Source organism: Entelurus aequoreus, linkage group LG02 (assembly GCF_033978785.1).
Source record: "Entelurus aequoreus isolate RoL-2023_Sb linkage group LG02, RoL_Eaeq_v1.1, whole genome shotgun sequence".
In the NCBI taxonomy this organism is placed as follows: domain Eukaryota; kingdom Metazoa; phylum Chordata; class Actinopteri; order Syngnathiformes; family Syngnathidae; genus Entelurus; species Entelurus aequoreus.
Genome location: NC_084732.1, coordinates 59,332,234 through 59,476,412, shown reverse-complemented (window position 1 = coordinate 59,476,412; position 144,179 = coordinate 59,332,234). Strand labels below are relative to the sequence as shown.

The 144,179-nt window shown below is 41.7% G+C and overlaps 2 protein-coding genes and 1 pseudogene across 4 annotated transcripts; 1 reads left to right on the top strand and 2 right to left on the bottom strand.

Annotated features, from left to right (window-relative positions):
• Window positions 1-39,592: 39,592 nt before the first annotated feature.
• On the top strand, window positions 39,593-119,526 carry dok4 (docking protein 4). The gene is made up of 8 exons (XM_062068458.1): window positions 39,593-39,909; window positions 77,442-77,549; window positions 78,414-78,528; window positions 79,511-79,630; window positions 84,080-84,269; window positions 88,765-88,900; window positions 111,531-111,648; window positions 119,031-119,526. The coding sequence occupies exons 1-8, from the start codon at window positions 39,844-39,846 to the stop codon at window positions 119,171-119,173; spliced, it is 996 nt and encodes a 331-aa protein (XP_061924442.1). The 5' UTR covers window positions 39,593-39,843; the 3' UTR covers window positions 119,174-119,526.
• On the bottom strand, window positions 55,531-55,617 carry LOC133642788 (small nucleolar RNA U3; annotated as a pseudogene).
• Window positions 119,527-129,147: 9,621 nt separating the features above from the next.
• Window positions 129,148-132,295, bottom strand: LOC133663736 (uncharacterized). Of its 3 annotated transcripts, XM_062068447.1 has the most exons (5): window positions 131,787-132,295; window positions 131,601-131,732; window positions 130,317-130,488; window positions 130,010-130,162; window positions 129,148-129,655 (listed from the first exon to the last, which is right to left on the bottom strand). In XM_062068447.1, the coding sequence occupies exons 1-5, from the start codon at window positions 132,151-132,153 to the stop codon at window positions 129,601-129,603; spliced, it is 879 nt and encodes a 292-aa protein (XP_061924431.1). In that variant the 5' UTR covers window positions 132,154-132,295; the 3' UTR covers window positions 129,148-129,600. The 3 variants fall into 3 exon arrangements, with proteins under 3 accessions (XP_061924431.1, XP_061924415.1, XP_061924423.1); XM_062068431.1 differs by having other exon boundaries at window positions 131,601-132,295; XM_062068439.1 differs by having other exon boundaries at window positions 129,148-129,634; window positions 131,601-132,295.
• Between the last annotated feature and the right edge of the window lie 11,884 nt (window positions 132,296-144,179).

The following is a 144,179-nucleotide window of genomic DNA, read 5'->3' as shown; positions in this document are numbered from 1 at the left end:
ATTATATGTGTATATAATATATACAATATTTAACAAATCCCAATTACCATGTACAATATTACAGAATATGTGACAGCTGTGAAGAGTAAAATTGGAAGGAAAAAAAATTCTAATTGTGTGTTTCAGCTAGATTGTTGGAAAGTATCGTTAGTAAATAGCAAAATATTTTTTTTAGAATCAAATAATATTTTATCTTTGTTCCAATCTGGTTTCACAAAACAGCACAGTACTGTTACAGCTGCCCTAAATGATTTAACTGAGGCTCTGGATGGCAAAAAAAAATATTGTGTGGCTCTTTTTATTGATTTGTCAAAGGCTTTTGACACAGTAGACTACAGCCTGTTAATTCAAGTCCTACATCACATTGGATTGTCTAAACGTGCAGATTTTTCCAGGAGAACACAATGTGAACAGGTGGCAAACCACCTCTTCATTTCTGGACATTACAAATGGGTTCCACAAGGTTCAGTGCTGGGGCCAATTGTATTTTCTATCCACAATGTGGCATTAAGGCATTCACATTCACATTACTGTACATTTACATTTACTGTACATTTATCTAAAAAGTAGTTAGAAAATAAAATGGGCACTGAACCTTGTCCAAACGTACGGCCAGATCAGGCCTGCCAACAGGTTTTATCCGGCCCACGAGATGAGTTTGCTAAGTATAAAAATGAGCTGACATTTTTGAAGGAAAGAAACAGCAGTCCTAAATGTGTCCACTGGATGACGGAATAGAAATTATTCGTATTCCCTTCCGCAAGAGCGCACATGACTTCAGAGGGGGCGGAGCTATTGCCGTGTTAAGATTGCAGAATAGAGGCAACACTTCCGTGTTTGGACACAACCTACTTATGCTGCTTGTTAGTGATAGGATACACAATGTGGATTGTTACGTTTATGCCTTGATTGTCATAGATGTTAATGATAATGCAACCTGTGCCCCCCCCCCCCCCCCCCCCCCAAAAAATCGATATTTTGATCATCTGTACATCTCGTGTGGTATTAATTACTGCAGGATACATTTTCTGGGCGTACATAAATATGCAACATGTATCCCCCTTCTAACTTAATTGATGAAATGAGTCCAAATTCACAAGTTTTGTTGTAGATGATCCTACATAAGTACAGAATAAACCACATGATGTTAGTACATCAGTTGATGAAAATTAGTAAATTACATTAATAACATCCTGTAATATGATTAATATTATTCATTCGCCAATGGGAGCATTTTAAACCCTGCCAGACTCGATTCCACTTATTTGACTGAAACATTATCACATCATTTATTCAGAAAGTATAAATTACGACAAAATATAATAGAATACTATTAACCGCAACATGTAAGTGTAAAAAACAACATTATGATTTGTACATTTTCAGTATGTGCTTAGTCTATTTAAAAAAAAAAGAAAACAATATGAAGTTCTTTATTTTTAAGTTATCATGCCATGATTTTACCAGTCCGGCCGATTTAGGAATAGATTTTCCTCCATGTAGTCCTTAAACTACAATGAGATTGACACCCCTGATCTGCATAAATAATCTTTGTAAACAATGTTTTAAAAATGTAATGTATCATTTTCATGCAGACAACATTATTTGTTTGCTGTTCAAACCTCGCTCACTCAGGCTTTTGATTGTTTACAAGATTTACTAACTTATTCTAACTTTGTGTGTTTGTTGTTCGCGCTCATTGCTGATTAAGTTCACACAGCTGTTTTCACACATGATCAGCAAAATGTTGTTTGGATGGCTCCATGCTGTGCTATGGAAACAAAGTAACTTACATGGGTCATTGACTGACATTAGTCACATTGTGTGTGCAGTGCATTAACTTAAATGCTGTGAGAGAAATATTCCGAGACGGTCGCAATTTAGAGACCCTGCAGTAAACCAAAACGAGAGGGGACTAACGGGTACCAAAGTAAAATGATCAAAGTAAATACCGACAATACATACAATAACTAAATAAAAGCTAAAACTTAAAAATCCTCTTTTTTGGGCGACGGGGTTTAAATCCCCCTGCGTCCGGGGACGATTTCCCTAAATTTGCAAATATGTACAAAAATGCTAACAACAAACTGTGGACATTTTTTTTTAATCTAATCACTAATATTTGATTCATATATTCTTATTACCCTTAGTATTGGACACCACTGATATGAGGCTCAATAGACCTTATTACCTCGAGTGCTCTGTTGTTTTGTGTAGTAGTATATTATTATTCTTATTATTAGTCATATTATTATTCTTCCCATTTGTTAATGTGAACTAAGCACTTATTATTCTGTGTTTCAAGCTACCTTAGCAGTTACCTAGTTTCTTGTTGCCTGCTGCTCTCTTGCTTGATGTGTCATGTTTTTTGGTTAGGTTACTTTATTATTACCTGAAAGTAAACTTGTTTTGCAGCCAGCAAGATAAGGACATATAGTAAGTTAGTGATTAAATCTTAGACATGTTATACAAATACCCACTTGCACTGTAAGCGACACAAATATTTGGTAAGATTATAAATTGTAAATGTTCTCAAAGTTTTCCCTTAAAAAAAAGGATAGTATATTAAAATCACCAATTGGATAGATTTGGGGACAGGGCCCAGAATAGAATACTATAAATAAAAGAATAAATTACACAAAATCAAATACTGTATGAGCAAAATATGACTACAACTTTAGTTCTATTATGGCAGCTGGGACAAAAACTGCATCTGCACCGTTTTTGTTTTGCCTCTTGGGCCTAAAAACCTCCGTCCGGAGGGGAGAAACTGAAAATGGCTGAGTAAGGAGACATATCAGTTAAAATGAGGAAGATATCCGCTTTACCGTTTTTTTCTATAGGATGGCTTGGAGACTCACCAATTCGTTTGTTTGATCAGTTTAAACAATTTCATTGAGAGAATTATTGTCTTTTAGTGACAGGAGACCAAACCATGAGTCCAGGGAGAAAGACAGCACAGATTCTATAAATAAAATATGACCAAGAGTTTTCTCAAAACAGTTTACATGTTAGTGAGCCTTCTTACACACCACATCACAAATAGCTTCCAATTTCAGTTTTTCATCATTTGTAGTTTGCAACAACATTCAATGACCTGTTTTTTAATTAAAGTTGTTCGAACGGGACAAGCGGTAGAAAATGGATCGATGGTTCACGTGTTCTCTTTTCAAAGGCATTAGCATGTCCTTTTGTTTTTGATATGTTCAACAGGAGGTAAGACTCATCACACAATAATTGGGCTTTGACTGCCTTAATCTTCATTTAACAAACCATAACTAACTAGTTCTATTGTCATTTGTTGGACACGTTTTGTGTGCAAATAAAACAAGTGGGGGAGACAACACACAAAGTTTGTGGTTGTTCGGTTCTTCCCTTTTTAAGGGCCAAATCCTCCAAGTTTCTTTGTTTAAAATTACATGTCTGAATTAAGGTGAGGAGACTAGAATTGAAGATTAACAGTTTATTAAAGGCCTACTGAAACCCACTACTACCGACCCACGCAGTCTGATAGTTTATATATCAATGATGAAATCTTAACATTGCAACACATGCCAATACGGGCCGGGTTAGATCAGTAAAATGCAATTTTAAATTCCCCGCCAAAAATATTCTGCTGAAAACGTCTCGGTATTGATGACGTTTGCGCGTGACGTCACGGATTGTGCGGACATATTGGGACACCATTGTGGCCAGCTATTAAGTCGTCTGTTTTCATTGCAAAATTCCACAGTATTCTGGACATCTGTGTTGGTGAATCTTTTGCAATTTGTTTTAATGAACAATGAAGGACAGCAAAGAAGAAAGCTGTAGGTGGCATCGGTGTATTAGCGGCTCGCTACAGCAAACACAACAAGGAGGACTTTGAGTTGGATACGCGCTACCGTGAGTACAGCTTTGGCTTCCAAACATTTGATCGCTTGGCCCGTACGTGCGTGCCCGCTATGTGCATGTCACGTACGTAACTTTGGGGGGAATATATGTGCTGTATGAACTTTACGGAGGTGAACGGTACTTTGGGCTGTGGGGATTGAGTGTGTTGTGCGGGTGTTTGATTTGTATTGGTGGGTTATATGGATGGGAGGGGGGAGGTGTTTGTTATGCGGGATTAATTTTGTGGCATATTAAATATAAGCCTGGTTGTGTTGTGGCTAATAGAGTATATATATGTCTTGTGTTTATTTACTGTTTCAGTCATTCCCAGCTGAATAATCAGGTCCCACCCGCCTCTCCACAGCATCTTCCCCTATCTGAATCGCTTCCACTGCCCTCTAATCCTTCACTCTCACTTTCCTCATCCACGAATCTTTCATCCTCGCTCAAATTAATGGGGTAATCGTCGCTTTCTCGGTCCGAATCGCTCTCGCTGCTGCTGGCCATGATTGTAAACAATGTGCAGATGTGAGGCGCTCCACAACCTGTAACGTCACGCTACTTCCGGTAAAGGCCAAGGCTTTTTTATCAGCGACCAAAAGTTGCGAACTTTATCGTCGATGTTCTCTACTAAATCCTTTCAGCAAAAATATGGCAATATCGCGAAATGATCAAGTATGACCACATAGAATGGACTTGCTATCCCCGTTTAAATAAGAAAATTTAATTTCAGTAGGCCTTTAAGTAAGTACAAACAGTAGGCAATACCAGCGCTGGTCAGAAGGCCGTACCCTAAAAGGTGCGACGCACTTTCTCCAGTAGATGGTCCCTTGCACACATGCTTTTGTTCACATGCTGCCCCTCTCTGGCGGAGTTTGTTTGGGCGTTGTCCATCGAAACCTATGTGTGTGTTTTGACATACACACACACACACGTCCACTCTCACTTCGTCTCATTTCTGGCACCATCAAAGGCCAATAATATATGTGTATTGGCATGGTGAACCAGTAGAAGTACCTTTCCTGACAGACAAGGTAGCCGTACTATTTTACCCTGACTTCCTAAACCCAGGAGTGAGCGTGGGCAGAGATTTCTATCCAATCTTTTACCGACTCTCAACACAGATCCAGTGTTTTGTCCTGTTTGGTTGGACAGGTGACATACTGGTAGGTGTTTCTGAGAGTTCTGAGACGTGGAGAAAATTACCCAGGATAAAGTTTGGTGCATCTGGTGAGATGGAACGTAATTCCTGCTCTTTGTCAACGACAGTGCTGGAGGGCCAGTGCAGCGGTCTGCCTTTGGATTAATATACACAGTGGTGATAAAAAAGTTTAGGAAACTGACAAGGCAGGTAGAAGCGGCGCAGGTATACAGATAAAAGTTTAACATGTGGAGTACAGAGGCGTTCTTTCACAGTCCACAGAGCTGCAATAGCATTTGTTGACGTACAAGCAGGACCGCGGCCACCTTGGGTCTTCCCTGTTGCCTTCCGTCCAGACGGAGGGGAGCCCCAAAGCCACCAGAAACACTGTTTTCTTAAGTGTAGTCTCGATTGTTCCACTTCTTCTTATTTTTATTTTTAACATTGTTTGTTTTGTATAATAGTAGCTAAAGCTACTAATGCATGTGCTTGTGTGTAATGTTATGGGCGTAGTTTATCTAATTACGTGTTAAAAGCCTTAAAAATGGCAGGACCTCGACAACACGCTGGGAAGTGAGCGCTTTCAAGACATCCGTGTAAAGGTTGCAAAACATCCCCATTAATGTAAGTAAGTATAGAGAGTAAGTATATCATTCAATATAATTATTAATTGTGAAAAATAAAAACACTTTAAACATGTATGTTATGGTAACATAAGATTTTTGGTGGTGTTCTTGTGATATTTTTAGTTTGAAAAATGTTACTGTGAGCAGATTGCCAAAGAGGCCTCTTAAAGGCCACTTTTACATTTTAATTAAATAAATACATGTCCATATTCTTTTAACTTAAAACGTTAACTTATTAAAATGATGAAACCATTGCTGTATCCTTTTTTAATCCTATGTTCTTTTTACATATAACATTGAATTTTATGTATTCAAAAGTTGTATTTATTATATATACAGTACATAGATTTTTTTTCTATATTGAAAAAGTTACTCAAATGTCAAATTGTTGGACATGCTATAAACAGAAATATTGTCATATTTCTAAATTTTACTGTATTATATATACAAACCCTGTTTCCATATGAGTTGGGAAATTGTGTTGGATGTAAAATATAAATGGAATACAATGATTTGCAAATCATTTTCAACCCATATTCAGTTGAATATGCTACAAAGACAACATATTTGATGTTCAAACTTATAAATTTTTTTTTTTTGTTGCAAATAATCATTAACTTTAGAATTTGATGCCCAGGCAACACGTGACAAAGAAGTTGGGAAAGGTGGCAATAAATACTGATAAAGTTGAGGAATGCTCATCAAACACTTATTTGGAACATCCCACAGGTGAACAGGAATATTGGGAACAGGTGGGTGGCCATGATTGGGTATAAAAAGTAGATTCGATGACATGCTCAGTCATTCACAAACAAGGGTGGGGCGAGGGTCCACCACTTTGTCAACAAATGTGTTAGCAAATTGTTGAACAGTTTAAGAAAAACCTTTCTCAACCAGCTATTGCAAGGAATTTAGGGATTTCACCATCTACGGTCCGTAATATCATCAAAGGGTTCAGAGGAATCTGGAGAAAATCACTGGCACGTAAGCAGCTAAGCCCGTGACCTTCGATCCCTCAGGCTGTACTGCATCAACAAGCAACATAAGTGTGTAAAGGATATCCACCACATGGGCTCAGGAACACTTCAGAAAACCCACTGTCAGTAACTACAGTTGGTCGCTACATCTGTAAGTGCAAGTTAAAAACTCTCCTATGCAAGGCGAAAAACCGTTTATCAACAACACCTAGAAAACGCTGTCGGCTTCGCTGGGCCTGAGATCATCTAAGATGGACTGATACAAAGTGCAAAAGTGTTCTGTGGTCTGACGAGTCCACCATTTCAAATTGTTTTTTGGAAACTGTGGACGTCGTATCCTCCGGACCAAAGAGGAAAAGAAACCATCCGGATTGCTATAGGCCGCAAAGTTGAAAAGCCAGCATCTGTGATGGTATGGGGGTGTATTAGTGCCCAAGACATGGGTAACTTACACAATCTGTGAAGGCGCCATTAATGCTGAAAGGTACATACAGGTTTTGGAGCAACATATGTTGCCATCCAAGCAAACGTTACCATGGACGCCCCTGCTTATTTCAGCAAGGACAATGCCAAGCCCACGTTGTTTACATCAACGTGGCTTTCATAGTAAAAGAGTGCGGGTCCTAGACTGGCCTGCCTGTAGTCCAGACCTGTCCTCCCATTGAAAATGTGTGGTGCATTATGAAGCCTAAAAATACCACAACTTAAGCTGTACATCAAGCAAGAATGGGAAAGAATTCCACCTGAGAAGCTTAAAAAATGTGTCTCCTCAGTTCCGAAACGTTTACTGAGTGTTGTTAAAAGGAAAGGCCATGTAAACACAGTGGTGAAACATGCCCTTTCCCAACTACTTTGGCACGTGTTGCAGCCATGATATTCTAAGTTGATTATTATTTGCAAGAAAAAAATAAAGTTTATGAGTTTTGAACATCAAATATCTTGTCTTTGTAGTGCATTTAATTGAATATGGGTTGAAAATGATTTGCAAATCATTGTATTCCGTTTATATTTACATCTAACACAATTTCCCAACTCATATGGAAACGGGGGCCCTGCGATGAGGTGGCGACTTGTCCAGGGTGTACCCCGCCTCTTGACTGATTGTAGCTGACATAGGCTCCAGTGCCCCTCGTGACCCCGAAGGGAATAAGCGGTAGAAAATGGATGGATGGATGGATATGGAAACGGGGTTTGTACATAGTTTTATTATTTTGGAAAAGTTACTCAAATAAAATAGCTAACAATAAAAGTTGCATTCAGGACCAAACATGGTGGAAACTGCATTTCAGTTTTATTGCTCCTAAAATCTGGAATAGTCTTCCTGAAGATAGGAGATGGGCTCAATGTTGGAAATGTTCAAATCCAAAACATTTGATTTAATTTCTTACTTTTTAACCGATTAGTCATGGATTCCGTTCCTTGGCGCTATCTTAAAAGTATACCAGCATTTCACCTGTTAGTATGCTAATATTAGTGTGCTAATAGTAGCAGGCTAACATTTTAAGCTAGCATTTTAGCAAATTTTCTTAGTTTTAAAACTAATAACCATTTTGTTACATGGTGCCATCTTAGAAGCATGCTGGCTATTCCCCTGTTATCATGTTATTGTTAGCATGCTAACAGTTTATGATAGCATTTGATCCAATGTTGTACTTTTTAACCCAAATGTCATGGATTTGGTTACTTAGCGCCATCATAAAAAGTATGCTAGCCTTAATCTGTTAGTATACTAATTTTAGCATGTTAACATAAGCACGCTAACTTTTTATGCGAGCATTTTAGCTAATTTTGTACATTTTTAAAGGGTGGGGGTGGGGGGCGTGTTTGGGGGCGTGGTTATTTACAGCTAGAATTCACCAACTCGAGTATTTCATATATATATATATATATATATATATATAAATATATATATATATATATATATATATATATATATATATATATATATATATATATATATATATATATTTATTTTATTTACATAAAAGAAATAATTGAATTTCAGTGTTCCGGTGGCTATCCATTAGATGGCAGTATTGTCCTGTTTAACTTCTCCGTTCATGATGAGTATATCATTTCGGCCACCGTGTTCAATAGAGAAGTCTGTTCTACATATTTACAGGCAACATACACCTTCCCCTTCGAACTGTCCTGGATGAACTGAAATTCTTGTTTCCATTCGTTTTGGAACTTGCAAGCGTATTTCTTCATCTTGCTCGTCGACGGCGTCGCCATGTCTGTAATTTCGTCGTTCTTCTGCTTCGTCTCCTTGTTGTGTGCGCAGTTGTCCACTCTACTCTCTAAAAGCCCTAGATGTTATGACGTCATTGGGCAGGCAAGCTGTTTATATTGTGGGAAAGCGGACGTGAGAACAGGCTGTCCCCACTCAGTCTCAGGTCCGCATTGAGCTGGAGGGGGCGTGGCCTCCAGCTCCGCTTGAATACCGGGAGTTTGTCGGGAGAAAATCTCTGCCGGGAGGTTGTCAGGAGAGGCGCTGAATACCGGGATTCTCACGCTAAAAACGGGAGGGTTGGCAAGTATGTCTTACGGCCTGAGGGAAGAAGCTGTTACAGAACCTGGCGGTTCTGCTACGGAGGCTGCGGAACCTCTTTCTAGAGTCCAGCAGTGAAAACAGTCCTTGGTGGGGGTGGGAGGAGTCTCTGCAGATTTTCTGAGCCCTGGTCAAGCAGCGGCTTTTTGCGATCTCCTGGATAGGAGGAAGAGGAGTCCTGATGATCTTTTCCGCCGTCCTCACCACTCTCTGCAGGGACTTCCAGTCTGAGGCACTGCAGGCTCCAGTCCAGACAGAGATGTTGTTGGTCAGTAGACTCTCTATAGTGCCTCTGTAGAATGTGCTGAGAATGGGGGGAGGGAGCTGTGCTCTTTTCATCCGACGCAAAAAAGTGCATGCGCTGCTGAGCTCTTAAAACAGGATGCTTACTGATGGTATCTTGTTTTATGGTGAACGAAAAAGGAATAACCAGTTTGGCTCTCGTAAAAAAACAAGATTATTCTTTGTCAGAGTGGGCACAAATTTAAAAAAAATTACACATTAATTTAGTCGTTAAAATTTGAGCATCTGCACTCTTTAAGCACATCATCGTCATCTACTTAAATTGGTACCATCCATCTTTCGCCAATGTCAGTAATATGTAACTTTTTTGGCCACAACATGTCCTTCTGCAGTTTTTTACTCACAAGTTTCATTTTGAAGGAAATTAGTACAATTTACATGTACAACAGTGATGTTCTTTCAGTTGATTATTTCCTCTTAAACTTCTGTAAAATAAACAGTAAAGAGTTTTTTTTGTAACTGTAATGTACCCTGCTTCGCTGATCCTCGTCCAAACAACATTAGGTTTAAATGCACAGCAAATAGCATTCTGAATAATAAGATTCAGTTAAAAAAAATACAATGCATCTTTTACATGTGCAATATGTTTTTATTCATGTATTACTACAATGATAACCACTCTCCAAACCAGTGGCGTGTCCAGACTTTTTTTCAGGGGTGGCACAGGGGACACACCTTGTTCTGCAGCGGTGGCACCCATAAAATATACATATATAGTATACATAGTGTCTACTTTGTAGTTACAATTAGGAGTTCTGCTATTACAGCGGACCTCCAATTCCGACTGATGTGCGTGTTGTAGTGTTAAGGAGACATATATGCGGGTGGAAACTGATGATGCAAATTATTGTGAGTCCCTCACATGCCAAGCTCCCCCAAACCCTAGGTGTTAAACTTGCAGTTAAAGTTCAGTGATGGACGAAAAGGGGGTCAGGTCAGGAGGACCGGAGCCCTTTTGAGGCATCCTTATCCCCTCTCCATGGCTCCCTGCAAGCCGACCCCTCGAAGTTCTATAGGTGTGTGTGCTGCGAGTAGGAGGAACAGGAAGGGCGAGAAGCCCAAATACAACCCCAATAGCCCCCGCCCCATCCCAAGCAGGATCGAGGCAACCGAGAACCACGGCCAAGACACCAGCCGCCACAAAACAGGACCCCACAGGCGCTTCAGGGCAGCCACACCCGGCCCAGCCGGCCAACTAACCTGGCATCCCAGAACCACCCCCAAACTGCCCTCCAGTCTCAAAGCCACAGTCAGCAACACCCGCAAAACCCTGTATGTCACAGAAGAGTCAGACAAACTGAGGCAACACGGGCAGGCCCGACGACAGGTGGCACCAGACCACAGGCAATGCAAATGCCACCACCGCGGCCACAGGGCCCCGTGAGGACAGGACCTCAGCAGAGTGAAAAGCATGACTCCGCCCACAGAGCAAACCAAGACCAATTTGCAGGAGGACAGGGGCACGAGCCCCCAACAGTAGGGCGCAGAAGGGGAGCAACATCCCACCGGACACCCGGCGATACCACCACCCACTCCAACGCACCATAATCCACACCCAGTGCCACACCCCTACACAGTTGCAGATCGTGCAAAGGACGACCCGAAGAGGGCGAAGTGCCCCCATACCCCAGCAGGAACCCAAACCAGACTGCTGCCCCGCCAGCCACCCCGCGAAATACAGACACACCCCAACCCTAGTGCCAGAAATAACCAAAAACAAGGCATTGCAGAAGATGGCAGGAAGATGAGGAATCAGTGGGGAAATAAAGCTTAAAATAAGAAACTGGAGGACCAGAATGGAATACTGCGCTCACAGTTCTTACCATGGTAACAAGAAGGAGGACAAGGAGGAGGAGCTATCTGGGGTAGGTAGACATATGACATATGACCCTAAAAAGGAGACATTTATCATTGAAAGATGTTGTTAAATGAATTGACTTCACTTTAGACATGTAGCTGTAATCTAAGTACACACACACTGAAAGAGCAAACACACAGCACACCCACACACGGGCTATTAACAGTGGATGATGACATTTTGATTGATCCCGTGACAACAGTAGAGATGATTTCAAAAACCGCTGGCTAAGCACGCCACAGACTATATTGCTCTGAGAGTTTGTGTGTGTTTCTACCTGTTTGTTTTGTTTGTGTGTGTGTCAAAATCTGCAACCAAATTCCCCGTCTTCATTTTCTCTCCCTATGTTAATTATTTCACTATCTCTCTCATGAGGCCAGTAACACAAACAGCATGAAAGCAGATTAATTAAAGGACAAAGCAGCAACATATGTGAATGAGTATCTGACAAATAGCCAAGTAAGTAGAAGAAAATGCAACATAGATATTGATCAAGGTCAAGGGAGGACTGAAGGGTGAGCTTAAAAAATATCAAGGAAGGCGGGGGGCTGGTATAAAAATGACATCATCATATGATTTGCATAATTTTGCATGAAGCATTAGTTATGAATTATGATATTTAAAGACACATCTGTGTTATTATTAGTGATCAGTAGGGATGTCTTTGACTAAAGATTTTTATTAACGATTGGATTCAAATTATAATTTGATGTTGGCGACTTGTCCAGGGTGTACCCCGCCTTCCGCCCAATAGCAGCTGGGATAGGCTCCAGCAACACCCGCGACCCCAAAAGGGACAAGCGGTAGAAAATGGATGAATTTGATGTTGGTGATGCGATTCAGGGAGGATATTAGTTTATTTACAACGATCCAATCAGATACAATACAGTGAGTTGAAGTTGATTCAGTAACTTTTTAGCAAAAAAATCGACCAGTGTGACTGTGATGCTGGACACTGCAGGTGAAGTTTTCCCAAATTCCTGCTATTTCTTGTAAGGGAATTTTAGGTTATGGATACAAAAAAGCAAGTAAACAACAATTAATGGCCATTGCATTTTCATCTTGTTTGAATAAAGTGCAACCAATACTTTAGGTTGAATTAACAAGAGGAAACCTTTTCTGATAACATTTCAACGTTCAAGCAATTTTCAATAAAATAACCTGACCAATATTTTAACCATAGATTTACCTGCTACTTTTGCAATTGTTTTTCAACATACAAATAATATGACATTAATATTATATAAATAAAATGCACCCAAAATCTTTTCAGGTTAAATGAGCAGTGGTTTGACCTGCTACTACTCTCATTTTAATAAACATCTACTATAGGGGACGGCGTGGCGAAGTTGGGAGAGTGGCCGTGCCAGCAATCTGAGGGTTACTGGTTCAATCCCCACCTTCTACCATCCTAGTCACGTCCGTTGTGTCCTTGAGCAAGACACTTCACCCTTGCTCCTGATGGGCCTGGTTAGCGCCATGCATGGCAGCTCCCGCCATCAGTGTGTGAATGTGTGAATGTGTGTGTGTGAATGGGTGAATGTGGAAATAGTGTCAAAGCACTTTGAGTTCCTTAAAAAAAAAGGTAGAAAAGCGCTATACAAGTACAACCCATTTACCATTTACCATAGCTAAGAAAATTCACAACAAATGCCACAACACAACAACATGAAGCCACAACACAACAACTATCAGCTATAGCACAAGTTTAAAAGACACAACAAATACAAAAACCACAACCCAACAACACAAAGCCATACCACAACAACTATAAGCCAAAACATAAAGACGCAACGAAAGTGACAGGGGACAAGTTTCCGCAACGGACCAAACTTCCTGAGGCGGTTGAAAAAGGTGTAATGAGCAAAGTTGGAAAACCAAGTCAGTCATAAATACATGTTTTTATTTTTACAATAATATGAACTACTATGTCCACTACACCGTTTTTAACCCTCTGCCTCAGCCACACCTGGTTCGTTCGGGAAACTTACTCTGTTGTCACTTCCGTTGTGTACATCCTGTCCTTTGTGGATTGAAGCTGTGTTGCGGCTTCATATTATTGTGTTGTTGCGGTTTTATTTGTTGTGGCTTTCACAATCGTGCTGTAGCTGAAAGTTGTTGTGTCGTAGATTGCCGCTTTATGTTATTGTTTTGAGGTGTTTGCTTTTTTTGTGACCTTTCTCGGCCACCGTAGGTATCCGCCATTCTTGTTTTGCCGATGAATGACATAATTATCGTACACTACGATACCTTTGAACCTGACAAATTCGGATGCAACATTATAAATAATAATGATAATAATAGTGATAATAATGTGTTTTACTGACTATATATTCAGACAGACTTGAGTAACGTTTAACGTCCTTATCATTAAAAAATGCTTAACTTCATATAAAGTCTGCCGTTCCTAAATTCAATGTTTTCCTTTTTAAAATCGATCAATTGCCTTCTAAAACGATGTTGGATCGATACCTATCTTGCCGAGCACAAATCCATGTATTTAATCTTAGGAATATAAATCAATATATCGATTAATCGTTACACACCATTAATTCGTTTTATTTTGCCCTTCGCCCACGACCAGTTGAATATATGGCATTTTTTAAGAGAAATAAAACATGATACTAACTAGTCACTTGGTGTCTCTCTCAAGGATGTGCTCTCGTACTTATAAATGTGAATATTCTAAAGTTAATTAAAGGTACTTAAGTAAGGAAGACAGTTTTACATTAAAGTGAACAAAACAAAGATCTCATTTGCAACTATTTCCTTCTCAAAAGAAGGCTAAACCACAGTTTGTGAGGTTTTGGGCTCAAGCACGGAGCACCAAGAGGACATCAAGCTTGACTAAATAGAGGAAGTAAAAGTTGTGACAAAGTTACCATTTGTGAATATGTGAACTCATAAGTACTTCAATCCACATTCACACTTTATGTTGGTAAACTCCCTTTGTAGCAACAGCTGCCCTGGGGAAGACTGATGGAAACGTGCTGCCAATTAGCGCCACGGGCCTCTCCAACCACCACTGAACATGCATTCACCAATGTGGGCTGCACTGGAGGCTATGTAGGTGAAGTGTCTTGCCCAAGGACACAATGGCAGTAATGGCGTACCAGGAATCCTAAAGTTTCTGGACAGCCGCTCTACCATCTGAGCCACGCCACCCTTGTACACCCCTGGTTGTGATTGTTGCCATATTTTTGTTATTACAGTTAGTATCATTTATACATATTTCACATTGTTTTCTATATTCAAACTGTGAATATTACATTTTTGGTCTGTCTGAACATTATTTTTTTAAAGGAAAAGTTTGCTTCTGTTTTTTGTTCGAAATGGTCCTCGTCTGACCTTTTGGAACAGATTCATAATGAAAACCGAGATACCACTGTAGTATAGTATACCTAATCAGTAATCAGTTCTGTCTCTGGTGAAAGTCACAAGTTAATGTGCAAGCAAAATGAGTCCAAGGGGTGTCGACATAAACACGTTCCACTGTATCTTCTTTTAAGAACAACAACAGTACAATACAAAGGATTGCTGAATAGGAAGATGCAGAGTTGGAAATCCTTCACCACACTAACCATAAAGACTGCATCTGGAGAATGATATAGACTCAGACTCATTAACTGTTTATGTGACACCCAGGAACAATACACTAGCAACATTAAAACACAATGATAATCTATTATGCATTTTTACAGCAGAAGTTTAACAACTTCAACATCATCAAACAACATCTGAGCCATTAACAAACATTTTAAAGTCATCACAACCTCAGACACCTAGAGAAAGAGCAATTATTCATTAGGGTTGTGAAAGATAAACCGATACGACTGGATATCTGGTTTGACAAGTGAGCATTTCGGCTGCATTGGTCGCAGCTACCTCAATCAATAAGAATCCGCTGTGAATCCTTCGATTAAACGAATTTAGAAACATGGACCGGGTAATCGCACAAAACTAGAAATCAGTTGACCTTTAAAACATTGCGAGAGCCAGGGCTGCCCGCTAAAAGATTCACATCGCTTGCTATGTTAGCTTACATAACTGAAGATGATAATGAATGTAAATACATGGACCGGGTGTTGCACAAGACTAGCAATCAGTTGACAATTTATCTTTAAAACAACATGAGAGCCAGAGCTGCCCACGAAATGATAGAAACGCGTTGCCCTGTTGGTACGTGTTTGAGGACCAGAATGGACGTAAACCACTGCAGAAAATACACCGACTAATTGCATGTGAGTTAAACCAACCCACATTATACTGCTCAGCCAATCCAATTTGTGCATTCCAGCTTATAAACATGACTACTCGAAATGCAGAGACAGATGAGAGAGAAGTTCCCAATACTAATCACGGGGCGTCCAAAGTGTGGCCATAAAGGCAATTTTTGGTGGAGGAAATGTTTTGTATATGGACCTATTTGAATTTTAGTTGGGGAGCCCTGATGTACATACTAAGTGCCTCTCTCTGCCGTTGGCAACACAACGCATAGAGAGGTGCTCAGTTGTCTCCCTCTCTCCACAATACTCACGTTCCCCCGTCCGATGTTTTCCCATTCATTTCAAAGTACTATTTAATACTGTGTGTCCAAATTTCCGCTGTGAAATGATGTCAACTCTCTGGCTGAAACTATCCCCAATCAAAAGTTATTGTACTTCTCGCTAGAATAGTGTAACAAAACCATCCCCTCGCATCTTCATCCCACCTTCTCTGCCAAACCTTTTAATACTCACTTTAACTCAATTATTTACCTTAGCCTTACTGTACTTTATTTGAAAGTCTATAATTCCTTTCCTTGCCCCTTCCTTTGACATATTTGTCAGCTACAGTAGTTTCTTACTCCAGGTTTTTCATACATGTCATCCCACGAGTAGAGTCAGAAGCAATAACTGTCAATGTAGTAATGCGCTACATTAACTACCTCACATTTACTTAAGTACATTTTTGGTTTTTAGTTTGTAGTTTTAATGCAACATACTTTTTAATTTTACTTGAGTATTTTTGTTTAGAAGAAACGGTAATCTTACTCTGTTACATTGAGTTTATTTCAATCGCTACATTTAGTTACATCATTATTAGTGGTTTGTGGCATTTTTTTTCTCTACAGACTCAAAGCACTTTACATGTGAAACCCATCACATTTAAGCTACATTTAAACCAGTGTGGCTAGCACTGGGAGCAAGGGTAAAGTGTCTTGCTGAAGGACACAACGGCAGTGACTAGGATCGTGGAAGCTGGAATTGAACCTGGAACCCTTAAGTTGCTGGCAAGGCCGCTCTACCGACTTAGCCATACCATGGTAATGAAACATTTTTTTAGACTCTATTTATTACAGAGACACAATAATTTGGCTTGTTAGAGAGACTTCTTCCAACATAAGCACAACTGACTTTTGACTTCATTTCCCCAATCAAACGGAACCTGACGGTCACAAGACCACTTCTACAGACTGTAAAAAGTGACAGACAAGTTAGCACAACTTTTCAATGTTTAGTAAACATAGTTTACCTACAAACTAGGAAAAATAACATAGAAAGTAGAAATGTTCATATTTACGCCGACAAGAATTCCACTTCCAACCACAGAAAACTTGCTGTAGATGTTTTTCATGTTTTAGCTGCGCATATACTAATATTAGCTCTACTTTATTTATAACAAACACAACATTTGTATGACATGAAGCCTGCGTTTGTGTTTAATTTGTCAGAGGCAGATGTTTTACTGCTTTGAATGAAATTAAATGAAATTAAATCAAATAGAATTAAATTAATGAATGTGTCTGTCATTATTGAGGATTATACCCAACATCAAATTATTTGATCTGGACTTTAAGACAAGACTGTGATCATACAAACACAGAAAGTTAACAAAGATTCTAAATATTGTATTTATTAAAACAAATGGAATCAAAAAGTATTTTAAAAACGACTTTATTAAATACCTTTTGGTACCATTTATCATCATATCATAGTAGCAATATTATAAACTATAACATTTTTATGAAAGTCGATTACCCTTTTTTTCTTATTTTTTTCAATGTGCAACCTGTATTAACAATAATTAAAGTATATGAATTTAAGTTTTTTAAAAAAGAAACCAAACTCCAAAGGCATTTATGCCTCACCTGGTTTAAAGGTCACACGACACTCATGTAGTAAAGTATTTTTGTATCTCTCCCTGAAATGTTTTCACTAATTTTTTACTCTTAAGTAATTATTGGGATGACTAGTTTTACTTTTATTAAAGTAACAGTACTCTTACTTGAGTACAGTAATTGGTTACCCGCTGCCACCACTGCTGAGCTCCCCTCCACCCACTGCATCACCAAAAGAAGATCAGCTCTCCCAAGGAAACTTCCACATTAAAGTCCCCTGTTCTAAACGTTTCCATAGCCAATTCATTTTTTCATTTTTTTTTTTCATTTATTCATTTATTTCAGGCAATGACATAAAACAAGTACAAGGTAGACAACACATAATAATATAAATTAATATAATGCAAAAGGTAATGTAAAGTATGTAAGCATGATGATCCAGTTTTGAAAGGGAGTGGGAAGAAGATAATGTATTTAATTCCACCCCTAGTTCTCCATTAAGTGATTAATACATTGAATTTCAATGTTACTTTGTTCAAGGATTATAATACAAATGTTGTATCATGGTGGCATTACCACAGGTAACAATAATTATTTCACCTTAACAATAATTTGTATCAACAATGTAGGAAGAATGAACATACCAATTTGGTAAGGGGCAAAATACTAACAATGGTAGACAACATAGCACAAGTTAACACTTTGAGACAAAGTACAACAGCAGGTCAATTTAAAGACCGATCATCTTCTATATTTTAACCAGACCCGATGATTGTATAATAGTTTAAATCGATTAAAAGTTTGGCATTGCTTGTGTTGTAAGTCCAGTTTGTTCCATAGTTTTACTCCGCATACAGACACACAAAAACGTTCACTTATAGACTTAAAGAGTACAAAGCTGTATTGGATATATCTTGCCACTTTCAAAAGGGCTGTCCTAATACTTATACGTGCATTTGAGTAAGTTTCCGCATAGTAAATATTTTTTTATTTCAGTAATCTGTCTACCTTTGTGTGCAGTATTGTTTTTTATTATCCTGTCAGGCTTTTACTGGCATTACGGTAAAAGGCGGTGCCATGCAGGAGTTTGGCTGGCGGGTTAGGCGGGATTTGTCATCAGTCTGGCAGGAGGACAAACGGCGGCTTTGGGTCTTGTATTATGGTAAGACATGTTCTAGTTCCATCGTGGTGCATAGATACATCCATGCTTATCAACGGCAAGTCAGACAACGGAAATGAAGATTTTCTTTCGGGAACTGATTTCATGACGCTCCCACCCGGCAGGTAAGTTGCCACTAAAGCCTTCATTTTCTTATGTCTTTATTTCCGGTCTCACATTTAATTGGCCGGATTTGTAAATATTGAAGTATCACAACCGTACGCGTTTGAAGAATAAAGCAATGCGAAGGTGTTTGTTAACCCAAAGCCTTCCAAGCCAGCACAGGTGTTTAAAGTGCGGCTAGGGAACTGGACGGACCGCACACACTGGAAAGTACACATTGGAATAATTGTATGTATACTGTATATATATATAGAGCCGGATTCCCCAACCTTTTTTTCACCGGGGACTGATTTAATGTTGCCGTTATTTTCACGGACCGGCCTTCCATGCATGGCAGATAAATACAGCAAAAATAAGTGCATGAAAAATACAATTGACTATAACGCTGAATTAGTGGGAGCCCTGGGCTTGTTTCTTTGCGATGAGATGGTCCCCGGCAGGTTGGTGCTATGTATTTTATACCATCAAGCTGCCGGAGATTGCAGATGGAAATTTGCCTTTGGCTACAATGTGGAACATTTACATTTTATATGTTAAATAATGTACATTTTCCCATGTAACAAAACTATAACAAATATAACAAATGGCGACTTCCTATCAAGTGTTTCCTTATTCATCTATGAACAAGTTTATTGGTGTGTCTAGTGCAGACCTGGACAATTGTATTCTCCAGATATATTTATATTTATCCAACACACTTTTTTTGTGTCTTTTTACGCATTGAAATCAGAAAGGACGCAAATTTCCGGAAGTCCGCGCTTACCCTGGACACAGATTTTTTAAAATTTTTTACCGCCCGGTTTGACAGTTTTTAAATTTTTTATTGATTATTGCTTTCCGCCGGTGTTTTGTTTAGTTTATATTTGCCGGGTCAAATTATTATTATTATTAATTATTGGTTGACTTCAAAGTAATGCACTTTCCGGTACAATTTCTTAAATTGTGATTTGCCACAAGTTTTAACAATCACAAATACCGCCTCAGTTTGCACTCGGACAACTTTACCGCGAGGGGCTGTCAAAAGAAAGACTTCATGGTAAACACTAAGGTGAGTGTAAAGTCAACCTTTTTAACTTCATCCTGTGCCATGTCTCCAGTAAATAAGTTGTTTTAGTCGTTGTTGAGTCCATGGAAACTTCACTTTCATCTGCCGCTGTATCGACATCGTTCGAGGATGGAGACAGGCTAGCTGTTAGCTTCAAGCTAACCAGCACCCGACCAGACTCCTCCACCTCAAAAACATACTTTGTAGGTCAACAAATAGGGGAAATATGTGCCTTTTGAAGTGTTAATGTGCGAGGAGTGTTCAAAAGGAGTCTCCTGGAGAAGTGGCTGACAAGTTAGCAAGTGTCGCTCACATCGCTGACAGTGTTGTCATCACCGTCATTGTTTACCGAAGCAGAGATGGTGACTGTGCGTTACGATAAACACGCATGCGTCGCCAGGCTCTGCTTTTTATCGATAGACTTATTAGATTTAATTTTTTATTATCTATAGCAGGGGTGTCAAAAGTGTGGCCCGGAGGCCATTTGCGGCCTGCAGCTAATGTTTTAAAGGCCCAAGGCGCATTGTAAAAATACTATTAAAATAAACAAAAACATAACAAAAGTGGAATAAAAAAGCTTACAGGTGAAATGTAATTTACAAAAAGTTGCAATGTTGACTAATAAAATAAATAAATAAATGGGTTATGCTTGTATAGCGCTTTTCTACCTTCAAGGTACTCAAAGCGCTTTGACAGTATTTCCACATTCACCCATTCACACACACATTCACACACACATATTCACACACTGATGGCGGGAGCTGCCATGCAAGGCGCTAACCAGCAGCCAAACAGGAGCAAGGGTGAAGTGTCTTGCCCAAGGACACAACGGACGTGACTAGGATGGTAGAAGGTGGGGATTGAACCCCAGTAACCAGCAACCCTCCGATTGCTGGCACGGCCACTCTACCAACTTCGCCACGCCGTAAAACAAATCTGTTTTTTTGTCATTTTTTTTTTAATTGTCATTGCTCAAAACATAATATTGAATCAAAATCAATGTTTTTATGAATTATTGACCTATCCAAGGGGAAAAAAAAAAGTTTTTGTGGAAGATTTTGCATATTTTGTGTGTTTGCCATAAAAAACATAGTTTTCTTTGACAAAAAAAAAACAGTAAACAAAAAAACCCCATAAAAAAAACAAAAAAAAAACTTAGAATTGACGGATAGATTTGAAGTTAATGTAGACTCTAGAGATTTAAGCATTGAATGAATAATGTGTGCATGCCCTGGCACATGATTATCATCATTTCATGACTGATGCAAAATACAACTTATTAAATTAAAATATATGAAAAAAACTACCGGCAGCGGTAAAGTTTAGATCCATGAAGGAAAGAAGAAAGTGAATGAATGTTTATAACTGAATAAATTTACATATGCATAAAAATTTGTTTTCTTTTGTATTATTTTTTAAATGAATTAAGTAACGTTTATGACAACCTTTTTCCAAAATGCAATATAGAATGTGAGATGTAACAGGATAATGCATACATTTATCGTTTGTTTTCAAAATGGTTACAAAAAAGTGGGACCCCAAAAATTTACTGTGGGACCCCATTTTTATGACTTGATGGGGTCCCATTCTGAAAATTCCTAGTGTATATATATATATATATATATATATATATATATATATATATATATATATATATATATATATATATATATATACACACATCAATTTGTTACTGAAAATAAAGAATGTGGGATTTACAATTTTACCTATGAACAATAAAACACTGAATATTTAACAATATATGAACGCGGCTTTTACTTCTCAGACCATCTCCTCAATCGACATCTTTTAAATCAAGCAAAACACAACCAAAATGCAACAAACACGGCGAAATGTGAATGCAAAGGGTAAAAAACATCTACAGTTTGATATATCACTTTTCTGCCGGAAAAAGCTGCTTTTCCGTAGGGCTGGGCGATATGGCCTTTTATTAATATCTCGATATTTTTAGGCCATGTCACGATACACGATATATATCTCGATATTTTGCCTTAGCCTTGAATTAACACTTGATGCATATAATCACACCAGTGTGATGATTCTATGTGTCTACATTAAAACATTCTTATTCATACTGCATTAATATATGCTCATTTTAAACTTTCATGCAGAGAGGGAAATCACAACTAAGTCAATTTACCAAAACTGTATTTATTAAACAGTTATTAAGCAGTGGCACAAAAATTCATGTAATTTCCAAAACAGAACATGCAAGATTGTCAGACATTTTAAAACAAGCTATGAGTGCACTTTTGTGCATGATGTCACCAAGATGACTTATCAAAACAACACTAAATGAAAGTGCACTTTTTGTACAGAACGCCACTACAATAGTTTAAAACAAATAAAGTGCACTTTTGTGCATGATGTCACACAAGATATTTCAATAACTGTCAAATAAAAATTAGCTACATAATAGGAAATCAAATAGTGTATGTCCTTCGCTATGTGGTAGGTTACTGCGGACGTTATCTCCTTCTGTTGATGACTATTTGTTTCATACGGTGTTGATGTGGAAATGGTTGCTTGGGCATTTTGTTGGGTGTGGCACCGAATGGAGATGTTGACATGCGGAGTTTCAAGCACTCTTCCTTCTCGAGCGGGTGATTTTTCAAATGATGCTACAAATTAACATTGATTTGATTGATTAAAGCTTTTATTAGTAGATTGCACAGTACAGTACATATTCCGTACAATTGACCACTAAATGGTAACTAAGGTTGGGTATCGTTTGAATTTGAACAATTCCGATTCCGATTCCGATTCTTTGTTTCGATTCCGATTCCTGACGGTTCTCGATTCCGATTCTTTTAAGAGGCAGGGTCAAAAAAAAGTTTAGGATATTTTAAATGAGCTAGCTAACCTACAGTCTTTCTGAATGAAATAGTCTGACATTCTCCATCAATTTTAATTCTATTAACTTTTTATGAACTTTACTATAAATTCCTCACAGGGCTGTTTTCAACTAGAATATAAATATCAAATCTATGAACTTGAATATAAATATTATAAATTATGAATACATTTTCCCAGGGGTACACTTTCCTCAAGAGAGCTTTATTTTTGAAAACCTCATGAAAACACATTTACACATAAGTGTATGATGCTTCAGGAAACCTAATGAAAACACCTTTACACATAAGTGTATGATGCTGCAGGAAACCTCATGAAAACACATTTACACACACAAGTGTATGATGCTGCAGGTACTTAAAAATGTTACCGTGCTCCCACTGATGGGCTAACCTGGTGCAGAAAAGCATATAAACAATAAGAAACAACTTGCAAAACCCAGTCCAGATTAGCAGCAGGCACAGTATAAAATCAGAGACAGTTCTTGTTTAGGAAAATGACCATATCCGCCTTCTCAGGCAGGATGCGTGAGCGTTCTGGACAGATAGTGTCTCCTGCTGTGGAAAATACACGTTCGCTGGGTGTGGAAGAAGCTTGAACTAAGGCTGCAGCTAACGATTATTTTTCTATCGATTAATCTATAGATTATTTTTTCGATTAATCGGTTAATCTATAGATTATTTTTTTTCCGATTAATCTATAGATTATTTTTCCTTTTACCGATTATTTTTTTATTCAAAATGAAGATGAAAAAATAAATGTAGGCCCGTTTTTTCAAAAGGCATGGCTTTTATTTACAAAAAAAAAGAAGTATGGCCACTCAGTCAACATTGACAACAACATGACTAAATATTCTGTAACAATGTAAACATTTAAAACTTTTAACATTTAACAAAATTAAAAGTAGCTTATTTGCTTTTTAATGTGCAAATATAAAAGTCAACATCCAGTGCAAATCTTAATATTCTGCAATAGTATAAGCATTTCAAAAGTAAAAGTATTGCTTATTTTTGCTTTAAAATGTGCAAAAATAAAGATAAACATCCAATACAAAAAAATGCAAAACGAAATATTCTGTAACAACAGTGTAAACATTTCAACAAAAGTGAAAGTATTGCTTATTTGCTAAAATGTGCAAAAATAAAGATAAACATCCAATACAAAAAAGTGCCAATCTAAATATTCTGGAGCACTGTAAACATTAAGTATTGCTTTTAAAATGTGCAAAATAAACATCCAGTCCAACACAGTACACAATAACCAATTCTACTCATTCCAGTGAGTGACTAACAGTTGTAATGAAGAAAGGTTAGCATGTGTACATGCTCTGGTTCTTTTCTTGTTTACAATATTCCCAGCAGCTGAAAATAGGCGCTCAGAAGGGGTCGATGTGGCTGGAACTGAGAGGTAATTAGCCTTCACCTCAAGCCAGGACTGCGAGTGAGCTGAGCTGCAGTTTATATTTCTAGAAGGTCAACGGGCTCATAGTGATGTTACTAGTAGTTGACTGGGAGGTGTTTATTATCATTTCGGGAGAGTCCGCTGCCTGATGCTCACCTGCTAAACACCTATCTGCTCCACGCTGAAGCGCTGACTACATGCGCTCTGAATACGCACTGCTGATTGGCTGATAATGCTTTGTGTGTACCAATCAGATGGTTGTGTGGGTGGGACAATGCTGCGTGTGTACCAATCAGATGGTTGTGTGGGTGGGACAATGCTGCGTGCTGAGGCAGAGGCAGAGGAGCGAAGCAGCTTGTTAAGACTTTAGCAGATAAAGTTAGCTTTAGCTTAGAAACTCGTTCGGTACACCCCCGTGCCGAACCGAAAGCCCCGTACCGAAACGGTTCAATACAAAACACGTACCGTTACACCCCTAGCAGATACAAATGACACATTCATGTTTTTGTGTAATGATGACAACGTATACTCGCGCGGACGATTGACTAGTTGATGGTTTTCTTTTCAAATGTTCGTTCATAGCCGTTGTGCTGCTATGATAGGCCATTTCCGCTCGACACAGTGTGCATACAACAACATTATTAGGCCGTTTATTGAAATACTCCCACACTTTTGACCACTTCTGGCATGCTTTTCCCCCTCGCTCGCACCGCTCGCATCGTCTGCTTTGCGGTCAGCCATGACGGTAGTGTGACGTAAATATGCGACGCGTCGACGCACAAAAACGGCGTCGACGTATTTACGTAACCGATGATGTCGACCACGTCGACGCGTCGTTTCAGCCTTAGCTTGAACGCATAAATAGGAGAAAGCGAGATCTGACAGCAAAGGATAAGTCTTTTGTTGGTTCCACCACCATGCAGCAGGGTCGTCAGACATAAGTATCAGTGGAACGTCCTGGTACATCTGCAGCTCTCTCTCCACTCGTTTCTTGATGGACATGGAGCTCTGTTATTTCGCGGTTATTTCATTTTTTTTTGTAAAGTAAAGCCACACTTTCGACCGCCGACGCCCGCTATCCATACTTGAGCTTGACTGACTCGCTCGGCTATGCTAACACTTCCGGGGATGGCCGCTTCTTCGTTGGTGTTCAGCGGCTTCTTCTTCCGGTCGGCGGACATATTTTTTTCCGGTCGGCAGACTGGGTATCGAAACTAGGAATCGAAATGTAAACTTTTGAACGATTCCGGGAGAATCGGAAAGTTAGTCCCGGTTCCAATCGATACTCGATACTCGATACCCAACCCTAATGGTAACACCCGAATAAGTTTTTCAACTTGTTTAAGTCGGGGTCCACTTAAATTGATTCATGATACAGATATATACTATATGTATACTATCATCATAATACAGTCATCACACAAGATAATCATCAGAGTATATGCATTGAATTATTTACATTATTTACAATCCGGGGTGTGGGATGTGGAGGGGGGGGGGTTAGGTTTGGTTGATATCAACACTTCAGTCATCAACGATGCATCATCAGAGAAATGGACATTGAAACAGTGTAGGACTGACTTGGTAGGATATGTACAGCAAGTAGTGGACATAGAGAGAGAGCTTAGAAAGCATAAGAATAAGTATCTACATTTGATTATTTACATTTGAATATTTACAAACCGGGGAGGTGGGATGTGGCAGGGGGAGGGTGTTAGTTAAGGGTTGAAGTTGCCTGGAGGTGTTCTTTTAGTGCGGTTTTGAAGGAGGATAGAGATGCCCTTTATTTTACACCTGTTGGGAGTGCATTCCATATTGATGTGGCATAGAAGGAGAATGAGTTAAGACCTTTGTTAGATCGGAATCTTGGTTTAACATGGTTAGTGGAGCTCACCCTGGTGTTGTGGTTATGGCGGTCATTTACGTTAAGGAAGTAGTTTGACATGTACTTCGGTATCAGGGAGATGTAGCGGATTTTATAGACTAGGCTCAGTGCAAGTTGTTTTACTCTGTCCTCCACCCTGAGCCAGCCCACTTTGGAGAAGTGGGTAGGAGTGAGGTGTGATCTGGGGTGGAGGTTTAGAAGTGATCTGACTAGCTTGTTCTGGGATGTTTGGAGTCTAGATTTGAGGGTTTTGGAGGTGCTGGGGTACCAGGAGGTGCATGCGTAATCGAAAAAGGGTTGAATGAGAGTTCCCGCTAGAATCTTCATGGTGCTTTTGTTGACCAGAGAGGAGATTCTGTAGAGAAATCTCGTTCGTTGGTTGACCTTTTTGATTACCTTGGTTGCCATTTTATCACAGGAAAGATTAGCCTCTAGAATGGAACCTAGGTAGGTGACCTCATCATTCCTGGTGATAACAATGTCACCCACTTTTATAGTGAAGTCACTGACTTTCTTAAGGTTGATGTGGGACCCAAATACAATGTTTCCCATAAATTGCCAAGATACCTGTGGCGGTGGGGGCGTGGCGATGGGCGTGGTCACCATGACATCATCGAGTAATTTGCATAATTTACTACAATGATATGATTTTGTCTAAAAAAGCTCAAAAAATGTATACTTACTAATTAATAATAACAGTTTTGTTTTAAACGTCCATCCATCCATCCATCCATCCATCCATCCATCCATTTTACAATATAATTACAACACTTTATGTACATATTTATATACAGATTTGAACAATAAGTTATTCACTGAAATATATTTATTAATTGTGGTTCTTACAAAAAATATATCTTATAAAATATAAAAGATAAAATGTCTCTTAAAGTTCTGCCCCTTTAATTAGTGCATACTAGATAATTAAACTTTAGCCTACTACTACAACCATATTATTTACCAGCAACATAAAGTGAAACAGAGGCAGAGGTGTCCTGCCACAGTCAGTAACAAATAAACAGAAAACAGTAGTGGTGGTAGATAGACACAGAGCTTCATCAAACATCTGACCCGTCTCTCTCCAGCTGTCCTTTCAAAATAAATGCATTCAAATCCCGAAAATACAAATTAAGAAAATCTGAGTCGGTGCTGCACACTGCACAGGTTCGGAGCACTTTTGAACTTGTTTGCCAAGACGTCTTACCCTCGTATTTTGATCCGGTCGGTCCGTTCTTCTTTTACTTCGTCGTCGTTGTCTTCTTCTTCTTCTTCTGGCCCACCAGGTGAATTAAGTGCTATTGGCGGAATTACAATGCATAGTAGGCTACCGCCACCTACTGCACCGGAATTGTAACTACAAGCTACATTCACAGACAGAGTCCCATTGCTTTTATGAGCGGTCGAGCGAGTCAAAAGCCGAAAAATCCGTCGCTTGGCTGCGTGGGGGCGGTGGTCCCTGGTTCCCTGGGCACCACACCTACTGTTTGTGGGTTGGGCTCTCGGGGAGGTTGGGGCCGTACTCTGGCTCCCACACACACTGGGAGTCAAATGTATTGTACATACAAATTCACATATACCCACATACATACATACACACATACATAGGTACCTACGCTCCCACATACATATACAAATACAGTACATATTTACACACTCAAAGTTTGTACATCCACACGCACATTCATCATACAAACATACACATACTGTACATATACATTCACTGTAAAAACATACATATACACATACTGTACATATACACTCACTGTACAAACACATATACACATGTTGTACATATACATTCACTGTACAAACATACACATACACATACTGTACATATACACTCACTGTACAAACACATATACACATTCTGTACATATACAAGTACATATGCATACATACACTCATGCACATAATCACGTTTCATCAAACATATATTAACGTTGTTGCCCTAGGGTAAACTGGGTAACACATGGCACACTGACAAAGCTTAACCTATTGTTACTATAGCAATCTACAAGGTTAATGTAGGTTGCTTCTCTTTCTTCCCCTCCATTTTTCTGCATTCTTTCGTATCTCAAGTTATCATTACGTACAGGTATATGTATTGTTGCATTTGAACAATTGTATTGTTGATAATAAAGGTAAAGTATTGGTATTGTTCATTATCAATAGCGCTATTTCTATTGGTATTTGTATTGCTCCATTTGTAGTGTAATAATGCTCATTGTCATTTCTGTATTTTTTTTAATTTTCGCTAACTGCTTATTTGCTATTACTTTTACCATCATATTTGTACATGTCGTATTTGCTGATGTTGCTCTATTGTTGTTGTTGTTGTTGTTGTTTTTGTTTTTGTCTCTCTGTCTAATCCCCCTCTTGTCCCCACAATTTCCCCCTCTGTCTTCTTTTTTCTCTCTTTCTATCCCCTCCTGCTCCGGCCCGGCTGCACCAAATGATAATATGAATACATTTAATAAAGTCAAATACAAATAAGGCAACAAGAGAAGTATCCTACACTTCTCTTTTGTAAAGTAAATCTGAACAGCCGATATGGGCATCTACATCAACTATATGATTTGCTTGAGAAGCTGGACAGGAAAAAAAAAATCTATTTGTGGTGGACGTAATTCTTTCGTGGCGGGCCGCCACAAATAAATTAATGTGTGGGAAACACTGAAATAGGTTGGATTCCGTTTTACCCAAGTGTATGGATAGCTTGTTGTCAGCGAGCCAGGTGCACATTCTACAGATTTTCTCCACCTGTGACTTGTCCTTGCCGGATACCAGCAGGGCTGAGTCATCCGCAAACAGGAACAATTCACAGTCGCATGCTGATGACAAGTTGTTTATGTATATTAGGAACAGTAAAGGCCCTAATATACTGCCTTGGGGGACTCCACAGCTTACTGAGAGGGGGGGGGGGCACGGTGCCATTCACCTCTACCACCTGTTTCCTCCCCTCAAAGTAAGATTGCATCCAGCTCGATGAGGTTTTATCAAATCCGATTGCTCTGAGCTTATCCAACAGTATAGCGTGGTTAACGGTGTCAAAGGCCTTCTGAAGGTCCAGCATGACCATGCCGCAGTATTTGCCCGCGTCCACCTCATGTTTGATGTGGTCGGTCAGATAGAGAAGGCATGTGTCAGTGGAGTGGTTAGTTCTGAAGCCGGATTGGAATTTGTACATGAGTTTATTAGTGGCAAGGTAACTATCGACCTGTTCATAAACTATTTTCTCCATTGCTTTCGAAATGGAACTGAGAATAGAAACAGGTCGGTAGTTGCCAGGTTCTAATTTGCTTCCTTTTTTAAAGAGGGGAGTTACTCTTGCTATCTTGAAATCTTTTGGTACTTGGCCTTGTGTAATTGAGAGGTTTATTGAATGGTAAATGGGTCGTACTTGTATAGCGCTTTTCTACCTTTTTAAGGAACTCAAAGCGCTTTGACACTATTTTCCACATTCACCCATTCACACACACACACATTCACACACTGATGGCGGGAGCTGCCATGCACGGTGCTAACCAGGCCCATCAGGAGCAAGGGTGAAGTGTCTTGCTCAAGGACACAACAGACGTGACTAGGTTGGTAGAAGGTGGGGATTGAACCAGTAACCCTCAGATTGCTGGCACGGCCACTCTCCCAACCTCGCCACGCCGAGGTTGGGAGAGTGGCCGTGCCAGCAATCTGCACACGTCATTATGTGTGTGATGATTGGGGCAAGGTAGAGTCCCTGAGGAATCTGGAGGGGATATTGTCAAGGCCGGTGGCCTTGTTTGGGTGGAGCGCGCTCAATTTTTTAAGCACCTCGTCAGTTGAGACCATTTCTAATTTGAAATCGTTGTTGGATACTCCTAGCTTTCTGTAGAAGGCTTTAAAGGCCTACTGAAACCCACTACTACCGACCACGCAGTCTGATAGTTTATATATCAATGATAAAATCTTAAAATTGCAACACATGCCAATACGGCCGTGTTAACTTATAAAGTGCAATTTTAAATTTCCCGCGACACTTCCGGTTGAAAACGTCTAGATATGATGACCTATGCGCGTGACGTCACGGAAAGAACGGAAGTATTCGGACCCCATTGGATCCAATACAAAAAAGCTCCTTTTCATCCCAAAATTCCACAGTATTCTGGACATCTGTGTTGGTGAATCTTTTGCAATTTGTTTAATGAACAATGGAGACTGCAAAGAAGAAAGCTGTAGGTGTGATCGGTGTATTAGCGGGGGCTTACTTACTTGCTTATGGTTGTCCATCGATTCGATGATGACCATCTTCTTTTATTTGTGAGTCTGCTGATGTTTGAACAGTCCGATCCTGGATCCACAGATGCGGTTACAGACCGGGCATGTGAAGGAGGTGCTGGGGGGAGCAGGGGTGGCTTGGTGAGCATGCCTCTTCGCACGCTTTGCTGCACGATGTTGTGTGCGCTGTTCCTCTATATAGTCCACTCCCTGTGAGGAGTGGGAGCGCCAGAGGTCTCGGCAGGAAGCAAGTTCCTCAGCGGGGGACTACAGCAACACAACCAGGAGGACTTTGAGATGGATAGCAGACGCCGACCGCATCGGTGATCGGGTGAAGTCCTTTGTCGCTCCGTCGATCGCTGGAACGCAGGTGAGCACGGGTGTTGATGAGCAGATGAGGGCTGGCTGGCGTAGGTGGAGAGCTAATGTTTTTAGCATAGCTCTGTGAGGTCCCGTTGCTAAGTTAGCTTCAATGGCGTCGTTAGCAACAGCATTGTTAAGTTTCGACAGGCTGGAAAGCATTAACCGTGTATTTACATGTCCATGGTTTAATAGTATTGTTGATTTTCTGTCTATCCTTCCAGTCAGGGGTTTATTTATTTTGTTTCTATCTGCATTTGAGCCCGATGCTATCACGTTAGCTCTGTAGCTAAAGTGTTTCGCCGATGTATTGTCGTGGAGATAAAAGTCACTGTGAATGTCCATTTCGCGTTCTCGACTCTCATTTTCAAGAGGATATAGTATCCGAGGTGGTTTAAAATACAAATCCGTGATCCACAATAGAAAAAGGAGAAAGTGTGGAATCCAATGAGCCAGCTTGTACCTAAGTTACGGTCAAAGCGAAAAAAGATACGTCCTGCACTGCACGCTAGTCCTTCACTTTCACGTTCCTCATCCACGAATCTTTCATCCTCGCTCAAATTAATGGAGTAATCGTCGAGTAATCGAATCGCTCTCGCTGCATTGTAAACAATAGGAAAATGTGAGCAGCCCTTCCTCCTGTGACGTCACGCTACTTCCAGTACAGGCAAGGCTTTTTTTTATCAGCGACCAAAAGTTGCGAACTTTATCGTCGTTGTTCTCTACTAAATCCTTTCAGCAAAAATATGGCAATATCGCGAAATGATCAAGTATGACACATAGAATGGATTTGCTATCCCCGTTTAAATAAAAAAAAATCATTTCAGTAGGCCTTTAATGTGTTCTACACCAAAGCGACCAGAGTGGTGGGACAGCTTGTTGACCAGAGTTGTGGCTATGCTGGTGAAGAAGGTGTTAAGTCTGCAGTAAGCAGTAATGCTACTTTTTGTAGCAACGCTTTTGCCGCATACTAGACATATTACGGTTGTCTGTTTAACATATTCCCGCTTGAAGCCAAACCACCGCCAGACGATGGACCCCGTGCTGTTTTTCTTGGGAATGAGTTCTTCTTCCTTAATTTTTTACCAGATTCGCACCTTCTTTCTCTCGTATTGACACTCGCGAGTGGTTATACGAGAGAAAGAAGGTGCGAATCTGTTAGCGCCCACACTGCTTGGTTCCTTGTCTTTTTGAAGCTGCTGTGACTTAGATTACTGTAATAACCCGTATATCACTCAAAAGCGCAGATTCCAACCATTGGAATACTTTCTATTAGAGGTGGAAATCTTTGGGCACGATTCAGGAGCTACGATTCAATTAAAAATAGATTATTGATGCATCTTTATCTAGTTTTACATTTATTTTCGTTTCAGTGCATTTATAATTAGAAACAGTTAAATTAATTCCCATCACATTTATTATATTAATGGAATTGTGTGCAAAACTGGAATATAAGTGCCCTATAATAAAGGAGCTGATCGGATCTCACTGTAAGGTCGCTTGTTGCAGTCAGCCAAATATTAGAACTGTCTTCAATACATTTACAATAAGCAAATTGATTATTGAATATTGACATTATATATATATACACAGTATATATATATATATATATATATATATATATATATATATATATATATATATATATATATATATATATATATATATATATATGTATATATATATATATATATGTATATATATATATATATATATATATATATATGTATATATATATATATATATATATATATATATATATATATATATATATATATATATATATATATATATATATATATATATATATATCAGCTGATATATATATATATATATACATATATATCAGCTGATGTGTATATATATATATATATATATATATATATATATATATATATATATATATATATATATACATATATATATATATATATACAGGTATATATATATTAGGAGTGTGGGAAAAAATCGATTCGAATTCGAATCGCGATTCTCACGTTGTGTGATTCAGAATCGATTCTCATTTTTAAAAAAATCGATTTTTTAAAAATATTTTTATTATTTACATTTTTTATTTTTTATCTTTTTATTTATGTTTTTAATTCATCAATCCAACAAAACAATACACAGCAATACCATAACAATGCAATCCAATTCCAATTCCAAAACCAAACCCGACCCAGCAACACTCCTGCAATAAACGGAGCAATTGAGAGGAGACACAAACACGACACAGAACAAACCAAAAATAGTGAAACAAAAATGAATATTCACAACAGTATCAATATTAGTTACAATTTCAACATAGCAGTGATTAAAAATCCCTCATTGACATTATCATTAGACATTTATAAAAAATTTAAATAAAAGAACAATAGTGTCACAGTGGCTTACACTTGCATCGCATCTCATAAGCTTGACAACACACTGTGTCCAATATTTTCAAAAAGATAAAATAAGTCATATTTTTGGTTCATTTAATAGTTAAAACAAATTTACATTATTGCAATCAGTTGATAAAATATTGTCCTTTACAATTATAAAAGCTTTTTACAAAAATCTACTACTCCGCTTGCATGTCAGCAGACTGGGGTAGATTCTGCTGAAATCCTATGTATTGAATGAATCAGAATCGTGTTGAATTGAAAAAAAGTCGATTTTGAATCGAATCCTGACCCCAAGAATCGATATTGAATCGAATCGTGGGACACCCAAAGATTCACAGCCCTAATATATATATATATATATATATATATATATATATATATATATATATATATATATATATATATATATATATATATATATATATATATATATATATATATATATATATATATATATATATGAATCAGCTGATATACAGTATATATATATATATATATATATATATATATATATATATATATATATATATATATATATATATATATATATATATATATATATATATATATATATGAATCAGCTGATATATATATATATATATATATATATATATATATATATATATATATATATATATATATATATATATATATATATATATATATCAGCTGATTCATATATATATATATATATATATATATATATATATATATATATATATATATATATATATATATATATATATATATATATACTGTATATCAGCTGATTCATATATATATATATATATATATATATATATATATATATGAATCAGCTGATATACAGTATATATATATATATATATATATATATATATATATATATATATATATATGAATCAGCTGATATACAGTATATATATATATATATATATATATATATATATATATATATATATATATGAATCAGCTGATATACAGTATATATATATATATATATATATATATATATATATATATATATATATATATATATATATATATATATATATATATATATGAATCAGCTGATATATATATATATATATATATATATATATATATATATATATATATATATATATATATATATATATATATATATATATATATATATATATATATATATATATATATATATATATGTATATATATATATGTATATATATATATATATATATATATATATATGTATGAATATGTATACATATTAGGGGTGTAACGGTACACAAAAATTTCGGTTCGGTACGTACCTCGGTTTAGAGGTCACGGTTCGGTTCATTTTTGGTACAGTAAGAAAACAACAAAATATAAATGTTTTGGTTATTTATTTACCAAATTTGTAAACAATGGCATAACATACATATACACACAGGGTCCATTGCCAGGGTTAATGTGGTCAATATATATAAAATAAAAACTAAATAAGATAAGGCTCAGAATGGTTTCCTAACAAAACTTTTCTACATATAAAGTGCTTTTTTTGATTGATTGATTGAGACTTTTATTAGTAGATTGCACAGTACAGTACATATTCTCTACAATTGACCACTAAATGGTAACACCCCAATACGTTTTTCAACTTTAATCAACATTAAACCGCCTCAAGTTGTTGCTCAGATTAAATAAAATGACAAAACTTTTCTTCCACATATAAAAACTGCAACATTAAACAGTTTCAAGTCAACTCAGCCTCAGATTGACTTTTCTTTTCCCCCCCAGCCTGGCTAATTTGGCAGTAAGAGGTGGGAGCTGTTTGCTCGTCTTTATCTTTGTTGAAGCGATGTTCACTTGGGGGTGGTGCCGCTTCAAATGGGTTAGCATGTTTGACGTGTTGTCAGAAGCATCCTTACCGCTACTGAACAATGTTGGCAAATCTCCGTCCTTCGCACCGCACAGCTGAAGTGTTCCCAAACGGGAGATCTTAACGAGGCAGGAGGGTCTTCCAGCTCTCGCTTTTATATGTTGTCGTAGCCCGGTCGTTGCTAGCATGCCGTGTGTTGTGCCTTTGTGTGCATTGTTTACACAACGTGCGCTACGCTACTTAATATGTCCATGTGGAAACTCGTTCGGTACACCTCCGAACCGAACCGAAACTCCCGTACCGAAACGGTTCAATACAAATACACGTACCGTTACACCCCTAATAAATATGTGTGTATATATATATATGTATATATATGTATATATATATATATATATATATATATATATATATGTATATATATATATATATATATATATATATATATATATATATATATATATATATATATATATATATATATATATATATATATATATATATATATATATATATATATATATATATATACATATATATATATATATATATATATATATATATATATATATATATATATATATATATATATATATATATATATATATATATATATATATATATATAATTAGGGGTTTAACGGTACGTGTATTTGTATTGAACCGTTTCGGTACGGGGGTTTCGGTTTGGTTCGGAGGTGTACCGAACGAGTACACATGCTAGCAGCGACCAGGCTAGGACAACATGTAAAAGCCAGAGCTGGAAAACCCTCCTGCCTCGTTAATATCTCCCGTTTGAGAACACTTTGGCTGCGCAATACAATAATGGAGGACGGAGGTTTGCCGACATTGTCCAGCAGCTGCTTCTGACAACACGTCAAACATGTGTTGCACCTTTCCTGCTTCCGGCTCCCAGACCGTAGTTGAGGAGCGCAGGGGAGACACTCCTCCAGGGCCGAAGTATTCTCGGGGGCAGCACCCTTCACTCTACCCGGCAGTAGGTCTCCACAGCTCCGGACTCCAGGGTAAATGACGAGTCCGGCGATTATTTGCAAATCGTGGCTTTATTGAGGTCTTGCACACAGCCAATCCAACAAAACACTAGCCACTCCCCGCACTCACACTACCGCTCCCTCACCTCGCTCGCCCACACACTCACCTCACATGCTGTCACATATTAAAGGGCCACACACACACATACGCTACTCTCATAACACATGCTAACCCATTTGAAGCGTCACCACCGCATTCAAGCAGCCTCTCCTCGGCGAGTCGGGCAGGGCTAAAGCAATAACAAATGTTTTTATAGCAGCAGATATAAGTCCATATTGCATTAAAAACTAGATTTAGACCCACTTCTATGGTGGAAGAACAATGAGCCCATATATCCTCTTACTGCCAAGTTAGCCAGGCTGGGGGGGAAAGAAAAGTTAATCTGAGGCTGAGTTGACTTGAAACTGTTTAATGTTGCACTTTTTATATGTAGAAGAAAAGTTTTGTCATTTTATTTAATCTGAGCAACAACTTGAGGCAGTGTAATGTTGATTAACTTGGACCCCGACTTAAACAAGTTGAAAAACTTATTGGGGTGTTACCATTTAGTGGTCAATTGTACGGAATATGTACTGTACTGTGCAATGTACTAATAAAAGTCTCAATCAATCAATCAAAAAAAGCACTTTATATGTGAAAGGTTTTGTTAAGAAACCATTCTGAACCTTATCTTATTTAGTTTTTATTTTATGTTGACCACATTAACCCTGGCAATGGACCCTGTGTGTATATGTAGGTTATGCCATTGTTTACAAATTTGGTAAAAAAATAACCAAAAAATGTATATTTTGTTGTTTTCTTACTGTACCGAAAATGAACCGAACCGTGACCTCTAAACAGAGGTACGTACCGAACCGAAATTTTTGTGTACCGTTACACCCCTTATATATATATATACCGGTATATATATATATTAAAGTGCATTTTATTCCAGTTGGATAAACGAGGTAGGGTTTTTTGCCATCAAGGTATTCTCTGTCGTTTGTTCGTATTGATGGGCTCAAATTTCCTATCCGATTTGAAGTTGAAATATTCCCACAAGTGGACATTTGGCTTTGTAATCATGTTGTTTTCAAAATTGTTGTTATTTTGCAAAACTTCTCATTAGCGAGCCTCTGTCCATGCTCCCTGTGCGTGTAAAGCTGGTGGTCTTGCGCAACGCCCACCAACACAAATACGTGGATGACTGAAAAGAGGGCTCACTGCTTTCAGTTAATTCTACTGTTGAATAAATGCGCTCAAGAGCTGCGAGCGATGAACAGAGTGTGACCTCTTTCTCTTTGTTATGAACAGCTATGACAGCTATGATGAGGCTCGGAAGTGAACCCCTGTGACAACGCATAAACCGGACAGGCAAGTAAAATTCTAAAACCTTTGAAAAAGAACAGAAACATATTTAAACACTCAAATAACAATTATATGGCTCTTAAGAAGACAGGACAATATTTGATGTTTTTTCTTTCAAGGAAAGTGTATTGTGTGTCTCTTTATGTATTTATCATATAAATTACAATAACTTAGTATTCAACAAACCGCAATAATTTGATAACCGTGATAATTATGGTCACAATAACCGTGATATTATTTTTTCATTTTTCTACATCCCCAACATGTTTGTGAGCTTTCCACATGTACAATTTAGCTCAAGCGTGGGTAAACATTTTGACTCTTGGGCCATGTCTGTCCATCTGTCCAAACAGATGGCTTTTTTAAACTGAATGCTTTAAAGGTGAACTGCACTTGACAATCGTTTTTTTTTAATACATTCTCACTCTAAATACCCGAAAGAATAAGATCGCGGATACAAGCGGCCGAAATGAGTTTCCTCAGAAGGGTGGCTGGCATCTCCCTTAGAGATATGGTGAGAAGCTCAGTCACCCGAGAGAGACTCGGAGTAGAGCCGCTGCTCCTTCACTTGGAAAGGAGCCAGCTTAGGTGGTTCGGGCATCTCGTGCGGATGCCTCACGAGCGTCTCCCCAGGGAGGTCCTCGTTGCACGTCCCACTGGGAGGAGGCCCCGCGGCAGGCCAAGGACCAGATGGGGGGATTACATCTCCTCTATGGCCTGGGAACGCTTCGGGATTCCCCAGGAGGAAGTCGCTAATGTTGCTCTGGAGAGGGAAGTCTGGGGGTCTTTGCTGGAGCTATTGTCCCCGCGACCCGATTCCGGATAAGCGGTTGAAGATGGATGGATGGATCACTCTAAATACACATAAATAAAAGTCTACCAGCGTAGCCAAAGGGAGGTCCTCTATTCCGCCCGTAACACCCAATAACACATCCAAAAAGTGCCAACAGTACTCCATTTACATTTTGTGATTTGAATATTAACCAAGTATTAGTGATATTGTTATTATAAGCGCTAACGCAGATGAACTATTTATAGTGGCGCCGTGATCACTAGCGTGTGTGCCTATGTTAGTGGTAAGCTGCTTTCTCGCTTCCCTGCTTGTGAAAGTTTATTCTAGATTATGAATCATGTCTTTCACCTTGATAGTAGAAGAACAAGGATGTAATCCGACATGTTGGTCTACTTTGACAGCCAATTTAGATCCGGAAATGGCGAGAACGACACAAAAGACGATAGGTTCCACCCCCCTTTTCTTTGTGAGGATTATCAGTCAATCAATCAATCAATCAATCAATCAATCAATCAATCAATCAATCAATCAATCAATCAATCAATCAATCAAAGTTTACTTATATAGCCCTAAATCACGAGTGTCTCAAAGGGCTGCACAAGCCACAACGACATCCTCGGCTCAGATCCCACATCAGGGCAAGAACTCAATTATGAGTCATTTTTCTATCCAAACTGGACTATAACAAGATTCTTTCTGTTGGCATCTCAATGACAGCAAACCTTGCACAGTAAGTGATGTTTTCTAATGTTTGTTGGCTCTCATGAAGTCAGCAGTGAGTAGAAATCAGTGATGTAATCGGGAAAAAAAAGTGAACATTGTGATGTGTTTTTGTAATTAATGCGCTGCGTATGCTTAAAATTATCAATATACATAAATAATAAATGTTATTGCATTTAATATATATTTACAGCATGTGTATAAAACCTTAATGGAGGTGGTTGGGTGTTTTTAAGGACCTTTATAGGCAGAAAAGAGCGACTCCCATATGCTCTATTATATGCTGACTTTTGATTGCATTGAATTACTATTTAGAATGCATTAAAAAACATATATGTTCTTGTCTTACATAAGGATTGTGAATGATGGGTGGAATTCCAAAAAAAGTGCAGTTCCCCTTTTAAGTGTTATACTAGACAGACTAATTAATCATGGATGCCAAGACGTGATGGAACAGCACTTTGAATATTGTGGCTTATTACCACAAGCAGCAATAGGCTTTTTAATTTCAACTATGTAGTTTTAGTTTCAACTTGTGGAAAGAAGTTCAATCGTTAAAAGGCAATGCATGCAAAGAAAATGTCAAAATACACCTGCATTGTTTTGTGACTCACTTCAATAAAAATGTTTGTCCACTAACATAATTTGTTACGGCAGTTATCCTAAAAGTAAAGTGAAAATATCTTGTCAAATGTTTCATTTCGTTCTCATGTACTAAGTATTGTCTATCGTCTCATTTTATGAGCATATCGTCACACCCTACAGAATAAAAACATGCATGCAGAAACACACAACATAATTACGAGCCATCCTGCGCACTTAGCCTTAATAACATGCATGAATAATAAATGATAATGCTGTGCTCCTCACTCTTCAATAAATAATATGTCCGTCAATATGTGTCCATTAACGCTCCTCTCTCTCTTCTCATCAGATTGTTTCTTAGTATTGGCAGTGAGAACACTGAGGAAAGACTTGTCTCGTGGAGAGTGAATGAAAGGAACCCAGATGAAGAAGAAAACACATGTCCAACAGGCAAAAACTACAATCACAGACAAGAGAGACAAGAGACGTGAAAAGCAGTTTCATGTCAGAGAGGACACACACTCAGACTGAAAAAGAAAGTTTTAGAGTTGAATGACAGTAAGTTGCTGGAGGAGAGGGTAAGGAAACATCTGGATGATCTCTGGAGATGGCCTCCAACTTCAACGACATTGTCAAGCAAGGCTATGTGCGCATGCGCAGCCGAAAACTCGGGGTAAGTCTGTACTTATACTATGACTGCACGATTAATCGATTTTAAATCGTTATCCGAATAATTAATTCTAACAATTTAAAAAAAGGAACAGTTAATTCGATATTCCTCTCTATCATGTCTGTTTATAAACAAATTACAATGCCACTGCTGTGGTGGTGTGCATCTTAACTCCACTCACAACACACCTCTACACTCCTACTTTGCCAGAGACGAAGCAGAAGTGGAGCCAATTTTGCCACTTTTACGCTACATTTAGCAAGGGGAGATATGCAGGTAACTACACGATCGGTTCAGGAAGAGACGATCGGTCCACGCATGCGTAAAGACTTCACTTCTTTCAACTTTGTCTATGGCAGTTATGTTCGTGCACACCATCGCTGTTACCATGTTTTAAAAAAAAAAATCTTTATATGTTGTGGTGAAGAAGGAGCTGAGCCGGAAGGCAAAGCTCTCAATTTACCGGTCGATCTACGTTCCCATCCTCACCTATGGTCATGAGCTTTGGGTTATGACCGAAAGGACAAGATCACGGGTACAAGCGGCCGAAATGAGTTTCCTCCGCCGGGTGGCGGGGCTCTCCCTTAGAGATAGGGTGAGAAGCTCTGCCATCCGGGGGGAGCTCAAAGTAAAGCCGCTGCTCCTCCACATCGAGAGGAGCCAGATGAGGTGGTTCGGGCATCTGGTCAGGATGCCACCCGAACGCCTCCCTAGGGAGGTGTTTAGGGCACGTCCGACCGGTAGGAGGCCACGGGGAAGACCCAGGACACGTTGGGAAGACTATGTCTCCCGGCTGGCCTGGGAACGCCTCGGGATCCCCCGGGAAGAGCTGGACAAAGTGGCTGGGGAGAGGGAAGTCTGGGTTTCCCTGCTTAGGCTGCTGCCCCCGCGACCCGACCTCGGATAAGCGGAAGAAGATGGATGGATGGATGGAATCTTTATATGAATATCAATGTCAAATGCATTTTTGTTGTGATCGCAGATATAGATTTAAGTTAAGTTGTTTTAAAAAAAAAAAAGTTTTTAAATAAATTACGCGGAGTAAGTGGCGCCTCTGTGCGTTATTCATTACAATGGCACAGGAGTGACTGATTTATATACATCCACTTATATTCAGGGTTCGTATTCATTACAATGGCACAGGAGTGACTGATTTATATACATCCACTTATATTCAGGGTTCGTACGGGTGCTTAAAAACCTTGAAAATGCTTGGATTTTAATGTTGTGTTTTCAAGGTTTGAAAAATGCTTACATTTTGGGTGAAGTGCTTGTAAATGGAAATGTTCATCATATTTCTCAGCAGTCTGACTCAATAGGCAAATTATAAAATGGAAAAAAATAAAATAAGTTTCCTTAAAAATGAAAGCTACACGCTTGATCTGTTGGCTTTGCACGAGCCCTTACATGCCAGAGCCATACGGCTCTGTGTCGCCCCCAAGAGGACAGTGGTGCATTGGTCCATCATGCTGGGAGGTTGTCGTTTTAATGAACTTTGGATGGAAATTATTAGTCCATTATTGGACATGTTTGTACTTTGAAGTAGGGCTGGGCGATATATCGAATATACTCGATATATCGCGGGTTTGTCTCTGTGCGATATAGAAAATGACTATATCGTGAGTATTCGAGTATACATTCTCACACAGTTGCTTTTAGCTGCGGGCATTAGACTACAGGCGTTTCTCACTCTTTCTTGTCGCTCCTTCTCACAGAGACATAAAACAAGCGCACCTTCTTACATACGTCACATACTGTCGCGCGTGCAACGTCATACGCTCTCGCGGAGCATAGAGGTAGCGCCATGGGTAAAGTTAGCTTTGGTGCAAGCGGAGTGGTGCGAGTGGTAATACGAGAGAAAGAAGGTGCGAATATGGTAACAAATGGAGGAAGAATAATTAATTCCCAGGAAAAACAGCACGGGGTCCATCGTCTGGCGTTGGTTTGGCTTCAACTGGGAAGATGTTGAACAGGCAACTGTAATATGTCAAGTATGCGGCAAAAGCGTTGCTACAAAAAGTAGCAGCACTACTAATATGTAGCATCATTTGAAAAGTCACCCGCTAGAGAATGAAGAGTGCTTGAAACTCCGCATGTAAACATCTCCAACAAAATACACTGACCCAATTGAGCCTGGCGTCTTCCATTTCCAGATCAACACCGTATGAAAAAAATAGTCAATAAAGGAGACAACGTCCACAGTAACCTACCACATAGGGAAGGACATACACTATTTGATTTCTTATTATGCAGCTAATTTTTATTTTACAGTTATTAAAATATCTTGTGTGACATCATGCACAAAAGTGCACTTTATTTGTTTTAAACTATTGTAGTAGCGTTCTGTACAAAAAGTGCACTTTAAAGGCCTACTGAAACCCACTACTACCGACCACACAGTCTGATAGTTTATATATCAATGATGAAATCTTAACATTGCAACACATGCCAATACGGCCGGGTTAGATTAGTAAAGTGCAATTTTAAATTTCCCGTGAAATATCCTGCTGAAAACGTCTCGGTATGATGACGTTTGCGCGTGACGTCACGGATTGTAGCGGACATTTTGGGACACCATTGTGGCCAGCTATTAAGTTGTCTGTTTTCATCGCAAAATTCCACAGTATTCTGGACATCTGTGTTGGTGAATCTTTTGCAATTTGTTTAATGAACAATGGAGATAGCAAAGAAGAAAGCTGTAGGTGGGAAGCGGTGTATTAGCGGCCGGCTGCAGCAACACAAACATGTAGCGGCTACGTCGTAGCCGGTGTTTCATTGTTTACATTCCCGAACAATGACAGTCAAGCTTTACCATTGGCCTGTGGAGATCTGGGACAACAGAGACTCTTACCAGGAGGACTTTGAGTTGGATACGCGATACCGTGAGTACGCAGCTGCGGCTTCTAAACATTTGATCGCTTGCCCGTACGTGCGTGCCGCTATGTGCATGTCACGTACGTAACTTTGGGGAAATATATGTGCTGTATGAACTTTGCGGAGGTGAACGGTACTTTGGGCTGTGGGATTGAGTGTGTTGTGCGGGTGTTTGATTTGTATTGGCGGGTTATATGGATGGGAGGGGGGAGGTGTTTGTTATGTGGGATTAATTTGTGGCATATTAAATATAAGCCTGGTTGTGTTGTGGCTAATAGAGTATATATATGTCTTGTGTTTATTAACTGTTTTAGTCATTCCCAGCTGAATATCAGGTCCCACCCGCCTCTCACAGCATCCTCCCTATCTGAATCGCTTCCACTGCCCTCTAGTCCTTCACTCTCACTTTCCTCATTCACAAATCTTTCATCCTCGCTCAAATTAATGGGGAAATCGTCGCTTTCTCGGTCCGAATCGCTCTCGCTGCTTGTGGCCATGATTGTAAACAATGTGCAGATGTGAGGAGCTCCAAAACCTGTGACGTCACGCTACTTCCGGTACAGGCAAGGCTTTTTTATCAGCGACCAAAAGTTGCGAACTTTATCGTCGATGTTCTCTACTAAATCCTTTCAGCAAAAATATGGCAATATCGCGAAATGATCAAGTATGACACATAGAATGGATCTGCTATCCCAGTTTAAATAAGAAAATCTCATTTCAGTAGGCCTTTAATTTAGTGTTGTTTTGATATGTCATCTTAGTGACATCATTTACAAAAGTGCTCAATAGCTTGTTTTAAAATGTCTCAGACAATCTTGCACCTTCTGTTTTAAAATTACATGAATGTTTGTGCCACTGCTTAATAACTGTTTAATAAATACAGTTTTGGTAAAATGACTTAATTGTGATTTCCCTCTCTGCATGAAAGTTTAAAATTAGCATATATTAATGCAGTATGAACAAGAATGTTTTAACGTAGACACATAGAATCATCATACTGCTGTGATTATACAGTACAGTGTTTCCCACACATTCATTTATTTGTGGCAGCCCGCCACGAAAGAATTACGTCCGCCACAAATAAAAAAAAATATATAAAAAAAAATAAAAAAATTAATATATGTATATATATATATATATATATATATATATATATATATATATATATATATATATATATATATATATATATATATATATTTTTTTTTTTGGTCCTGTCCAGCTTCTCAGGCAAATCATATAGTTGATGTAGATGCCCATATAGGCTGTTCAGATTTACTTTACAAAAGAGAAGTGTAGGATACTTCTCTTGTTGCCTTATTTGTATTTAACCACTACTGTTTTCTGTGTATTTGTTACTGACTGTGGCAGGACACCTCTGCCTCTGTTTCACTTTGAGTTGCTGGTAAATAATATGGTTGTAGTAGTAGGCTAAAGTTAAATTATTTAGTATGCACTAATTAAAGGGGCAGAGCTTTAAGAGACATTTTAGCTTTTATATTTTATAAGTGATATTTTTTGTAAGAACCACAACTAATGAATATATTTCAGTGAATAACTTATTGTTCAAATCTGTATATAAATATATACATAACGTGTTGTAATTATATTGTAAAATGGATGGATGGATGGATGGATGGATGGATGGATGGACGTTTAAAACAAAACTGTTATTAATTAGTAAGTATACATTTTTTGAGCCTTTTTAGAGAAAATCATTGTAGTAAATTATGCAAATTACTCGATGATGTCATGGTGACCACGCCCATAGCCACGCCCCCACCGCCACAGGTATCTTGGCAGTTTATGGGAAACACTGCAGTATGCATCAAGTGTTAATTCAAGGCTAAGGCAAAATATCGAGCTATACTGTATATCGTGTATCGTGACATGGCCTAAAAATATTGAGATATTAATAAAAGGCCATATCGCCCAGCCCTACTGTGAAGGTCATGTAATGTATAATTTGTAACCTTTTTCACAACTTAGAGCTGAGTTAATATGAATGATTTTGTAGTTTTTACACATGGTTGTATGCATTTCTTGCTCCATTATTTTCGTTGTCTACTTAACTTGTCTGGCTACCTCAGTGAAAGCAAAAAAAGTAAACTTTTGTCTTTTTGCTAATTTGTTATAGTATAAGGCTAGATATGCTTAATGAAAGGTGACTGCGGTGTTGTGAAACAAACAACATGTTTTCCTTTAATTTATTATCCTTATATTAATGTGGAACAGTTTTGTTAATAAATGAGTGAAATATAAATTTTGAGGGTGCGTGTATTTATATCACGTTATCAGTGTTGGGTTAGTTACTGAAAACCAGTAACTAGTTACAGTTACTAGTTACTTTACTGCAAAAGTAACTCAGTTACTAACTCAGTTACTTACACCAAAAAGTAATGTGTTACTGTGAAAAGTAACTATTTAGTTACTTCTTTTTTTCTTCTTTTTTACTTCTTCTTTTCTTCTTTTTTTTTTTAAAGCTCCCATTAATGCCCTTTTAGCCTTCATTTCAGTACTGTTATGGCACTGGAGAATAATACAATCTGTTGATCAACTTGACATGCATTTTTATTTTCCTTTTAACATAATTAATGAAAAACAGTGCAACATAAAAAGGCATTTCTCCTTTCTTTAAACTTGGACCAATGACCATTAATAAAAAACAACTTAAAGTGCAACATAAGAAGGCACATCATCTTCCTTGAAACATAGATAGTGAAATAAAGCCTGACATCTGGAGTGATGCTGCTGTCTCCCACACTTGGAGCCATGAATTGTGGAATCCTTGTTTTCAGTGGCAGGATCATTGACTCAGATGGTGAAGTTTCAGTGCTCAGTAGAGATGTAACAGTTTTGAGTCACCTGGAGGACCTCCTCTGCAACTCTCACATCATCATCAGACAGGGTGATGATGTCTTTGACATTTGTTTTCAGGGTCTTGTGGGTCAATGCAGAGTACATAGCTGCCTGCTGCTCCAACATATCATAAGTGGAGTTCCACCTCGTTGGGACATCATGTATGAGCTTATGAGTAGGCAGCTTTAGCATTTCTTGCTTTGTCTTAAGCACATGAGCAGCTGTTGTGCTTGGGTGGAAGTAGGAAACCTCCTTCCTGATCCTCTCAAGGAGGCGCTCCATCCTATTGACTGAGATGTGATGCCAAATTCACTACATGTGCAAATCACCTGTCTGTGGTCCCCAGTCCTGCCTCATTCACTGCATTTATTTGATTTTTGGCATTATCACATGTGACTGGGATATCTTTATCTTCCATTCCTCCACTGCTTATGTCAGTACCTGCGCAAGGTGACTTTCGTAGAGGGGGCGTGTCTTCTCATCTGCCAGTCTGCTGTGATGAAGTGAGCGCTTATCGTCACATAGTTCCCCTGGACGTCCACCAGTCTGTCGTGAGCGCAACAGATGATGCTTGGGATAGTTCATCCACAACTTTTTTCTTCTTCTGCTTATAAAGATATGGCACAATCTTATCGCTGAAGTGGGTGCGCAACGGGATGTCGTAATGTGGCTCAAGCACGTTCAGCATGTGTTTAAAACCCTCGTTTTGCACAACGGAGTCCGCACCTATAAACACACCGATTAAATGGCACAAGGCGTTCAAGCTCCTCCGTTACTCCGCTCGCCCTGACCACGCTGTGTGTGGACTGAACGTGCAAACAACTTTTTATTTTGTTTCATATATAAAAACCGCGGATCACGTGTGTGCCTCCCCTCCCCACACCCACACCCAAACACACATACAGAGCGCGCCTCTTTTCTTCTCTCCGGCTTGTGACAGAGGAAGATTCAGAAGAATGACACCGCAGAGCTTCTGTTTCTAGCCGATACTACATAAAAAATAACGTAAAATAACGCAGTAACGCATCATGTAGTAACGGTAACTGGTTACTGAATATAAAAAATAACGCGTTAGATTACTAGTTACCGCCGAAACTAACGGCGTTACAGTAACGCGTTACTTTGTAACGCGTTAGTCCCAACACTGCACGTTATGCAGTTTACATGCACAAATACGGTGTAGATCAATTTGTGCTGTTCGATGTCATTGAGTGCTGTAAGTAAGAAAAACAACAAGAAATTTGAAAAACAACACAAATAGGGATGATACTCGAAACCGGTTTTCCCGGTTGTTCGATAAGAAAAGAACCGAGTCCTTGGACGCAAATCCCTTTTTGAGAACCGGTACCCGTTATCGAGACCACTATAGTAAAGAAAAAGAGTTGGTTCTTTATTCGAATCCCTCGGAACGAATCCCGTCCCGACCAGAAATGCCCCGTGAGACATCACAAGAAATTACATCACGTAGCTCAGTCATTAGGCGCAGATAGCGAAAGCAGGAAAACAATGGACCGGAAAAAGCGCTCCAAGGTGTAATAAAGTTCAAAACAAAAGGTATAATCCAATGAATAAATTTACTGAGAGATTTGAGCAGGGTACAAACACATGACGAACACTTTTATGACCAACCGGAAACATAGCAACCAGGCTAGCAACGCACCTCCGTTACGGCAGCCTTCGCAACGTTCTTAAAGCAACCGCAGCACATACATATACAGTATATACAACATATATGACATGATCTCCCTTTTTTAACTTTTGTTTTTCTTTCCTTGTAAACAAAACAAAATCACACTGTATATGTCTGTCTAATTATCAATAATGCAGACGAGGCGTGTTGGCTGAGTTCTTGACGTTTACTTTCACAGCGTGCTCATAACCTCATTCTTAGCTGCCGGGTGGCGACATGCAACAACACTTTTCGGGGCTACCGCGCATGCTCGTCACTCCCTTTGCATGCTGGGTAGTGTAGTTCTTATATTCCCTAGCCTAGCTCATAACATTACATCTTTCCCCCTATAAAGAAATAATGTTTACTCAATAAAGTGTATTTCTTTTTTTAGCCTTAACTTTTCATTTTTTAGCATTGTAACCACATTTGCAAACAACTTTTCTCTTCATAGAATTTTCTTTCAATAAAGAAATAAAGTGCAAAAATGTCAAAGCATCATAACAAACAGTTATGTCAAATAGCAGCAGAAGTTCACTTTTTGGAGAGCTGTATTATTTTAAGTTTTGTGCCCAAGAACTGATTTTATTTAACACTATATTATTATCTATACACCTATAGTGATCACAGAGACAGGTTTTTTTTGTGTTACTGTATATATTTGTTTTTCTGAATAATCCCACTTAATATACTTTGGGTAACAACAGTCAATATATATATATATTTTTTTTTTAGGGGGGTAACTCAATATTTATTTATTTATTAGATTTTATTTTTTTGTTATATAATAAAAGTGAGCTTTATTCAACCAAATATTGTGTGTTTTTTTCCATATACAACAACCTATCTGGACTCGATAAGAGAATCGATAAGGAATCGGTTCGATAAGAGGATTCGATAATAGGCTCAAACTCGATAATTTCTTATCAAACATCATCCCTAAACACAAATGGAGACATGTTTGCAAACACCAATGACATTGAATAGCCTACAGAAACACTGCTTCATTTTCTATGCCCCAATGAGTTAACTGCTGGTTCAATGTTAGGCTTAGGTTTTAGCAGATTTTCCGTAATTTTTTTACAGACAGCATTTGGAGACCTCAAACAACAAGGCTATGGATTGATTGACACTGGTTTTCGCCTTTTGAAGGGTACTGGAAAAACTGGAAAATTGATCTTGAAAGTCCTTAAAAAGTGCTTGAATTTGGCCATGGAAAAGGTGTGCGAACCTTGTATATTCTTGTTTCCTTTTACTCCAAGGAAAGTTTGTTTTTTATACAAAACATTAATAAAACATTCAATTATCACAGACTGTGATGCCGCAGAAGCTCCGTCGTAAAAAATTACAAGTGCAGGAAATGATGTGGTCTTTGCGCATGTGTGAACGGATTCTGTCCTCCGGTACCGATCGTGTAGTGACAATGCATTAAAAGTGAAAGAGAAATGTTGTGTCTACAAGCTAAGCATTCACCGCGTCAGTGGATATCCTCCTTAACAAATCCAGAGAGCGAGCAATGCGTGCAGAATGTTATATTTGTTGCTTGTTTCAATAATGCAGGAACAGCAGCTTTCAGCAACGCAGGATCTTATTTTAAACACGCTCCTTGCTCGTAACACCACTAGTACTTTTATCTATACTTTCGATTCCGTGATACCACAAAGACTTCTGGGTAATGTGGTTACACTGCAAGTACCAACACACTAAACACATCCAGAAGTAACCCAGCCTTTATCATTTCCATAAGTGCTGTGAATTTGGAGACACAGCCCAGAAAAACTTGTCCCTTGTTTGACAACACTTTGCCCTCCTGGTGAAATACGTAAACAAGTCGTGTTCAAAGTGTGGCAATTTGTGGGACACAGCTTTTGATGGACTAATGTGGCACATTATAAATAATAAAATCAACACAAAAAAACTGAAAAATTTAGCAAAAATGCATAATGTAATGAGGAAAAGCTGAAATGTTGACCCAAATAATGAATAGACACAAAGCTTTGTCTTTAAATACATGTATCATGTTTTTCTACACATATATCATTTCATTACAAATAAGATGTTGTCAGCAACCTCCACTCTCTGTTGTCTTTTGTAGTTTTCACCCAAAAATTCACTTGTCTGTCATAAAAAAATAAAAAGATTGGACAGCTTAAACCTCCCCCAAAGTCTCAAAAGTGCAATTTTGAAATAAGAAAGGAATTCCAAGTGAAAATGTAATTGTATTGCAATATTCCATCATTTATTGTTTCTACAAGTGCGAAATAATAACAGTAACATTTCTGAGACACTTATTTTGTAAGCGCAGTTGGACAGAATGTAACGTACAGCAATTTTATTGTGAATGTTGGAAGTCTGCACTTAGTTTTTCACTGCTCCGTTTGGGGGATGAATATGTAAACAAGAGTACCTTCTGAGTACAGCTTCATTCCTTTCTTCAGCGGTGACCTTATAAGACTCGGTTAGAAATATAATCAATAATAATAACAGATTCAGTCAGATGTCTATGTTGCAAGATCATAATGTAGTGTAGTTAACTTCGAGAACGAAGACAATACATTTGTCTCCCAGTGTGTGCGGGAGCCAAAGTACGGCCTCAGCCACCCAGAGAGCCCAACCCAACTGCCCTGGCGAATCCTCCCCCTGAGGGTAGACAAAAAAATAAAATAAAATAAAAATAAATAAGACCAGACACGCTGACACACAAGGTCACTACACCAGCAGCTGGCCAACTTTGCTGCACAGCGTAATACAAAACACAAAACCAGTGAAGTTGGCACGTTGTGTAAATCGCAAATAAAAACAAAATACAATGATTTGCTAATTTTTTTCAACTTTTATTCAGTTGAATAAACTGCAAAGACAAGATATTTAATGTTCGAACTGAGAAACGTAATTTTGGCTGGACCAGACGGGCACCGACCCTGCCCAACAGAAAGCGAAACCTGTGTGCGCCACAAAAAAAAATTAAGAAATACATTAAATAAAAAATACAATAAAAATAAAAACCTTACACCCTCAGCGAGGTGTTTGCCCGGGAATGGCAGGCCACGAGACCGCGGCCCCTGGAGCCCGCGCCGGCCGAGAAGGCAACGAGGGGCGCGCCGCACTCCCGAAACCCAACCCACCCTTGCATGTGATGTGCAAGTGTATAAGGTCCACAGAGTGTCTACTGTGTAGTTACAATTTGGAGGTCAGCCGTTACAGCCGACTCCCAGTCGCTATTGATGTGTGTACTGTAGCGTGAGGTAGATATGTATGCTTGTGGGGACTGATAAAATTGGGGGACATCAGAGCGTGTATGTATTTAGGAGCATGTACCCATGTATGTGGGTAAGTATCAATGTGTGCGCATATGTATGTATTAATGAGCAAATTGTGTGTCCCGAATGGGCTGAAAATTTTGGTCTTAGCTTGATATGAATCGGTTTTGTAGGAGAAGATCGTACCTTAAGCCAGTCAGAGCTCTAGTAAAGTTGTTAGCCTGTTGTAGAGATCACTTTGTGTGATCAAAAACGCTTAAAATCTGTCCAAACTCTTACAGCCTGATCTCCGTATAGCATTGGGTTGCTAAGCAACAGCTTTGCGCTAGCATCTTAGCTCCCAGCTAGCTGCACATTCACTTCGCTTATTATAGCAAATCCGTGCTTCCCGTGGTGCAAAGTTCAAATCGAAAATGTTAGCAAGCTGTCCTGTAGCTGTGATCACATTCAGTGGTCAGGAAAGTTTTAAAATTACGTTTACTAGAAGAGATGGTGGTCTTCAATGTAAAGCGAAGATTTTGAGCAGAGCAGATGAAGCCACAGGAAAGAACACCAACTGCAATACCTCCAACTTGACAGGCAAAATGTATTACTTTTTGAAATGTTTAACATTGAAACAGAAAACTGAGATGATGATGTACTCATAACAAAATACCTCTCATTAGATTCAACTAAAGGCAGAAATACGTGAATTGGCATGATAATAACATTTTTGAAGAAGTCGAAGATGGAGGCAAAATGGGTCTCTACCAGCTGGTGGGTCTGTAATCCCAACAAAACAGACAACGAGTGTTGGAGCAAAACAATGATTCATATTGAAGAACTCAAGAAGCTTGAGAAGGATGATGTTAGCAGTAATGAGAATCAGGATCAGCTTTATCGGCCAGGTATATTTAACACACATGGAATTTGACTTGGTAGACTGTGCTCTCTTTGTTCAATATGAACAATAAATAGTCCACTCTATCATCCACTTTGCATTTTTGCAAGGTTTGGTACTGTCTAGTACAGGGGTGCCCACACTTTTTCAGCAGGCGAGCTACTTTTCAAATGACCAAGTCTATTTCATAACCGAAAGGGACAAGCAGTAGAAAATGAATGGATATATATACACACATATATATATATATATATATATATATATATATATATATATATATATATATATATATATATATATATATATATATATATATATATATATATATATATATATATATATATATATATACATATATATATATATATATATATATATATATATATATATATATATATATATATATATATATATATATAAAATTAATTAATTATAATTAATTATTAATTATTCTATTATTATACTTATATGTATATACATATATGTATATATTTATAACTAATGATTATTTAGTTATGAAAGAGAAACTGGAAATTGTTATGTATCATGTTGTATGCTAGCATGTTCGAAATAAACTCAAACACAAACAGACATTTTTTGTTAACATGTTAAAGGAGCTCAATAAAAATACAAGCATGTTTAACACATGTACCATTTTGTAATTGTATGCATGTTTGAAAAAAACTTAAAACATATCCATAACATATACATTTCTTTCTTTCATGAAGACGATAATATAAGTTGGTGTATTACCTGGTTCTGATGACTTGCATTGATTGGAATCAGACAGGATTCACAGTAGTGCTGGTTATTTCCACATTTTCAAATTTACATTGTGGAGGAGAAAAAAAGTCCTCCTTTCTGTCATTTACAACATAAAAGTGGTTGGTTGTTGGCATCTTATTTGTCCAGCTTTCATATACATTTTTATACACTTTACAAGAAATACATTGACGGCAAACTCCGTACCTTGCTAGCTTGTGCACGGTAGCTTTCTGAGACTCTTATTTTGTTAGCGCAGGCAGGATAGAGCAGGACTTTTATTGTGAAGACAGGAACTGTGCGGTTGGTCTTTAGAGTTTTGACAGCAGATGCGCCGCGAGAGTCTGTTGAAATAAAAAGTGTTTCTTGCCTTCCTGTCAGTGTTTTTTTTTTTAAATACTGAGCTCGCTGCAGCCAGCGTCATCTCACAAGATCCTCGGGTGTCGCGAATGTCAATCAAGTGACGAAAGTGACGTCATAGTGAAGATTGATGATCGCTAATTTTTAGGACTATTTTTTAAATGCCTGGCCCGCTATCGACCGGTAGCTCGCGATGGACGTAATGTGCACCCCTGGTCTAGAAACATTAATGTGTGCCCACCACCTGAGGCAGACAGAGAAGGCATTATTTGGAGTCTAAAGAAAAGTGTTTATGGTCTTACTGATGTCGAGATAGGATTTGATTAGATTTTTCAGATTCCGATTACATAGTTTGTGAATTTCGGTTTGTCTGCAGTCTTATAAATCGGTACGATTTTTGCTATTTTCATTTTGTTTAGGAATTTGCCTGTTTGAAATGATAGGTTCCTAATATATGTTAAAGGTTCTGAAATCTCTTCAATAACCTTCATTATCGTTTCCATATCAATTCCATTACAATCACTTGGATTTACATTTTTTCACAATATTGAAAATGTCCTTTTTTTTCACACCCTTGAGGAACATCGAGTTGGGATCTGTCTGTAGTGTCATTCAGGTCTTCCAACTAACCCGGGATCTGGAATCTTTCCTTACAGATTTGGTACAATATTTACAAAGTACTTATTGAAGCTTTCAACTTCTTTGTTCATATTGTCATTTTGTACATTTCCGTCTTAGAAGTATTTAAGGTAATCCATTTTACCACCATTTTAGTAATGCTATTAAGGATGCCCCATGTTGCTCTCATGTAGTTTTTGTTCTGGTCTAATAATTGACTGTAATATTATTTCCTACATGTTTGTAGTATGCCAGTTAACTTGTCCTTATCCTAGTACGTTTTGTACTTGTTTTTTGCCTCTGTAGATCTTTGTGTAGTAAATTTTCTATATAATGTATTCTTCTTGTTTTTTGGTCCTTTTGTCATCCATGGTTTATTGTTTTTACTAAATTGTTTCAATGGACAATGTTTGACATAAAACATCATCAAAGTTTTGAAAAATATTACCATATGCATCATTCATCCATCAATCTTCTTCCGCTTATCCGAGGTCGGGTCATGGGGGCAGCAGCCTAAGCAGAGAAACCAATACTTCCCTCTCCCCAGCCACTTCGTCCAGCTCCTCCCGGGGGATCCTGAGGCTGAGAAACATAGTCTCCCGAAGGTGTCTTGGGTCTTCCCCATCGCCTCCTACCGATTGGACGTGCCCCAAAAACCTCTCCAGGGAGGCGGCTGGGGGGCATCCTGACCAGATGCTCGAACCACCTCATCTTGGCTTCTCTCGATGTGGAGGAGCAGCGGCTTTACTTTGATCTTCTCCCGAATGACAGAGCCCCCGCCAACTGACAGAGGAAATTAATTTCGGCCGCTTGTAGCCGTGATCTTGTCCTTTTGGTCATAAGCCAACGCTCATGGTCATTGATGAGTATTTGAACGTAGATCGACCGGTAAATTGAGAGTTCTGCCTTCCGGCTCAGCTCCTTCTTTACTACAACGGATCGAAAAAGTGTCCGCATTACTGCAGACGCCGCACCAAACCGCCTGTCGATCTCACAATCCACTCTTCCCTCACTTGTGAACAAGACGCTGAGGTACTTGAACTCCTCCACTTGGGGCAACATCTCCTCCCCAACACCGACACTCCCTCCTTTTCCGGGCGAGAACAATGGACTCAAACTTAAGAGGACAAAGGGCAGCCTTGTCGGAGTCCAACCCTCACTGGAAACGAGTCCGACTTACTGCCAGCAATGCGGACCAAGCTCTGACACTGATCATACAGGGAGCGGACCGCCACAATCAGACAGTCCGATACGCCATACTCTCTGAGCACTCCCCACAGGACTTCCCGGGGGACACGGTCGAATGCCTTCTTCAAGTCCACAAAGCACTTGTAGACTGGTTGGGCAAACTCCCATGCACCTTCAAGGACCCTGCCGAGAGTATAGAGCTGGTCCATAGTTCCACGACCAGGACGAAAACCACACTGTTCCTCCTCAACCCAAGGTTCGACTATCCGCCGTTGCCTCCTCTCCAGTACACCTGAATAGACCTTACCGGGAAGGCTGAAGAGTGTGAGCCCACGATAGTTGGAACACACCCTCCGGTTCCCCTTCTTAAAGAGAGGAACTCTCTGCCAATCCAGAGGTACCGCCCCCGATGTCCACGCGATGTTGCAGAGTCTTGTCAACTAAGACAGCCCCACAGCATCCAAAGTCTTAAGGAACTCCGGGTGGATCTCATCAACCCCAGGAGCCTTGCCACCGAGGAGCTTTGAGGAGAGCCCACCACAGATTCCCCCAGGCACTGCTTCCTCATAGAAAGACGTGTTTATGGGATTGAGGAGGTCTTCGTAGTATTCCCTCCACCGATCCGCAGTCGAGGTCAGCAGAACACCATCCTCACCATACACAATGTTGACAGTGCACTGCTTCCCCTTCCTGAGGCGACGGATGGTGCTCCAGAATCGCTTCGAAGCCGTCCGGAAGTCGACAATAGAGGTACGGAACATGATCCACTCTGACTCAATGTCCAGCACCTCCCTCATGATATGTTCAAAGGTCTTCAGGATTTGGGAATTGAAACTCTCTCTGACAGGAGACTCTGCTAGACGTTCCCAGCATACGCTCACAATGCGTTTGGGCCAGCCAGGTCTGTCCGGCATCCTACCCCACCATCGCAGCCCACTCGCCACTAGGTGGTGATCGGTAGAAAGCTCCGCCCCTCTCTTCACCCAAGTGTCCAAAATATGAAGCCGCAAATCCGATGACACAACTACAAAGTGGATCATGGAACTGCGGCCTAGTGTGTCCTGGTGCCAAGTGCACATATGGACACCCTTAGGTTTGAACATTGTGCTCGTTATGGACAATCTGTGACAAGCACAAAAGTCCAATAACAAAACACCACTCGTGGTTAGCGAGACCAAACACTTTAGAAACACATTTCTCAAGTCAAGAACTATAGAAATGATCCCTGAAAGTATAGTCTTCCCAATCACACCTATCCAGTTTTCACTGTCGTTGCCAATATGAGCGCTGAAGTCCCCCAGTAGAACAAGGGAATCATCCGGGGGAGCACCCTCCAGTACTTCCTCTAGTGAATCAAAAAAAGATGGGTACTCTGAGCTGCTGCTTGGTGCGTAAGCACAAACAACAGTCAGGACTCGTCCCCCCACCCGAAGCTACCCTCTCGTCCACGAGGTTGAACTCCAACGTGCAGGCTTTGAGACGGGGGGCAACAAGAATTTCCACCCCAGCCCGTCGCCTCACACTACGTGCAACGCTAGAGTGGAAGAGAGTTCAGCCCCTCTTGAAAGAACTGGTTCCAGAGCCCTTGCTGTGCGTCGAAGTGAGTCCGACTATATCTATCCAGAACTTCTCCAGCTCGCGCACTAGCTCAGGCTCCTTCCCACCCAGCGAGGTGACGTGGGGGGACAGGCCCGGCCACCAGGCGCTCACCATCGTGCCCCACCTCCGGGCTTGGCTCCAGAGGGTGGCCATCAGTGCCTGCTCGCTGTTGCAAAAAAAACTTAATTATTATCTTTCTATCTGTGTGCTTCTAATTGTTTTACAGCTTACTTTATTCCTTCCCAAACATACTTAGTAAGTAGTCTTATCTAATTTGCAAACCACCCGCTCTCTGTCTCACCGCCCCTCTCTCAGCTAGCTAGCTGCTAAGCTAACAAAACTTGCGCGACGGTCTGAAGGAATCTGCTCCCACACATTGCGACCAGACAGCAAGAACTCGACTCGGTGAAAGAAACAACGTGAGTATGGCTCCCTGCTCTTCGTGCACTGTTCTCATGGATAGGTTGGCCCGACTAGAGGACCGTGTCCGCCAGCTAGAGCAGAGTCATTTCTTAACTTTAGACGTGCGGACACATCTGCTAACGTTAGCTGTAGCGAGGGGCCAACCCATTTGTAGCAGCCCTAAGCGGCCTATAAGCAACGGTGAACCGATTGAGACGCATAATAGATTTAGCCCTTTAGCTAGTCCTAGACCCCAGTCTACTGGGCACCACACCTTAGTCATAGGGGACTCCCATCACCCGAAACAAACAGTCATGGTCAAAAGTTTATATACACTTGTACAGAACATAATGTCATGGCTGTCTTGAGTTTCCAATAATTTCTATAATTATATAATTTTTTTGTGATAGAGTGATTGGAGCACATACTTGTTGGTCACAAAAACATTCATGAAGTTTGGTTCTTTTGTGAATTTATTATGGGTCTGCTGAAAATGTGACCAAATCTGCTGGGTCAACAGTATACATACAGCAATGTTAATATTTGGTTACATGTCCCTTGGCAAGTTTCACTGCTATAAGGCGCTTTTGGTAGCCATCCACAAGCTTCTGGCAAGCTTCTGGTTGAATTTTTGACCACTCCGTTTGACAAAATTGGTGCAGTTCAGCTAAATTTGTTGGTTTTCTGACATGGATTTGTTTCTTCAGCATTGTCCACACGTTTAAGTCAGGACTTTGGGAAGGCCATTCTAAAATCTTAATTCTAGCCTGATTTAGCCATTGTTTTACCACTTTTGAAAGTGTGTTTGGTGTCATCGTCCTGTTGGAACACCCAACTGCGCCCAAGACCCTACCTCCGGGCTGATGAATTTAGGTTGTCCTGAAGAATTTCGAGGTAATCCTCCTTTTTCATTGTCCCATTTAGTTCCAGTTCCATTGGCAGCAAAACAGGCCAAGAGCATAAGACTACCACCACCATGCTTGACGGTAGGCATGATGTTCCTGGGATTAAAGACCTCACCTTTTGTTCATCACATGGACAAATATAAGACCTTCTGGAGGAAAGTTCTGTGGTCAGATGAAACAAAAATTTAGCTGTTTGGCCACAACACCCAGCAATATGTTTGGAGGAGAAAAAGTGAGGCCTTTAATCCCAGGAACATCAGGCCTATCGTCAAGCATTGCAACAGCGTGGCTTCGTGATAAAAGAGTGCGGGTACTAGACTGGCCTGCCTGTAGTCCAGACCTGTCTCCCGTTAAAAATGTGTGGCGCATTATGAAGCCTCAAATACTACAGCAGAGATCCCGGACTGTAGAACAACTTAAGCTGTACATCAAGCAAGAATGGGAAAGAATTCCACCTGAAAAGCTTCAAAAATTGGTCTCCTCAGTTCCCAAACGTTTACTGAGTATTGTTCAAAGGAATGGCGTTGTAACACATTGGTAAAAATGCCCCTGTGCCAACTCTTTTGCAGTGTTGCTGCCATTAATGCCTAAGTTAATGATTATTTGCAAAAAAAAAAAAAAATGTTTCTCTGTTCCAACATTAAATATCTTGTCTTTGCACTGTATTCATTCATCTACCGCCCCCCTGGGCCCTATTCGGACTTTATCAATGAATTTTCAGAGTTCGTTGCTGATCTAGTGACGCACGCCGACAATATAATCATAATGGGGGACTTTAATATCCATATGAATACCCCATCGGACCCTCCATGCGTGGCGCTCCAGACTATAATTGATAGTTGTGGTCTTGCACAAATAATAAATGAACCCACGCATCGCAACGGTAATACGATAGATCTAGTGCTTGTCAGGGGTGTCACCACCTCTAAAGTTACGATACTCCCGTACACTAAAGTAATGTCCGATCATTACCTTATAAAATTCGAAGTTCTGACTCATTGTCAACAAACTAATAATAATAATAATAACTACTATAGCAGCCGCAACATTAATGCTGCCACAACGACGACTCTTATTGACCTACTGCCTTCGGTAATGGCACCATTCCCAAATTATGTGGGCTCTATTGATAACCTCACTAACAACTTTAACGACGCCCTGCGCGACACCATTGATAGTGTAGCACCGCTAAAGCTAAAAAGGGCCCCTAAAGGCGTACCCCATGGTTTACAGAAGAAACTAAAGCCCAGAAATGATCATGTAGAAAGCTGGAACGCAAATGGCGTGCGACTAAACTTGAGGTTTTCCATCAAGCATGGAGTGATAGTTTAATAACAAACGCATGCTTACCTCAGCTAAAGCTAAATATTACTCAAATCTCATCCACCTCAACAAAAATGATCCTAAATTTTTGTTTAGTACAGTAGCATTGCTAACCAAACAAGGGACTCCTCCCAGTAGCTCCACCCACTCAGCAGATGATTTTATGAATTTCTTTAATAAGAAAATTGAAGTCATTAAAAAAGAGATTAAAGACAACGCATCTCAGCTACAACTGGGTTGTATTAACACAGATACGACTGTATATACGACGGACACTGCCCTCCAAAATAGTTTCTCTCTCTTTGATGAAATAACATTGGAGGAATTGTTAAAATGTGTAAATGGGACAAAACAAACAACATGTTTACTTGACCCAATTCCTGGGAAACTTATCAAGGAGCTTTTTGTATTATTAGGTCCATCAGTGTTAAATTAATTCATTCATTCATTCAAATATTATAAACTTATCACTTTCCTCTGGCACTGTTCCCCTAGCATTCAAAAAAGCGATTATTCATCCTCTACTCAAAAGACCTAACCTCGATCCTGACCTCATGGTAAACTACCGGCCGGTGTCCCACCTTCCGTTTATCTCGAAAATCCTCGAAAAAATTGTCGCACAGCAGCTAAATGAACACTTAGCGTCTAATAATCTCTGTGAACCTTTTCAATCCGGTTTCAGGGCAAATCACTCTACGGAGACAGCCCTCGCAAAAATGACTAATGATCTATTGCTAACGATTGATTCTGATGCGTCATCTATGTTGCTGCTTCTTGATCTTAGCGCCGCTTTCGATACTGTTGATCATAATATTTTATTAGAGCGTATCAAAACGCGTATTGGGATGTCGGACTTAGCCTTGTCATGGTTTAACTCTTATCTTACTGACAGGATGCAGTGTGTCTCCCATAACAATGTGACCTCGGACTATGTTAAGGTAACGTGCGGAGTTCCCCAGGGTTCGGTTCTTGGCCCTGCACTCTTTAGTATTTACATGCTGCCGCTAGGTGACATCATACGCAAATACGGTGTTAGCTTTCACTGTTATGCTGATGACACTCAACTCTACATGCCCCTAAAGCTGACCAACACGTCGGATTGTAGTAAGCTGGAGGCGTGTCTTAATGGAATTAAACAATGGATGTCCGCTAACTTTTTGCAACTCAACGCTAAGAAAACGGAAATGCTGATTATCGGTCCTGCTCAACACCGACATCTATTTAATAATACCACCTTAACATTTGACAACCAAACAATTAAACAAGGCGACTCGGTAAAGAATCTGGGTATTATCTTCGACCCAACTCTCTCGTTTGAGTCACACATTAAGAGTGTTACTAAAACGGCCTTCTTTCATCTCCGTAATATCACTAAGATTCGTTCCATTTTGTCCACAAGCGATGCTGAGATCATTATCCATGCGTTCGTTACATCTCGTCTCGATTACTGTAACGTTTTATTTTCGGGCCTCCCTATGTCTAGCATTAAAAGATTACAGATGGTACAAAATGCGGCTGCTAGACTTTTGACAAAAACAAGAAAGTTTGATCATATTACGCCTATACTGGCTCACTTGCACTGGCTTCCTGTGCACCTAAGATGCGACTTTAAGGTTTTACTACTTACGTATAAAATACTACACGGTCAAGCTCCTGCCTATCTTGCCGATTGTATTGTACCATATGTCCCGGCAAGAAACCTGCGTTCAAAGAACTCCGGCTTATTAGTGATTCCCAGAGCCCAAAAAAAGTCTGCGGGCTATAGAGCGTTTTCTATTCGGGCTCCAATATTATGGAAGTTAGAGATGCTACCTCAGTAGAAGCATTTAAGTCTCTTAAAACTAATTTGTATACTCTAGCCTTTAAATAGACTCCCTTTTTAGACCAGTTGATCTGCCGTTTCTTTTCTTTTCTTTTCTACTCTGCTCCCGGGGTGGACCGCTAGCCTGTCCATCGGATGGGGACATCTCTACGCTGCTGACCCGTCTCCGCTCGGGATTGTTCCTGCTGGCCCCACCATGGACTGGACTTTCGCTGATGTGTTGGACTTTCACAATATTATGTCAGACCCACTCGACATCCATTGCTTTCGGTCTCCCCTAGAGGGGGGGGGGGGGGGGGGGGGGGGTTACCCACATATGCGGTCCTCTCCAAGGTTTCTCATAGTCATTCACATTGACGTCCCACTGGGGTGAGTTTTCCTTGCCCGTATGTGGGCTCTGTACCGAGGATGTCGTTGTGGCTTGTACAGCCGTTTGAGACACTTGTGATTTAGGGCTACATAAATAAACATTGATTGATTCAATTGAATATAAGTTGAAAAGGATTTGCAAATCATTGTATTCTTTTTTTTTCATTTACGATTTACACAATGTGCCAATTTCACTGGTTTTGGTTTTGTGGAAACATAGATTACTGGTTAAGTCACACTTGACTAACTACACTTGAGCAAGCTCGGACACAGGCAATTACAGTGTCTGTTAAGGAGGAGTCAGATAAGCTAGAACAAACCAGCGCCAGGTTGGAAAATTCCTGCACACATAGCATTTCTCCTAGAATAATACACAGCTAACATAATGTTTTTTCTGTCGTGACTGTGCCAGAGGTGAACATGCATTCTACTGAGGTGGCAAATTATGACACGTTCAATCTATCGCAGCACCAAGCAAACAATCTGAAGATCCCCATCATATCAGTTCCTAGATTTGATCGAAATTATTTAAGGCGCACTACACAAAATAAACGTAACGGTATTAATATCACTACTACGGATAACATTAACAAAAATTCCTCAAAACAGCCCACTACCTATACTATGGGTTTTAAAAATTAGATCATTGTCTCCCAAAACATTATTAGTTAATGAGGTAATTAAAGACAACAATCTTAACGTCATTGGTCCCAGGGAAACCTGGCTCAAACCAGATTAATTTTTCCCGCTTAACGAGGCATGTCCTCTTAACTATACAAATACACATATTGCCCGTCCCCTTAAAAGGGATGGAGGGGTCACACTAATATACAATGAAAACCTTAACCTTACCCCTAACTTAAGTAATGAATATAAATCATTTGAGGTGCTTACTATGAGGTCTGTCACATCGCTACCTCTCTACCTGGCTGTTATCTACCGCCCCCCGACGCCCTATTCGGAAAAATTATGTACATTTTCAGAGTTTGTCGCTGATCTAGTGACACAAGCAGATAATATAATTATAATGGGGGATTTTAATATCCATATGAATACCCCATCAGACCTTCCGTACGTGGCGCTCCAGACTATAATTGATAGCTGTGGTCTTACACAAATAATAAATGAACCCACGCATCGCAACAGTAATAAAATAGATCTAGTCCTTGTCCTGTCAGGCTTGGACGAAGGAAGGGACTCAGATGCAAAGATGGGATTCTATTAAAGCTTTTATTTTGAAAACTCTTTAACCTCCATAGCAGAGTTTATTCAAATACTATGGGTCACAAAAAACAGACAGCGAAAAAAGGTTCCAAAAATGGAATAACAGAAAATCACTCCAAAAGGAGGAAAATACAAAAATAAAGACAAACTATAATTAGCATCGTATCTGCTATGAAAACTTAACAAAAAACGCTCCAACAGGAGGAAGAAAATAATGACTATAAACATGTATATTATAATCTTAGTCTAATAAATGTAAACGAAAAATCACTCAAAAACTTTGAGGAAGGAAGATCATTAGGAAAAAATCATAACTCACCACGGCGGTTGAAAAAAGGCTAGATAACAAAAGTCGCTCTGAGTGAGGAGAAAAAGTTAACTCAAAATTACAGCATGGGAATTTCTGGATCCAAGGAAGTAGACGTGGGACGAGGCAAGGCATGGACATGAACATGAACATGGAAGCTAGACAGGCACGAAAGCTCGAGAAAATCTGGCACAGAACAAGGGGCGGCATGGGCTTATATGAAACATGAGGGTAATGGGAAACAGGTGGAAACAATCAAGGGTCAGGGATGACGTCAGACTGGTGACACAAGAGGAAGGACCCGTGATCTGAAACAAGAGGAGTTGCTTTTCAAAATAAAACATGCAAATCACAAGACAGAAAAAACGAAGACAAGACTTCCCTCACCACGGTGTGACATGTCCGGGGTGTCACCACCTCCAAAGTTATGATACTCCCGTACACTAAAGTAATGTCCGATCATTACCTTATAAAATTTGAAGTTCTGATTCATTGTCAACAAGCTACTAATAACCACTGCTTTAGCAGCAGCAACATTAATGCTGTCACAACTATGACCCTTGCTGGCCTACTGCCTTTGGTAATGGCGCCATTCCCAAATTATGTGGACTCTATCGATAACCTCACTAACAACTTTAACGATGCCCTGCGCGACACCATTGATAGTATAGCACCGCTAAAGCTAAAAAAGGCGACTAAAAGGCGTTACCTTATGAATTTCTTTAATAATAACATTGAACTCATTAGAAAGGAGATTAAAGACAACGTGTGCCAGCTACAACCGGGTTCTATTAACACAGATACTAATGTATATACGACGGATATTGCCCTCCAAAATAGTCTCTCTCTTTTTGATGAAATACCATTAGAGGAACTCCTGCGACGTGTAAATGGGACAAAACAAACAACATGTTTACTTGACCCACTTCCTGGGAAACTTATCAATGAGCTATTTGTAATATTAGAACCGTCAGTGCTAAATACTATTAACTTATCACTTTCCTCTGGCACTGTTCCCCTAGCATTCAAAAAAGCGGTTATTCAACCTCTGCTCAAAAGACCTAAGCTCAATCCTGACCTCATGGTAAACTACCGCCGGTGTCCCACCTTCCCTATATCTTGAAAATCCTCGAAAAAATTGTAGCACAGCAGCTAAATGATCACTAGCGTCTAACAATCTCTGAACTGTTTCAGTCTGGTTTCAGGGCAAATCAGTCTACGGAGACAGCCCTTGCAAAAATGACTAATGATATTAAAGATTAAGATTAAAGATTAAAGTACCAATGATTGTCACACACACACTAGATGTGGTGAAATTTGTCCTCTGAATTTGTCCCATCCCTTTGGGGAGCAGTGGGCAGCAGCGGCACCGTGCCCGGGAATCATTTTGGTGATTTAACCCCCATATTGCTAACTATGGAAGCTGATATGTCATCCATGTTGCTGCTACTTGATCTTAGTGCTCAGCACCTATTTAATAAAACCACCTTAACATTTGACAACCAAACAATTACACAAAGTGACTTGGTAAAAAATCTTGGTATTATCTTCGACCCAAATCTCTCATTTCAGTTACACATTAAGAGTGTTACTAAAACAGCCTTCTTTCATCTCCGTAATATCGCTAAAATGTATTCCATTTTGTCCACCACCAACGCTGAGATCATTATTCATGCGTTCGTTACGTCTCGTCTCGATTACTGTAACGTATTATTTTCGGGTCTCCCTAAGTCTTGCATTAAAAGATTACAGTTGGTACAAAACGCGGCTGCTAGACTTTTGACAAGAACAAGAAAATTTTATCATATTATGCCTATACTGGCTCACCTGCACTGGCTTCCTGTGCACTTAAGATGTGACTTTAAAGTTTTACTACCTACGTATAAAATACTAAAGGGTCTAGCTCCATCCTATCTTTCTGATTGTACTGTACCATACTGTATGTCCCGGTCAGAAATCTGCAGAGGTGTGGACTCGAGTTACATGACTTGGACTCGAGTCAGACTCGAGTCATGAATTTGATGACTTTAGACTCGACTTGACAAAATGTAAAGAGACTTGCAACTCGACTAGGACTTTAACATCAATGACTTGTGACTTCACTTGGACTTGAACCTTTTGACTTGACATGACTTGCTACTTTCCCCAAAGCCCAACGATTAAAAAGTTATTCAGAAGCTCTCTGTATCTTCCATTGTGCACGTGTGTGTGTCAGCTTTTGTGCTGCCTGTCAGTACAAAAGCCAATCAAATTAGATCCACGTTGTTTTCGTCCCACAGCAATCATTCAATCAAATTGCAGAACAACCAACGAAGAATAGCTCTCAAACAACGCATCAGTGAGGAAAAATTACGCCAAAGATAGTTTCGTTCGAGTATTAAAACTACGACTTGGTCAACAAAAAACGAATTGCAACAACTTCCAACTTCGTTCGACATTTGAAGTTGCCCTCAGAACGGTAAGTTTTAAATGTAAGCTAACGTTTATTGGCTAAGTAACGTAACTTTTATTTGCTGTGTAGTTAAATCAGTGAGGCTGTAAACTCACTGCTAACGTTATAACCATAGACATCTTCTAAGGGTACGCAGCATCGAGCGCTACTGCCTACTGGCGCTGACGAGACGCGGGCCGCCATCTTGGAGTGGTGATCCGCTCCACTCAGTGCAATACATTTGGCAGGAGCAATGAACTGTCAGCGCATTTAATTCATCTTACCTCACTGAATACCACTGATTTTCACGCGTTTTTTTGTCATACGTGTAGCTATGATAAAAGACACATGTTTTGGCGTGTTTTATTATTCATAGTTTGCTTAACAGTAATAGAATATTCTTGTATGCTATAAGTGACCAGACGTCCGAGATCAAACTGGGAATCCCAGAGAAGGGGGAAAAAAACAGTCAGCTATTTTTAAATTCAAGAAACAATATGATTAGGTTATATAAACATGCGTATATCCTACATAAACAATGTATGAATACATTAGAAATCTATATATCTTAGGGACCTATAGACTGTATCTCTGTTGCTGCAGCAGCAGAGAGTTTTTTTTTTTTTTGATTGATTGAAACTTGTATTAGTAGATTGCACAGTACAGTACATATTCCGTACCATTGACCACTAAATGGTAACACCCGAATACGTTTTTCAACTTGTTGAAGTCGGGGTCCACGTAAATCAATTCATGGTATGCTGTCTTGACACTTTGTATTGATATTTTGTATTACATTCTTCCCTTAAATGATAATGTTTACAGTGATTGTTTTATATGTATGTGAACGACTCTTCCTTGTCGTTGGGTTCTTTCTTGGACCAATATCACAATGTGACACTTTTCAGCGGAGGATTTACAAATCTTTTATTTTTCTCATGGAGCACATAAATGGTTTCTCTTGCTCTCAGTCTCTGGTACTTTTTATCAGTCTCTCTTTCTGTGCTTTTCAGCAGTCCGTGTGTCGTGCGTCCACTCCCCGTCAGACCCCCACTCATGCTCTCCGACGCTGCTAATAAAGAGACAGGTGATTACATAACTCGTTCCAGCTGAGATATCCACTCACCTGTCATCCGCTTCACAGCCGGCTCCTGCACATGCTCCGCCCGCAGGCGACGCGTGGACCACGCCCCTTCCACATGCCTCCACCGCCAGTCTCAGGCCGGGCAGCCGTCCGGCCGCGCCAACTCCCCCCCAGAGGGCCGCGAGAGGAAGTCGGCCACGGCCATCTGCGTCCCCGGCCTGTGGACCACCTGGAAGTTGTAGGGTAGCAACGCGAGGTACCACCGGGTTATCCTCGCGTTGGTATCCTTCATGCGGTGGAGCCATTGGAGCGGTTTGTGGTCCGAGCAGAGGCTGAAGGCGCGCCCCAACAGGTAGTATCGAAGAGCCCCGACCGCCCACCGGATGGCGAGGCACTCCCTCTCTACCGTGCTGTACCTCTCCTCCCGGTCCGAGAGTTTTCTGCTAATGTACAGGACGGGGCGGTCGACGCCCCCCACCCGCTGGAAAGCACCGCCCCCAGGCCCCTGCCCGACGCGTCCGCCTGCAGACAGAAGGGGATGGCAAAGTTAGGCATGCACAGTACCGGCTCCTCGCAGAGGGCTTTCTTCACCTTCTCAAACACCTGCTGGCACTGCTCCGTCCACTGGACCAGATCTGGAGCACCCTTTCGGGTGAGGTCAGTCAGTGGGCTGGTCAGGTCCGCAAACCGGGTAATGAACCGACGATAGTAGCCCGCCAGCCCCAAAAACTGCCTCACCTCTTTTTTTGTCTTGGGGGGTGGACAGGCTGCGATAGCCGCCGTCTTGTCCATCTGCGGCCGCACCCGCCCCCCCCCCGCCCCCCCCAAGTGGTACCCCAGATACTGTACCTCCCTCCGGCCAACTGCGCACTTCGCCGGGTTGGCGGTGAGCCCCGCCCGCCTCAAGGACTCGAGCACCGCCCCCACCCGCCGCACATGTTCATCCCAGCTGCCACTCTGGATAATGACATCATCCAAATAGGCCGCCGCGTATGCCGCGTGTGGGCGGAGCACCCGTTCCATGAGACGCTGGAACGTGGCGGGCGCACTGAACAAGCCAAACGGAAGTGTCACGAATTGGTATAATCCTTCCGGAGTGGAGAAGGCTGTTTTTTCCCGGGCCTCTGGTGATAAGGGAATCTGCCAGTAGCCCTTGGTTAAATCCAGGGTCGTAAAAAACCGAGCAGTGCCTAGCCGATCCAGGAGCTCATCGACCCGAGGCATTGGGTACGCGTCGAACCGTGATATTTCATTCACCTTGCGGTAATCCACACAGAAGCGCACCAACCCATCCTTCTTCCCTACCAGAACGATGGGGCTGCACCACGCACTGTGGGATTCTTCTATTACACCCAACTCCAGCATGGATTTTAATTCTTCCCGAACCACTTTGCGTTTGTGTTCGGGGAGCCTGTATGGCCAAGATCGCACCGTAACACCCGGGCTGGTCTCAATATGATGTTGAATGAGGCCCGTGCGGCCGGGCCGAGAGGAGAACACATCAGAGAAGCGCCGCTGCAGTTTAGCAACATCCGCTTTCTGCGCTAACGTGAGCTGGTCGTCACAGGGCAGACGAGGAGGCGGGGCCGACCGCGGGACCTCTGGCCCCAACTCCTCCTCCTCTTCCACTACCGTTACCATGGAAACAGGCTCCGCCTCCCTCCATGCCTTCAGTAGGTTTAGATGGTAAATTTGTGTGCCTCCACCCCGGTCCCAGCGCCGAACCTCGTAGTCCACATCACCCACTTGCCGTGTGACCTCAAAAGGACCTTGCCAGCGCGCAAGTAATTTGGAGCTTGAAGTTGGGAGCAACACAAGCACTTTGTCTCCCGGTGAAAATTTTCTTAGCCGAGTCCCCCTGTTATACGTGCGCTGCTGACGTTCCTGGGCACGGAGCAAATTCTTGCGTGACAAGTGCCCCACCGTGTGGAGTTTTGCTCGCATGTCCATGACGTACTGGATTTCATTTTTGCTGGAGCTTGGACCTTCCTCCCAGCTTTCCTTAATTACGTCCAGCACTCCGCGCGGCCTCCGGCCGTACAATAACTCGAAAGGCGTAAAGCCGATTGAGGCCTGGGGTACCTCCAGCCATTTATCCCAATTTGGTTTGTCCTTGTGCGTGAACTTACGGATCATGGTTTTCAGCGTCTTGTTTAACCGCTCCACCAGCCCGTCTGTTTGTGGGTGGTATACACTGGTGCGGATCGCTTTAATTCCCAGTAATCCGTATAGTTCCTTTATTGTGCGCGACATAAAGGACGTGCCCTGGTCAGTCAAAATCTATTTCGGGATTCCGACTCGGGAGATGACCTGAAACAGCGCTTGCGCCACGCTCTTGGCGGAGATAGAGCGCAGGGGCCCTGTTTCGGGGTAGCGCGTTGTGTAATCCACCAGGACTAACACAAAGCGATATCCCCATGTGCTCGGGTGGAATGGTCCGATGAGGCCCATTCCAATTCTCTCGAATGGGACCTCCATAAGTGGCAATGGGCGCAAAGGCGCCTTCGGGATGGCCGCTGGATTCACCAGCTGGCAGTCCGGGCAGGCCGCGCACCAGCGGCGCACGTCTGCCCGGATGCCCGGCCAATAGAATCGGACCATGACCCGATTGAGTGTCTTATCGTAGCCCATGTGGCCAGCCATAGGGTTAAAATGCGCCGCCTGGAAAATCATTTCCCGGCGGTGTTTTGGCACCAACAACTGGGTGGATTCCTCTCCCGTTTGAGTGTCACGGCTCACTCTGTATAACCTATCTCTAATAATTGAAAAGTGGGGGTATACCCGCGCCTTCCCCGGGCGCACCAGCTGACCGTCAATGTAATCCACCTGGTCCCAGGCCGAGCGCAAAGTTTCATCGCGGGACTGCTCAAGGGGAAAATCCCCCATCGGGTGCCAACGGGGGGCTCCCGCTCGGCAGCGCCGGATGAACCCGCGTCGCCACTGAGAACGGCGCGGATACCCCCCTGTCCTACTGTCCGTGAACGCACCCCCACACATTGTGTCAGAAGCTGGTGAAACCCCGGCCAATTTGTCCCTAAAATTATGGGGTGCGTCAGGTGCACGCTTACGGCAACCTTAACCCTATGCTTTTGTCCCTTATACCAAATTTCTACTGGCACAATAGGGTACGCGTGCACATCCCCATGTATACACCTAATTCGCCCATGTGTCGCATGCCTCAACGCCCCGGGTCAAACCAGGTTCTGGTGGATCATGGACTGTTTTCAGCCCGAATCCACCATGGCCCGGTATGTACTCCCTTGTACCCTTACCGGGACACAATACGTCTCCCCTGGATCGGGGGGGGGGGGGGGGGGGGGGGGGGGGGCGCTGGAGGGCCGGCAACCCGCGTCACCTGTCCCACCTCCATCATGGAGCACTCTCGTCTCACATGACCGGGCCGCCCGCACCTCCAGCACGCCTGCCCTGGTGTTCGAGGTGCCGTCTGCGGGGGAAGCCCCCTCTTAGCAGCGCCGGTATCCTGGAAATAAGGAGCAGAGGAGAGATTATATCCCCGGCCCCCCCCCTTTGATGAGACTGGTGGGTGTGGTGTCTTGGGCCGTGGGAGCATGTGCGAGGCGGTAATCTGCTCGCGGGTCGAGGCCTTCTCTGCCGGGCAGGGCTGTGGCTCTGGGGTCGCTGTCTCCTCGGCGTGGACGAGCCGTCTGCGCGGGGCCGGTGTGGGTCGTTCCGCCGTCTTCGGGGTCGCCTTCTCCCTTTGGACCGCCAGGTGGTCCTCTGCCCAGGTCACCGCTGACGTCAGGTCCTGCGGCCGGTGGTACCGGACCCACGCCGAGGTCTGTGCCGGTATGGACTCGAGAAACTGCTCCAGCAGAATCATCTCGAACATGGGGGCGTCCTGTTCTCGCAGTTTCAGCCACCGTGCCGCCGCATCCCGGATCTGGTGGCTAAAGGTGAATGGAATCGGCGTCGGTGGTCCTCTGTCGAGCTGCCGACCCGGTCCAGTATGGCTCGCCGGAGATCCGCAAACTGGACTCTGGCGGCCGCCGGCAGACTCAGCACCGCCCGCTGCGCCTCCCCCGCCAAGAGCGGCAGCAGCCTCACCCCCCACTCTTCTTCAGGCCAGTCACATGCCACCGCCGTGGCCTCAAAAATGTCCATGTATGCCTGGGGGTCTTCTGCTTCCGACATGCGCTGCATGGAGGTGTGCGCTTTGATTGTCGCTTCCCCTCCCACCCTACTCAGCGCCTGCAGGTTGTTGGTTTGTTGCTGGGAGGCCTCCAGCTGCTGTTGACTCGCCGCCGACACCTCCGCCAGCACTCGCCCAAGTGCCTCCAGGGGAGTTGGAGGTGACATTTTTCTTTCTTCCTTTTTCTCTTCGGTCCAAACCTGGTTTGGCGCCAATTGTGAACGACTCTTCCTTGTCGTTGGGTTCTTTCTTGGACCAATATCACAACGTGACACTTTTCAGCGGAGGATTTACAAATCTTTTATTTTTCTCGTGGAGCACATAAATGGTTTCTCTTGCTCTCAGTCTCTGGTGCTTTTTATCAGTCTCTCTTTCTGTGCTTTTCAGCAGTCCGTGTGTCGTGCGTCCACTCCCCGTCAGACCCCCACTCATGCTCTCCGACGCTGCTAATAAAGAGACAGGTGATTAGATAACTCGTTCCAGCTGAGATATCCACTCACCTGTCATCCGCTTCACAGCCGGCTCCTGCACATGCTCCGCCCGCAGGCGACGGGTGGACCACGCCCCTTCCACAATGTATTTTTTATGTATGTCGCTTTGGATAAAAGCGTCTGCCAAATACTTAAACTTAAACATATATAAACACCTTAAAGTCTTTATATCAGCTAAAACCACCAATTTGTTTCACTGGATTCAGAATAAAACCAAATTCTGTCTTACCCAACAATGTTAGTATTTGAATGTTGTTACTTGAAGACTTATTCATGGTTACAATTATACTGTTAAGAAAGCATTGTCTTGTACTTTGCCTAACATGAGAACACATCATAATCAGTGGCGGCTTGTGAATTTTGTTTTAGGTGGGGCTGAAAGTTTGTAAACCAAACCTCTGTAGGGGGGTCATCCTCCCCCAGAAGATTTCTTTGTGATTTTCACATACAAATATTGAAGATCTTTGCTCCTTCTCAACTCTGTGGTAATATTATTTTCACAAAATACAACCAATAGTACATTAATGTTAATTCTTACTTGTGAAAAGTAATCCCCCGATTCCTATTTTCAACAGTCCGCTCATTTGAGCAGGAAAACGCTGAACACCAGCCCGGCATCTTTGTTTTCTACCTGTCAACTGTCAGTTTAGGCTGCTCGCCGGCTCCTCATCACCACTTAAAGATGGCTGCCAAATTGCTCGCGTCACAGCAGTCAATGCTGCTTCTACTTATAAGATGTCTATGGTTATAACCTCATTGCAAACATGACAATCTGTTGCGTCCACTGCATCGCTACCTTATTCATACTTTTTGTCAAGTGATTTTTTTAAGCAGGGTTGCAAGAGGTACCTACACTTAACGTTACGTTAGTCAATGTATCACACACAGTAACGTAACGTTAGACGGCGGTCAGCAGCACAGAGTATTTTAGCCACCTACAAAAAGACAAACCTAGTCAAATAAAGGTCAGTTAAAATGTATACTATATTAAGAATATTTGTACATATTGCATAGGGCCCTGACATATAAAAAGTACAACTCTGTTCATTGTTATGTTCATGTATTTGTTATGTTTTTCATGTGTACGCATGTGTACTCCTCTCTGAACTGCCACCTTACCGTGGTAGAGGAGTTTGCGTGTCCCAATGATCCTAGGAGCTATGTTGTCCGGGGGCTTTATGCCCCCTGATAGGGTCTCCCAAGACAAACTGGTCCTAGGTGAGGGATCAGACAAAGAGCAGCTCGAAGACCTCCATGAAAAATAAAAACAAAGGACCCAGATTTCCCTCGCCCGGACGCAGGTCACCGGGGCCCCCCTCTGGAGCCAGGCCCGGAGGTGGGGCATGATGGCGAGCGCCTGGTGGCCGGGCCTGTACCCATGGGGCCCGGCCGGGCACAGCCCAAAGAGGCAACGTGGGTCCCCCCTCCAATGGGCTCACCACCCATAGCAGGGGTCATAGAGGTCGGGTGCGATGTGAGCTGGGCAGCAGCCGAAGGCAGGGCACTTGGCGGTCCGATCCTCGGCTACAGAAGCTAGCTCTTGGGACGGGGAACGTCACCTCGCTGGGGGGTAAGGAGCCTGAGCTAGTGCGCAAGGTGGAGAAGTTCCGGCTAGATATAGTCGGACTCACTTCGACGCACAGCAAGGGCTCTGGAACCAGTTCTCTCGAGAGGGGCTGGACTCTCTTCCACTCTGGCGTTGCCGGCAGTGAGAGGCGACGGGCTGGGGTGGAAATTCTTGTTGCCCCCCGGCTCAGAGCCTGCACGTTGGAGTTCAACCCGGTGGACGAGAGGGTAGCTTCCCTCCGCCTTCGGGTGGGGGACGGGTCCTGACTGTGGTTTGCGCTTACGCGCCAAACCGCAGCTCAGAGTACCCACCCTTTTTGGATTCACTCGAGAAAGTACTTGAGAGTGCTCCCCCGGGTGATTCCCTCGTTCTACTGGGAGACTTCAATGCTCATGTTGGCGGTGACAGTGAAACCTGGAGAGGCGTGATTGGGAAGAATGGCCGCCCGGATCTGAACTCGAGCGGTGTTTTGTTATTGGACTTTTGTGCCCGTCACAGATTGTCCATAACGAACACCATGTTCAAACATAAGGGTGTCCATATGTGCACTTGGCACCAGGACACCCTAGGCCGCAGGGGCGGAGCTTTCTACCGATCATCACCTGGTGGTGAGTTGGCTGCGATGGTGGGGGAGGATGCCGGACAGACCTGGCGGGCCCAAGCGCATTGTGAGGGTTTGCTGGGAACGTCTGGCAGAGTCTCCTGTCAGAGAGAGTTTCAATTCCCACCTCCGGAAGAACTTTGAACATGTCACGAGGGAGGTGCTGGACATTGAGTCCGAATGGACCATGTTCCGCGCCTCTATTGTCGAGGCGGCTGATTGGAGCTGTGGCCGCAATGTAGTTGGTGCCTGTCGTGGCGGTAATCCTAGAACCCGTTGGTGGACACCGGCGGTGAGGGATGCCGTCAAGCTGAAGAAGGAGTCCTATCGGGTTCTTTTGGCTCATAGGACTCCTGAGGCAGTGGACAGGTACCGACAGGCCAAGCGGTGTGCGGCTTCAGCGGTCGCGGAGGCAAAAACTCGGACATGGGAGGAGTTCGGCGAGGCCATGGAAAACGACTTCCGGACGGCTTCGAAGCGATTCTGGACCACCATCTTCCCCCTCAGGAAGGGGAAGCAGTGCACTGTCAACACCGTGTATGGTGAGGATGGTGTTCTGCTGACCTCGACTGCGGATGTTGTGGATCGGTGGAGGGAAAACTTCTAAGACCTCCTCAATCCCACCAACACGTCTTCCTATGAGGAAGCAGTGCCTGGGGAATCTGTGGTGGGCTCTCCTATTTCTGGGGCTGAGGTTGCTGAGGTAGTTAAAAAGCTCCTCAGTGGCAAGGCCCCGGGGGTGGATGAGACCCGCCCGGAGTTCCTTAAGGCTCTGGATGCTGTGTGGCTGTCTTGGTTGACAAGACTCTGCAGCATCGCGTGGACATCGGGGGCGGTACCTCTGGATTGGCAGACCGGGGTGGTGGTTCCTCTCTTTAAGAAGAGGAACCGGAGGGTGTGTTCTAACTATCGTGGGATCACACTCCTCAGCCTTCCCGGTAAGGTCAATTCAGGTGTACTGTAGAGGAGGCTACGCCGGATAGTCGAACCTCGGATTCAGGAGGAACAGTGTGGTTTTCGTCCTGGTCGTGGAACTGTGGACCAGCTCTATACTCTCGGCAGGGTCCTTGAGGGTGCATGGGAGTTTGCCCAACCAGTCTACATGAGTTTTGTGGACTTGGAGAAGGCATTCGACCGTGTCCCTCGGGAAGTCCTGTGGGGAGTGCTCAGAGAGTATGAGGTATCGGACTGTCTGATTGTGGCGGTCCGCTCCCTGTATGATCAGTGCCAGAGCTTGGTCCGCATTGCCGGCAGTAAGTCGGACACGTTTCCAGTGAGGGTTGAACTCCGCCAAGGATGCCCATAGTCACCGATTCTGTTCATAACTTTTATGGACAGAATTTCTAGGCGCAGTCAAGGCGTTGAGGGGATCGGGTTTGGTGGCTGCAGGATTATGTCTCTGCTTTTTGCAGATGATGTGGTCCTGATGGCTTCATCCGGCCAGGATCTGCAGCTCTCACTGGATCGGTTCGCAGCTGAGTGTGAAGCGAATGGGAGGAGAATCAGCACCTCCAAATCCGAGTCCATGGTTCTCGCCCGGAAAAGGGTGGAGTGCCATCTCCGGGTTGCGGAGGATACCCTGCCCCGAGTGGAGGAGTTAAAATACCTCAGAGTCTTGTTCATGAGTGAGGGAAGAGTGGATCGTGAGATCGACAGGCGGATCGGTGCGGCGTCTTCAGTAATGCGGACGCTGTATCGATCCGTTGTGGTGAAGAAGGAGCTGAGCCGGAAGGCAAAGCTCTCAATTTATCGGTCGATCTACGTTCCCATCCTCACCTATGGTCATGAGCTTTGTGTTATGACCGAAAGGACAAGATCACGGGTACAAGCGGCTGAAATGAGTTTCCTCCGCCGGGTGGCGGGGCTCTCCCTTAGAGATAGGGTGAGAAGCTGTGCCATCCGGGGGGAGCTCAAAGTAAAGCCGTTGCTCCTCCACATCGAGAGGAGCCAGATGAGGTGGCTCGAGCATCTGGTCAGGATGCCGCCCGAACGCCTCCCTAGGGAGGTGTTTAGGGCACGTCCGACCGGTAGGAGGCCACGGGGAAGACCCAGGACACGTTGGGAAGACTATGTCTCCCGGCTGGCCTGGGAACGCCTCGGGATCCCCCGGGAGGGGCTGGACGAAGTGACTGGGGAGAGGGAAGTCTGGGCTTCCCTGCTTAGGCTGCTGCCCCCGCGACCTGACCTCGGATAAGCGGAAGAAGATGGATAGATGGATGGATGTTTACGCACACATAAACACACATACAGTATGAGATGAGATCAATGAGATAAGGTAAGAAAATTATAGAAACTGCTGTGGAACTAGTTCAATGCAATATGCCATGGAAATACAATGTTAACACTTTTGTGCAAATAAGTACAGTTGCACTTGTTTTTTCAAATGTGTTTATTCTGTAAAGGAATGAGTTAAATGTTTAAAATGACTGGTTAATAGTGCTATTATGAAGTGCAATGTCAGCACTATTTTTTTTCCTGCAATTTCAAATGCACTTGTAAAATACAGCGTTTTAAAAGCATACACAATCTCTGTAAATATATTAGTCTGTGGTTAAAATGACTTGAAATGACTCGAAACTCAAAATGCAGGACTTGGGAATTGACTTGAGACTTTCCAGTCTTGACTTTGGACTTGACTTGGGACTTGCCTGTCTTGACTCGGGACTTGACTCGAGACTTGAGGGCAAAGACTTGAGACTTACTTGTGACTTGCAAAACAATGACTTGGTCCCACCTCTGGAAATCTGTGTTATAAGAACTCCGGCTTATTAGTGATTCCCAGAGCCCAAAAAAAGTCTGTGGGCTATAGAGCGTTTTCTGTTCATGCTCCAATACTTTGGAATGCCCTATCGGTAACAGTTAGAGATGCTACCTCAGTAGAAGCATTTAAGTCCCATCTTAAAAGTAATTTGTATACTCTAGCCTTTAAATAGACCCCCTTTTATACCAGTTGATCTGCCGTCTCTTTTCTGCTCTGCCCCCCTCTCCTGCGTGGAGAGGTTATCAGGTGACCACAGATGACCTACTTGCTGTTCAAAGTCGGGACCCGGGGTGGACCACTCCTCTGTGCATCAGTTGGTGACGCCTCTGCGCTGCTGACTTGATTATCCAAGATAATCCCCTGCTGGCCCCACTATGGACTGGACTCTCACATTATTAACTAGATCCACTCGACATCCATTGCACCGGTCGCCCAGGGGGTCCCCACATCTGCGGTCCACTCCGAGGTTTCTCATTGTGCCCATTGGGTTTTTTCTTGCCCTGATGTGGGATCTAAGACGAGGATGTCATTGTGGCTTGTGCAGCCCTTTGAGACACCTGTGATTAAGGGCTATATAAATAAACTTTGATTGATTGATTTATTGTTTTTCTTTTTCATCGAGGTCTTCAAGCTGCTCTTTGTCTGATCCATATATATATACTGTATATATATATATCTATGTATATAGATATATATATATATCCATCCATCCATCCATTTTCTACCGCTTATTCCCTTCGGGGTCGCGGGGGGCGCTGGAGCCTATCTCAGCTACAATCGGGCGGAAGGCGGGGTACACCCTGGACAAGTCGCCACCTCATCGCAGGGCCAACACAGATAGACAGACAACATTCACACTAACATTCACACACTAGATATATATATATATATATATATATATATATATATATATATATATATATATATATATATATATATATATATATATATATATATATATATATATATATATATATATATATATATATATATATATATATATATATATATATATATATATATATATATATATATATATATATATATATATATATATATATATTTATATATATATATATATATATATATACAGTATATATATATATACAGTATATATATATATATATAAAAAATATATATATTTTCTTTTTTACTTGAGACGTCTCGTGGGCCAGATTGTGTGCGCTGGCTGGCCGGAATCCGTTTCATACATAAGCAAAGAACTTTGTATTTAAGATACTGTCACTACTGTTTATCGTATGTACTTTGTCTGAGTTATCCTCTGCTGCTGCAGAAGGTGTTAAAATTGTCTTCCTAAGTCTGGCCCTTATCCTTGGTGTTGGATTTACAAAGCCTCATGTGATGAACTCTAACAAGAAGTCCACCTTGTCTCACAAATACAACAAGACGATCCTGACCAATAACAATCCCTGGTATCTGACACGCTCTATCTACAGTATTGTCAGCATTTTTAAAGTACACTTTGTCTGCTGCTTTATACAACTCCGTGTGTGTTTTTGCTTTGAAATGATTGTCCTATCCTGGTTGTTATTTGCCGTAACTGACCAAGTTTTCATTGAAAGTAAAAAGAAGGTTTGGTTTGCATGGCCTTCCAATTTCGCTCACACTGTTTTCATTACCGTCCAATTCTTCTGCAGAAATGTCCTTAGTTATTTCTCATTCTTTTTTTCAAGTCCCAGCGTGAGCAAATCAACTCTTGTCAAGACAGTAACTTAATTTCTCCAATAATCATATGGTCTACCTTTGTCAAACCTCGGCGGTATTTGGTAACCAAAGCCATCCTCGCTACCAGTAATAAACTTGGAAACTTCTGCTTCCCGGTACCCATCAAGTTATACACCATACAAGTGCACCCTTCTGGTAAATGGGTGAAAATGGTTTCATAATAAACAGTGTCAAATGATACCCATTGCCTTAGTTTGTTTAGAATTGGACATTTACAGTGAGTAATGCATTGTTTTGCAGTGTTTTCCTTTGTGTTAATACATGCTTTTATTGCATGTTACAGATTTACCGCCGTTGCTGGTTAGTTTTTAAGAAATCGTCTAGCAAAGGACCTCGTCGATTGGAGAAATACCCTGATGAGAAGTCTGCCAACATCAGAGCCTGTTCTAAGGTAAATGTTTGTAAAAAAATAAAAAAACACACACAAAAAAACCATCTGGCACACGCACAAAAAAAGTGTGTGTGCCAGATGTTTTTTTTTATTGCAAACTACAATTTGTAGTGCCTGTTTTAATTCAACGATTAAAAAAAATATATTTTGCTCGAAAATGACGTTTTAAAATAAATAACATCTGTACGTCAAACATGGATGCTCTTTCAAGTAAAGTTATACTGTTTTTGTAAAAAAAAGAAAAAAGTGGTCGAGAAACAATACTTTTACAAATGGAATCGTTAAGTGTTAGCTTTGTTGCATTAGTCTTTTGTTTTATGAATTAATTCATGACATATGCTGGTCTTAGACTGTAAACTTAAATTGGACATTTATCCATTGCCCATTGAATATTGTTTTCTTAGAGATATGTTTGCTGAACTTTCTTTCAGTTACGTGGATGTACAGCATGTGTATATTGATACAAGCATCTTATAGCAGTAACCCTAGCAACACAAATAAAACTACAATGCCCTCCTATACTTGGGCTGGAAGTTTTAAAATTAATGTACGAGATATGTTAATTTATTCAGTATGTTTATGATGCAGTGGAAATTTAAAGATGTACACAGCAAATCAAATTACATAAATGTGATATACTTCATATGATGAAATTTGACGCCTTATTTTCATGTACAGTATTTTTTTCTGAACTAAGAATGTTGCCTTGAGCCATATCTCAATTGCGAGCAAAATAAAGTGCCTCTTGTGCAATGTCGAGCTAATCGGCTTCATGAAATTATTTCAAACAAATGCTCCTACAGTAGAAACAGTTTAATAAATACTCGTAATTATTCCATGCATTGCCTTTATTCTGTTGCCTAGGTGACAGAAATCAGCAGTGTTAAGAGTGTCACACGGCTTCCTCGGGATACCAAGCGACAGGCAGTGGCCATTGTACTAACTGACGACACCTCACGCACTTTCACTTGTGAATCAGGTAATTCTTGGAGAAATACACGTAGTACTTTTAGCTGTCCTTTTAGTTTTTACATTATGGATAACTTAGCTTTGTTAAACAGGAAAGATATGTCCAAGTACAAACACCTAAAAAAGCTTACAATTTAGGACTGTAAAAGTTACGTTTGTAACTCTTGAATACATGTGTGACTGCACAGTTGTTTTGTTCTGGTTGTGCCTGGTTGCGGTTGGTGTGATCCCAGTATGCAGAGATGGCATACAAGTAATACGTGATTTTATCAGGTAGCAAAAATTAGAAATAACCAGCGTGTAAAATAAATAAAGGGTGAGCAAAAACATAACAAAAGACTCGTGTTGCTGACACTTATCTTCCATTGTCTTTAAATACTGCATATTCCACTTTTTCATATCGGCATTGCAGTACCTTTCTGCAGGGGTCACTTCATGGCTGGTTTATTCTGTATCGGGTACACAGGGTGTCTGGCAGCGTGACCCCAGAGTGCAGAGTCCACAGATGACTTACAGTTTAAATATATTTTGAACCTGGAAAATGCAGGAACCACCACTGTGGCCGTAGCAGTGAACCACCGGGGAATTAACAACTTAGCAATAATTCAACAATAGGTATAGAGGAAAAACTTACTGGACGTAGTACAGCTGAGCAAAAATAAACCACACAAACAATGAACCAGCGCAGTCTAACAGACAATGCTGGAAGAGACTAACGCTCAGAACAGAGGTAAATTCACAGCAAGACATGCCAAAACAGGAATTGTGATAAAAATAAGAGTTTACATTGAATCTCTTGTGATTACATTTAATTTTAATCAGTTGACAGCCCTAAATGTATTACACTGTAATTGGTCCAATGTATACATCAGAATAATTTAAATGTTTTTAGGCTTAGCTACAGTATTTTTCATTTTTGTGATCCATTGTATCCACCCAGTTCTATGTCTTTAAGAACCTATATCTGGTATTGCTGGTCTTATTTTCTCTAGAACTGGAAGCAGAAGACTGGTTCAAGACACTGTCAAATGAATGTCTGGGAACGCGGGTCAATGACATCATCATGGGAGAACCAGATCTCCTGGCAGCTGGGATGCAATGTGAACACACAGGTCTGATTTCCAAACACACACACAAACACACTACAGCAAATTGTGTTGCTAGATTCAATATAACCAATCAATATTAAGCTTAAGACTGTCCAGTATTGAATTAAATGTCATAAATCCAAAATAAAACATTAGGCACATTTCATATTCCTTATATTATTATTAGCATTACTGTACTGTTATATGTGGTAGTACCATTAGCACAAAAAATACCAGTGAAAAAATTAGGCATATGCTAGTGTAGAGTATTATTGTTGTTGTCTGTAAATTTGGATACACGAGCAACTGTGTGTATGAATTCTTGTTCTGTATGGTAATTGCACCAAGGCTTGAATTGGATTTTCACCAACTATTTGCAGAAATACTTTTGGGGAATAAACCAGTTAGGATTGGGATGAATAATTTACAGACACATTTCAATATTTCATTAAATGACCTCAGGGTACCACCAACTTTATTTTCCTCCATTTGTGCATTATTAGGTAAATTGTGGGGCAAGCAGTAGAAAATGGATGGATGGATGGTGTCAGTTGTGTAAAACGAGATGAAAGAACAGCTGAGAAGTGTACAGCGTCCTTTGCCGAGCTTTAAAGTTAAGTGGAAGGTTTTTTTTGCAGCCCTTCGTTGTGCTGCACGATTGTGGCCAAAATAATAATCACAATTATTTTTTATCAATGTTGGAATCACGATTATTAATCACGATTTTACATTATATTAGGTAAGACAGTGTTGGGAGGTGTGGGGGGGGGTTAAACGCAACGCCATCATGTAATTTGAAATTAAATAATCTAATAAAAAGGCTAACGTTAATCATACATTTAAAGACAAATATTTGTGTTTTTGCCCATTAGTATCAACATGTCAGCATTTTCAAATTATAAGATGCCATTAATTCTATTTTTCCATTTTTTATGCTTTTTTTTTGGCGCCGTAAACAAAAGAGCCACGTTTCATGGATGGCCCGCGCATTATCTATTGGACCCTCGCTTTACCTAATCGTACATTTTGTAGTGTGACACATCTATAATAAATGACAAAATGACAAATTACAAAAACACTGTTATTTAATGTAATTAAACTCATGTGAAAAAGTCCTTCAATGCGCAATTACATTTCCACGTGCATCTGGGCATACGCATGCCCAGATGCAAGGGGTGCGTAAATTCCAATGGGTAGCACGTCACCGGCAATAAACGACGTAAAAATTTGTTTAAGATTGAGGGGACACAAACTGTATTGATAACAGGACACATCCATAAAGAGTTTGAGCAGAAATATGTCATAAAGGAATTAACTATATATTGCAAAGCATTCACAAAATGCTACGTCAAATGAATTGTTTTGTAAAGTAACAACTTTCTGACATAAAAACCCCCACAAATAATGTAAAAAAAACCCCAAAGAACATTTTGTTTACCTTTTAATATTAAATTAAAACACAAAGCAATTTGGCCAATGAGGATAAAGTGTAATAATATAATATAATGATGCACCGTATTTTCCGGGCGCACCTGATTATAAGGCGCACTGACAAGAAGTCATATTTTTTTCTTTTTTTTTTTCTAAATTTAAAACACTTCCTTGTGGTGTAAATAACATGTAGATTAAGATTAAAGTACCAATGATTGTCACACACACACTAGATGTGGTGAAATTTGTCCTCTGCATTTGACCCATCCCCTTGGGGAGCAGTGGGCAGCAGCGGCGCCGCGCCCGGGAATCATTTTGGTGATTTAACCCCCAACTCCAACTCTTGATGCTGAGTGCCAAGCAGGGAGGGAAACGGGTCCCATTTTTATAGTCTTTGGTATGACTCGGCTGGGATTTGAACTCCAACCTACCGATCTCAGGGCGGACACTCTAACCACTAGTAATGGTGGTTCTTTGGTCAAAATGTTGCAGGGATTATGTTTTACAGATCCTCTTCAAACCGCTTTCTGACAGTCGCTTCCGGATGCGCCGTTTTGTGGGCGGTCTTATTTATGTCGCTCACCTTTGGCGGCGTCTTCTCCCCGTCATCTTTGTTGTACCGGTGTAAGGACGGGAGTGGAAGATGTGTCAAAAGATGGAGCTAACTGTTTTAATGACATTCAGACTTTACTCAAATCAATAACGGAGCAGCATCTCCTCATCCGGAAACAACAACAAGACCAGAAATGTGTCCCGTGAAAAAACGTCCGACCGGAACTCTCTAATAACTAAAGTTCCTTGAGTAAATAATGTAAACTCACTACACCGTTATGTTTTAGCGCTTTCCTGGCGAGTTTACGGACAGATATAAGTAAGAACTTTACTCTACTTTATATTAGAAATGGCAACAGCGGAGGATGAATGTCCCATAACAAGAAGATAGAGAAAAAATAGAAGCTTATCGACTATGGTGTCAGCACGGACTACAAAGGTGGACGCGCGCAAAGTTTCAGGATTTATGCAGATCCCAAATACAGATCAGCAGGTACCAGAAGGTAAGAGAAGTTGCTTTTGCATAATATTGCGAAATAAAACACCAGATAATATGTCTTACCTTATACACACACCATAATAATACTCGTAAGTTTAATGCACTGACAATCCATCAAGCGGTGCGGCTTCATAGACCAGACCAGAGTCGTACTAAAACATTTTCATAGATTTTAGAGCGCCGTGTGTAATGTTCTATATTTTCAATGGAACATATTAAATGTTGGAGTTGTTGACTTGAGTCATATTGCCATCATATTGCAGTCTACAAGTATCTCTTATGTTTCACTGCTGTCTACTGGTCACACTTATCATTACACCATGTACCAAATAAAATTGCTTCGAGGTCGGTAAGCGAAACCAGAATTATTCCGTACATTAGGCGCACCGGGTTATAAGGCGCACTGTCGAGTTTTGAAAAAAAAAGGATTTTAAGTGCGCCTTACATTCGGGAAAATACGGTAATATATCGGTATATATTATATACTGTATATATAATATGTAAATATTACATATGTGCTATATTTTATATTGCTACTATGGTACATTTTTAGTCTACTTTATACCTTTTGTTTTCGCCCTCTTTTTGTAATACTAATAATGTTCTTGTTTAAGTTTGTCATGGTAATGGAGTTTTGTGCTCATACACAATGGCCTTTAGCGTGGACGGGCGCCCGCTTTACAGGGCTGTTGTTCTCTGCTGCTGCTAGTGTAACTGCCTGATATGATGTGAAGCGGAACCTGCTTTTAGAATGTTAATATTGCTGATGATCACTCACTTTAATTGTGACAGCCAAAATGGTGATTGTGATTAAAATGTGATTAAAAGTGCAGCCCGAGCCCCTCCCATCCTTCTTTGTTTGTTCTTATTGATTATGACCACTCTGCTTTTGCAAAAACATGCAAGCTATAATGATGAAGTTGACAATAACACAATATCAAATAGTCACGATTGGTTGAAATTAGGGCAAAACATTACGGACAGGCCAATCAGAGGCAAGATAGGGCGGGTCTTCGAACCAGGAAGGGAATTCACAACAGACATCCCAAATGACGACGAGAGAGTCGTTAAAGAGAAGAGGGAATATTCAAGTGGGTGATTTATATATTAAAACAACTGGTGAAAGATGGCAGAGGGATTCTCTTCTTTCCGATTTTTCTTTTAGCGATGTAGACGACGTCAAGTAAACCCACATTGCATGCACGTGACACATGTCTGGATAAAACATTCATTTGAGTTATTTACCATGTAAGTCCAAATCAAAACTGTTCTCGAGTTGCCAAGCCGGGCATATTTTGCATGAGAAAAGCTGCCAAAAATGTATGCCGAAGTGAGGAAGATCATAGCCGCACAATTAAGTAAAGTCACTTACTTGGCGCTGACCAGAACCGTTCGTGTGCGACAGTACATCGTCGACTGGGAATTAAAAAGTGCCTGCCGGCAAATGTATTTTTTATCTGAGTTTGATACATGTTGCATTATTTGCACAGCTATGTTATTTATTTTACAAAGAAAGAATATTTTTCTATTTTATTTATGTTACTGTATGTAATTCTGTGCTAATTAAACAGTTTATTTGATGTGCTGTTAATACCCATCTTGACTAACTGGGTTAATAAAAGTGCCACTGACTGTTTACAGTACAGTTGTCATTTACAGTAGTTAAATTTCAGTGAATCTCGCTCAAAAATTAATATCTTTATATGTATACTTTCACCGGAAAATATATCGAGATATATATCGAATATTGAGTTTAAATAAAAATATATCGAGATATACTTTTTCGTCCATATCGCCCAGCCCTATTGTCCAGCTATACTCCCTATTTCTGGATGTCAGAGCTAAATAGTCTCTTTTTACAGTGCTTTAATAATTAATCATAAGAAATAACTAGTACAGACAGGGTAAGACTTTTAGTCATGCTTAGTGATTCAGGCAGCAAGCATTGCTCCCATTTTTCCTTATACTGTCATTGTTTGGCCTGTTCCTAGAGCGCTTTAATGTCTTCCTCCTACCTTGCCCCAACTTGGACATCTATGGAGAATGTATGATGCAGATCACTCATGAGAACATTTACCTTTGGGACATTCACAACCCCCGCACCAAGCTGGTCACCTGGCCACTCAGGTCCTTGCGTCGCTATGGACGTGACGCCACCTGCTTCACCTTTGAGGCAGGAGGGTAAGATTTTAATTGCTTGTCATTTTATACACCAACCGAATGTTCCGTTCTATAAACTCTCATTCCAAATACCGTTACTAGGGGTGTCCCGAGGTCACTATACTGTATTATAAGCTCTATAAGCTTTGTATTATAGGGGATAAAGCAAATAACTCTAATGTATTGTAATACATCTCATTAATAACACATTTCATTTTTGCAATAAGCCGTGGGCCAGTAAAAAACAAGCTGCGTTCCAAAAATGGCCCCTTTGGAAACAACTGGTTTACAGTGTTTAAGGAAAGTGCAAGTGCAACATAAATATTTTAAGAGTATGAATTATTATTTAAAGTTTATTAAAGTAAAGTTATGTTACCTGAAATGCATCTTAAATAGTTCCAAAGTGTTGTGATGATCTTCATCTTTGACTGCACACTGCTGCAATCTTATGTGCATTTATTTTACATTAGTGGTGTCTAAACATTTGACTTGGCGGGCCGCATTTTGCTAAATAAATTTGGCCAGAGGCCAAAACCAGGCTGCATGTAAAGTAACATTACATTAATATATATAGTATATAGACATATATAGCCTGTGTAGAAGTGTAGAATGTACATATAAATTATATTAATATAATATTATATAACATATTTACTGTATATACACACACAATGTATATACATTATACAGTTCTGAAGTTAGTGTAGTGATAGATATTAAATATATTTGTAATGTAATTAGATAAAGCATCTAAATAAATTTGATATCGAAATAACTATAGTAACTTCAGTTGTAGTTACAATTATAAGACAAAAGACCCCAGTATTTTATTGTTATTTATTCCAACTTTGTGTGCTCTCTCATTCAGAGTGCCTGTGTGTGAAGCGTTCTGAGTGTAACAGATTCCACAGTGTTTGTATTATGTATAACGTAGTATATGGATTAAATTCTAGACTCTGTCAGCTCATTCCAGTGCCCACTCCTTTTATTAACACCAGAAGTAAACCTTTATTAAGAGGGAAAAAAATGCTTTTGTATCGCCTGTAGAGTCCCGGTGATCTGGAATGAGATTGATAGCTCTAGAATCACATTCTTTAAACATATTTAAAAAGTGTTTCAAGCAAAATGTATTTCTATTTCACATTGGTTGCATAATTTTGGTCTTGACCCCTATATGTATGATATGATTATCGCAAATCTTCAAAATGCAACTTTTCAATCAAATTTGAATAATAAGATATCGAGACTGATTTGGTGGATTATAAACTTCCTTCTCTGTAAAAGTAAACATGTTGGTAGGTTGGTATGAAATTGTAAATGGGTATTGGGTGGGTAGATTTTTTAAATTAAGTGTATTGTACTGTATTTTGTATATTATATGATGATGTATATTTTAACTGTGGGTCCCAATCCATAAACTCCACGCTTCTAGGGATTATCTTTTTGCAGAAGGGATTGTAATATTAACAAAAGAAACCATAACATAATATAAATTATGTCTGTAAATAAATAAATAAAACGTGTGCTCATGCTGATCGATTTTACACAGCTGTTTTAACACGTAATTGGCGATAGCAATAATTTAAATCTTTATATTAATTTCATGCTAAATTGAAGAGGGAATTTTGCCAAACATGTAAGAATACTGTACAACCTTTGGTGAAGCCCTATTTTTGAGGGTAATTGCCAATATGCTGTCATATCGACACGCGCGCGTGCACACACATCTTGACACGTACACACAAATACACATTCTGCAACGCTTTTTTTCGCTGTTGATTGTGATGTAACAACAATCTTTTGTACAAAATGTAGGATTTACAATATTATCAGTGTGATCAGAGGCACTTCACGTTGCATTGATATAAGCAAGCTGTAGCTACAGACTGATCAACAACACATTACTAACTGTTAACACCCCCACTCACACACACACACACCAGATCCTGAAAACGCTACAATATGAAGTATAAACGATAAAAAATTGAATATTAAGAGTATGTTAAAATTTGATTCCTACCTTGTTTACTTCCGTGGCAACTTCTTTAAAGTTTTGTAATCAGTCAGAAATATCAAGCAGCTAAAATGCACCTAACATGGCAAAGTATGGAGCGAAAGTGTTATGCACATCACCCATACTGCGTTGTATTGCGGAGTAGTTTGGACTACTCCGCTTTACATATTGTTCTGGGAGTTGAATTGTTCACAAAAAAGTGAAAGCATCTCAATGGACTGAATACCAGCAGGCGTCAGGAATCATCTCTTTACCAACACGGTCTTTTCCAGTGTTGTCTGGACTGCATTGCACTTTTGTCCGACTAAATCTCAGCTTCAACGTCAAATGCCTCCCATTTTTGTCTGCTCTTGGCAGACTACTTGTTAACTTGAATGTGTAGTGCGAGAACTCAGTACACAGCAAAACCAAACAGTATTATATTCATAAAGGAAATTCGAACACAAAATCATAAACAGCTTTTTTTAAACATTCCTAAATTGTCTATGGATGTTCTCATCCAGGTCATTGTATTCCCAGGGCATTGAATCAATCGCAACTGGACAGGTTTGGTTTGTCTAGGTTTGTCTTTGAAATTGTTTTGATTTCAGCTAATTTGGACACCCTGAACCGTTGCACCCCTAATGTACAGTAGCATGAGGTTGCTTATCTATCATCATACCAGTCCCATCCCAGCAGGCACAAGACATTGAAACAACATTGAGAACTTGTTGAATTAGGTCCTGACATTGAGCAACTCAAACATAACGTTGAAACAACATGCTTTTTGACGACGTTTAGTCAATGTCGGGGTCTGACGTTGATTTGATCATTGAATTTTGGTCATTTTCTAACCAATACTCTACAACACAAATAAAATGTTGAAACAACATGCTCTTTGACGATGTTTATTCAATGTCAGGTTGTGATGTTGATTTGACCATTGAAATTTGGCCATTTCCCAACCAATAATGTTAATCCAACTTTGGACAGCAACCTTGTCTCACTTTACAATTACAACTATTTTGCAAGGTTGTTTTGAGGTCATGTATATATAATCAACGTTATATCAATGTCTTGAGCCTGGTGGAATACGACCAAGCCAAACCGTAATTAAAGGCCTACTGAAATGAATTTTTTTTATTTAAACGGGAATAGCAGATCCATTCTATGTGTCATACTTGATCATTTCGCGATATTGCCATATTTTTGCTGAAAGGATTTAGTAGAGAACATCGACGATAAAGTTCACAACTTTTGGTCGCTGATAAAAAAAGCCTTGCCTGTACCGGAAGTAGCGTGACGTCGCAGGTTGAAGGGCTCCTCACATTTCCCCATTGTTTACACCAGCAGCGAGAGCGATTCGGACCGAGAAAGCAACGATTACCCCATTAATTTGAGCGAGGATGAAAGATTTGTGGATGAGGTACGTGAGAGTGAAGGACTAGAGTGCAGTGCAGGACGTATCTTTTTTCGCTCTGACCATAACTTAGGTAAAAGGGCTCATTGGATTCCACACTTTCTCCATTTTCTATTGTGGATCACGGCTTTGTATTTTAAACCACCTCGGATACTATATCCTCTTGAAAATGAGAGTCAAAAACGCGAAATGGACATTCACAGTGACTTTTATCTCCACGACAATACACCGGCAAAGCACTTTAGCTACAGAGCTAACGTGATAGCATCGTGCTTAAATGCAGATAGAAACAAAATAAATAAGCCCCTGACTGGAAGGATAGACAGAAGATCAACAATACTACTATCAGGAGACACCGAACCAAACACTGGACCTGTAACCACACGGTTAATGCTGTGCCGCCTGTCGAAGCCTAGCAATGCTGTTGCTAACGACGCCATTGAAGCTAACTTAGCTACGGGCCCTCGTCAAAGCTATGATAAAAACATTAGCGCTCCACCTACGCCAGCCCTCATCTGCTCATCAACACAAGTGCTCACCTGCGTTTCAGCGATCGACGGCGCGACAAAGGACTTCACCCGATCATCGATGCGGTCGGCGGCTAGCGTCGGATAGCGCCTCTGCTATCCAACTCAAAGTCCTCCTGGTTGTATTGCTGCAGCCAGCCGCTAATACACCGATCCCACCTACAGCTTTCTTCTTTGCAGTCTCCATTGTTCATTTAACATATTGCAAAAGATTCACCAACACAGATGTCCAGAATACTGTGGAATTTTGCGATGAAAACAGAGCTGTTTGTATTGTAATACCATGTGTCTGAATACTTCCGTTTCAACCATTGACGTCACGCGCAAACGTCATCATACATAGACGTTTTCAACCGGAAGTTCCCCGGGAAATTTAAAATTGCACTTTATAAGTTAACCCGGCCGTATTGGCATGTGTTGCAATGTTAAGATTTCATCATTGATATATAAACTATCAGACTGTGTTGTCGGTAGTAGTGGGTTTCAGTAGGCCTTTAATTAACAATGAAATGCTAAATTTGAAGATGTATTGTAGATGTGTCTATGATACAGTACAAAACTGTTTTGATTTTGTAGGTGTGACAGCAGAGAAGGTCTCTACACTTTCCAGACCAAAGAAGGAGAGCAGATCTATCAAATGGTTCACTCTTCCACGGTAGCAATTGCTGAGCAACACAAGAAGGTTCTGCTGGAGATGGAGAGAAAAAGCAGAGTGAGATTCCAGCTTTCACATTCATGCAATATATAATTTTGAGGTCCCAATGCTTAAAATAGCTGGAAATTCTTGATGCCATTGATACATATTAGAGATGTAACAGTATCAAAATTTCACGGTACAATTATTAATGTGGTATATGTCCAAAATAGTGTGCAAAATGAAGTGGTAGAAATGGTTAGAATAAACACACTTTCTGTAATTGAACACCAACATGATAATGCTAAAATGTTCTCATCATATTTATTACTACATATATGTATTTTTAAGGGCAACAATTGTGCATGGACAACCAGTGTTTCAAGCAAATAAATTAAAAAAACTCACAATTGAGTGTCTTTAACTTGACAATGTAAACATCCAGTGTAAAACAGGCAGTGTCCTCCACAGTGAACATGTTTATATCAGTTTGGAAAATGCTGCTTCTCAAAAAAGTTACTTCTATAAATGTAAATATTTGGCTTCGCTGGCTTTAAATACCTTTTCTGGGTGACAGTTTATGAGGCGGAGACTTGTCCAGGGTGTGTACCCTGCCTTCCGCCAGAGTGCAGTTTCAGCCCCCTACGACATTGAGACAAACAAGCGGTGGAAAAATGTATGGTTTAAGGATTTATCAAGTAGTTGTTCAGTTTACTCCCATTTCCCACGGTGTACAGTTTACAGTTACAGTTTTGGGTGATTTCCCTCCATGCCTTGCGACGTGACCGGCTAGCTCTGTGTAGTCTTGGAAATGCTGGAGACGAAAATGGCGCGCTTTGCTTTACAGAACGCAGACTTTCTTACCTCCGCCGAAGAGGTTATGTTTTTGCCAGTGTTTGTTTGTTTGTTAGCAACAGAAACAGTTATAGATAGATTTTGATGATTTTTTTCTGGAAATGTCCATAAAAAACTATTCCTCTCATCCACTAAGAACACACTTCATTTCCTACTTAAGGAGTTCCACGCCCACACCTTGTCGCCCCGGGCTGCGGAGTGAATTCTGGGAAAAGTAGTTTATTTTCAGACTCGGCCAACTCTAAGGCGCCTGAAAAAAACTACAAACCAAGTTTTTGTTTTGATACCGTCATGCGTCACAGCATTATTGTGAAGACCATATATATTTATATATATATATATATATATATATATATATATATATATATATATATATATATATATATATATATATATATATATATATATATATATATATATATATATATATATATATATATATATATATATATATATATATATATATATATATATATATAAATATATATATATATATATATATATATATATATATTTACACTTATGTATTTATATATACACACATAAATATATTTACACATATATATTTATATATACACACATAAATATATTTACACATATATATTTATGTGACGACCGGGTCGCATGGATGCGGGTGTTCGTTCTCTCAGGGATGCAGCTTGCAGGTAAAGAATGATTTATTTAAGAAATAAATAATACTGGAACAAACAAACACGTGCTCATAGCACTTAAGGTAGAAACAAAAGGAGCTAGCGTGGAAGCTAGAAGGTAAACACGAAACATACAGAGCCTTTAGCGTGGGACCTAGAAGGTTTACCAGAGCAGGAACAAAAGTCGTCAACTGTTGTATGAAAACAAACTACGAAGCCAGACCGACTGGCTGGGGAGGCAGGCTTTAAATAATAATGACAATAATGAAAAACAGGTGCGCGTCGGGAACACCCGCCGCAGGTGAAAGTAATCAGTTGCTATGGTAACAAACTCAGGTGCATAAACAGATACTAAAAAGGAGTCCAAGACTAGCAGAAAAACACAAATGACCCGAAAACCCAAACAGAAATATGATCCGGGCAGCGGATCATAACATATATACAGTATATACATATACAGTACAGGCCAAAAGTTTGGACACACCTCATTGAATGTGTTTTCTTTATTTTCATGAATATTTAGATTGTAGATTGTCACGGAAGGCATCAAATCTATGAATGAACACATGTGGAGTTATGTACTTTAAAAAAAAGGTGAAATAACTGAAAACATGTTTTATATTCTAGATTCTTCTAAATAGTCACCCTTTGCTCTGATTACTTTTTAGCATACTCTTGGCATTCTCTCGATGAGCTTCAAGAGGTAGTCACCTAAAATGGTTTTCACTTCACAGGTGTGCTTGTATATATATATATATATATATATATATATATATATATATATATATATATATATATATATATATATATATATACATATTTAAATATACATATACACAGTATGTGTGTGTGTGTATATATATATATACATATATATATACATATATGTATATATATATATATATATATATATATATATATACATATATGTATATATATATATATACATACATGTGTATATACATGTATATATGTATATATATATATATAAATATACTGTAAATATATGTTTAAAAATACAGTATATATCAGACCTGGGCATTCTGCGGCCCGCGGGCCGCATCCGGCCCTTTGTGCGTCCCTGTCCGGCCCGCGTGAGGCCAATTATAAATTACAAAATAAATTTTAAAAAGTATCTATGTCGAGTGTGCAATACAACGGTGCTGCTTTTGTTTTGAAAATCGTTATTTGTATTACTTCCGTGTGGACGTATGCGTGATTGTGAGTGAATGTGAACAACTGCAATTACAAAATAAAGTTGAAAAAACATCTATGTCCTGCGCGCAATACAACTGTGCTGCTTTTATTTTGAAAAGTATTATTTATGGGCGTGTGTCCGTGTGTAACCTGCGAGTGAAGGTGCACATGCAGCGACAAGTGATGCACGGTTTACACCCGAGACGCCAAAAAGAGAAAAGTTGATGAGGAATGGCGTGTTTTCAACAACACATGAACTGCAAAGCAACGTCCCCTCACCTAAGGTGCGTGCCTGCGCAATTGCGCACTGCTCAAGCGTCCGCTGCGCGCAGCAAGTATATATGCCGCGCACCAAATCAAATCCCATCTGAATTCTAAACAAAATAAACATATTTATTCTATGTAATTTTGCAATGCAACTTTGAGTGACAGTGACAACAAGCGGCCCTAATGGTGTTCGTCAACACCGTTCAATTGAACACCGTTCAATTATTGTAACGTCTATCGAGATGCTTCGAGGACAGGAATTATATCGATCACTTTATTGAACAAAACTGTTTATATTCGGACATAACCACACCAAAAACATGAGTAAAACAATTCTATCTCGAAAAACTAGTCATTTTCTGCCGTACAAACCAGGCCAAAACCAACTTGTCATCTGTCACCAACACGCATAGCACTAAACCACTGGTGCGTTTAAGGCCACACAAAAAGTCGGACAACTCAAACACCACACAAAGTTACACTATGACTCCTCAGTCATACGTGTGCTTATTTTACTGTCATTTATTATTAATGTTAATTTATATATATTAGTCATGGAATGCTGTTACACACACTATGTTGAAGTATTACTATTATTATTATTATTATTATTATTTATCTTACGGTATATATCAAAAATAATATTGAGCAAAATTTAATTGAAATATTGTCGATGTGGCCCTCCAGCAGTGCTCGGGTAGCTCATGCGGCCCCCGGTAAAAATTAATTGCCCACCCCTGGTATATATGCTGTATATAAATGTATATGTATGTACAGATATATGTATATGTATATATCTATATATATATATATAATCTCCTTCTCACCCCGGTGGGGTGGTATCTGTGTCATCTTCAAGCTCGGGTCCTCTACCAGAGGCCTGGGAGTTTGAGGGTTCTACGCAGTATCTTGGCTGTTCCTAGGACTGCGCTCTTCCGGACTGAGGCTTCAGATGTTGTTCCTGGGATCTGTTGGAGCCACTCTCCCAGTTTGGGGGTTACCTCTCCGAGCGCCCCCACTACCACAGGGACCACGCTAGCCTCGACCTTCCACATCCGTTCCAGCTGCCCTTTATATATATATTTTTATTAGTGTTTTCGATTCAGGATATAGGTACATTTCGGTTGTAGGCAGATTAACTTTGTGGAAACATGTTTTACTTTCTACTTCGTTCCCTTTTTCTTACAAGCTGTGAAAAAGTTATGGGCCTAAGTCTCATTTGGAAGTGTTCTTGTGAACTTTGCATGCAGTTGCAATTCCAAGACATTAGATGGCAGTAGTGTATAGGCTAAGGTGTGTTACTGAAGCCGGGAAGTAGTCTTTGCTATTATGCTGAATGTGCCAGTGTTATCTTTTGTTGAGCCCTACAAATGTTTAGAATGTAGTGTAAGGATTGTAAGTATCATAGTGTAAGTATTATACGTATTACACACTAGCTGTTTAATTGTAGTGTGCCTCTTAATTGTTGTTTTGATTACCAAATTTGGAGGTGTTGAAATCGCCATGTAAAATTGCTAATAATCGGTGGCATGTATATGTCATATCCAATCTAAATTTACATCGAGCTAGCGCATTTTCTATCAGACATATTTGCTTTGTTGGCATGGAAAATAGCAATATGATCTCGAGCAGGGGTGTAAAACGTATGGTCTGCGGGCCGGATTAGGCCCGCAAACAGGTTAGTTCTGGCCCACAGTCCGCGAGATGAGTGTGCCAAGTATAAAAATGAACTGCAATTTTTAGTGAAAGAAACCAATGTTTTAAATGTATCCAAAGGATGCCACAAGAGCAATTCTGTTAGACAAGCAAACAGTTTATAGCGGGACCAAGTAAGTATGTCAAGCAAAAGTTTCACAATAAAGCATGTAACAAACGCACCCATGTTCTCCGGGTGTCGCTGCCACAACGCTAACTATGGACTCACTGGTAGGATTTGATATTCAGCTTGGAACGTATTAAACAATAAGTAAACAAGACGTGTGTCCTTTAGCCACAACACAATCAGAATAATTTTAATTCACTTCTGCTTACTTGTCTCACCATGTTTATGGATTGGTACTTAAAAAAGGGTGACCTTCTTTTTCTTCTTTTGTTTAATGGCGGTTGGCAAGCAGCCTTGTGGTGTACATTACCACCACTTTCTGAAATGGAGTGTGAATCGAGATGGTACCCTACATTAAATTATTTTAGTCAACCATGTCTTTTTTTAAGAATGTATTTATTGCTTTGTACCCTACGTATTCCGAATGCAATCTTGTAAAATATCCTCCACTGCTATACGAACATTCTATTTTACTAACTTTTTCATTATTTCCCCTTCTCTATTATACTTCCTTCTTGCTGTTTTCTCAATTTTTAGCTGGTGTTTTCTGTAATGTGCCCAAGGCCAATAACAAAGGAGTCACAAGCCACAGATGGCCCCTGTGCCGCCCTTTGAGCACCCCTGCTGTAGAAGCTAGCTGTTATGGCCACTATAGTCCTAGTACTGTAGTATATTTGTTCATCCTATGGTCACATATGGGACGCAAGTCAGCTTACGTCAGTGCCGGAAGTAGTCAAATCAGCCATTCACCTGGCAGGTTTTTCCTTTGTGATAAAGAGGAGATGTTTTATCATATATTATTGCCTTTGCACATGTCAATGTTTACTTTTGTACATAAATCAACACAAAATCCGTACTTAGGAGCAATGTTCACGGACTATATTATTTGGTTTGTTAGCTTCCTGTTGCAGTCAGGCGATGATGATGATGATGGTGGGCTTCGTGACCGACGGACGGGTCTCGGTCCGACGGCGGTGCGTCCCGATGAGCCGCTCGCCTTTAATGAACCTTACAGCTTCTGGAAGATTTGACAGAGCTTCCAGCATAGCATTGCTGGAGAGAGGAAGCCGGTCGATTGCTGCCCAGAAAGTGTGGGCGCCTTTCTAATGATGTGTCCACAAAATGCAAGTCCTCACATGCAGGGAGATGCTAGAAAATGTCCGATGCGTTGCAACAGTTAGACTTAATGCATTATTGCAATCTGTTATTGTAATTCGAAAATCGATTTTTTTTTTGACACCCCATACTCTGTCATTTGCGGGGAGCTCAAAGTAAAGCTTCTGCTCCTCCACATCAAGAGGAGCCAGATGAGGTGGTTCGGGCATCTGGTTGGGATGCCCCCCTAGACACCTCCGTCTAGGGCACGTCCGACCACTGCCACGGGGAGGACCCAGGACATGTTGGGGAGATTATGTCTCCTAGCTGGCGTGGGAACGCCTCGGCTTTTTCCCGGGAGGAGCTCAACAAAGTAGCTGGGGAGAGGGAAGTCTGGGCTTCTCTGCTTAGGCTGCTGCCCATGCGACCTGACCTCGGATAAGCGGAAGAAGATGGATGGACGAATAAATGATGCAGCCATAATCAATCACAAATCAAATTAAACTGATAGATATTGCTTTTAGTGCCTCTCTATTGGCCCCCCAATCTTTGACCCTCAAAGCCCTCGTTATATTCAACAACTTTTTACTTTAATCCACAATTTTACTTAAATATCACTTCCTACAGCGCTGTTTTTACTTACTTCCTGCGCCACCTTTCCTGCTAACCCTTTTGGTAGTATTGTTCAATCTACTGCAGTTTCTTTACCTGTGACTACATCGAACCGTGTTGCCAACCCATCACACCAAATTATATTTCCACTCTCGAGTTCTACTATTATTTCGAGTTGATTTATTTGTAGTTTTTTGCATGGATTATATAAATTTAGCATTTTAGGCTAAAGACGCAAAATGATGACAGTGTGTGGCTTTCTCGGCTATGGTATTTTGCCCACCCTGGCGTCTGCACCAAGACAACACAAGTGGTACAATTTGTATGAACAGCCTGTTACATGATCTTCACTAAAAATCATAATTTAACCAGATACAAGCACAGCATACTACAGTATATTTATTTAGGTGTGTTGTAAAAGAAATACATTCAAAGTAATTTAACAAGTTGTTATGGGTATATTGTTGTCAAAGAGCGGTGATTGTGACATGTTATTAGCCTTTATTTAACCAGGTAAAATCCCATTGAGATCAAAGATCTCTTTTCCAAGGGAGACCTGGCCAAGAGGGCAGCAGCAAGGTTACATTAAAAACAGTAAACAAATACATAAAACATCACATTTAAGACATTAAAACTTGCTCACATAACACATGTGCATACAGACAAGGTAGACTGCAGTCCTTTCACAGAAGCTTTAAACTCATTCAACGTAACAAGGGTTTGAAGTTTAATATTCGATTGTAGGTTATTCCAAGCCTTCGCTGCTGAAAACCTACATGTATTTTGGTTACAGAAAGAAAAGTGAGCCCTGGGCCAGCTGGCATAGGGGCAAATTCCACACAGCTCCTTTGGTTGTCGGTTTTCATTAATAATGCATATTGATAAAGACACTTGTTGCATTTTGGATGTATTGTCTGGTTATAAGCAGGCGCATGAGCACTGTCCGTTGCTGTATCTGTCACTTTGCAACGTGAAACATTTTTGAAATTGTTGCTTGTGTTAAGCTTAACTATTTTGTTGAATATCCTTTGGTGAAATTCAGTTACAACTAATTGTATATCGAATATGCTTGTGCTGTGTATTAATACTGATTTTATTGAAAAAATAAAAACTGAAGTCTTGAAAATGTATTATTTTCTTAGCCTAAAAACTGTGCTATGTCCCAGGAGAGTGAAATACTTTGTTGTGCTTGCGTAGTCCTTTATGCATGTAGTCAGGTCCCTAGGCTCAAAGGCTTGCATGACTGCAATACTGTTTGAGTACATTTTGTGAATCTTTAGATCAAAATTATCCACTAACCCGTGGCCCTTGTGGCTGCTTTGCCAGATGGATGTGACATGACAAAAGCTACTTGCGCTCGATCAGTGCGAAAAGGCGGCAGACTGGAGATCAAAGTGCAGCTCACATTGAGTGAGAAAGGAGCACACTTCACCCATGTCGCTGGATAACCTCTCGGGCCTTGAGAGCAGAGGGCTGGTGTGTTAACCTCTGTCGGTTGTGGAGCGGCTTGCTCCTTGGGGGGTGTTGCATCAGCGAAGGTTGTGCTGGGAGTGACTAGAGAGGTCCGCTGCAGGGCTGATACCAGGGAATGGAGCTGAGACTCGAGCGTGTTCAAGCAAGCGTCCTGTCGCTCTATCAGTTCCTTAATGCCGCTGCCTAGAGCGCCAAAAATCTCCTCCTGTTCACCCATACACAAAGCCAGGTTGCGGAGGGAGAGCCTAATGGTTTCTACCGCTGCGGGGTCCATCTTAATTGCCAGTTTTTTCTGTTAGGTTCTGATAATTATGTGAACCCCAGATGCAGAGGCGGAGGGAGGAGAGCGTATTTACAAAGTCTTTAATTGTTTTAAAGTAACAAAATGAGTAAACATATTTCTTAAACAAGTAACTAAGAGAGATGGCACTGAAAAACAAGTACCATAAAACTTAAGAAATGTCAAAGGGCAAAAAATAACCTAAATAGAGACATTTGTCTAAAGACAAGGTGAAACAGCATCAATGCAGGGGAGATGCCGGAGTGAAGAGAGGTCTGCATTATGGGAGCCAATGAAGCTGATGTAGAAAGCAGCTACAGGAGGTAGTGTCGTCTGCGAATAAGCGTGGATGACACGGGAAAAAACTAGAAAGCCCTCCAGAGAACGTCTGGAGAGGGAGAGGAGAAGACAGGAGCAACCATGCAGTGGACTATAACACAACATGTAGTACATGTACATATAGTTTTGACAGCAGTTACGGTGAGAAAGTGTGTTGAAATAATAAGTGCTGTCGCGTTTCTGCGAGTCGTTTTTTTTCTCCATACTGAGCTCATAGCAGCCAGAGTTCTCTCACGAGATCCTCGAGTACTGTGTCAATCAAGTGACGAAAGTGACGTCATAGCGAAGATTGATGATCTCTAATTTTTCGGTCTATATTCTTTTTAATGCCTGGCTGGCGATCAACCTACACACCCTCCGCAATCGACCAGTAGCTTGTGATTGACATAATAGGCACCCCTGGTCTAGCAGTTAAAGTGCATGACCATGATGCACGAGACCGATGATCGTGGGTACAAAATAGGGCTGGGCAGTATGGCCTTTTTTAAATATTTCAATATTTTTAGGCCATATCGCGATACACGATATATACCTCGATATTTTGCCTTAGCCTTGAATGAACACTTGATACATATAATCACAGCAGTATGATGATTCTATGTGTCTACATTAAAACATTCTTGTTCATACTGCATTAATATATGCTCATTTTAAACTTTCATGCAGAGAGGGGAATCACAACTAAGTCAATTGACCAACACTGTATTTATTAAACAGTTATTAAGCAGTGGCACAAACATTCATGTCATTTCAAAACAGAACGTGCAAGATTGTCAGAGACATTTTAAAACAAGCTATGAGTGCACTTTTGTGCATGATGTTCTCAAGATGACAAATCAAAACAACACTAAATTAAAGTGCACTTTTTGTACAGAACGCCACTATAATAGTTTAAAACAAATAAAGTGCACTTCTGTGCATGATGTCACACAAGATATTTCAATAACTGTCAAATAAAAATGAGCTTCATAATAGGAAATCAAATTGTGTCCGTCCTTCGCTATGTGGTAGGTTCCGGCGGACGTTATCTCCTTATGTCGTGGACTATTTTTTTCATACGGTCTTGATGTGGAAATGGTTGCCTCGGCCTTTTGTTGGTGTGGCACCGAACGGAGATGTTGACGTGCGGAGTAAGCACTCTTCATTCTCTAGTAAGTGACTTTTCAAATGATGCTACATATTAGCAGTAATGCTACTTTTTGTAGCAACGCTTTCGCTCCACACTTGACAAATTACGATTGTCTGTTCGACATATTCCCACTTGAGCCAAACCACCGCCAGACGATGGACCCCGTGCTGTTTTTCTTAGGAATTAATTCTTCCTTCATTTGTTACCAGATTCGCACCTTCTTTCTCTTGTATTACCACTCGCACCACAGCTAACTTTAGCCTTGCTGCTACCTCTCTGCTCAGCGAGGGTGTATACGTATGTGATGTATGTAAGAAGGTGCGCTTGTTTATGTCTCTGTGAGAAGGAGAGACTAGAAAGAGTGAGAAGAGCCTGTAGTATAATGCCTGCAGCTAAAAGCAACTGCGTGAGAACGTGTACTCGAATATCATGGTATAGTCATTTTCTATATCGCACAGAGACAAACCCGTGATATATCGAGTATATCGATATATCGCCCAGCCCTGGTACAATTACTGTCACAATCAGTAAAAAGAGTTGAACTTGTTGACAGTCTACAATTGTTATTTATTGTTCATTTTATTTTGCACTTAAAATAGATAAATATATTGTTAATCATGTATTCATAATAATCAAAACATACATCTGCATAATTTTAGGTTTGAGTCAAATAGTATTGAAATTGTTTTCCACAGCTCCAGCACCCCCCACGATCCTGAAAGGGACAAGCGGTAGAAAATGGATGGATGGAAAAATGGACATAAAGAAAAAAAACATGCCTCAAATCCTTCAAACCAGGCCCTCTGTATTCAAGCCAATTGTGTCTTTTCCCCCGTGCCCCACTTCTCGATGGACTGGACTCCCACTTAATTTATTAATTGAACAAGTAATTAATTAAACAATAATAATTTACCAATTCAACAACTATACAAACTTGACATGGAAGTGGGGACCATACATCTACAATCCCTTCTCAAGGTTTCTTGTTTCTGAAATCCAAATATCGTCCCTGCCTACAGATAGCAATTATAGTGGATCCATGGGGAATTCAATGGCTCCCCCAATTTGAAAAATATGTTTCTTTCAATTTCACATACCATATTTTTCGGACTATAAGGCGCATTTAAAATCCTTTCATTTTCTCAAAAATCGACAGTGCGCCTTATAACCCGGTGGGCCTAATGTACGCCATAATTCTGGTTGTGTTTACCGACCTCGAAGGTATTTTATTTGGTACAGGGTGTAATGATAAGTGTGACCAGTAGATGGCAGTCACACATAAGAGATATGTGTAAACTGCAAGATGACGCCAGTAAACACCACCAAAACTTTAAATCTTCCATTGAGAATATAAAACATTACACACGGCGCTCAAAAATCTGTCAAAATGTTTTTAGTACGACTTCGGTAAGCTATGAAGCCTCACCGCTTGATGGATTGTCGGCGCATTAAACATACGAGTATGATTATGGTGCGTGTGTACAAGGACTGCAAAATGGAACCTATTAGCAAACATTATCTGGTGTTTTGTTTCGCAATATTATGCAAAACCAACTTTTCTTACCTTCTGGTACCTGCTGATCTGTATTTGGGGTCTGCATAAATACTGAAAATGTGCGCGCGTCCGCCATTGTAGTCCGTGGCGACTCCGTAGTCTATAAGCTTCTTCTTGTTCTCTATCTGCTTGTTAAGGGGCATTCATCTTCCACTGTTGCCATTTCTAATATAAAGTAGCGTTAAGTTCTTACTTATATCTGTCGGTAGACTAGCTATCAAAGCGTAAAAAACTGTAGTGGGTTTACATTATTCACCCACGGAACTTTAGTGATTAGAGGGTTCGGGTCGGACAGTTTTTCAAGGGACACATTTCCGGCGTCGATGTTGCATTTGAGCCACGGATGAGAAGATGCTGCTCCGTTATTGATTTAAGTAAAGTCTGAATGTCATTTAAACAGTTAGCTTCATCTTTTGACACTTCTTCCACTCCCGTCCTTGCATGCTACACGGCTGCAACAAAGAAGACGGGGAGAAGACTGTGTCGAAGGTGAGCCATGTGGGTAAGACAAAAAGGGGCATCCTGAAGAGACGCTCAGAAAGCTACTTGAAAATGGTCTGTAAAACATAATCTATGTTTTACAGACTTTCACCAAAGAACCACCATCACATGTTAGGACCACAAGATAGTGTTTTAAATTTAGAAAAAAAATAATAATACAACTCCTTTAATGCACCTTATAATCCGGTGCGCCTTTTGTATGAAAATAGACCTGAATAGACCCATTCATCTGCAGTGCACCTTTTAATCCGGTGCGCCCAATGGTCCTAAAAATACAGTAGTATTATTTTTATTCAATTTTAGCTTTCAACTCCTTTGATGTATGTATGTAATAATATGGTTATAATTCCGGATATATTAATTTATGTTCCAAATGTAACTGAAATCTTGTCTGCTATTCAAAGTATTTTTGAGTATTTTATTACAGCACATGCCTTAAACGTTAAAATACGAATACCACAAATGAGCTCAACGTCGAGCAGTGTAAATATAGGTTTATGTAGTAAGAAATGTGTATCTTTAATTGTTGAAATAAAATCTGGTGACTAGCTCGTTTTGGTAGCAGCTAAAGTAGCTTATTGTGATACTGTGTACAGGTGATGCGCTGTGCAGATGCACAGGGGGTTGAAACAACGCTTGTTTCGTCTGCTGACAACTAGGTTTAATTTGCTAGTTCCTAAGGTTGCAACTAACGGCTGTTTTTATAGTCATAGTGTTACGGCGCACGCGCATTCTGTTTCCCCTCATCGGCGGGAGCACAGAGGCTCCGTGGTGAGCTCCGCAGGACACGCCCCCACAAGTGCCGCGCAGACCGCGCCCACGCGCCGCCGCAGCCGGAGGCAATCTGCAGTCTACACACCTGGACCTGACGAGAGGCAGCAGCATAGAAGCTCACTCCGCTGACTACTCCTCGTCGGAACGTAGCCCTGTTTACAGTAAGCTTCACGTCTCTGGCTCCTCTCCTGTGTCTCGCTCTCTCGCTCGCTTTGTCTCCCTGTTTGCTGCCACAACCAACACGCACTTACAACAAACCTCAGGTAATTCATATTTTGTTAATTTCCACACATAGCATTACATCCACACACATAGTAGCATACACACCCCACGTACTCATCAAAAGTTCAAATAAAACCGTTGAGCTAGATCTCCTGCTGTCGTGCCGTCTCCTTCCCCCCTTGTTCTTACATAACAGTACGTTCCGACCAAGATGGAACCAGACGGTACACCAAGGTCCCAGTCCACCCGAGCTTCCTCGGCTACTGACTTGTCGGCCATACAGTCTGTCCTCCGACAACATCAGACTCGCTTCTCCAATCTGGAGGACAAATTGGACGTCGCCTTCGCCAGTCTGTTGGCTAGGTTGGACACCCTCAGTCCGAGCCAGGTGACACCCCCCACACCTGTCCTTGGCGCCTCTGCGACACTTGGCGCCTCTTCGACACTCATCACCGGAGGACAGACTCAACTCCGGGAACCCAAGATAGCCAGTCCATAAATCTTTTGAGGGGGATGTTGAACATTGTCGTGGCTTCCTTGTACAGTGTGAGTTCATTTTTCAACACCAGCCTTTCGTTATGCTACCAATGGGGGTAAGATAGCATTCATGTTTTCTCTACTCACGGGACCTGCATTGAGGTGGGCCACGGCAGCCCTTAGCAAGACTTTGGGGTTGAGCTCCGATTATGCTGCCTTCTGAAGGGAGTTCCGGGCTGTCTTCGATCACCCTGCCGACGGAGGGGACGCCGCTTCCAGACTTCCCACCGTCCAACAGGGCCCCCGTTTTGTGGCCGCTTACATTATGGAGTTCCGCACACTGGCAGCAGACAGTGAATGAGGTGGCAAGGCACTTCAGAGCGCCTACAGGATAGGCCTGAGTGAGACCATCAAGGACGACTTGCTGCGGGATAGGCCGTCCTCCTGTTGCGAGCTCATCGAGCTAGCCCTGCTCTTCGACAAAGACTGGTGGAATGTGAGGCAGAGAGAGAAATTGCCTCTGCTAGCTCTGCGTCGGCAAACCTCCCTCAACCTACCGGCCGACACCCCACGAGACAGACAGACACCACAACTCCGTCCCCTGCCACATCCACGGAACCTATGCAAACAGGCAGATCTCAATTGTCTTTCGAGGAGCAGGAAAGAAGATTCCAACATCGACTCTGCCTCTACTGCGGCCTCATGGACCACATAATCCGCAACTGCCCCTCACGGCCAAAAGATCGGGCTCACCAGTCAAGGGGATCCTGGTGAGCCATACTACCCTCCCCACGATACAGACGAAGAGGAACCCTGGAATTATTTTTCCCGGAACCTTGACATGAGACGCTACGACATTGTCTGTGGGGGCCTACTTGAACTCCGGTGCCGATGAAAGTTTCATCGACCTGGAGTACGCCCGAAAGAGCGGGAATTCCCTTAGTTCCCCTCAACACTTTCATCGCCGCCCAAGCCCTAGACGGACATCCTTTGGGTCCTATCAAGCACCGCACAAGACCCCTTTAATTGACTCTCTCTGGCAATCACACTGAGACCATCAGCCTCTGGGTACTGGACGCCCCAGTGGCCCCCCTCGTCCTCGGCCGGTCTTGGTTGTGTCAACACGACCCCCACATTTCCTGGACTACTGGCAAGATACTGGCATAGAGCACCCCCTGCTACGCACACTGCCTCAGATCGGCAGTGGCTCCCCCCTGCAAACCCAAACCAGCCTCACCTCCATCAGATCTCTCCCGAGTCCCTGAGATTGACCATGACCTAGCAGCAGTGTTTAGCAAGGAACAAGCTCTGTCCCTTCCACCCCACAGACCCTACGACTGTGCGATCGACCTGCTCCCCAACGCTGTCCTTCCATCCAGCCGCTTGTATAACTTGTCCCTCCCTGAGAAGCAGGCCATGAGGGACTACATCTCCGAGTGTCTCGCCTCCGGAATCATCACACCATCCAAGTCTCCAGTGGCCGCAGGATTTTTTTTTGTCAGCAAGAAGGATGGCTCACTGAGACCCTGTATTGACTACCGTCAACTCAACTGCATCACCATAAATAAGTACCCACTACCCCTCCTGAATTCCTCCTTCGAGCCTCTTGCTCCCGCCACCATCTTCACAAAGTTAGACTTACATAACGCGTACCATCTGGTACGCATCAGGGAGGGGGACGAGTGGAAAACGGCGTTTAATACCCACTGGGCCACTTTGAGTACCGGGTCATGCCTTTCGGACTGACCAATGCACCCACCGTTTTCCAGGCCCTCGTAAACGACTTTCTCAGGGACATGATCGACCGTTTCGTTGTTGTTTACCTTGACGATATTTTTATCTTTTCTAAGACCCTGCAGGAACATCACCAACACGTCCGCCTCGTCCTTCAACGTTTACTAGAGAACCGCCTCTTCGTTAAGGCCGAGAAATGTGAGTTCCACGCACCATCTGTTGACTTCCTGGGTTTTGTTATAGAGAGGGGTCATATCAAGGCTGACCCCAAGAAGGTGGAGGCAGTGGTGGAGTGGCCCCAGCCCTCAACTCGGGAGATGCGGTGATTCCTGGGGTTCGCTGTATTCTACAGGCGCTTCATCAAAGATTTCAGTAAGCTTACATTATGGAGTTCCGCACACTGGCAGCAGACAGTGAATGAGGTGACAAGGCACTTCAGAGCGCCTACAGGAGAGGCCTGAGTGAGACCATCAAGGACGACTTGCTGCGGGATAGGCCGTCCTCCTGTAAGCCTCCATGCTCTCACTTCAACCAACGTGCCTTTTCAGTGGACCCGAGAAGCCGGGATGGCATTCTGGAGCCTCAAGAGGAGCTTTGTCTCTGCGCCTATCCTTGTTCACCCAGACCCTGACTGCCCTTTCATTGTGGAGGTGGACGCATCCGACCCTCGAATCGGGGCAGTACTTTCCCAACGCTTCAAGCTGGACAACAGCGTCCACCCATGTGCTTATTACCCCAGACGTTTATCCCCCGCTGAACGAAACTACCATGCTGGTAACCGGGAATTACTGGCAGTCCACAACGCTTTGGCGGAGTGGAGACATTGGCTCGAGGGGTCCAAGCACCAGTTTCAGGTCCTTACGGACCTCCGCAACCTCCTGCATGTCCGGTCAGCCAGAAGGCTCAACGAACGACAGGCCCGGTGGTCACAATTCTTCGGTCGGTTTGACTATGTCCTCTCTTTCAGGCCGGGCTCCCGCAACACCAAGGCTGATGCCCTATCCCGACAGTTCTCTGAGGAGCCTGCCTACACCACCCCTGGGGAACCCGTCCTCCCTCCCACCAGAATATTCGGCATGGTCACCTGGGAAGTGGAAGACCAGTTTCGGGCCGCCCTGCAGGCCAATCTTGGACCAGGGGGGGACCACCCAACAAGCTTTTTGTTCCCCGAGAGCTACACCCCAGAGTCCTGGACTGGGGGAATTAGAGCATCTTCTCCTGCCATCCTGACATCTCTCTCATTCATCCGCCGGCGGTTCTGGTGGCCATCGATACGCGTGAGTTTATCGCCGCATGCAGTACCTGTGCTCGCAATAAGTCTTCCCACAGACCGCCGGCGGGACTGCTGTGCCCTCTCCATGTCCCCAGTCATCCTTAGTCACACATCGCCCTGGACTTCATCACTGGTTTCCCCCATCCCAAGGTAACACCACCATACTCACTATTATTGACCATTTCTCCAAGGCCGCACACTTTGAACCTCTGCCTAAACTCCCTTCTTCGTCCAAAACGGCAGACCTCCTCACAGCCCACGTAGTCAAGCAGCATGGTATTCCCATGGACATTGTCTCTGACCGTGGTCCCCAATTTACATCCCGGGTGTGGCAGACCTTCTGCAAAGGGACTGGGGCTACGGTCAGTCTTACCTCTGGATACCACCCTCAGAGTAACGGACAAGCGGAAAGGGCGAACCAGAGTGTGGAGACCATGCTGCGCTGTGTTCCCGCCTGCCAACCCTCCTCATGGAGCAAGTTTCTGCCCTGGGTCGAGTTCGCCTACAACTCAATGAAGAGCTCAGCTACTGGTTTGTCCCCGTTTGAGTGCTCCCTTGGCTACCATCCCCCGATGTTTCCCCAACAGGAGATCGAAGCAGCTGTCTCGTCCTCACGCAAACACATCAATAGATACCGCCAAATGTGGAAGACCGCCCTTGCTGCCCTGTTGAAGGCCTCCGAGAGGATGTGCCTCAGTGCCAACCGGCGGCGCATTCCGGCTCCTTCTTTCACTCCTGGACAACAAGTTCTATTACGGGCCAAGGACCTCCACCTACAGGTACCATCCCGTAAACTTGCACCCCGGTTTGTAGGACCTTATACGGTGGAGGCCATCATCAACCCGGCATCGGTTAGACTGTCTCTTCCCCCCTCGGTGAAGCGACATCCGGTGGTCCATGTGTCCCAAATCAAGCCTGTCTCTAGCTCTCCACTCTCTTCCCCCGACCCTACCCTCCTCCTAGGATTCTGGATAACGGTGACCCGGTTTGGACCGCCAAGGAGATCCTCGGGTCCGTCGGCAAGGTAGGGGCCTGGTATTTTTGGTAGATTGGGAGGGTTATGGGCCAGAGGATAGATCATGGGTGCCGGCCTCCTACCTTGCTGACCCCTCCCTTCTGGAGGACTTCTATAGGGCCAACCCGGGAGCTCGTCGGGAGCCTCGCATAAGAGGGGGGGCACTGTTACGGCGCACACGCATTCTGCTTCCCCCTCCTCGGCGAGAGCACCTAGAGGCTCCGTGGTGAGCGCTGCAGGACATGCCTCCGCACGTGCCGCGCAGACTGCGCCCACGAGCCGCCGCAGCGGGAGGCAATCTGCAATCTACACACCTGGACCTGACGAGAGGCAGCAGCATAAAAGCTCACTCCGCTGACTACTCCTCGTCGGAACGTAGCCCTGTTTACAGTAAGCTTCACGTCTCTGGCTCCTCTCCTGTGTCTCGCTCTCTCGCTCGCTTTGTCTCCCTCGTGCCTTGTCCTTATCTGTCCTTGTCGTCTCCTGTTCCCACAGTCCTACGTGTCTCAGCATTGAGCCGTGCGCTTCTTCTGCTGATCTCCCCCTGGACTCTGACTGCCTTCCACCATCCTCGACCCCCACGCTCGGACCTGGACTTTTGGACGCCTCTCTCCTGCCCCACGGACCTCCCTCGGATCACGGACCTCTTTTGCTTTGCCCCCTCTGGACTTGTTCACTGCCACAACCAACACGCACTTACAACAAACCTCTGGTAATTCATATTTTGTTAATTTCCACACATAGCATTACTTCCACACACATAGTGGCATACACACCCCACGTACTCATCAAAAGCTCAAATAAAACCCATTGAGCTAGACCTCCTGCTGTCGTGCCGTCTCCTTCCCCCTTGTTGTTACATAACACATAGACTGTCTTAACAATTAGTCGACTAGATTATGAAGCGTATTCAGTGGTTCTAATTTAGTCATTAGCTTTTCACCTTAAGATATTTTTAGGCGTGTGCTAACTAACCATAAAGATGACTACTTATCTAGAAATGTTTATGTGGCAGTCCCCACTGCCGTGCGGGTTCTCAGGACCATTTCAGGGAAGACATTTGCGTGAGACGGGTTAGACTGCTTTATTTTTACCACAACAGAGCACACGGTTGGTTTCCCTCCGTCCGCCGTCTGCTTTTCAGCAGCACGTCACCTTCGGTTGCAGTCTACTTTTCAGCAGCACGGCTCCGTCGTGCCCGTGGTAGCCGAGGATGGTTTCCTCCCGTCTGCGTCTGCTTTTCAGCAGCACGTCGCCTTTTGCGTGGTCTTTTAGCAGCTGCCTTTTCTCCGTCTCCTCTCTCCCTCGTCGCTCTCGGCCGCGCCTTTTAACTGCCGCGAGGGGATTAGCTGATCGTGACCAGGTGTGCGATCCCCGCACCTGGTCACAATTGCGGCGTCGCTCTCGGCGCGCACAGTCTCGCCGCTTGCTCGCCGCCATCTTGGAGCGGGCGCCGTCGGTCCGCCGGCCCCGCCTCCCCACAGTTTATTTATACTGTAACTATGCTGCTTATTAGGCTGTTACAAAAATAGCAACTATTAAACTTTGTTTTTATTATTTAAAAGAAAGAGTAAGCAAAGTGCTGATAAGAACATTTTTAATGTAAAGAAAAGACTAAATAAAAATTAGCAACAATAACGACAAATAGATATCAAATGGGGCAGCATGGTATAAATGGTAGAGTGGCCAGCCAGGAACACGAGAGTTCAAATCCAGTTTACGCCATCTGGGTCATTGCCCTTGTGTCCTTGGGCAAGACGCTTCACCCTCCTTGCTCCCAATGCCACCCACACAGGTGTAAATATAATTGAAGTGTAGATATTGGGTTTCTCAATGTAAAGCGTTTTGAGTCACGAGAGAAAATATGATGATCTGTAGCCTGGATCATGTTTTCTTTAAGTTTAGGATTCCCTTAGTTGTGTTTCAGCGCCCCTGTTTTTGTATTCCTTGTTGCCATGGGTGCTGATTATGTTCACCTGCCTCTGATTAGTGGTCGGGACGCTCACCTGCTCCCGGTCACTAATCAGAGAGCTATTTAGTCCTGCCTCTCGCCACACTCTGTCTAGTTGTTTTGTTTGCTTCACGCAACATGTTGGTTACTTGCTCCTTATTCCTGTGCTAGTTTTTCTATAGCTTCCTGTGCCAGCGACAGGTTCCTATGTTTTGTATTCTTGCTAAGTTATGATAATAAACTCTTTTTTTTACCTGTACGCTGCTTCCGAACGTCCATCTGCATCGTGGGGAAACGACCAGCGCATAACCATGCGACCCCACCGTAACAGAAAAAGCGCTATATAAATCTAATTCACTTCACAAATCTATCTAACTTCTTCTTCATAAAAATATATTTTGTGATGATGTGCTTAGAAAGATGCACACAGGTACTGTATATAGAAAAAGCTGGCGAACTTTGGCTAAAAGTCATAGTTAAATCACACACAACTTCATCTCTTTGTTGTCAGCTTACTAGCTAACAAGCTGACTATCTTACTGAGGAGAGTTGGTGACTGCAACTTCCGGATGTTCATCATACCTCTGCTTTAAATGCTCCTTCATCACAGACGCACTGCCATGAAAAGCAAACTTTGCTCTGCAAACCGAGCAAGTTATTCATGTCTTTGACGTGTTTAGTTTTCACTTGCTGTGTTTTTGCAGTAGCCAGAGCCATTTGTCTCTTCCTGTTGCTCGGCCGTCACCGGTCGCGCAGGCTGAAGGCTGGAATATACTCTCGCGTCACATAGCTTGTGTAAGCACACAGTCTTGCTTCTACCCGTGTGTCCTCTCCTGCAGACCCTGATGTGCACCCCCCAAAAATTTGAGCTTCACATCAGCGGCAACGCAGACTGCAGAGCTGTGATTGGTTGGCTTTTGCCGATGAGGGTGGTTAAGCACAAGAGAGCAGATGTTGTGCTTGAAATGCACAAATTAGTGAAGGGATAAAGAAGTTACTGGACATTTGCCTGCAAACTGATATTGTGTACTTAATATCTCAGTGCGTTTAAAAAGATAATTACTCTATGTAAAGGAGACTGATCTCCAATTTCGTCCCCGATTGAGACGTGGTTGAATTGTGGATGATTAATGAGCCTTTTGTTTGCTGTTGTGTATTGCTGCACCATGTTGGGGCAGCAACCACGAAAGGGACAAGCGGTAGATGGATAGACGGATGGATGTGTCAATGTCTGCCTGTACTTGTTTTGACTGATATACAGTCGTGGTCAAAAGTTTACATACACTTGTAAAGAACATAATTTCATGGCTGTCTTGAGTTTCCAATAATTTCTACAACTCTTATTTTTATGTGATAGAGTGATTGGAGCATATACTTGGTTGTCACAAAAAACATTCATGAAGTTTGGTTCTTTTATGAATTTATTATGGGTCTACTGAAAATGTGACCAAATCTGCTGGGTCAAAAGTATACATACAGCAATATTAATATTTGGTTACATGTCCCTTGGCAAGTTTCACTGCAATAAGGCGCTTTTAGTAGCCATCCACAAGCTTCTGGCAAGCTTCTGGTTGAATTTTTGACCACTCCTCTTGACAAAATTGGTGCAGTTCAGCTAAATTTGTTGGTTTTCTGACATGGACTTGTTTCTTCAGCATTGTCCACACGTTTAAATCGGGACTTTGGGAAGGCCATTCTAAAACCTTAATTATAGCCTGATTTAGCCATTTCTTTACCACTTTTGGCGTGTGTTTGGGGTCATTGTCCTGTTGGAACACCCAACTGTGCCCAAGACCTCCGGGCTGATGATTTTAGGTTGTCCTGAAGAATTTTCATTGTCCCATTTACTCTCTGTAAAGCACCAGTTCCATTGGCAGCAAAACAGGCCCAGAGCATAAAATTACCACCACCATGCTTGACGGTAGGTTTGGTGTTCCTGGGATTAGAGGCCTCACCTTTTCTCCTCCAAACATATTGCTGGGTATTGTGGCCAAACAGCTCAATTGTTGTTTCATCTGACATCACATGGACAAAGATAAGACCTTCTGGAGGAAAGGTTTTCAGGACAACCGAAAATCATCAGCCCGGAGGTTGGGTCCTGGGCGCAGTTGGGTGTTCCAACAGGACAATGACACCAAACACATGCCAAATGTGGTAAAGGAATGGCCAAATCAGGCTAGAATTAAGGTTTTAGAAAGGCCTTCCCAAAGTCCTGACTTAAACGTGCGGACAATGCTGAAGAAACAAATCCCATGTCAGAAAACCAACAAATTTAGCTGAACTGCACCAATTTTGTCGAGATGAGTGGTCAAAAATTCAACCAGAAGCTTGTGGATGGCTACCAAAAAACGCCTTATTGCAGTGAAACTTGCCAAGGGACATGTAACCAAATTTTAACATTGCTGTATGTGTATACTTTTTTATTTTGACACATATTATTTCTCATGCGCACACGTTTGTCTCCATCTTTTTTCTCTCACACACAACACTTCCTCATTCTCCGTCAACCATCTTTCAGGCACGATATGTTCACAAACATGGGAACTCTGAACATTAATAACACAAAATTTAACATCAGCAGGTCGTTAAAATAGTTTTTTAACAGTTTTCTTTTTTTTCAAATACATTGTTCTCTTTTCCTATGTCCCCAACGGCCAAAGAGCGTTGCAAATTTGCCCGTCCTCTGCTGCGACACGTTCACACACACGTGCACCTCCATTTTCACAAATGTCTTTTCCTCTGGTGTATAAGTAAAAATTCAATTAAAAGTAAACTGATGCGGAAGAGCTATAAATGAATCAAGACACCGTCAAAGGGGACTTAATCTATGTGACGCGAGAGTGTATTTCGGCTTTAACACGTGCATGTTTGTTTATGTCCATGATGTTGCGATTACAAATTTTTTTGGGATGTTTTGTGAAAGACCAGCATAAAACAGGACACACTTCTGAAGTGAAAATAAAATTATACATGAGTTTTACTTTACTACTTCACTTTTTTTTACTAATAAAAAAACTGAAAAGTTCAGCGTGGAAAAGTATTCACCCTTGAGTCAAACCTAATGTCTAATGTCTACGCTCTGCGAGGAGGTGGCGACTTGTCCAGGGTGTAAAACACCTTCCATCCAAGTGCAGCTGGGATAGGCTCCAGCCCCCAACTAACAATCCTCCCCACACCGCCCCTTGACCCCGAGAGGGAAACGCAGTAGAAAATGGATGAATGGATGGAAGAATGTCTCTACCAGCTTTGCAGATCTACACACTGAAATGTTTGCCCTTTTTTTTTTTTTTTTGCAAAATAGCTCAAACTCATCCATATTAGATTGTCTTTGTGAACTGATAAATAACACATAAAATATAATTATGTGTGTGGTCTTAACTTGACAGTGAACAAGTTAAGGGGTATGAATACTTTTTCAAGCCAGTGTATTTTCCTGAATATTTTTATATGGACTTTACTTGTTTTATTTTGTCTGTTTTATTTCTAGTTGATGTTTCGAGGTTCAGAATCAAACTCCTACCCGTCGACCCCAACTACCATACTGCCCAGATCGGCCTACTGGCACCATATCACTGGAACTCACGTTGACATGGACTCTGTAGGCGGTAGGCTCACACCATCCTTAATGGTTTTTTTCTTTACCACATCTCCTTTGCATGGCCACAGGCAGAAACATATACCATCTGCTTGGATTTGTTCACCCATCCTTTATTACCTGCACTAGCTATGCTTTAAGTAACATGTTAACATAGCTGGATGTCTATGGCGTTACATTTGTGTCTTAACGTTGAGGTTGCAAAGGCAGATTTTGAGGACCAAAAAAGTATGTTTTGCAAGCACATACATTATATTTTGAAAAAAAATGAAACTCAAGCGAACATTTTTATAATTTGAGTGAATATCATTGTATTTTGTGCACAATATAACAATAACAATTTGCTAATATCTATATTAACATCGCTCTCTAGCACCCCCGCTCTTCCGCTATCTCAACCTCACCCTTCTGCGCATTCAACTTTTTTTTCTACATTCACTCAGGTTTCTGCTGGGCGCTTTCGCAAGTTGAGACACACGTTATATTTGTGTCAAAGAGGCAACCAATTAGAGGACTGCACAAATATACGCTCTGATTGGCTGCATGGTCTCCATTGAGATTGCTCTGAAAAACTATTTTCAACATGGACTTAAAGGCCTACTGAAATTTTTTTATTATTAAAACGGGGATAGCAGATCCATTCTATGTGTCATACTTGATCATTTCGCGATATTGCCATATTTTTGCTGAAAGGATTTAGTAGAGAACAACGGCGATAAAGTTCGCAACTTTTGGTCGCTGATAAAAAAAAAGCCTTGCCCCTACCGGAAGTAGCGTGACGTCACAGGCTGGAGTGCTGCTCACATTTCCCTATTGTTTACACCAGCAGCGAGAGAGATTCGGACCGAGAAAGCGACGATTAGCCCATTAATTTGAGCGAGGATGAAAGATTTGTGGATGAGGAAAGTGAGAGTGAAGGACTATAGTGCAGTGCAGGACGTATCTTTTTTCGCTCTGACCGTAACTTAGGTACAAGAGTTCATTGGATTCCACACTTTCTCCTTTTTCTATTGTGGATCACGGATTTGTATTTTAAACCACCTCGGATACTATATCCTCTTGAAAATGAGAGTCGAGAACGCGAAATGGACATTCACAGTGACTTTTAGCTCCACGACAATACATCGGCGAAACACTTTAGCTACGGAGCTAACGTGATAGCATCGGGCTCAAATGCAGACATAAACAGACAAAATAAACCCCTGACTGGAAAAATAGACAAAAAATCAACAATACTATTAAACCCTGGACATGTAAATACACGGTTAATGCTTTCCAGCTTGGCGAAGATTAACAATGCTGTTGCTAACGACGCCATTGAAGCTAACTTAGCAACCGGACCTCACAGAGCTATGATAAAAACATTAGCGCTCCACCTACGCCAGCCAGCCCTCATCTGCTCATCAACACCCATGCTCACCTGCGTTCCAGCGATCGACGGAAGGACGAAGGACTTCACCCGATCATCCGTGCGGTCGGCGGCTAGCGTCGGCTAGCGTCGGCTAGCGCGTCTGCTATCCAAATCAAAGTCCTCCTGGTTGTGTTGCTACAGCCAGTCGCTAATACACCGATCCCACCTACAACTTTCTTCTTTGCAGTCTTCATTGTTCATTAAACAAATTGCAAAAGATTCACCAACACAGATGTCCAGAATACTGGGGAATTTTGAAATGAAAGCTTTTTTGTATTGGATTCAAAGGTGTACCAATACTTCCGTTTAACTAGTGACGTCACTCGCATACGTCATCATACAAAGACGTTTTCAATCGGAAGTTTAGCAGGAAATTTAAAATTGCACTTTATAAGTTAACCCGGCCGTATTGGCATGTGTTGCAATGTTAAGATTTCATCATTGATATATAAACTATCAGACTGCGTGGTCGGTAGTAGTGGGTTTAAGTAGGCCTTTAAAGTTGGTATTATTTTCAGATGACACGACTGTGTTTTGTTCACGAGAGAACACATAGAGGCTAAAACAAATAATAACAGAAAACTGAACAAATTATAAAGATGGTTTGAATCGCAGTAAAACTAAAATAATGCTATTCGGTAACAGTAGAAGGGAAAGTCAAACACAAATACAAATAGACGGAGTAGATATTAAAAGGTTAAAAGAAAACACATTTTTGGATGTAATAATTGATGATAAAATGAACTGGAAACTTCATGTAAAAATATACAACATAAAGTAGCAAGAAACACGTCAATAATGAATAAAGCAAAATATGTTCTGGACCAAAAATCTCTCCATAATCTCTACTGCTCGCTAGTGTTACCATATCTGAGTTATTGTGTAGAAATATTGGGAAACAACTACAAATGTGCGCTTCATTCACTAACTGTGTTACAAAAAAGATCAATTAGAATAATACATAATGTTGGATATAGAGAACATGCAAACCCTTTATTTATTGAATCAAATATATTGAAATTCAAAGACTCTGTGTATTTGCAAACAACTACTATTAACAAAGCAAACGATAACCTGCTACCCAAGAATGTACAACGATTTGTCTCAACAAAAGATTAGATTAAAATCTAATTTAAGACATTTGTGTGCAAGTACAACACTTGTTTACACCTTTAGTATATCCGTATGTGGAATTAAATTCTGGAATGGATTAAGCAAGGAAATCAAACAAAGCTCTAATATGATGATAAGATGACACCCAGCCCACTCAACGAGTAACACCAAATCCTGTATCATTACTTCTGAGGTGGTTGTAGTGGCGCTATGCTACGTGGACAGGAGGTAGCCAGTCGAAATAGCCACTACAAATATTACTAAACATAAACTAAGACATGACCCGGACAATGGGTCATGACAAAACACCTCCATTTTGATGTCATGTGACCTCATCACATTGTCCTTGTAGTCTTGTGTTACTTATTTCGGTGAAAGTTGTCTATCTTGTAGTACATTTCAGTCTTGTGCAGGTGTACAATCTTGTGCATGGTAGGGTAGAAGTTTGAATGAAGAGAGTGTTTGTGTGACAGGTGTTTTTGTACAGGTAATGAGTTAAAGGGGCCCTATTATGCAAAACCAATGTTTCTTACCTATTGGTACCTGCTGTTGTGTATTTACGATTTGAAATCAAACCGCGGAGGCATTGTGCAGATATTTATAAAACAATCTTGCCTTCCTTCATACTTCCTCTAAATAAGCCGTTTGGAATTGCTCCGTCCTGTGACGTTTTTCACACCGTTGACGTCAGCGGATTAGCCGTATATGGTAAAAATTTACCCAAAGTGCTTTCTACGAGTCTGCCATTGTAGTCCAACGTTGTCGTCAATAAGTTCCTTCTTTTTCACTATCCTCTTTTTGTGGGGCAGACTAGCTTGTACATGCGCATGCATCCTTCGCTGTTGCCATTTGTAATACAAATTAGTAGGGATGTCCGATAATGGCTTTTTGCCGATATCTGATATGCCGATATTGTCCAACTCTTTAATTACCGATACCGATATCAACCGATGTATACAGTCGTGGAATTAACACATTATTATGCCTAATTTGGACAACCAGGTATGGTGAAGATAAGGTACTTTTTAAAAAAATGAATCAAATAAAATAAGATAAATAAATTTAAAACATTTTCTTGAATAAAAAAGAAAGTAAAACAATATAAAAACAGTTACATAGAAACTAGTAATTAATGAAAATTTGTAAAATTAACTGTTAAAGGTTAGTATTATTAGTGGACCAGCAGCACGCACAATCATGTGTGCTTACGGACTGTATCCCTTGCAGACTGTATTGATATATATCGATATATAATGTAGGAACCAGAACATTAATAACAGAAAGAAACAACCCTTTTGTGTGAATGAGTGTAAATGGGGGAGGGAGGTTTTTTGGGTTGGTGCACTAATTGTAAGTGTATCTTGTGTTTTTTATGTGGATTTAATAAAAAAACAATTAAAAAAACGATACTGATAATAAAAAAACCGATACCGATAATTTCCGATATTACATTTTTACGCATTTATCGGCCGATAATATCGGCAGACCGATATTATCGGACATCTCTACAAATTAGCGTATAGTTGAAGATTTAACTATCAGTAGACTCGATATGGAAGCACTAAAAACTACAACATGGATGACGGGGAGAAGATGCTGTCGAAGTAGCACGTAAATTAGACCGCCTACATAGCGCCGCATCCTGACGACACAGTCAGAAAACACGTTGAAGATGGTCTGTAAAACATAATCTATTCAAAATGTTGACCAAATAACCAATATTACATGTAATGTAGAGCACAAGGAAGGTGTTTTAAAAGTAAAAAAATAATAATAATATGACCGCTGCTGGTAGTTTTTTCTATGTTTTTATTTAATAAGTTGTAGGTGTATTTATTTCAGTATAAAAGTGTAAAAAGTGTTTTGCTTGGGTCATGAAATGATGATACTGGTGTGCCAGGGCATACATACATTTTATATTCAACGCTTAAATCTCTGGAGTCTACATCAACTACGGATCTATTCCTCATTTCAAAATGTTTTAGTTTTTTTTATGTTGTTTTTTTTGTTTGTTTGTTTTCCGCCCTTTTTGTCAAACAAAACTATGTTTTTTATGGCAAACACACAAAATATGCAAAATCTTCCACCAAAAATATTTTTCAAAGTGGAATATTTGATGTGAAGTAATCGGAACCTTTGATAGGTCAATAATTCATAATAACATTGATTTTGATTCAATATTATGTTTTGAGCAATGACCGTTTGAAAAAAAAAAAAACAGCTTTGTTTTATTAGTCAACATTGCAACTTTTTCTAAATTACATTTCACCTTTAAGCTTTTTTATTTCACTTTTGTTATGTTTTTGTTTATTTTAATAGTATTTTTAGAATGTGCCGTGGGCCTTTAAAACATTAGCTGTGGGACACAAATGGTAAAAAAAAATTCTTTCTGATTTCAATGCGTTAAAAAGACACAAAAAGTGCGTTAACGCCAACACTGCTTGACAGTATAACAAAATAAGTCACACTTATATTCTGTAACATTCACAGTTTTGGAAAAAAAAGTGCAGAGGTAGAAATATTCAAAATAACCTCTTGTATATAATGTAAACATAAATAATGCCTCAAAACCAGTTAATTAAATTTAAACAAAAAACAGCAGACGAGCTCTCGCCCTGCACAGCTGTTTTGTGCTTTATAGTGTCGATATGGGCTTGTAGATCTTTGGCCCCTTTATTTGCCACAGATACATACGATCCTGCTTTGCACACAGTGCATTCTGCTTTCCATGTGTCACGGCCAGGACGAAAACACGAATACTTTTCCCGCAAATCATCCGTGAAGTTGCATTTACGTTTCGGCATTTCTTGTTCTCATGCCTCTCTCCACTCACTAGCTCTCTCGCTCTGTGTCTCTGCCCCTCCCTCACGAATGTTGCTACGTGCGCGCACCTTCAGTTTTTTTTTTTAACCCCTTCTTAACTTAACCCTGGACGTACATTGAAAATACACGTAACCCTAATTCAAAATGCCGGACATTTGAGGCATTTAAGAAACCCCGCCCGGACAGACCGGACACCCCCGCAAAAGAGGACATTTCCGGTTAAAAGAGGACGTATGGTCAGCCTACGTAAGCGTCTTAGCATATTAGTTTCACTATAAAAGTGGGTGACATTGTTATCACCAGGAAATATGAGGTCACCTACCTAGGTTCCATTCTAGAGGCTAACCTTTCCTGTGATAAAATGGCAACCAAGGTAATCAAAAAGGTTAACCAATGAACGAGATTTCTCCACAGAATCTCCTCTCTGGTCAACAAAAGCACCATGAGGATTCTGGCGGGAACTCTCGTTCAACCCTTTTTCTATTACGCATGCACTTCCTGGTACCCTAGCACCTCCAAAACCCTCAAATCTAAACTCCAAACATCCCAGAACAAGCTAGTCAAATTACTTCTAGACCTCCACCCCAGATCCCACCTCACTCCTACCCACTTCTCCAAAGTGGGCTGGCTCAGGGTGGCGGACAGAGTAAAACAACTTGCACTGAGCCTAGTCTATAAAATCCGCTACACCTCCCTGATACCGAAGTACATGTCAAACTACTTCCTTAACGTAAATGACCGCCATAACCACAACACCAGGGGGAGTTCCACTAACCACGTTAAACCCAGATTCCGAACTAACAAAGGTCTTAACTCATTCTCTTTCTATGCCGCAACAATGTGGAATGCGCTCCCAACAGGTATAAAAGAAAGGGCATCTCTATCCTCCTTCAAAACCGCAATAAAAGTTCACCTACAGGCAGCTACAACCCTAAACTAACACCCTCCCCGGATTGCTAATAATCAAATGTAAACAATCAAATACAGATACTTTTTCTTATGCCTTCTGATCTCTCTCTCTCTCTCTCTCTCTCTCTCTCTCTCTCTCTCTCTCTCTCTCTCTCTCTCTCTCTCTCTCTCTCTATTCTCTCTATGTCTACTACTTGCTGTCTATATCCTACCCCCCCCCCCCCGCCCCCCTGATTGTAAATAATGTAAATAATTCAAATGACTGTATTATGATGATAGTATATATCTGATAGTATATATCTGTATCATGAATCAATTTAAGTGGACCCCGACTTAAACAAGTTGAAAAACTTATTTGGGTGTTACCATATAGTGGTCAATTGTACGGAATATGTACTTCACTGTGCAACCTACTAATAAAAGACTCAATCAATCAATCAATCAAGCTAATGCTAACAACACTGGCTTGATTACATTAAGCTAGCACATACAAATATGCATGAAAACACTCTTACAGACATCACACATGGCACGGTTTAGTAAATATGAACAGTTTTAGTTTTATTGCAAAACTTACAAACGTTGCTTGGAGTGATGAATGAAGAATCTATACGAGTAAGAACGCTATGGACGACGAGAAGGCGGAATGGTACTTGTACTTCCAATTCAAAGCAGTAACCAGAAAGACATACTGATGGTGCCATGAAGATGGCGCCATAGCACAAACAATACCACAACTTTTTAGTGTCTTTGTGAAAACTTATTGCATTGTGCTCGTTAACAAAGAAAAATCCATGAATTAGCCACACCGTTTTATAAGCCAGAGGGTTCAAATCATACGAAAAAAGTCGCGGCTTAGAGTCTGGACTTTATGGTACTGTGACGTCCTCATTTATGTTTCTGCAGTTCAGTCTTCTCATCTTATATGCTCATTTTTGCTCACTTGATAAGTGCAATTAATCATCACTACTGAACTTGAAATAAATATGTGGTTTGTTTAAGAACAGCTCAAATCTTACCTGTCTTTCACTAAAAAGTGGTTCCAAAATTAATTATATCTAACTGCAAAAAATGAGGTATTGTGTTATGTGATATAATCATGTATGATAAAACAGGTGTTTGTTTTTTGCCCACAGGTAACGCCTCAGAAGAGCTGCTGCTGTCAGCTTGTCTTCCGACGGAACGCTACGCATCTCTGCCACTTGAAAATATGCATGCACAGTCCCAGCCACATATACGCGCACATTTTACGACACTTTGCACTTTCCCTGGACAGTAACACATTAGGATTCAAGAAGGTTGATAGTGAATTCTGCATTGAGAGACCAGACATACAGAAGAACATGTTTCTCTCTGACAAGACACACCGTGTAGTGAGGGTCAAGAATAAGACTACAATTTTAAGAAAGATGCCTAAAGTATTAATAATTAAATTAACCCTGTAAGCAGTGCTAATATTCATAAAATTTGAATAAATAGGAGTGTAAAGATATGGTGTATTTTACAATGCAGAACTTTAATTTTGGTACAAAAATGTACTGATTTCCCACATAGCACACATTAAGTGAGGAACAGGAAGTGTTTATGGCATCATACGGTCTCTGTAAAAAAATACAATATAGTCTTGCAGTGTTTCTCAAATAGTGGGTCGGGACTTGGGATGGAACGGTTTATGAAAAAACCCTAAGTGTTCAGTTCACCAGACTCGGCTTGGACCACATGTGTTGTTCGGGTCATATGCATGCGCAACGTGGGGAGAAGAAGAAGCAGAAAAGCTGTGGCAAAATATATATGGTAGACATAGCAAGGTGAGAATATAACATACAGATATAGAGGATGCACCTGTGGCCTAATCCAGGGTTTCCCCATTGTGTAAGTGATCTCTTTTTTACTTTTATTGCCAATCTTATGCTACCAACAGGCCCAATTGCAGCACACATTACCTCCTGAGGACACACGTCCATTTCCGTGCTTCACTCCCAGGCAGACAAACACTTCCTCATTCTTTGCCTATCCCCTTTCAGGCATGATATGTTCACAATCATTGGAACTCCTAACATCAGTAACACATGAACAAAAGCATTAACAACATCACGTCGTTAAAGTATAAATAGCTGTGACTATATGAATTAATAAATGAAAATATAGCCTATTTGTGCAGTATTGACTAGTGATGCACCGAAAATTCGGCCGCCTAAAAAATACTTTGATCACCGGATGTTGCGATGACGTAAGCAATACACACGGGATAGTCTGGAGCTGCATGTCTGCGATGTTGACGTAATTTACTATAGCCAAAATATACCTGTGGATAGTGATCAACAGAATGTGCAAATATTAAGAGGACATTGGTGGCTTTTAAGGAGCGAAAATGCAGTTGGACCAGCCAAGCAAGGGTGACTTTAGGCTCGCTGCAGCTATCGCTGTTTGTCGCAGGTATCGAGCAACGGAACTAAATAGTCTCCAAACATGAGTACAGTTTCCAAGAACATTTGTTGCTTGTCGTTTTTAAGAAAGAAAAACTCACTAATATAATTGGAGAAGTCTTTAAATGAAGTACATTTTACAATAAGCAGCAACATTAGAAAAATAAACCAAAACAATATAAGAAAAACATATTTTGATACTATTTAATTACACGGATTTGTATGTATAACTTTTTTTTAGCCTTTTAAAGAAAATATATGCATTATCGCATATCATGCAAATTATATGATGACGTGGCAGCACAGTCTGAGAGGGACAAGCAGTAGAAAATGGATGGATATGATGACGTCACATTGACCACATCCCTAGGAACACCCCCACCGCCGCAGGTATAATGCCAATCAGGGGGAAACTTTTTTTTCTTTCTTTCTTCTTTGTTGTCCTGTCCAGCTACTCAGGCAAATCATATTGTTGATGTAGATGCCCATACCTGTATTTGCTTTACAGATTTACTTTACAAAAGAGAAGTGTGGGATACTTCTCTTGTTGCCTAATTTCCAGCTTGGTCTTTATTGATCGCCATGACATAATCATAGAAATTATGTACTGCATTGTAATACGTGTAAGACACAAATAAAACTTAATTTAACACCCAATTTAGGCCAAAAACATGTAAAATACATGTTTACAAAAATTGTAAACACTGGGACGTATTTGTATATTTGAAGCACAATGTAGTGAGGGGTGACTACACCGAACCTAACTGAAAACCGTGACGACAAAACTGTAGAACGAGCCAAACCGTGGATTTTGTAAACCATTCTACCCCAGGGTGTCCCGAGGAGCATGCAAGATTTGTATTATTTGTGTCTACACTCCAAAGACATGCACCTGGGGATGGGTTGATCGACAACACTAAATTGGCCCTAGTGTGTGAATGTGAGTGTGAATGTTGTCTGTCTATCTGTGTTGGCCCTGTGATGAGGTGGCGACTTGCCCAGGGTGTACCCCGCTTACCGCCCGAATGCAGCTGAGATAGGCTTCAGCACCCCAAAAGGGACAAGCGGTAGAAATGGATGGTGTCTACACTTTAGTATTCATGTTAGAAGAATACACACGCCTGCAACTAGGTGGCAGCAGTGCTTAACCTAATCAACAATCTCCCTGTACCTACCCAGTAGAAGTAGTGTGTACACAATAATAGATATGCACAGAGCTAACAGAGACAAAGAGATGGAGACGTTTGTGACAAAAGGGAGTCTTAGTCAGTAGCATATCATGTTTAAAGAATGTAACTCACACAGTGTGTTGTAAAGATAAATAAATGTTATCAAGTTCTCAATAGTAGTTCAATTCACAACAAAACATATTTGAGAAACACTAGACTAGTGAGAGTCATGGCTAATGATACTGGCAAGGAGAAGTCAGAGCTTGATAAGCCTCCTATGTGGTACAGTGTCCCGTTCGGAAAAGCTTGTCCTTCCCAATGAAATTGGTAAACAAAGAGTGGAAAGGTAACAGCAGTGTGCCATCATTGTTCAATAGAGATTGAGAAGTCACAACAAACTAGAACTATCATTACTGGACTTAAACACAAATACAATCATTATTCACACTCTTTAAACTCTTACTGTTGTACTTGTCTGTATCATTTCACTTTGCTAAAAACAATTTTTTTTCAGATAGTTTAGCATATGTTTTGTCATGTCCTGTGTGACAAGTCTGACTTTGGTTTGGGTCTCCCTGTGTTTCCTCCTTTATTTCTTTCTTGAGATTTCCTGTGTTGGCATTTTAGGACACAAAGGAGGCTGCATCTTCACTTTCCCTTTATTAATAGCTGGCTTTGTTGAAAAAAAAATGCGTAGTTTGTGAACCTTTCACCGACATTGGTAAAAAAAAAAAAATCTGATTATGACTGTTTGTTGTATGCAATTAGCGCACTACTTTAGTTGTTGTGTTGACTGGTTGCCGGATTATTGTTTGCCCTTTGTGAGTTGTTGCATGTGTTTTTGCCAAAATGTTCCCTGGACTTTTTCTGCCTACCTAAATATTGCATTTAGGGGAGAATTGTCGCAGCAGCACCCCTGTATTTTCGTACTCCAGTGACTCGCTTGTTTTACGAGTGATGCTGCCACTTGCTAGCGCCTCTAGTGGTACAATAGAAGACTTTTTGGTTTCCGCATCCATATGAAACGCTACAATCTACATTAGCAGAACATGACATGCTGACATACATTGGATTGCTTTGAGCATCTCTACTGTACAACATTTATGCAAATTCTATTCACACTTTTTGTGCATGGTTTGGAAAAATGTTGATCATTTTAATAAGAACATTGCAAATATTCAGTAGTGCCTCTCATACCAGAAGTGCATTTTCCTTGCAAAAGTTACGACTGAACCTCACATGCAGAGACAAAATCACAGAGGTGTGGACTCGAGTCACATGACTTGGACTCGAGTCAGACTCGAGTCATGAATTTGATGACTTTGGACTCGACTTGACAAAATGTAAAGAGACTTGCAACTCGACTTAGACTTTAACATCAATGACTTGTGACTTCACTTGGACTTGAGCCTTTTGACTTGACATGACTTGCTACTTTCCCCAAAACCCAAAGATTAAAAAGTTATTTGGGAGCGCGCCGCTCCGTATTTTTCATTTTCTTCGTCTGTGTCTATCAGCGTGTTGTTCCTGTCAGCTGGTGTGCTCTCAGTACAACAGCCAATCAAATTAGATCTACGCTGTTTTCATCACACAGCTCTCATCCAATCAAATTGCAGGACAATCAATGAAGAAGAATTGTAGAACAATGCGGTAGTGAGAAACAATTATGCCAAAGTTAATTTCGTTCGGGTATTAAAACTACGACTTGGTCAACAAAAAACGAATTGCCCTATGCAAATCATGCAGTTCGAATATTATAGACGGAGACGTAACAACTTCCAACTTCGTTCGACATTTGAAGATGCACAAAGAAGGGTAAGTTTTGAATGTAAGCTAACGTTTATTGGCTAGGTAATGTGACTTTTATTTGCTTTGTAGTTAAATCAGTGAGGCTGTAAACTCACTGCTAACGTTATAACCATAGACATCTTATAAGGGTACGCAGCATGGAGCGCTACAGCCTACAGGCGCAAACGAGACGCGGGGCCGCCATCTTGGAGTGGTGATCCGCTCCACTAGTGCAATTCATTTGGCAGGAGCAATGAACTGTCAGCGCATTTAATTCATTTTACCTCACTGAATACCACTGATTTTCACGCGCTTTTTTGTTATATGTGTAGCTATGATAAAGGACACATGTTTTGGAGTGTTTTATTATTCATAGTTTGCTTAACAGTAATATAATATTCGTATACGCTATAAGTGACCAGACGTCCGAGATCAAAACTGGGAATATAATCCCAGAGAAAGGGGAAAAAAACGGTCAGCTATTTTTAAATTGAAGAAACAATATGATTAGGTTATATATAAATGCGTATATCCTACATAAACAATGTATGAATACATTAGATATTTATATATCTTATAGACTGACACTTTGTGTTGATATTTTGTATTACATTCTTCCCTTAAATGATCATGTTTACACTGATTGTTTTATATGTATTTTTTATGTATGTCGCTTTGGATACAAGCGTCTGCCAAATACTTCAACATAAACATATATAAACACCTGGAAGTCATTATATCAGTTAAAACCACCAATCTGTTTCACTGGATTCAGAATAAAACCACACTCAACAATGTTAGTTTTTGAATATTGTTACTTGAAGACTTATTCCTGGTTACAATTATACTGTTAAGAAAGTATTGTGTTATATTTTGCCTAAAATGAGAATGCATCATAATCAGTGGCGGCTGGTGAATTTTGTTTTAGGTGGGGCTGAAAGTTTGTAAACCAAACCCCTGTAGGGGGGTCATACTCCCCCAGAAGATTTCTTTGTGATTTTCACATACAAATATTAAAGATCTTTGCTCCTTCTCAACTCTGTGGTAATATTATTTTCATAAAATACAACCAATAGTACATTAATGTTAAATCTTACTTGTGATAAGTAATCACCCGATTCCTATTTTCAACAGTCCGCTCATATGAGTAGGAAAACGCTGAACACCATCTTTGTTTTCTACCTGTCAACTGTCAGTTTAGCGTCTTTGTTTTCTACCTGTCAACTGTCAGTTTAGCATCTTTGTTTTCTACCTGTCAACTGTCAGTTTAGGCTGTTCGCCGGCTCCTCATCACCACTTCAAGATGGCGGCCAAATTGCTCGTGTTACAGCAGCCAATGCTGCGTCTACTTATAAGATGTCTATGGTTATAACGTCATTGCAAACACGGCAATCTGTTGCGTCCACTGCAGTTCGCTACCTTATTCATACTTTTTGTCAAGTGATTATTTTTAAGCAGGGTTGCATGAGGTACCTAAACATAACGTTACGTTACTCAATGTATCACACACAGTAACGTAACGTTAGACGGCGGTCAGCAGCACCGCATATTTTAGCCACCTACAAAAAGACAAACATAGTCAAATAAAGGTCAGTTAAAATGTATACAATATTAAGAATATGTGAACATATTGCATAGGGCCCTGACATCTAAAAATTACAACTCTGTTCATTGTTTTGTTCATGTTTTTGTTATGTTTTTCATATGTACGCACACATCAACACACATACAGTATGAGATGAGATCAATGAGATAAGGTAAGAACAGGATAGAAACTGCTGTGGAACTAGTTACAATGCAATATGCCATGGAAATACATTGTTAACACTTTTGTGCAAATAAGTACAGTTGCACTTGTTTTTTCAAATGTGTTCATTCTGTAAAGGAATGAGTTAAATGTTTAAAATGACTATTATGAAGTGCAATGTCAGCACTATTTTTTTCCCTGCAATTTCAAATGCACTTGTTTTAATAAATAAATACAACGTTTTAAAAGCATACACAATCTGTGTAAATATATTAGTCTGTGGTTTAAAGGACTTGAAAGGACTCGAAATTCAAAATGCAGGACTTGGGACTTGACTTGAGACTTTCCAGTCTTGACTTTGGACTTGACTTGGGACTTGCCTGTCTTGACTCGGGACTTGACTCGAGACTTGAGGGCAAAGACTTGAGACTTACTTGTGACTTGCAAAGCAATGACTTGGTCCCACCTCTGCAAAATCAGCAAGTCAACAAAAAGTATTTTACTTGAGCAAAAACTGTTTATTTTCATTAACTTTTCTTCCTGGTTCTTGGGACCGCAAAGCCCATGGAGAAGTAGTTTATAATCACACAGTTGGGAAATGTTATTGATTGTATTAGAAATTAGAGCAATATATTTGGACTCAGCACTGATCTATAGAAATGGCAGAGAAAAGAGAAAAAGTAAACCTAGCACTTATAGTGCTAAGGTCGCAACCCCCACTTGCAAGTGTGTGTGTGCATGTGAAAAACAGAAAAACAGACAGCTTATCTGTCCTTGATGAGGCCCTGTGGGTGAATGCTTAAAGTAAACGTTTCAGTAATCTTCCATTCTACGGAAGGCTTATGTATTTGTAAACACGTACGGTATGTATGTGAGCCATTAGACTAAATAAAATATGAATATCTAACAAGCGTATGTAAAAGCACAAACAAAACAGGTCCAAAAACACTGTAACAAAATGGCACCAAGTACAAACGGCAATAGAACTAGAATAGCATGGGGTTTGAGGGACAGGCGAGAAGCAACAACAAGGAACTCCAAAACATCCCCTTTTTTCAGCAAGGGCTGCATAAATTGTACATTAAATATCCGTCCATGCTAAAAATCAATCCAATATAGTTAAACTATATTGACAAAACATCCACTTCTTAGCCTTAATTTATGTTAAAGCATTAGTGTAATCAACTTATAATATATCTCAGTAATAAATGTTTTCAATATCTTGAGGGCCAGGAAAAATGAGCTGCGGTCTGAAAATGTATTGAGTGAAACCTGTGTATGTGGGATGGAAAATGTATATCTTTGAGTTCTACAGTGATGTAGTGATGTTTCTGGCTGAAAATGTATTATCCAATCCTCAGTCCGGGCATCCCACCCACAGAGGCCACCGTGCCCACCCTAGGCTGGATGGTTATCTGGGTTTTGTTTTGTACATTAGAGCAAGTAAATATAATACAATAACCAATCAAAACAAAGGCACGTTGACTAAGACGATAACACAATTACATGACATCAACCAATCAATCAATGTTTATTTATTAAGCCCTAAATCATATACACAACTCTAAGTTAAATCTATTATTTGCTGCTTCGGTGTTGTGCCAAAAACTGATTCCCTGCCAAAAATTGAAGCCTGCTGCAGGAGCGCGCTACGCTTGTTAAAGCTGCACTGCTTCGTCTGTCCACAACCAATTACCAAATTCTTCAGATTATAAGGCGCACTTAAAATTGTTTCTTTTTCACAAAAAACGAAAGTGCGCCTTATAAAGTAGATGGTAGTCACACTTTTTTTTTCAAGATGGCGCCGCTGTAGTGGCTGCTGTTGGCAGGAGCTCTGAGCTCTTGTGTCATCCTTTTGTGTTTCCCTTTTGTTTTCATGTGTTATTATAAATATATATATATTGTTTTGCCTTTTGGTTTGGGACCCTTTGGGACTGTGTGACAAGGGGTGGCACTTTCATAACTTCTGCTGTGCTTTTTTGTGGACTTCTGGATCTGCCTCCCGGGAGCCTTTTGGCCATGGAAACCAGCTGCTGGGTCTCTGCCACACCAGAGTCTGTTTGGAGAGACTGGAGGAGATGCAGATGAAGAGACAGGGCTGCGGAGCTAGCACTGAGCGCCAGGACGGACAGGCTTCACAGTGTCTTGGCTGAATGAGCCGGTATCGGACACCTCAGTCTCCTTGGACGTATCCTCGCTCATCCATGCGGACTGGACACTGGCCAAGTTAGTGGGCGGCCGAGAGTGGAGTCGGCTCTCTTGGTTGCTTTGTTGGGTCTGCTCCTGTCTCTGGCCATGCTCCCTCCACCCCAGCAGACGATGGCGTGTAACACCGCAGAGGCCACCACAGTGTATATGTTTCTTTTACTTTTTATTCATAGCTGTATGTAGAAGTGGCTGGTTGCATCAGCTCTGCTCTTTTAATGTCTTTAATGTACTTTGTGTTCTTTGATGTTTGATGTTTCCCTCTTACACACATGTAAGAGGGATGTGTGCTATGGCTATGAGTTGTTTTTTCACTTGGCCTCAGTCTGGACCCCCTCTCCAGGGGCCCAGGCTTAGACCGATTTTTTTTTTCTCACCCCCCCCCCCCCATTGTTTACCTGTATCTCACCTTTTTTGTAAGGGGCGCCGGAAGTTGGCAGACCCGTCAGCGATCCTGTTCTGTCTCCCTGTAATGTTTGATCCTGTTCTGTCTCCCTGTAATGTTTGTCTGATCTTAAATGGGATTGTGCTGAAAATTTGAATTTCCCCTCGGGGATTAATAAAGTATTTCTGATTCTGATAAGAGATACCCGTGGACTGCAGGTTGACCCCTGTTCAATAAATGACCCGAGCAAGTACAGGTTAGCAAGCAAACCCAAAATGTTGATGTTTCATTGAGAATATAGACCAATCAATCAATCAAAGTTTATTTATTTATATAGCCCTTAATCACAAGGGTCTCAAGGGGCTGCACAAGCCACAACAACATACTTGGATCCCACATCAGGGCAAGAAAAAACTCAACCCACTGGGTTTTAGCTATATTGTGGAGATGAAAGAAGGCTGATTTAGTAACACTCTTAATGTGTGACTCGAGAGTTGGGTCGAAGATAATAACGAGATTCTTTACCAAGTCGCTTTGTGTAATTGTTTGGTTGTCAAATATTAAGGTGGTATTATTAAATAACATTACACACAACGCTCAAAAACCTGTCAATACGCCTTTGGTATGCTACAAAGCCGCACCGCTTGATGGATTGTCGGCGCATTGTCGGCGCATCAGACGTACTGTGCTTCAACATACGGGTATTATTAGGGTGTGTATAATGACCACAAAATGGCACCTATTAGGAGACATATTATCTGGCATTTTCTTTCGTCCTGTTATAGACGGTGAGCTGACATGAGAAAAAGTGCCTAGAAAATGAATTTCGCTCCCACGTCTAAGCACAACTTGTTCAATGCATTTTTGCATAGATAATACCCTTCTGGACTTTGGGTTAAAAGTTCAGAACATGATACCTAGCCAAATTTTGTCACAAGCCAGAAATGTATATAGAGGTAAATCACAAAAAACGAAAATCTTGTGCTGCAGTTTTGGCTTGTAAAATATGTCTTATTCATTTTGGCAACACAAAATCTTTCTCAAATATCATAAATACATATACCTAACATCTGAAACAAATATTGGTGCCTTAGTATACTCATATGTGAATTTAGATCATGAAATGTAGCAAATTTCTTAAAAAACGATTCAACTGAAGTGATTTGCCCCAGCACAATGAAGCACACACTTATTAAATTTAGCTAAAAGCTTATGTATCATACATTAAAAAAATGTCACAACCTTCTATGTAATCAAAGGTACAAAAGAAGTAACACACCGTGGCCAAAAGTGGCTTAAAATCTAGCAAAATATTACCATGCACCCCAAAACTGGAATAAGGCAAAAATGGACAAGATTAAAATAGATGCAGTAAAGGCCCAAATTGGTATAAAATATGATAAATATTTATTAAAGTAGCAAATTGTTTCACAGCATGTGTCATTTATACCCCCCCCCCCCCCCCCACACACACACACACACAAACACACACAAAAGACCAAAACAAATTTGAAAAAAAAGGTAATACAGACATTATTTAAGCTTTACCGTTAAAATGGCAGTGTGGCATCTCGATAATCAAACATCTTGATAAAGAAACAAAAGTGGCAAATTTTACATGGTGACATGGTGCGTAATTACTCATCAATATCACTTTCATCTGTGTCATCATCCCATGCACCTCTTTCTTCTGTTTCCTTTGAAACATTTCCACAGTTCTGGCAGTGACATAAATCAGTACAAGACATTTTTGCAGACATACATGAACATCTTTCTGTTTCACATTTGCTTGTCTTGCAACCACAGTGGACTACCTGCAGCACACTATCTGGGGCAGGATTTCTAGTCATCCATCTTACTGTTAACTCCCCATCCTCAATGTACCATCCATTGCCAATGGGTGAAGGGGCACACATCATACCAGTCAGGGAATGTCGCATTACTGCTGCTTGGTAGTTTGCCCTTTTGCAGTGTTGGTGGAGGGCATCACTTGTTGGGGGAATGGACAGTTCTGGCAAAGCTGACGATGCCATACAGAATGCTTTGTATCTTGCATCGTTCACGTCTTTGGCAGATGCCTGTCCATACAGGTGGCACACATATTTGCTCAGTGTTTTGAACGTAGACTGGTCAAGGTTAAAACTGCTGCCCAGATTTGAGAAGAGAGTTAAAGGGAAATATGAGCACATTACACACAGACACACAGACACAGACACAGACACACACACACACACACACACACACACACACACACACACACACACACACACACACACACACATCAATGATAATCAAATTACTTTAAACATACTCTCATAGCCTTTATGGGGAGAGACTAAATCTATAAATAATAAACTTTTCAGTATGAATATTTTATTATTTTTGTTTCAGTTACCTGTAGCCTGAAGCATCAAGATCTTCGTGCTTCTTAACGGTGTCCACGAACAACTTCCTTAGCTTGTCCATTCTCAGCACCTCTTTGTCAATTATAATCCTTTGACGGATCACTTGGTCACAGAAGAGGTTGTAGCTGTCAGCAAAGGGTTGTCTGAAAACACACACACACACACACACTTAACATGTGCAAAGAGTCATGCTTTCAAAGCTGTATCTTAAGCAAAACTAAATATAAGCTGCATGTTGTTGAAATTTTTTTTACTTTTTAAATGTGAGCAAAATGACAGTACAGTGTAATTACTCACATTTCTTCATCTCTGGTTGCAGTGTGCGTTGCTGTAGACAGTGACAAGAACCTGGTGTACTGTCTGTAACAGGTCCTATGGTACCGGACCTCTATAGCAACACAGTCTTTGTCGTTGATGTGCAGAAGAATGGCAGCATCTTTCTTAATCTCAGCTGCCTTCAGCAACTGGCCTTTAAAAGAAAAATAATTAGAATAAGCTTTATTGGCAAAATCAGAGATTTACAAGTAAAAAAGTGTGTGTGTGTGTGTGTGTCTTGAGTGGGGGGTTGGAGAGGTATTTATGACCCTGTGATTTACGACTCTGTGATGTGAGCTGCTGAACTCCCAGCTAAACATTCCAAGATTCAAGATATCTATTGTCATATGCACAGATAAACAGACAGTCACACTGCACAATGAAAAGCTTATTTTGCTGGTCCCCCTTGCAAATTCACAAAATATAAATATAAATATAAACTTAAGCTAAATAAAGAATCACAGAATATAAAAATTAAACAAGAATAAACTTAAACTATATTGCACACTTACAATAAACTTACTAAAAATGTAAATGCTAAGGATGTTTAATACTAATAAATATAATAAAATAAAATAAGAAACAAAAATAAAGAAATAAGATAAAGTAAATTAAAGTGTGGATCTTACAACAGATCTATAGTGGGCATGAGTAGACAGAAGCAGTATTGCACATTCAGTTCACAGTGAAGATGATAATGGATGATATGACAATGATGATGTATAAAGTGCACTATGCATTCTTCAATTATTGTAGCAGCAGTGGAGGTGACATGAAGTCACAGCAGGGATGTGGGTAGTGGTCACAGTTCAGTCAGTTCAGGGATGAGGGGTGAGGTGTGAAGGTGTGCGGGGGGAGGGGTGGGGGTTGTGATGTGTAAATCAGTCCAGGGGTGTGTGTGTGTGTGTGTGTGGGTGGGGGGGGGGGGAGAGAGATTGGGGCTGTGGTGTGAAGGTATATGGGGGGATGGGTGGGGCTTCCTTTTCTAGGCCAGTGGTTCTCAAACTTTTAAATTCCAAGGTCTCCCCTTAACTCTGACAGTGTATAAATGGTCCATTTGGTTATTACAAAGTAACAACACATTCTTTCAATCCTACGCTATGTACTGTAACATTATTACTATAGATTCACACACGTGTGTGTGTGTGTGTGTGTGTGTGTGTGTGTGTGTGTGTGTGTGTGTGTGTGTGTGTGTGTGTGTGTGTGTGTGTGTGTGTGTGTGTGTGTGTGTGTGTGTGTGTGTGTGTGTGTGTGCGTGTCACATACCTGCCGACACGGTTTCTGCTTGTGTGAGTTGATCCCTCTGGCGTTTTCCTCCCACACGAGTGTACTTTTCCACTTTTTGACAAATTATACAGATGGCTGGCAGGACGGGGCCGGCAGAAGCAACGGGCAAACCTGAACGAGATCGAAGTTTCTTTCGGGGAGTTTCAGACGTGCCTGCTGACTGACCTGCGGCTGCAGATGGTTCTCCCACCGCCCGTGCGGTCCTTTTCTCGGCATAAAACAATGCAGATTTATCTGTAAAACGTCGGTAGCATGTTGCGTGAAACCCAGCGTCGTCAGGAATAGCGTCAAAATCTACATCCGAGCAATGTTTATAGATTTCTGCCAGATGCTTGTTCTGGTCTTGCAGACAAAGCCACTGTTTTAAATAGTTTCTGTATGTGTCCCACCGTGTCCGAGTGAAGTGCTGGACGTCCTCATTGTTCACAGATGAAAGATGCATATAGCATCTTTTATTTTCCTCTTTACGCACTTTTTTTCTAACTTTTGAGGTCTTTCGTTCCTCTTCACTCTCGGATGTTGTCGTCGCCATAGCAGGTATGTTGTTAGAATAAAGCTGCTACCTGATTGGTCCATGTGACCAAAACCGCGCCACTCCCCACTAGATATCACTGCGCCTCACTGAAAAATAGTACCGGCTTTCAACACCGATTACACAAAATGGGCTAGGTGTCAATTTCCGAACTTTTGGTAACTTACTTACTACCAGTAAATCTATTTTATGAAGTAAAAATGATGTTGTGCCGTTGGTGTGGGAGCGAAACTGAACGATATGAGCCTTGACCACAGGCACTATTATGCAACTTTTTTTTACCTATTGGTCCTTGATGTTGTGTATTTGGGATCTGCAAAAAGCCCAAAAATGTGTGCGCATCCACCATTGTAGTTTGCAGCATAGTCAATAAGCTTTTTCTTTTTCTCTATCAACCTCCGCTGTTGCCACGTATATCTGTCAGTAGACTTGCTATAGAAGCGCTAAAAACTAATACAGGTACAACAAAGATGGCGACCGCCCACAAAACAGCGCATCCTCGGCTTCAAGATAAATAATAAATGATAAATGGGTTGTACTTGTATAGCGCTTTTCTACCTTCAAGGTACTCAAAGCGCTTTGACAGTATTTCCACATTTACACACACATTCACACACTGATGGCGGGAGCTGCCATGCAAGGCGCTAACCAGCAGCCATCAGAGGCAAAGGGTGAAGTGTCTTGCCCAAGGACACAACGGACGTGACTAGGAAGGTAGAAGGTGGGAATTGAACCCCAGTAACCAGCAACACTCCGATTGCTGGCACAGCCACTCTACCAACTTCGCCACGCCGTCCCAGATGGTCTGTAAAACAACATCCATGCAACATTTTGACCAAAGCACCACCGTTTCATGTTATGTAGAGCACAAGGAAGTGTTTTAAATAATATGACCCCTTTAATGCGCCTTATAATCCGGTGCACCTTTTGTTGCGCCTAACAATCCGATGCGCCCTATGGTCCGAAAAATACGATACTACATGTAAGACAAAAGAAGCTACATACAACATTAACTGTTATTTGTTCATGCACATAATACATTTTTTTTTTAAAGTGTATGGATGTATTTATTAAATCAATGTAATCTTTCAATTCAAAGTAATATTTTGATATTGACACATCTCATCTGTGCATAAGTTATTACACCTCCCCTGGGAGAATTACATAAAAAAATAACTACATTATTCCAGACTACAAGATCATGCACTGATTGAAAGTGTATCTTGTGTTTTTTCTATGTAGATTTATAATTTAAAAAAAAATAATAATAATAATAATTTTTTTTTAGAACAGGCCCGCGGGCGACTCATCTGGTCCTTACGGGCGACCTGGTGCCCGCGGGCACCGCGTTGGTGACCCCTGATTTAGACTAACTGCAAAGCATTTGTCAGTACCCAAGAAGTAGCCCTTGGTTTCAAAAAGGTTGGTGACCCCTGGTCTAAATAGTTAATGAACAGGTAGGTAGTATTTCCTGCTTGGCATTGCTGCCTGTCGCACCTCCTCCAGTGCCCACGGGTCAGCTGCAGGGTCATCAGCCAGGAACCACCATTCACCAACGTTTCACTCCTTTAATCCTGGAACGTCTCCTGGTGGCGGAGCAGTGACAGGGACGTCTCCCTGTCACCCCCTGCAGCTGATAGCTGTTACCCCCTGCGGCTGTTATCGGGGTTAGTTGTTCTTTCCCCAGCTCCTGTCCTTCCTCCTCAGCCAGAGCCAAAAGCTGCCTTTCTCGGCCTCCTCTGCCAGATCTTTTATGGCCTTTCTCAGCTTTCTTCCAGTCACTCCTACGTCCCTCAAAAGGCGTGTGGTTGACAGCCCCACGTAGCCTCGGCAGCCAACTTCTACTGGGTAGATGGTTGTCTTCCAGCCAGCCTCCCGGCACTCAGCAGCCAGCTCCGAGTACTTGGCCTTCTTGCGCTCAAAGGCGGCCTCGATCCCCTCCTCCGATGGTACGGTCAGCTCAATAAGGTGCACCACTCTTGCCTTGCTGGACCACACTACAATATCCGGGCGGAGAGATGTAGTGGTGATCTCCGTGGGGAACCGGAGCTGCCTATTGAGGTCAACCCTCATGTCCCACTCCTGGTCTGGGGAAAAGGGCCTTGCTGCTGTCTCTCTTGGCCTGATGTATCTTTGACCCCCCCCTTCCGTGACAAAGCTGGTATGGTTCTCTGCTGGTGGTGATTCTTTGCTGCCCTGTCGACACCCCTCCAGCACCTCCGCTAGTTTCCTCAGGACCTGGTCGTGGCGCCATCTATAGCGCCCCTGAGAGAGTGCGGTCTTGCAGCCCGACAAGATGTGCTGGAGGCTTGCGTTGGGAGCATTGCAGAGTGAGCAGCATTCCTCGTTCCCGAACCATTGGTGAAGGTTACGAGGACAGGGAAGCGTGTCGTAGGTTGAACGAATAAGGAAGCTGATCCTTGCCTGTGGAATCTTCCACAGGTCGGACCAGCTGATGTTCCGGTTGACCACTCCCTCCCAGGTTGTCCACCTTCCTTGTCGGCCCTGCGACACGGCCTTGATCTTATAGCGCTCTTCCTCCATCCTCGTCACCTCCGCCACCACCATCTCCTTCCTCTCCTTGCGGTTGGCCTTAGACCAGAACCGAGGCGCTTCTCCCCATCCTAGCCCTGCTCTTCCTGCCTGGACTCTGCCCATGAGCTCTTGGTGATGCAGCCTACTGACAGCTCGGTCAACCTCAGTTTGGGCTTTCCACTTTCGGCCAGTGGGAACCTTGGCATTGGCGTTCCTTACTGACTGATCAGTGGACTCTCTTAGTTCGAGGACCAGCCTGGACTTCTCCTGCATATAGCCCAGACTGATAGACTGCAGTGGCAGCTGCAGTGCGTTCTTCCCAAAGAGGCCCGTTTCTGAAAGGCACCGTGGTAGTCCCAGCCACTTTCTGATGAATGAGTTGGCTTTTCCATCCATCTTACTCACGGCAGATGAGGGGATCTCGCTCATTTTCAGAGGCCACATCACCCTCCTGTAGAGTATGAACTGGTAGCACCAGACCTTGTACTTTCCAGGGAGTTGGCTCTGGTCGATCCTTGCCAGGCCGTCCGTGAGTTGTTTCATGACAGTCCTCCCCATCTGTTTATCGGACAGCTCTGCAGTGTACTGCCTCCCCAGGCTTTTGATGGGTTGCTCAGACAGGAGGGGGATTTTCTCTCCCCCGACGACAAAGATGGTGTTGTCGTTTCTGACTCCCCTTCTGAGTGACAGGCTACGGGATTTGGAGGGTTTGATCTTCATTCTGGCCCATGATGTCAACTCATCCACCCTTTTCAGCAGTCGAGATGTACATGCTGCTGTCTGAAGGAGGCTGGTGACATCGTCCATATAGCTCCTCAATGGGGGTAACCTCTGACCAGATGGTGTTTTGATTCCTCCAACCATTTGCCTTGCTCCGATGAGGATTATCTCAAAGGCTGCCACGAACAAGATTGGAGAAATGGCACACCCCATTGCAATTCCCACTTCTAGATGCTGCCACCCGGTGGTGAAGTCCTGGAGGGCAAAGCACATCTGCAGATCGCTGAAGTAAAGCGCTACCAGGTTCTTGATGCAGGGTGGCATGTGGAAGAACTCCAAGGCGTAGTTGATCAGCTGGTGTGGGACCAATCCGTACGCGTTGGCGAGATCGAGCCAGATGACATGCAGGTCGGTCTTCTCCCGCTTGGCCTTCTGGATCTGGTCCCAGATCATCGTAGAGTGCTCTACGCATCCTGGGAAACCTGGAACTCCTGCTTTCTGGCAGTTGGTGTCGATGTAGCAATTCTCTAGCAGGTAGGTGGTCATCCTTCTGGCCAGCACTGAGAAGAAGATTTTTCCTTCTACGTTCAGCAGGGCGATGTTTCTGAATTGGCCGATATTTTTGGAGTTTTCTTCCTTCGGGATGAATACCGCTACAGCCCTTTGCCACTCCGCTGGAATGAGTTGCTTTTTCCAGGCAGTTCTCATTAGATACCAGAGCAGTTCAAGTACCTTGGGGCAGTTCTTATAGAGCTTGTAGGGAACTCCATTGGGGCCTGGTGCTGATGAGGACCTTGCCTTCTTCACGGTTTGCCTAACTTCGCTGAGCTTGGGGGGCATGATGTTAAATTCAGCTGTCGGTGGCGCAGGCCGGGGCACGTACCCTGGTGTTCCTAATGGGACGTTTCTTAGCGGATCACTGTACTGCCTTTTGACGTGCTGTTCCATTTGCTCCCTGGTGGTTTCGAGCTTCCCGGACTTTTTCTCCTCCAGCAGTTGTCTGGCGTGCTTGAAGGGATCCTTGAAGAAGCTGGCTCGCTCTTTCTGCTTCCGTTTGCTACGCTTGCGGATGCGTTCAGCTCTGCGGAGCCTGGATAGCCTTTGCCTGACCTCCTCCCACAGGACTTTCAGACCTTCTCTCTCTGGCTGGGTTGCCTTCCTCCAGTTCTTGCGGAGTTGTCGGCGTCTTCGCACAAGCTCGGCGATCTCCTTTTCCCTCCTCCCCATTTCCCTTGGGGCAGTCCTCTGCTTGGAGATAATTTCACCAAACCTGTCTTTGCAGGTCTGGTATATAATGTCCCCAAACAGGTTAAGCTTAGCTTCGGCACCTCCATGCAACCTTTCCTCCAGGATCTTGGTCAGGTCTGTATCCAAAGTACGCCATGCCTCTGCTTCATTTGCCTTTGGCCATTTGAGCTTGTTCCTTCTTGCTGGTTTCTTGGTCTCTGCTTGTGGCTCTGTTCTGTGTGAGATGGTAGAGATTGGGTCTTGGTGCTCACGTGGGGGCTCAGCCTCCACCGAGGGGCTTTCTTCCTCTGTGCCATCTGTGCTTTCAGCAACATTGGGTCCGTTAGCACTGTGGTTTTCTACCTGGCTTCTGGTCCCTCTTGTCTCACCCGCTGCCGCGGTGCAAGGTTGCTGTTGGCCTCTCTGACCACACTTTGCTTTCCCCTGGTGGATTCGCAGTCCCCTGTACGTGGTCACCTTTTCCCATCCGCAAGCACACTTTCGGAGGATCTTCTCCTCATTAACTGGAGTTCTGATGTTCTCGTTATCCGTTTCCGTTGCCATCGTCGTTACCGTGTGGTCCGTCATGTTAGGCCCATCTTTCATCCCGCCTCTCGGAGGGCCTGCGGGTTGTTTTTTCCTTGATTTCTTCGTAGTTAAGGTGGGTGTCCCTCTTGCGAGAGACCAGTGGGTTGGGTAACTAGCCGTCCACTCCCGGTGCGGTCTTTCCCTGCTGCCATCCAGTCTTTCCTGGCTGTCCTCCAGTCTTCCCTGGACTCCAACTGCCCTGTTCACAGTAGTCACTGGGGTTTCCAGAACTTCAGTTAATGAACAGGTAGGTAGTATTTCCTGCTTGGCATTGCTGCCTGTCGCACCTCCTCCAGTGCCCACGGGTCAGCTGCAGGGTCATCAGCCAGGAACCACCATTCACCAACGTTTCACTCCTTTAATCCTGGAACGTCTCCTGGTGGCGGAGCAGTGACAGGGACGTCTCCCTGTCACCCCCTGCAGCTGATAGCTGTTACCCCCTGCGGCTGTTATCGGGGTTAGTTGTTCTTTCCCCAGCTCCTGTCCTTCCTCCTCAGCCAGAGCCAAAAGCTGCCTTTCTCGGCCTCCTCTGCCAGATCTTTTATGGCCTTTCTCAGCTTTCTTCCAGTCACTCCTACGTCCCTCAAAAGGCGTGTGGTTGACAGCCCCACGTAGCCTCGGCAGCCAACTTCTACTGGGTAGATGGTTGTCTTCCAGCCAGCCTCCCGGCACTCAGCAGCCAGCTCCGAGTACTTGGCCTTCTTGCGCTCAAAGGCGGCCTCGATCCCCTCCTCCGATGGTACGGTCAGCTCAATAAGGTGCACCACTCTTGCCTTGCTGGACCACACTACAATATCCGGGCGGAGAGATGTAGTGGTGATCTCCGTGGGGAACCGGAGCTGCCTATTGAGGTCAACCCTCATGTCCCACTCCTGGTCTGGGGAAAAGGGCCTTGCTGCTGTCTCTCTTGGCCTGATGTATCTTTGACCCCCCCCTTCCGTGACAAAGCTGGTATGGTTCTCTGCTGGTGGTGATTCTTTGCTGCCCTGTCGACACCCCTCCAGCACCTCCGCTAGTTTCCTCAGGACCTGGTCGTGGCGCCATCTATAGCGCCCCTGAGAGAGTGCGGTCTTGCAGCCCGACAAGATGTGCTGGAGGCTTGCGTTGGGAGCATTGCAGAGTGAGCAGCATTCCTCGTTCCCGAACCATTGGTGAAGGTTACGAGGACAGGGAAGCGTGTCGTAGGTTGAACGAATAAGGAAGCTGATCCTTGCCTGTGGAATCTTCCACAGGTCGGACCAGCTGATGTTCCGGTTGACCACTCCCTCCCAGGTTGTCCACCTTCCTTGTCGGCCCTGCGACACGGCCTTGATCTTATAGCGCTCTTCCTCCATCCTCGTCACCTCCGCCACCACCATCTCCTTCCTCTCCTTGCGGTTGGCCTTAGACCAGAACCGAGGCGCTTCTCCCCATCCTAGCCCTGCTCTTCCTGCCTGGACTCTGCCCATGAGCTCTTGGTGATGCAGCCTACTGACAGCTCGGTCAACCTCAGTTTGGGCTTTCCACTTTCGGCCAGTGGGAACCTTGGCATTGGCGTTCCTTACTGACTGATCAGTGGACTCTCTTAGTTCGAGGACCAGCCTGGACTTCTCCTGCATATAGCCCAGACTGATAGACTGCAGTGGCAGCTGCAGTGCGTTCTTCCCAAAGAGGCCCGTTTCTGAAAGGCACCGTGGTAGTCCCAGCCACTTTCTGATGAATGAGTTGGCTTTTCCATCCATCTTACTCACGGCAGATGAGGGGATCTCGCTCATTTTCAGAGGCCACATCACCCTCCTGTAGAGTATGAACTGGTAGCACCAGACCTTGTACTTTCCAGGGAGTTGGCTCTGGTCGATCCTTGCCAGGCCGTCCGTGAGTTGTTTCATGACAGTCCTCCCCATCTGTTTATCGGACAGCTCTGCAGTGTACTGCCTCCCCAGGCTTTTGATGGGTTGCTCAGACAGGAGGGGGATTTTCTCTCCCCCGACGACAAAGATGGTGTTGTCGTTTCTGACTCCCCTTCTGAGTGACAGGCTACGGGATTTGGAGGGTTTGATCTTCATTCTGGCCCATGATGTCAACTCATCCACCCTTTTCAGCAGTCGAGATGTACATGCTGCTGTCTGAAGGAGGCTGGTGACATCGTCCATATAGCTCCTCAATGGGGGTAACCTCTGACCAGATGGTGTTTTGATTCCTCCAACCATTTGCCTTGCTCCGATGAGGATTATCTCAAAGGCTGCCACGAACAAGATTGGAGAAATGGCACACCCCATTGCAATTCCCACTTCTAGATGCTGCCACCCGGTGGTGAAGTCCTGGAGGGCAAAGCACATCTGCAGATCGCTGAAGTAAAGCGCTACCAGGTTCTTGATGCAGGGTGGCATGTGGAAGAACTCCAAGGCGTAGTTGATCAGCTGGTGTGGGACCGATCCGTACGCGTTGGCGAGATCGAGCCAGATGACATGCAGGTCGGTCTTCTCCCGCTTGGCCTTCTGGATCTGGTCCCAGATCATCGTAGAGTGCTCTACGCATCCTGGGAAACCTGGAACTCCTGCTTTCTGGCAGTTGGTGTCGATGTAGCAATTCTCTAGCAGGTAGGTGGTCATCCTTCTGGCCAGCACTGAGAAGAAGATTTTTCCTTCTACGTTCAGCAGGGCGATGTTTCTGAATTGGCCGATATTTTTGGAGTTTTCTTCCTTCGGGATGAATACCGCTACAGCCCTTTGCCACTCCGCTGGAATGAGTTGCTTTTTCCAGGCAGTTCTCATTAGATACCAGAGCAGTTCAAGTACCTTGGGGCAGTTCTTATAGAGCTTGTAGGGAACTCCATTGGGGCCTGGTGCTGATGAGGACCTTGCCTTCTTCACGGTTTGCCTAACTTCGCTGAGCTTGGGGGGCATGATGTTAAATTCAGCTGTCGGTGGTGCAGGCCGGGGCACGTACCCTGGTGTTCCTAATGGGACGTTTCTTAGCGGATCACTGTACTGCCTTTTGACGTGCTGTTCCATTTGCTCCCTGGTGGTTTCGAGCTTCCCGGACTTTTTCTCCTCCAGCAGTTGTCTGGCGTGCTTGAAGGGATCCTTGAAGAAGCTGGCTCGCTCTTTCTGCTTCCGTTTGCTACGCTTGCGGATGCGTTCAGCTCTGCGGAGCCTGGATAGCCTTTGCCTGACCTCCTCCCACAGGACTTTCAGACCTTCTCTCTCTGGCTGGGTTGCCTTCCTCCAGTTCTTGCGGAGTTGTCGGCGTCTTCGCACAAGCTCGGCGATCTCCTTTTCCCTCCTCCCCATTTCCCTTGGGGCAGTCCTCTGCTTGGAGATAATTTCACCAAACCTGTCTTTGCAGGTCTGGTATATAATGTCCCCAAACAGGTTAAGCTTAGCTTCGGCACCTCCATGCAACCTTTCCTCCAGGATCTTGGTCAGGTCTGTATCCAAAGTACGCCATGCCTCTGCTTCATTTGCCTTTGGCCATTTGAGCTTGTTCCTTCTTGCTGGTTTCTTGGTCTCTGCTTGTGGCTCTGTTCTGTGTGAGATGGTAGAGATTGGGTCTTGGTGCTCACGTGGGGGCTCAGCCTCCACCGAGGGGCTTTCTTCCTCTGTGCCATCTGTGCTTTCAGCAACATTGGGTCCGTTAGCACTGTGGTTTTCTACCTGGCTTCTGGTCCCTCTTGTCTCACCCGCTGCCGCGGTGCAAGGTTGCTGTTGGCCTCTCTGACCACACTTTGCTTTCCCCTGGTGGATTCGCAGTCCCCTGTACGTGGTCACCTTTTCCCATCCGCAAGCACACTTTCGGAGGATCTTCTCCTCATTAACTGGAGTTCTGATGTTCTCGTTATCCGTTTCCGTTGCCATCGTCGTTACCGTGTGGTCCGTCATGTTAGGCCCATCTTTCATCCCGCCTCTCGGAGGGCCTGCGGGTTGTTTTTTCCTTGATTTCTTCGTAGTTAAGGTGGGTGTCCCTCTTGCGAGAGACCAGTGGGTTGGGTAACTAGCCGTCCACTCCCGGTGCGGTCTTTCCCTGCTGCCATCCAGTCTTTCCTGGCTGTCCTCCAGTCTTCCCTGGACTCCAACTGCCCTGTTCACAGTAGTCACTGGGGTTTCCAGAACTTCAGTTAATGAACAGGTAGGTAGTATTTCCTGCTTGGCATTGCTGCCTGTCGCACCTCCTCCAGTGCCCACGGGTCAGCTGCAGGGTCATCAGCCAGGAACCACCATTCACCAACGTTTCACTCCTTTAATCCTGGAACGTCTCCTGGTGGCGGAGCAGTGACAGGGACGTCTCCCTGTCACCCCCTGCAGCTGATAGCTGTTACCCCCTGCGGCTGTTATCGGGGTTAGTTGTTCTTTCCCCAGCTCCTGTCCTTCCTCCTCAGCCAGAGCCAAAAGCTGCCTTTCTCGGCCTCCTCTGCCAGATCTTTTATGGCCTTTCTCAGCTTTCTTCCAGTCACTCCTACGTCCCTCAAAAGGCGTGTGGTTGACAGCCCCACGTAGCCTCGGCAGCCAACTTCTACTGGGTAGATGGTTGTCTTCCAGCCAGCCTCCCGGCACTCAGCAGCCAGCTCCGAGTACTGGGTGCTTTCAAATAAACTTTTAAGAGGCCTTATATTTTATACTTATAGATAGATAGATAGTACTTTATTGATTCCTTCAGGAGAGTTCCCTCAGGAAAATTAAAATTCCAGCAGCAGTGAACAGAATTGAGATCGAATTTAAAAAGTAAAAAGTAAATAATGGAGGTATAAATTTATAATTTAGTTGACTAAATTTACTGTAATTTTATCTGACTAAAATGTTGTGTAATTACATTGACTAAAACTAAATCAGTTTAGATGATTAAAATTAGACCACAACTCAATGACATTTTTGCCGAAAGATTATGACTAAAATTAATTCGAAAATTCCTGTCAAAATGAACACTGGTAGGCAGTAAGAGTAAAATTACTATTATAAAAGGATTTCTTTGCACTGTAGGAGTGGCCACAAAGCCATTGTTCAGCCTTAAGCAAATACATTGTAGGTTAAAAACGTTTGCCCCTCTGAAACAATTCAATGCCACATCTTAAATGTTTTCTGCAAACCCAATATTAGGCCTTAACTCATAAGAGGCATACATGTCAACCCTCCTGGTTTCCCAAGGAAACTACTATATTTACTATATCGCCCTCCTCTCTAAATAGTTTTACCGTAAATGTCCCGTATTTTAACTTTCATAAAAATATCAAATTTATCCTCTCTGGTACTGCCAGAACAGCAATCTGCGAGGGCATTGGTGCAGCGTATTGGCAGGTATCATTATTTTCTGAAAAATGTTTGTCATTTTCAAATGCTGATATTAAAGTTAAAGTTAAAGTACCAATGATAGTCACACACACACTAGGTGTGGTGAAATGTGTCCTCTGCATTTGACCCATCCCCTTGATCACCCCCTGGGACGTGAGGGGAGCAGTGGGCAGCAGCGGTGCCGCGCCCGTGAATTATTTTTGGTGATTTAACCCCCAATTCCAACCCTTGATGCTGAGTGCCAAGCAGGGAGGTAATGGGTCCCATTTTTATAGTCTTTGGTATGACTCGGCCGGGGTTGGAACTCACAACCTACCGATCTCAGGGCGGACACTCTAACCACTAGGCCACTGAGTATAATAAGAAGCTATGATGACATGTGTGTGACACTAACATTTTGAAAAAGTTTTCAAATGTGTGGTATGCAGCTTTATGCTTGAACTCAAATCCATAACTTATAGAACATTTAAGAGTGATTTTCATGTGACTTTCCCTGGATATTCCCCAAACTGGCAGTTTGTAAACCGTCAGCTCAGCAAGCTCAACGATTGACGTCACGCGCCTACGTCATCATACATAGACATTTTCAACTGGAAGTTTCACGGGAAATTTAAAATTGCACTTTATAAGTTAACCCGGCCGTATTGGCATGTGTTGCAATGTTAATATTTCATCATTAATATATAAACTATCAGACTGCGTGGTCGGTAGTAGTGGGTTTCAGTAGGCCTTTAACAACACTCAGTAAACATTTGGGAACTGAGGAGACCAATTTTTTAAGCTTTTCAGATGGAATTCTTTCCCATTCTTGCTTGATGTACAGCTTAAGTTGTTCAACAGTCCGGGGGTCTCCATTGTCGTCTTTTACGCTTCATAATGCGCCACACATTTTCAATGGGAGACAGGCCTGGACTACAGGCAGGCCAGTCTCGTACCCACACTCTTTCACTAAAAAGCCATGCTGTCATAACACGTACAGAATGTGGCCTGGCATTGTCTTGCTGAAATAAGCAGGGGCGTCCATGAAAAAGACGTTGCTTGGATGGCAACATATGTTGCTCCAAAACCTGTATGTACCTTTCAGCATCAATGGTGCCTTCACAAATGTGTAAGTTACCCATGCCTTGGGCACTAATGCACCCCCATACCATCACAGATGCTGGCTTTTGAACTTTGCGCCTAGAACAGTCCCTTTTTCTCTTTGGTCCGGAGGACAGGACGTCCACAGTTTACAAAAAAAATTTGAAATGTGGACTTGTCAGACCAAAGAACACTTTTACACTTTGCATCAGTCCATCTTAGATGAACTCAGGCCCAGTGACATTTTTATTTAAGATTAACACAACGTGCCAACTTCACTGATTTTGAGTTTTGTATTATAACTCTCAAAATTTGTTTTGTTTTTGTCTTTTAATGTTTATTCTGTCTCTTTGTATTTGTGTTCGACTTTCTCTTCTGCTGTTACCGAACTGCATTATTTTAATTTTAAGCATAGTCTGTTTTTGTCAAACCATCTTTTTAATTTGTTCGTTTCTTGTTATTATTCATATTAGCTTTTGTGTGTTCTCTCCTAAACAAAACGTAGACGTTGTGTGTTTACCTCGCACAACACACTGGTGTGTGGCTCTCCAGTGTTTGACTGCGAACCTTCACTTCCCATACTTGTCTTCTTTCCGGGCTGTTGGGAAAGCG

Bases quoted from the DNA above. Each gene is read 5' to 3' on its own strand.
- dok4 (XM_062068458.1), top strand. From the start codon at position 39,844: ATGGCCTCCAACTTCAACGACATTGTCAAGCAAGGCTATGTGCGCATG. The intron at 79,631-84,079 runs GTCTGATTTCCA...GCCTGTTCCTAG, and splicing joins GATGCAATGTGAACACACAG to AGCGCTTTAATGTCTTCCTC. The intron at 84,270-88,764 runs GTAAGATTTTAA...TTGATTTTGTAG, and splicing joins TTCACCTTTGAGGCAGGAGG to GTGTGACAGCAGAGAAGGTC.
- LOC133663736 (XM_062068431.1), bottom strand. From the start codon at position 132,153: ATGGCGACGACAACATCCGAGAGTGAAGAGGAACGAAAGACCTCAAAA. The intron at 130,163-130,316 runs GTGAGTAATTAC...GTGTGTTTTCAG, and splicing joins GCAACCAGAGATGAAGAAAT to ACAACCCTTTGCTGACAGCT. The intron at 129,656-130,009 runs GTAACTGAAACA...CAAGATACAAAG, and splicing joins CTTGATGCTTCAGGCTACAG to CATTCTGTATGGCATCGTCA.